The 132,814-nt window shown below is 63.5% G+C and overlaps 8 protein-coding genes across 19 annotated transcripts; 4 read left to right on the top strand and 4 right to left on the bottom strand.

Moving 5' to 3' along the window:
• Nucleotides 1-12,150: 12,150 nt before the first annotated feature.
• Nucleotides 12,151-26,071, top strand: LINGO3 (leucine rich repeat and Ig domain containing 3). Its single transcript, XM_043586056.1, has 2 exons — nt 12,151-12,191; nt 22,649-26,071. The coding sequence occupies exon 2, from the start codon at nt 22,695-22,697 to the stop codon at nt 24,471-24,473; it is 1,779 nt and encodes a 592-aa protein (XP_043441991.1). The 5' UTR covers nt 12,151-12,191; nt 22,649-22,694; the 3' UTR covers nt 24,474-26,071.
• A 4,740-nt stretch (nt 26,072-30,811) lies between these two features.
• PEAK3 (PEAK family member 3) lies at nt 30,812-35,065 on the top strand. The gene is made up of 4 exons (XM_043586055.1): nt 30,812-31,001; nt 31,235-31,591; nt 32,067-32,608; nt 33,913-35,065. Exons 2-4 carry the CDS (start codon nt 31,510-31,512, stop codon nt 34,693-34,695), a joined length of 1,407 nt encoding a protein of 468 aa, XP_043441990.1. The 5' UTR covers nt 30,812-31,001; nt 31,235-31,509; the 3' UTR covers nt 34,696-35,065.
• A 2,218-nt stretch (nt 35,066-37,283) lies between these two features.
• On the bottom strand, nt 37,284-39,765 carry OAZ1 (ornithine decarboxylase antizyme 1). The gene is given in 6 exon segments (XM_043586054.1): nt 37,284-37,700; nt 37,862-37,947; nt 38,037-38,209; nt 38,456-38,542; nt 38,544-38,610; nt 39,529-39,765. Coding segments are annotated over 6 exon segments (693 nt in total). The 5' UTR covers nt 39,675-39,765; the 3' UTR covers nt 37,284-37,566.
• Nucleotides 39,766-47,235: 7,470 nt separating this feature from the next.
• Nucleotides 47,236-50,957, top strand: JSRP1 (junctional sarcoplasmic reticulum protein 1). Its single transcript, XM_043586053.1, has 7 exons — nt 47,236-47,294; nt 48,134-48,449; nt 48,834-48,871; nt 49,031-49,160; nt 49,511-49,687; nt 50,234-50,334; nt 50,437-50,957. Exons 2-7 carry the CDS (start codon nt 48,332-48,334, stop codon nt 50,866-50,868), a joined length of 996 nt encoding a protein of 331 aa, XP_043441988.1. The 5' UTR covers nt 47,236-47,294; nt 48,134-48,331; the 3' UTR covers nt 50,869-50,957.
• A 235-nt stretch (nt 50,958-51,192) lies between these two features.
• On the bottom strand, nt 51,193-54,643 carry AMH (anti-Mullerian hormone). The gene is made up of 5 exons (XM_043586041.1): nt 53,572-54,643; nt 52,857-52,999; nt 52,532-52,640; nt 52,282-52,441; nt 51,193-52,205 (listed from the first exon to the last, which is right to left on the bottom strand). The coding sequence occupies exons 1-5, from the start codon at nt 54,008-54,010 to the stop codon at nt 51,278-51,280; spliced, it is 1,779 nt and encodes a 592-aa protein (XP_043441976.1). The 5' UTR covers nt 54,011-54,643; the 3' UTR covers nt 51,193-51,277.
• Nucleotides 54,644-54,752: 109 nt separating this feature from the next.
• SF3A2 (splicing factor 3a subunit 2) lies at nt 54,753-65,730 on the bottom strand. Of its 8 annotated transcripts, none has more exons than XM_043586047.1 (10): nt 65,617-65,730; nt 61,036-61,122; nt 60,525-60,688; nt 59,232-59,303; nt 58,170-58,216; nt 57,631-57,740; nt 56,420-56,469; nt 56,165-56,305; nt 55,772-55,840; nt 54,753-55,667 (listed from the first exon to the last, which is right to left on the bottom strand). In XM_043586047.1, exons 3-10 carry the CDS (start codon nt 60,648-60,650, stop codon nt 54,867-54,869), a joined length of 1,416 nt encoding a protein of 471 aa, XP_043441982.1. In that variant the 5' UTR covers nt 60,651-60,688; nt 61,036-61,122; nt 65,617-65,730; the 3' UTR covers nt 54,753-54,866. The 8 variants fall into 8 exon arrangements, with proteins under 8 accessions (XP_043441982.1, XP_043441979.1, XP_043441984.1 ...); XM_043586044.1 differs by having other exon boundaries at nt 61,036-61,119; nt 65,617-65,728; XM_043586049.1 differs by having other exon boundaries at nt 61,060-61,119; nt 65,617-65,728.
• A 150-nt stretch (nt 65,731-65,880) lies between these two features.
• Nucleotides 65,881-68,236, top strand: PLEKHJ1 (pleckstrin homology domain containing J1). 3 transcript variants are annotated; one of them, XR_006298199.1, is made up of 7 exons: nt 65,881-66,088; nt 66,193-66,260; nt 66,354-66,420; nt 67,299-67,389; nt 67,478-67,541; nt 67,623-67,817; nt 68,050-68,236. XR_006298199.1 is itself a non-coding variant. In XM_043586051.1 (6 exons), exons 1-6 carry the CDS (start codon nt 65,881-65,883, stop codon nt 67,686-67,688), a joined length of 564 nt encoding a protein of 187 aa, XP_043441986.1. In that variant the 3' UTR covers nt 67,689-68,236. The 3 variants fall into 3 exon arrangements, 2 of the variants coding, with proteins under 2 accessions (XP_043441986.1, XP_043441985.1); XM_043586051.1 differs by having other exon boundaries at nt 67,623-68,236; XM_043586050.1 differs by having other exon boundaries at nt 66,193-66,420; nt 67,623-68,236.
• Nucleotides 68,237-68,805: 569 nt separating this feature from the next.
• On the bottom strand, nt 68,806-132,589 carry DOT1L (DOT1 like histone lysine methyltransferase). Of its 3 annotated transcripts, none has more exons than XM_043586039.1 (29): nt 132,423-132,589; nt 115,724-115,767; nt 106,707-106,781; nt 104,630-104,693; nt 103,095-103,323; nt 102,216-102,310; nt 101,796-101,858; nt 94,957-95,012; nt 92,812-92,891; nt 89,045-89,113; nt 88,306-88,412; nt 88,012-88,053; nt 87,027-87,137; nt 86,648-86,882; nt 86,136-86,249; nt 85,415-85,506; nt 85,020-85,121; nt 84,617-84,754; nt 83,801-83,926; nt 82,349-82,833; nt 82,023-82,158; nt 81,477-81,623; nt 80,260-80,374; nt 78,750-79,312; nt 78,307-78,428; nt 75,909-75,973; nt 74,513-75,436; nt 73,191-73,743; nt 68,806-71,711 (listed from the first exon to the last, which is right to left on the bottom strand). In XM_043586039.1, exons 1-28 carry the CDS (start codon nt 132,501-132,503, stop codon nt 73,226-73,228), a joined length of 4,998 nt encoding a protein of 1,665 aa, XP_043441974.1. In that variant the 5' UTR covers nt 132,504-132,589; the 3' UTR covers nt 68,806-71,711; nt 73,191-73,225. The 3 variants fall into 3 exon arrangements, with proteins under 3 accessions (XP_043441974.1, XP_043441971.1, XP_043441975.1); XM_043586036.1 differs by having other exon boundaries at nt 78,307-78,509; nt 132,423-132,588; XM_043586040.1 differs by lacking the exon at nt 73,191-73,743 and having other exon boundaries at nt 78,307-78,509; nt 132,423-132,587.
• Between the last annotated feature and the right edge of the window lie 225 nt (nt 132,590-132,814).

Here is a 132,814-nt window from a genome sequence, read left to right as displayed (position 1 = left end):
GACCCGCGACCCCCTCACTACCAGCAGGGCCCGTGCAGGATGCTGGCGGCAGACGGGACCGGGGCTCCGAACGGGGCCGGACGGGCGCACGTGCTACCTGGCCGGCACGGCCACCAAAGAAACCGAAACCAGCTGGCTTCCGGCTTATCGCGGGGATCTGGGCTCTGTGTTCGCCGCGGCCGCTGGGGATTAGTTATCAGCCACCTGGCCAACCCTGTGCAGTCTCCTCATCCCTCCTGCCCGCTTCCACTGCCGCCTGGCCCGGCCCTGCCTCCACCAGCTGCCTTATCAGAGGCCTCATCCTGGAGCCAAATCCTCAGCAGCTGGGCATTGTGGGGGGGACGCTGGGTTAGCTGCGGGCGGCAGCCCCCGGGGAAGGCTGTGACCTAGAATCGGCACACCCCACGTGCCGGCATCCGGGCCACCAGGCCTCGCTGCTGGGGAGCGACGCCCCGGTGCCCATTTGACAGTTGGGGGCCCACACACGGTCAGAGAGGCCACAGGATAGAGGGACCGAGACCCCAGGCCCTGGAACGTCTGCTCCTTCGCGCACCTAGGCCACCCAGTCTGAGGCCAAGGCAAGCCTGAGACCGAGACCTCGGGGTCACCACTGAGTCCAGAGCCCTTGGCCATGAGGTAGGGCAGGGACGGGGTGCCACGAGGTCTTGGAGGCCAGTTAGACCTCATTAAAGCCCCAGGGGCAGCCAGGGGACCAAGACAGGGGTGCCTGGCTTCCCAGCCCCTAGCTTCTCCCGCAGACCAACTAAAGCTTGGCCCTGGTCCCCCCACCCCCACCCCCACCCCACCATCGCACACCCCTGTGCTCCAGGCCTCTGCCTGCCCTCCCCTCCCCCTCAGCAAGCTGGTGAGGGCAAAAGCTGCCCTCTGCAGCCACAGATCCAGAGCTCAAATCTCCTGCAACTTGCTGTGTGACTCACAGTAAGTGTCCCAACCTCTCCTAGGCCCCCTTCCTTCTCTATGAAGTTCAAAAACAGGCCGGGTATGTCGACTCTGTGGCCAGGCACCGGGCCACCGCTGTATGGGGGGTTGGTTAAGAGCGACAGCTTTGCATTCAAGTCTGAAGATGAGAACAGAATGCCCTGGGACCCCCCACAAAGAGGGAGACCTCAACCCTGGGGGCTCAGGCAGAGCTCCCCAGAAAGGGGGATGAAGTGGGTTTGTTCCATTTAACTGTATCTGCCCTCGAGAGTCCGTTTGACCCCCTTTGTAAAAGACGGGAAATAACCTAGCTTCCCATCCCCGGGGGATCTGCATTATAAACTCAGGTTCCTGGGGCCCCTGGGTGGCTCAGTGGGTTAAGCACAGTCATGAGATCACGACCTCACAGTTCATGGGTTCAAACCTCGCATCGGGCTCTGTGCCGGCAGCTCGGAGCCCGGAGCCTGCTCCAGATTCTGTGTCTCCCTCTCTCTCTGCCCTTCCCCTGTTCATGCTCTGTCTCTCTCTGTCTCTCTCTCTCTGTCAAAAATAATAAGCGTTGAAAAAATCAAAAATTAAACTCCGGTTCTTCCGACCAACTGTAAAGCAACTTTTTGCAAAGAGGTAGCTCTCTGCATGGGGGCAGGGGTAGGTGAAATGCAGCCACAAACGCTCTGCAGCTCTCCCTGCGAGAGGGGGAGTCTTTGTCCACCCCTCCAAACCCGGGGCCTAGCTTTGGTGATAAGGATGTGGTGGGAACGAGGTGGGAATTCAGAGTCTCCTTCGCCGAGGGGCCTTGCAGCTTCCGCCTTCCTCCCACTGGAGCGAGGCCACCGCCGTGAAGGCGTAAGAAAGCTGGGCCACTGACCGAAGGCTGAGAAGCCCTCGTGGGAGCCCTGAGGCCTCCCAGCCAACAGCCGGCAGGCACCAGGGCCCTCGGACTTGTGACGGTCTCAGAACTCCTGGCCCAGGCGGCCCCCCTGAGCCAGCCCAGTGACAGCTGTGGACGCATTTCACAGCCGACCCACTGAAGGATGAGGAAGAATAGTTTCGTGCCACTGAGCCTGGGCGTGTTTATTACCCAGTGACAGGCCCAGACACTTGACACAGTGAGACAAAGTTGGGCGCACAGATACGGGCGGTCTGGTCCCATTCGCGTCAGATAATGATGGTTAAAAAGACCTTGTTTCTCTGCTTTCAAATGTATAGGGAAAGATCTGGAAGGAAGATGTGGAATTGAAGAGGGTGCCCGGAGGGCGGCGTTAGCCACTGCTTAACATTTTAATATTTCACGAGGAGAGATTTAATATTTAACGGTCTGTTGAAACTGTAATATTCTAGGAAGAGCCAGAGAAGGAGAAGGCCAGAAACGGGGAGATGCAGAGAGAGACAGGGAGACGGGGAGGCAGAGCAGGGAGGGCGACGAAATGAGGGCACAGCGGCCTAGCGGGTGACACTGGATCCCACCCTCCCGCCCCCCTGGCCGCGGTATAAATCCCCGGTCCGCCGCCCCACTGGCCGGCGACCATGCCTTCCAGAGGCTTCCCGCTCACCCCTGCCCGGATCCCACCCTTTGAACTCCCAGGCCCACACCAGCCTCGGCACACGGGGCGCGGGCTGCGGCCGCCAGACCAGGAGCTAGCCCTGCTCCACGTGCACACGGTCACCGCGGCCCACGGCTTCCGGGTGCTGGCTGAGAGGCCTCGGGTGTTGTCTGCTGAGGACCCGTTCTGGGAGACGGTGCCAGCGGCCCCAGCAGACAGGGAGAGAGGGGCAGACCCCGGCTTGAGCCCAGACCGGCCAGAGAGCCCCCGGACACCCCCCCACGGCAGATTCTGGAGCCTTCCGAAGGTGGACCGGATCTTCATGTTGCCCACGGTCAGCCCCGCCCCTCCCCACCCCAGCTGCCTTTGTCCCCCCCGGGTAGCTCTGGTGACAGGTTACACCTTCTGGTCCACTTAGCGCCCCCCGCCCCCCCCCCAAGCCCTTTCATCACCCCGCTTACAGATGAGGAAACTGAGGCCCAGACGGCAGGGATGCCAGCTCGGACGGCAGGCTGCCCCCCACACCCTCTCCCCTACCCTTCCTGTGTTCTAAAGCCACCGAGGCGCACTGCCCGTCCCTGAGGCCCAAAGCTAGATGGGTGACATACGTGGGGTGGGCACAGAGAAAGGGAATCACCACCTGCCCCACCCCCTGGCCAGGGGCCGGGAGGGAGCCAGTCCTCATTCCTACGCTGCAGGCCTGTTCCTGCCGCCAGCAGCCAGTGGAAGACCTCACTGCGGCCTCCGAGCACCGACAAAAGGACCCGATGCTGCCGAGTAGCTTGGGACCCTCTGCCGCAGATCCCAGAGCCCCCAGGGCGCCCAGACTGTCACCACAGGCCTCCTGGCCAGGGAAACGGGGGAGGGCCCAGTGGAGGACGCGGACGTAAGAGGCTTTTGTCAGGCAAGTCTGCAGGTACAGGGGGCCGGTTCCTGCATCCACGGGCTGCTGGCTTGAGCTCAGGGTGTGAGCGAGGACAGCCCCCCGGGTCCGCCCCCCTCCCCGCCTCCTGCTGCCCCCACGTCCCTCCCTCCCTCCGCAGGAACAGGTCCCCCCCCACCACCGCTGCCACCCACCGCCTCCCCGCTGTTGCCAGGGAGACGGGGGAGACCCCGGGGCTCGAGGCCTCAACCCAACCTTTCCAAAAGGTGTCGCCGGAGGCTCTCGGTCTCCTCACAAGAAACATTCAAGGACGGACGGGCACAGCGTGTTTGAGCCAAGCCCGTGGGAGTGCATTAGAGCGAGCGCGCTACCCCCCACGCCGTGTGAGGGTCTGTCTGTCACCCAAGGTTGTTAACAAGGACACGGAATGTTATTACTGGGGGAAGGGAATTTGGGGAGGGGGGTTTGCGCCTCTTCTGCCTTCCTCGGTCAGGGTCTCCCGCCTTCTTTGTCGTGGGCGGGGTTTGATCCCGCTGCCTGCCGCTGTCATTTGCCGGGTGCTGCCGGGACCGGCCTCCGACCTCCCGAGAGTGGGCCCCAGCCCCCCCTCTGCTGGCCTGCATGCGCCCTCTTACAACCCGACCAGCTGCCTATGTTAACGCTGCCCGCCAAGGAAACCTTGAAATCTTTTAAAAGAATGGGCGATGGCCCGTCTTCCCTCACAACCGCGTGCGGGGTTGGGACGCTGACCTGCCGGAAGGCCCCGGAGGTCCCCTCTCTCCAGGTTTTAGGAGACCCGGAGGGACAGCGGGGAGCAGGACAAGGGGTGGCTCACTCAGTTTCGGGGTTTCTTTCGGGGTTGCTGCGGATTTACCTGGCTGAGGCGAGAGGAAATAAGTGTGTTAGTAACTTGAGGCCCAGGGTCCGACATCAGAATGGGGTGTGCGGTCGCTAGGGGTCCGGGAGGAGGGTGGACCATGAGGAGTCCAAGGAGCCCCCCGGGAGGAGGCGGAGGCGGGTGGGGGTTTAGGACCTGGGGTCCTTCCTCGGACCTTATCCGCGGCCCGGACGCATGGGCCACTTGCTGGAGATGTGGGCCTCTGCGGGGTGGTGTGGGGGGCGTCCTTGGCAGTTGAGAGGCCCCCTCCTTGCCGCTGGCCGCGCGGGCGTGTGGACAAGGAGGGTCTGCTGGCAGTCCGGCACCTGTTAACTTTTGGGCCCCCTACTCTCGGGGCTCTGCTCCGGGGAGTAAGCCTGCGCCGTGGTGCTGGGCGTAGGGCCCCCGCCTCCAGAACCTGGCAGAGGGGGGCCTCTTACACGGAACTGCCGCCAGCGGTGAGCCAGCTGCCGTCCTGGTCGCCTAGAGTTGGCCTCTCAGGCCTGGCCTGCTGTGCCGGGGCCGGGTGCCTGTCACCCCCGCGGCAGGAGGGCAGCGGGGGGCTCAAGGATCTAGCACACTTTGACTTACTTCCCGAGAGTCCAGCCCTGGGGCCTGACCTTCAGGGAAGCATCCTCTGGCTGCCGTCGCTGTCCCGTGGTCTCCGGACTCCCTGCACCTGCTGGAGTCTGAGCCCCAAGGATGTGACCCGACGCCGCCTTGATGGCTTCTCCCTCGGAGAGCACAGCGGCGGCCACCGCCCTTGGGTGTCCGGGTGTTTCGAAAGAAAGGCTGTGGGTCGCGGGGCGGCCCCCGGGCTTGAGTAGGTGCCCCCAGAGTCACCCCTTGCCTTTCGGCCACAAGTAAGGTGAAGCACTTTTCAAGGTTGGGCGTCCCCAGCGTGGGGGCTGTTGCGAGCAGACTCTGAGCTGTTGCTCTCCCTTCCGTGCAAGCGGGTCGGTGTCCGGGCCTTTTAAAACCTGGGGCAGGGGTTTGGCTGTGAGCCCGAACTCCGGAATCCGGAGTCCACAAAACGCACCATCCTAGAAACGTCTCGCCTCTGCGCGGTATGGCTTCCTTGTGCTTACGGAAAGGGCCCGCCTTCCCGGGGTTCGGACGTGTCCCGAGTGTCCTCGGGTGGGCCTCTGTTGGGGCCACTCCACACCCTTGCGGCGACAGGACGCCGGTCCTTCCTGGAAGGGGCTACAGGGGAGCACGTCACCCACACATCGCAAGCAAGCTTCCTGAGCCGTCTGGCAGGAGCGTCGCCAGACAGGTGGGGACTGTCCCTGAAGCCCAGGGCAGGACTGCGGGCGTAATGCTGAGTCACACTGGTGGGTGGATGTCGCTCCCTTCAAAGGCAAGCATTCTGAGATTCCAGACGTAAGCGCGCAGAAGAAAGCGGCTTGGAGACGTGGGACCGTGAGCCAGGCGGTGCCTTCCGGGGTCAGGGGTGAGACAGTGCAGGGATGAGGCGCCTGGGGGGCTCAGTCGGTTGGGCGCCCGACTTCGGCTCAGCTCATGATCTCACGGTCCGTGAGTTCGAGCCCCGCGTCGGGCTCTGTGCTGACAGCTCGGAGCCTGGAGCCTGCCTCGGGTTCTGTGTCTCCCCCTCGCTCTGCCCTTCCCCTGCTTGTGCTCTCGAACTCTCTCTCTTTCTCAAAAATAAATAAATCGACATGAAAACAGAAGACAGTGCAGGGATGAGGCACAATGGGTTGACACGGGGCAGGGGGCCCAAAGGGAGCACAGTACCAGGAGGCCATGATTTAAGATCGTGTCTGTTGAGGGCTGGAGGCCTCACCCGCTTCAGGTTTAATGGGGTGCTGGCACCTGCAGGGGTCATTACTCTTGTCCTTTAAAGCACTTTCTATCGGATTTACAAACATAGCTCCTCCTGGGGTCCCCTTGTCCCACACGTGGGGGTTAACCCGATCCCATGCCTGCGGGAAATGGCGCAAGATGGGACCTCCCGAGCCAGGAAGAGGCCAAGAGTAGCGCCCAGGGTAGACGGAAAGCCTCCTCCCGAGAGCGGGCGTGGACGTTCCGGCAGGACCCGCCGTCTGCGAGCCGCGGGGTGACTTCCCCGCAAACGAGATGGGGGCTGAGTAAATACTTTGATTTGGGCCCTCCCTCCACCCCGACAACGGGGCAGCTTCAGAAGCTAGGGGCCCCCAGTGGGAATCCGGGGAGAAGTGGCTCTCGCGTGGACAGGAAACCGAATAGGCTTACCTGCCACTTCTGCGGGCCACCTGTGGTTCCTCCCCCAGGATGGTGACGGCCTCCTGGGGGGCCTCCAGGGAGCTCGGGGCCGGTCAATCAGCCACGGCCGTGACTGGTAAGAGGTGGGACCCCGGCTCCCTTTGGACCCACGGGCTCCCTCTTCCAGTGTCCTCCCTGTTTACGCAGGGGACACGGCCCTGGAGGAGGTGGGTGCCGGGGGCACCCGTGGCCCCAGTGGCCCAGACCACCACGGGAGAAATGGGCTCCCTCGCCTTGTGGTCTTATTTGGGGTGGGTTCGGGTGGCCCCGAGGTGGGTCGCCAGCTGTGAGGGCGGCAGTCGAAGCCTGGCCGGCCTGCTGAAGACCGAGAAAGCCGCACCCATGGTGATTAGCTGCTGTCTGGGCCCCACAGCCACGTGTTGGAGCTTTCTACGGTTTCTGGGACTGACTGGCCTACGAACTGGACCCCAGGACTGACTGCCCTGCCCAGTGTCTGGGTCCACATCGTGGATTCCCACAGCCCTCCTGCGCGATCGGAAGAGGGCAGGATGTCCCTGCTCCTGTCACAGTTCGCTGGCTTGGTGACACCACAGTGCCATGTGGTCCCTGAGGGCCAGTCCCGGTCGCCGGGGGTTTGCTCGGTGTTACAGCAGAAACTGAGGAGGACCACGCGGTCCTCCCAGCTGAGGTCACCCGTCTGAGTCACCTCACAGATCCCCCCCCCCCCCGTAAATCCGTCAGGGTCATCAGACAGACGACCCAGCGCCCAGGGCATCGCAGCGGGCAGGGAAGCTCCTTCTGATTTGGCTGTGGTGACAGAGGACGGACGGGTTGGCAGGCGCCGGGCCCGAGGCGAGGGGGCATCTCCGTGGCTCCTGGGTCGTTCCCCGAGGGGCGCTACAGACAGAAATCCCTCCCTGGAGCCACGAGCCAGAGGACCCCATCCAGCCACGTGCACCTTGCACTTGTCAGATGGCTCCAGAGGGCCGTGAAGGCCGGGGCGTAGGGGGTCTCCGTCCATTTCTGGTCTCTTACGGAAGAGGTGAACCTGTGGTGTGGTTAAGACCCATTTTCCCGCCAGACTTCCCGCCCTCCGGCTTATGTTGGGGCCAAGCTGCATCACAAACGCGGAGAAGCCTTTTCCTTTTTTTTTTTTTCTAAAGTTGTTTAAAAAAATTTTTTTTTAATGTATTTATTTTTGACAGAGAGAGGGTGAGCATGAGCTGGGGAGGGGCAGACAGAGAAGGAGACACAGAATCTGAAACAGGCTCCAGGCTCCGAGCCGTCAGCACAGAGCCCGACACGGGGCTCAAACCCATGAACCACGAGATCATCACCCGAGCTGAAGTCAGATGCTTAACCGACTGAGCCCCCCAGGTGCCCCTGGCTCTGGTTTTTTAAAGATTTTATGTATTTAAGTAATCTCCACACCCAACATGGGGCTCGAACTCACAGCCCCGAGATCAAGAGTCTCCCACTCTTCTGGGCACCCCCGAGTGCCCCTCCACATCCCCCTTTCGTTGCTCCACTGCTCCTGGGTTTCCGGCTCACTGTCCCTTATTGTGACTCTGTTAAAACAGCGTCAAGGAGAGCCCCAGGGTTCTGGATGGCGAGCCTGGTTCCACAAAAGACCACCAAGGAATTGAAACAGAGACGTTTATTCCTCACAGGACCCGTGGGCGGTACGGGGCCTGGGAGAGCCTGGCCGGGAGCAGGACCCATACGAGACTTTACTAGGGTCCGTGGGTGGAGTGTTTTGGGGTCCCTGCACTAAAGCTGGTTTGGTCACTTCAACCAAGAAAGAGCAGGGGTTTGGCAAGCTCCGTGGGGGGGGCTTATCTAAGGGGCCCCCACAGGGAGGCCCGGGGGGGGGCATGTCCCAGGGCAGTTGTGGGGGTCGGGGGGGGGGGCTCGGACTTTCTTGTGTCCCAGATGCTGCTCTCCAGGGCGCATGCCCGCCTGAGGGACCAGTTCTAGGCCCCCCCGCAGGCCACTTGGCCGAACAAAATGGATGCCGAGGCATGAAGGCCACAGAGCAGCAGGGCTAGACTCTGGACTCCCCACTGGCCTCTGCCACCCTTGGGCCCACGGAACTTGTCCTTTGGGGCCCAGCCCTCCCATAACATTTGCCTCGTGGCCTGGATTTGGGGCCCCCTGGTCTCCCCAGCCCGATGGCGGAACCTGTGTTTGGGGACCCCGTATCCCAAGGGCACCACGCACAGTGCGAGGAAGTGTTGACTCAGAAAATAATAACCAACAACCTCTGACAGTCGACAGGGATTCGCTGTTACTACTTTTTTTTTTCTTTAAGTGTATTCACTTATTTTGAGAGAGGGAGTGGACAGAGAGAGGGGGAGAGAGCGAGAGAATCCCAAGCAGGCTCCGCACCGTCCGCGCAGAGCCCGATGCGGGGCTCGAATCCGCAAACCGCGCACGAGATCATGACCTGAGCCGAAACCGAGAGCCGGATGCTCAGCCCCCAGGATTCGCTGCTATTATCCCCATGTTGCAGATGAGGCTACTGGGGCCCAGAGAGGTTAGCTCAAGGTCACACAGCAGGGACCCAGCAAGACCCCAGGGATCTGGAACCGGAGCCCAAGGCTTCGATCACTGCACGTTTGATGATTCCACTCCCAGTTACAGAGAGGAAGCCACGTGTCTGGGGCCACACCTGCAGCTCCCAGGCCACCTGTCCCCACAGCCTCCGTCCACTGGCCGTGACTGCCAACCCTGCACTTTGCACTGGAGAGAGAGGCCAAGAGGAGGAGGGCTTCTGATTTTAGAAATAATTACTGCCACCTAAGGGCTCCTGCTGGCTTTTCCAGGCATGAGGGCACAAGAGGGGAAAAGCCCGTGGCCCAGGCACACCCCCACCCAGAGGGGCACACCCCCCGGGCAGGTGGCCACCTCCCTGCCCCCCAACCCCCTCTCATGGCTTCCCCATCTGGAGCTGTGCTCTCCTCCTGGGTGGTCCATCACCATGGCAACATCCCCAGCACACACACACACACACACACACACACACACACACACACACATAAAAGTGGTCGTAACCTTGGCAACCAGGTACTTCCACCCCCGCCACCTGGGACGCTTGACCCCCTTTCCACAGTCCCCACACCCCTATGGTGGCATCTTGCTGGGGATGCTGGGCCCAGAGAGGCCACCAGGGTGGCTGAACTCCCCCTCCGTCATACTGCTGGACGCATCAGAGCAGAGCACTCCAACGTGCACGTTCTAGCTGTTTGCTGAGCACCTACTACGTCCTCTGGGACATGGCAGCCTGCGAGACAGGCGTGGTCCCTGCCCTCGGCAGGCACTCCCTTGGGACAGGAAGTGGGGAGATGCTGGCCAAGGACAGAAAGGGGAAGACAGGCAGTGACTTTGGGGAGCGGTACTTAGAGGAAAACCAGGGTGTCGCTTCCCTGCTCAGAATCCCCACCTCTGGGGTTCCCTCAACATCACTGGGTCACTCAGTCATTCAACCAGGATCGGCTGGATGCCTGCTGTGGCACACTGGAGCCACAGGGAAAAAGGATTAAATCAGGAAATTGCAGAGAATCTTAGCTGGGGAGAGCGCCGAGGAGGAGGGAACCGGTGGAGCCGTGAGTCAGGGGCAGGGAAGCAGGAGAGGAAGTCAGGGGAAGGGCGGTGCAGGCAGAGGAGCAGCCGTGCAAAGGTCCTGAGCTGCGTGTGGGCGAGGCCTGCCCCTGCCCTTCAGCCAGGCTTGGGAGCAGTGCCCACGCACCGGGCAGAGCAGCCAGCACCCTGGTGTGCCCTCTGTCATTGGGAGTGGCGTCTGTGCGGGTCTAGAAGATGGGGACTGTTCTGACTCCCGCGTTACAGGTGTGGAAACTGAGGCTGGAGGGGCGTCTCCCACAGCCCCATCGCCAGGCAGTGGTGGTAGGATCTAGACTGGAAGCCTGGCCCCCACTCCAGGTCACCTCTCAGCCTGCTGGACTCACATCCAGTGCCCTTCCTCAGGGAAGCGTCCCTGTCCCCCGCCTGGGTTGGGCACTGGGTGTCTCTGCTGATATTTCCACCCCGCTTCATGACTATTCCGTGACTCCGCTTCCCCCGCCAGCCTTGGTGAGCCCCCTCGTTTCTCTGAGGGTCTCCTCCCTCCAGCACTTTGCCTGGTATACAGTAGGTGCTCAGTAATGCTTTCCGCCAAGAGCACTGAGAAGCAGGTATCAGGAGAAGCAGGCATCAAAGGGAGACACAGAAGCTCAGAGAAGGGAAGTGACCTCCCCGAGGTCACACAGCACATACGTGGTGATGACTCCTCTGTGCAGTGTTCTAGGCTGGTCATGGGGGTGGGGAACCATGAGGGACGGCCGCCCACATCCCCCTTCCGGACCTCTCTGTGGCCAGGAAAGGAGCCATCCCCCCACCCCCCGTCCTGTGGCGGGGGGCGGGGAGGGCCTGGCCTGCAGCCTCCTGAGATGCGGTTTCTGGGCCTCCAGCCAACGCGACAGTCTGGGAACGGAGCCTGCTTGAGTCACAGGTGGCTGAGCTGACAGCAAGCTGCCATCGGAGCAGCTGGGTGGATGCAGAGGGCAGGGAGGGCTGGGGTGCCGTCTCTGAGCCTCACTTTGCTCATCTGGGAAATGGGGATGGTAGAAGGGTCCACCTTGGGACAGCGAGCGCAGCAAGTAGCAAAGGGCCTACGATTGAAATGAGCTGGGCACTGGCGTTATTAGCCAGATGGGGAAGAGGACGCCCCCAACCCCGTCCTCTGCCCCCGGGGCCCCCGACCTGCAGAGATGTCCACCTCCCAGTGAGCGAGCCCTAGACAGGGAGGCCCCCCTCCTACCCGGAGGCTCCCAAGCACAGGGGCACCCACTGGTCCCCAAACTGTTCGCGGTAGTGACAGTGAAAGGCTCTGAGCACGCTGCCTCCGCCAGGCCGAGGGTGTCGGTGGGAGAGCCCTGGTACTCAAACACACACAGGTGACTGCAGACTAGCCAAAGGAAGGATGAAGGGAACGGCATTGAAGGCAGAGGGAACAGCAAATGCAGAGGCCCTGAGGCTGGCAGCAGCTCGGGTGCTTGAGGAAGAGCAGGAAGGGGAGGGTGGGAAGAAAGGGGGTGCCGCGGATCCAGAAACACACCCTCAGTTTAGACACGATCCTGAGGGCAATAAGGAGCCACGGTCGGTTCTGGAGCACAGTGGTTCGGTTGCCTCTGGGGCCCATGTGGGGAGCCGGCTTGAGCGGAAGAGGCTGGGGCAGGTGAACACGTGCCAGGTGGCGGAGGCCCGGACGGAGGAGGAGGCCTCGAGGAGGGGGCAGGTCCCCGAGCGGCCCAGCCGGGGCGCCCCTGCGTTTCCTGCGCCACCGCCTCAGCAGGCCCACCAAGGCCACGGCTCCAGGGGTCCTCGGACTGGCGCCAACGCGGGCAGCGCGCACACTGACCGCACGCGCCCCGAGGCCTGCTCGCGTCCCCGCCCTGCGCCCCGGCGCGCGTCCTGGCACCTGCGCGCACGTGGCCCCGCGCACCCCGCACACCTGCGGCCCCGGCGCCGTGCACCCCGCGAGCGGGCGGCGCGCACGGCCCGGCGCAGCCCCGCGCGCCCCCGCCCCGCCAGCCGGGGAGAGCGGCGGGCGCGCGCGGCGGGGGCGCGCACGGCGGCCCGGGAGGCGGCGGCGGCGGCGGCGGCTCGTGTCGGCTCCGGGCGGCCCTCGCGCCGCAGCCCGCGCCGTGTCCGCGGCGGAGCCGCCCAGGTGAGTGGCCGCGCGGGCCGGCGACCCCGCTCCGCCCGCGCGCCGCAGCCCCCCCACCCCACCCCCGCGCGCCCCCGTCCTCGCCCCGGGGCACTCGCCCTGCGCCGCCCCTCCTGGGCGCATCGCTCCCCGCCAGACCCCCGGCGCTCCCCCTGGAAACTTTGGGGGCCACTCCCCACGCTGGGGTCCCCTCGTCCCTCCCCTGGGGCGCTGAGGAACGCGGAGCCGGGTGGGCGTCTCTCTGGGGCGGCGAGGACACCAGGAAGGATGCGCTCCCTTCCAGGGGGGAAGAAGGGAGCACTGTCAGGGTCCTGGGGTGGGGGGGTGCTGTTGGAAGACGGCGCGGATAGGGGCTTCACCCCTGCAGCGAGGTCTGGGCCAGCCTGGAGGTGCCGAGATGCCAGGACAGAGAAGGGGGCGTTTGGGGTCCACACCAGACAGGCTCCCTCTCTTGGGCTGGGGACAGCTCAGCCCGGTGGGGAGGCATTTGGGGGTGCAGGGCTGAGCCCTCTGCGCTGTGGGCCTGTGTCCAGACAACACCAAGGATGGGCGGAAAGCTTCTTTCTATCCCCTGAGTTTGGGCCTGGGTGCCCCCTGGGCCGTGGGGCCTGGCCGGTGAGCCCCATTCAACAAGTTGGGGCGAGGGGGGACAGTGCCCTGTGCCTCGGTCTGGGCCCAGGAAGAGACCCGGTCCTTACTTGCAAACCGCTTTAGTAACTGGTTTCCTCAAAGCGTGCTCTGGGCGCGAAAGACCCAGGCACCGCAGCCCCCCAGTTCTGAGGTTCGGGCCCCGACGCTGCATTACGAACAAGGGGAGTGGGAAGGGGGTGTCTGGTGTGACGTGACATCGGGCTGAGGGACCGTCTGGGACTTGATGGGTGAGGGGACCTCTGGACCGGCAGGGCTGTGAGACCCGGAGCAACCCAGGAGGCCTCCCTGGACGGGGTGTGAAGGCTGCAAAGAGCGTGGTATTTGAGGGACAGAAGGCAGGGGACACAGGGTCTCAGTGTGGATGAGGCGGTGGGCAAGGAGGGGCTTGTCTGTGTCAGGAGTATCGGCCGAGGCGCGCTACGGGCACCTCTGAGCCAAAGCAGCTGCCGTCTGGGGCAGGTTGTGAACTGGGAGACCCCAGAGACGTCCTGCACTCCACCTGGACGGCACGGGGTGACGGCCCAGCCCCGGGACGGGGGTTCGGAAGGACCAGAGCCAGCCTCCCGCACCCGGGCTTTCCTTCCGTTCCCCGTCCCGTCTGGTGACTTCCGGCATAGGATGGCCCCTCTCTGAGCTCCAGCTCTGAGGCTGACCTAACAGACAGGTGCGCGCCGGGCCCGGTGGCTGCTGGGTCCCCACAGCTCTGCCTGGTGTCTGCTCAGCCTCAGTGTGCTCTTCTGTACAATGGGGGTGGCTCCTAGCCGCCCCCAGACGGAGCCCGGGATCTGAAGGTGCCTCGCTGAGTGGGCACGGAAGGCAGATGTGAGCCAGCAGCCCTGCTGCTCTTCCCACAGTGCTGTCATTCCTGGGCACCCCTGAGTCACCACGTCGTCACCAGGTAGACAGCCTCTCGGGGAACTCTCCAGGCAAAGCTCGCCCCAGGTGGGCCTGAGTGAGCCGTCGTCATCTTCCCGTGTCAGTCCCGGGCCTCAGAAGAGCGTCCTCTGCCCTCCAGCGGGGCTCTCGCACTTAACGGAAAGGAGCCGGCACGTCCAGACGTTGACTCTTAAGCTTAGTGAGGCTAGATGCGCCGGGGATCACTCTGACCCTCAGTCTCCTTTTCTCCGAATGGGCTTCATTACTGCCACCCTCGCGGCTGGGCTGGCGGGTGAGCGGCCACGGTCTATGGTGAGCATTTCAAAAAGTAGTTCCGATCTAGAAGCCTCACCTGTAGAGGGCAGTTGACAGTGCTCGTGCACAGGCTGCAAGGAAAGTGGGTCGGGAGGCCCCCAGCCCCCCAAGGGGTTAAGGGACTGTCGGCAGACGGGAGACTAATTAGAGCTTAATGAATTGTCATGGATGAAAGCCCCAGGAGGGTGTGGATCTAGGACGCACGGCTCACCAAACGGCAGAGGGGGGGTCGGCCGTGTGTCCCCAAAAGCAGGGCCTCCGAGGGCCGGGTGCTGCTGCGGCTGGGCCCCCACCTTCCGAGTCTGTCTAGAAGCTTAAGTGGGGGACGTTTCTAGACCCTGCCAAAGCAAACTCCCCGTGCTCCCTCCTGCCCCCATTGTGTGGGGGGGGGCAGGGGGGTCCAGCTGCCAGCTTCCACCGTCTCCACCGCCCCCCCCGCCGCCAGCTGCCCCGTGGGTTCAGCTGTGGCCTCCAGGGGGACCTTGCCCGGCCTTGCCCTAGGCAGTCCTCAGCATCCCCTGGCCTGGCAGGTGGATGGGTGGGAGGATGTGTCTCCTGTGGCCTGGACGGGGAGCAGTCTCACTCAGAACGGAGGAGGTGGGTGGAAGGTTCTGGGGGCCTGGCCAGGCCGCCTCTGTCCCAGGGGAGGGGCGCGGGTACCCCAGCCACACTCTCCTCCTCCTTGGCCTCAGAGCTTGATGGCAAATTAGTCCCCGGACAGTTTGGGGGTGGGGGGGTGGGGGGAGGGCTCTGCAATTGCCCAGGTCCCGCCATGATGGACAGATCTCAGGGCCCCTCCCCGTGGGCCCCCCCACCCGTGAGCTGGTGCTGAGGAACCCCGTGGGGAGCTCGGCCGCTTGCTCTCCCCAGCCCCTGGAAGGAGGCCCACAGCTCCGCGGGGGACCTCCGCCCACCTCTTCAAGACCACACGCCCCCCCCCCGGGCCACTGTCACAAACGGCCACCAACCTAGGGCTTAAAACCATACACACTGGTTCTCTGACAGCTCTGGGCTCAGAAGTCCTAAGACCCAGGCGTGGGCGGGGCCGGTTGCCCCCGGGACCCCAGGGAGCCCCGTCTCCCCCCTTTCCGGCTTCCAGAGGCGCCGCATCCTGGGCCCACGGCCCCTCCTTCCTCACGGCCGGCGGCATGGGGTCCGCCCGGCTCTCTGCCTCGCTCTCGTGGGGACCTCGTGGGGATGCTGGGCCCCCCCACCCCAGTCGTCTGGGACAGTCTCCCCATCTTGAGGTCAGCTCAACAGTATCCTTAAGGTCATTGGCAAACGGGATCCTGGTGGCCACCTAGGGCGACATTCAGGGGTTCCAGGGAGCAGGATATAGGCATCGTAGGAGCGGCCGTTCCGCCAGCCCTCCCGTTCAGGTCAACTCGGCGAGGCCTCCCCAGGCCTTGTGGGACCAAGCAGCAGACCGTAACAGACCCCCCCACTTTTCCCAAACCATCCTGCTGCCGGTAACCATTTCACGATTCCTGTCTGCTTGCCTCCCCCCACACGACGCCCCGGGAGGGAACCGGACACGAGAGGCCACACGGGGTGCGAGTCCACGTGTGCGAAACGTGGGGGCTGGGGAGGGGGGCGGAGGTGATGGCTGATGAGGACGGGGATTCCTTTTGGGGAGATGGAATGTCCTGGAATTGCAGAGAGGTGATGGTTGCACGACACCGTGAGGGAACTGAAGACGCTGAGTTAAAAACTTGAAACGGGACACATGCGGCCACAAAGGCCCAGCCCCGGTCGGGACCTGCCACACAGTAGGTTTCAGGAGGAGAAATGGACACACAGGGTGACTGGGTAGCTGGGTGTCTCCACGCCCCAGACCCCCGTCCGCGGTGACCGCAGCCACCCTGCAGAGGGCCTGGTCATGGCAGTGACACTCTGTCCTTGCAACACAAGTCACCTGCCCACTGGACGCGGGGCCGGGATGGCTCGGCCCCCGAGGGATTTGCATTTAGGTGGGAAGAAGGGCCGGGAGGTTCCGGCGACCAGCCCCCTGAGTGCTCGCCCGGCTGGAAAACGGGGTGGCACAGGCCCTAGGTCTGCAGCGGGGAGGGGCTCCCGTCACCTGGCCACGGCAGGGAGGAAATGCCCTTCGGCCCTCATCCCGGCGCCCAGGCTTGCCGACCCCAAAGCTTTGTGGGGTGTGGGAGGAGGGGCTGCGGTCCCGGGGGCCCCACCGTCCTGCCCGGCTGGCTCAGGGCAGGCCCCTGGGTCTGCGGAGCTGACAGAGGTCGTGGTTCTGTGGAGGACGGGGGTCCCCTGACCCTGGGAGAGCCGTGGAGAACGGGGCGTGGGCTCGAGTCTTGGATCTGCTTGTCACCTGCTCTGTGGCCCTGGCCGGGTGGCTTCCCCTCTCTGGGCCTCTGCTCTCCCGTCTGTAACACAGGCTGATAATCAGCTCACTTCCTCCTGGGGCGTCAAGTGCGCGCCTGCCGTGTGCCGCGCATCCGTAGATGGGGCTGTCACCTGGGGTGGTCCTGCCTCCCCGTCTGGGGACATCTGTGGTTGTCATGACTGGCGATGCCCCTGGCGTCGAGCGGGTGGGGGCCGGGGACGCTGCTGAACACCCCGCAGTGCCTGGGACGGCCCCCCGGAGAATGACGTCACCCCTCAGTGGTGACGGCTGTCATCCAACCCTCCCACATCCCCCGGTGTCATTGTGCAGATGGGAACCCTGAGGCCGCAGAGGACGTCTGTTGAGAGCTCAGGTGTGAGCTGGCCTGCAGTGGGTTGGCGGTGGCCCAGCAGTGACAGGAGATCCAGAGCGAGGGGGAGCTGGGATGTGCTCGGAGGTGGGGCTCACGGCACCTGCTGACGGACTGGCTGGGGGCGGGGGGTTGCCACGATCCCAGCCTGTGCGGGAGGCGGGGCGGGGGGGGGGAGCGGGGACGGCTCCCCGTTGCCTGGGTGCTGCACCCCCCGCCCCCCGGGAGAGGTCGGGCATGCGGCCGGGTCCCCAGGACTGGAGCTCAGGGGAGACGTGCTGCCCGAGACACAAAACCAGGGTCATCAGCTAACGGTGGCAGTTAGTCTGGGCAGCCGGGAGGAGGGGCCCCAGGTGGGTGCCAGGTGCTGGGCAGGGCGGGGACGCAGGGTCTGGGCGCAGGTGGGCGTCACCTCCCCCAGGGCCGCGGCCCCGGGGGGCAGAGAATGGTGAAGCGGTCCCCCCGCCCCGCCTGAGCCCTGGCCCGCCCTCCCTGCAGCATCTGCTCTGCTGACCCTCTCGCCTCCCGCAGGGAACGGGCCCCGGGCTCTAACGACCCCGCAGAGGCAGGACCCGAATCCAGACCTCTACCGGAGAGGGAACCCAGGGTCCCGGCCTCCTGACGCCGCCCTGAGGCCCCGGGAGAGGAAACCGGTCTGCAGAGGGGCCCTTCCTTCCCGGGGTGCCCAGCCCCTCGACCATCCGAGAGCGACAGACACAGGGGGTACCCAGGACCTCCGGGGGAGGCGTCAGAAGCTCCGGCCCCCCCGCGCCCCCGCCCCCGTGGAGACGACGAGGCCCCGCCTGAGAGGAGGTTTCGGGTGACGAGCTGGGTCCCAGCCTGCGCGGGCCCGCTCCTGTGACAGGCAAGGCACAGAGAGGGTGCACTGCTCATCACAGGTCACAAGGGGCGGGGACGGGCAGCACCTGCTGTACCGTAGAAGCCGGGCCGACCTCTCGTCGCCTGATGCCTCCTTCCAGATTTCGTCCTTACCCATATCCTGTGCCGGCTAATTTTTGAGAATTCTTTCCAACTTGAAAACAACTTAAAATTTTTAAACAGTCCGCCCTCCTCTCTGGCCTCAGCGCCTTGCCTGGACCGCGCGGCCCCCGCTCGCGGCGTTTGCCCCTGATGTGCCCTCCACCCGACCGCCCCCCCCAAGCCATCTGCTCGGTCTCTGATGGAACATTCCTCTCTCGGTAGATTAGATCTTCGCAGCCCCCTCGCCACGCCGTCCCTTCCCTGGATATACGTTTCTCCGCCGGCGGCCCCGGGAGGCGGGAGAGGGCGCGTGCATTTACCTCCTTTGATATCGTTCGGCTCCGAGAAAGCGAGCTCTCGGTCTTCCGTGCTCCGTGTCCCCCGGACCTGGAAGATGTTCCCCACATGGTAGGTGTTTGTTGACTGACTGGTGGACAGAGGCAGTGAATGAGGGGAAACAGCGTTATGGTGTCTCCAGAGGTGACAGCAGAAGTCATTCTTAAGGACATCCCCGAAGCTAAGGTAACGTTGTATGTCAACTATACTCAATTAAAAAATTCTTAAAAACCAGGACCAGGAGAGCCGTGTTGCAAATCGTAGCCGGCTTCACCCGAGACCGTCCCCTGCCACCTCTGATGTGCTGTGTGGACCAGAGCAGGTGACTTAGCTTGCTTTGAGCCTCAGTGTTCCTGTCTGTAAAGTTAAGGTGACAGCAGCGTGTCCCCCCTCCCCATGCGGTTGTTGTGGGACCATCCAGGTGGAGCCCTGACCCCAGGGCTGGCACAGAGCAGAGGCCTTTGCCCTAAGGAGGAGGAGGGGGAGGTTCACAGTCCGGCTGACGGGAGACCAGCAATAAACAAGGGTTTAATAGCATTTAGAGAGACTAGGAAGGGGGCACCTGGCTGGCTCCGTCAGTGGAGCGTGCAACTCTTGAGTTCGAGCCCCGCTTTGGGTGTGGAGCGTGCTTAAAAAAAATAGACGAGGATGGGGACTGTAGTACAGAGAGTCACCAGGGGAGTGACATTAGGGGTGAGACCCAAATAAAGTCAGGGAGAGAGCCACGCAGGGAAGGTGTTCCAGGCAGAGGGAACGTCGTGTGCAAAGGTCCTGGGGCAGGACCTGTCTGGCGTGTTGGAGAGACAGCACGACGGCCCGTGTGGCTGGAGCAGAGTGAGCAAGGGGGAGAGAGGGAGGAGGGGAGGGCAGAGAGGGGATGGGGGCAGGTCGTGCAGGGCCTTGGGGGCCTCAGGGAGGACTGAATTATACTCGAGGGGGCTGAAATTCTCTGCTGCAGAAAGAACCAAGCAGGCAGTTCTGCCCGCACAAGGAATCTGTTTGGGGGCTGAGCCATACCGCCCATTTCCTCGTTGGGGCAAAGCCAGAGAGGCCCCAAGTCCTTACAGTCAGAGGCCCTGTCCCCAGTTCCCTGGGGAGAGGACAGTTACCCCTTGACCACAGGGAACAGCACAGGCTGGGACAGGGACCTAGGAGTAACCTCACACTCAGGGACTAGTTTAAGGTAGGAAGTTGCCAGAATTGTGAGTCGGGCAGCTGAACAGGGGACCGTCCGTTCTGGCTCTCTTGTCCCCTCCTGGGACACGGCCTCTCCGTGTGCTGTTCAGGGCAACGACATGGGGAGAATGACCTAGAAAACAGCCTCAGAAGGAAGTTTGCCTTGGGGAAAGACCGTGTCCCTGCAATGCCCAGGTCAGAATTAAGGACAGCTGCCGGGGGAGGGCACAACCAGCCAGCGCTCGCTCCCTCCCACAGCCTCCCCACGTCCGCCAGCCGGGGGCAGGGAGCGGGGACCCGTGACATCCCGGACACCGGATGATGCTCGCTTTCCTCGCCGTGTGAGCTGAGAGTGAGCAACCCCTTTCCCACCGCTCACGGTGCCGTCCCGTGCGGTGTGCGAGTCCCCAGGCGTTTTGGGGGGGCACCGGCCCACGGATTCACGCGTCCGCCCGAGTCGAGAATTCCGTTTGCTGTTCTGTGTTCCCGTATTTTGCCGTGAACAGGGCTATGCTGTCTGTAATTGCTTGGCAAGCCGGTTTGTCTCTAAGCCCCGTCTGACTGCACCCCGGCTGCCTTTCTCTGCGGGTCCATCCGTGTCTCCCAGAGCCCCGCCACAACCGGGGGTCACAGCTTACTTCCTCCCCCGCTGATGGACACGTAGGTTAGCCCCAGTCCGCGCTTTCACGCGACAGGCAGCAAACCTGCGTGGCCACGCGTCTGCTCCCGCGCGGTCTTTGTCAGGGGTCCACGGCCCCTCTTGAAGTCTCGCGCCAGTGCCCCGAGGCCCCCTTCGCAAAACGCCACAATCGCGGTGGCTGAAAACGACAGGACTGTGTTCTCTCTGTGTTCCGGAGGCCAGAAGCGCAAACTCAAGGGACCCCCCCGGGCTGGGCCCCCGCTCAGGGCTCTGGGGGAGGATCCTCCCTTCCCTCTTCCAGCTCTTGGGGGTGACCGGTGACCTGCGGTGTCCCATGGCTCGCGGGTGCACCCTCCAATCCGCCGACACGGAGCCGTCTTGCCCGCGCGTCTGCGTCCGAATCTCCGCTCTTCACCAAATCGCCAGTGGCTGGACGAGGGCCGCCTTGCCCCAGGGTGACCCCGTCTTCACTGGATGGCACCTGCAGAGCGCAGACTCTCCCCCCGTTTCGTGACTCGCCCCCAGCGTTCGGTGGCAGTTACTCGGGGGCTCCGTGTGTCACTTCCCCAAAGGGCCCAGGAAGGCAGGCGCTGGCCTCACAGATGTTGAGCCGACGAGGATCTGCTGCCTGAGCCCCTGCCGAGCCGGGCCTCTGGGGACAGCGCGGAAACTGGCAGCCTCTCTTGGGACGAGGGGGGGTCGGGGGGAGCCTTGGGGGGCTGCAGCTGCTAAGATGCCGAAAATAGCGGACCGGCTAACGGGACAGCCCCCATCCCTGCCATCTGGCTGGAGCCTCCCCACCCACACCCCACCTTGACCCCCGGGATCTGGGCTGCAGCCCAGAAGAGTGGGGGGAGGGGTAAGGGGTGGCGGGGCCAGCAGGCGAGATGGGCAGGCCCGGGGCCCTGCACGCCCCACACCATCTGGCCTCCCTCCCCCAACCCCTTCACTCACTCCTTCTGCCTCAGGGCCTTTGCACTGGCTGCTCCCCCAGCCCGGCCCTCCCTTCCCCGGACACCGTGGGCACTTCCCTGACCGTCCTTTGTGTCTGCGTTAGCTTCCCGTGGCCGTCACAACAGACTACCACAAACGGAGTGGCTTAAAACAACAGAAATCTATTCTCTCTCAGCCCCGGAGGCCGAGTCTGAAGTCAGTGTGTTGCGGGGCCCCGTCCCCTCCAAAGGAAGGCTCCACGGGAGGATCCTCTCTGCCCCGTCCAGCTTTCGGGGGCTCCCCACAACCCTTGGCTTACTGACCCATCACTTCAGCCCCTACCTCGGTCTTCACGTGGCCTCACTCCCTGGGCGCATCCGTGTGTGTCAAGTTTCCCTCTTATGATAGGACAGCGGTCAGTGGAACAAGGTCCCGTTCACAGGTACCGGGGGTTAAGCCCCGCATGTGTCTTTTGGGGGGGGGGGGGACACAGGTCCACCCACATCTGGGTCTCAGCTCACGTGTCACCTTCCCAGCTGCACCTCCTTCCCCCCGGGATCACCGACTCTTCCTTTCAGGGCACCCGGGGCACATTCTCTGGTCTTGCTGCTTGTGTTGACTGAGCCCCGAAGGTCATCAAGCAGGTGCGGGGTCTAGGCTCTGAGAAACCGGAAGTGATGAAGACAAGTGCCTTGGAGAGGTTACAATCCACAGGGAGCAGACAACGAACAGGGCTTTAACCTGTAATTTCATGTGCTGGTTGGACCGGTGTAGACACAGGGAACCGAGGAAGGGCAAGACGGGTGGAGGGGGGGCCTGGTAAGGCCTCCGGGGGGGAGGGCAGGGGGGAATATTTAGACCACCTGTATCCCCACAGGGTGGATGTGAACCCCAGGAGGGCGGGGTCTACATCTGCCTTGTTCATCAGTGTGTTTGGAGACTGGTATACAGTAGGCAGTCAGTAAGTGTTCTGGGGGGCTGTACCCCAAAATTTAACCTATATTTGTGAAGTTCTTCTCCAGTTCAATACATGTTTCCTCTTGTGATTTATTTATTTTGATAAAATTCACATAACACAAACTTGCCCTTTTAAAGTATACATTTCAGGGGCGCCTGGGTGGCTCAGTCCGTTAAGCGTCTGACTTCCGCTCAGGTCATGATCTCGTGGTTAGTGAGTTCAAGCCCCACATCGGGCTCTGTGCTGACAGCTCAGAGCCTGGAGCCTGTTTCGGATTCTGTGTCTCCCTCTCTCTCTCTGCCCTTCCCCCGCTTACACTCCTTTCTCTCTCAAAAATAAACATTAAGAAAATTTAAAGTATACATTTCAGCGGCTTTTAGTATATTCACAGAGCTGTGCAACCATCAGCACCATCTAAATCAGAACATTCCATAACCCCCAAAAGAAGTCTCGTCCCCATGAGCTGTCACCCCTCACCCCCTCCCCAGCCCCCAGCCCCCACGAGCCCCCTTCCCGTCCGTGGATGAGCCTGTTCTGGACGTTTCACACCCGCGGACTCACACGCCGCGTGGCCTCTCGTGTCCGTTCCCACCCTGAGCGCCGTGTGTTCGGGGTCCGTCCGCGGGGCGACGGGGGCAGGCGCCTCGCTCCTGCTGGGGACCGAGTGACGTTCCGTGTGGATGGAGCACATTTTTGTTCTTCTGTTGATGGGCGTTTGGGTGGTTTGCACCTGTTGGCTGTGGTGGGTACTGCGGGCACAGGTTTTGTGGGGGCGTGCCCAGGGGCGGGACTGCGGGCCCCACGGCGGATAACCGCGCCTTGCGCACGCGTGCTAACGCTGCCCCCCCCCCCCCCCCCCCGCAACCCTCAGGTGCCCACGAGGATGGTGGCGCGGCCCTAGGCCCAGGCTCCGCACCATGACCTGCTGGCTGTGCGTCCTGAGCCTGCAGCTCCTGCTCCTGCCCGCGGCGCCGCCCCCGGCCGGCGGCTGCCCCGCCCGCTGCGAGTGCACGGCGCAGACGCGCGCGGTGGCCTGTCCCCGGCGCCGGCTGACCGCCGTGCCCGACGGCATCCCGGCCGAGACGCGCCTGCTGGAGCTCAGCCGCAACCGCATCCGCTGCCTGAACCCGGGCGACCTGGCCGCGCTGCCGCTGCTGGAGGAGCTGGACCTGAGCGAGAACGTGATCGCGCACGTGGAGCCGGGCGCCTTCGCCAACCTGCCGCGCCTGCGCGTCCTGCGCCTCCGGGGCAACCTGCTCAAGCTCATCCCGCCCGGCGTCTTCACGCGCCTGGACAACCTCACGCTGCTGGACCTGAGCGAGAACAAGCTGGTCATCCTCCTGGACTACACCTTCCAGGACCTGCGCAGCCTCCGCCGGCTGGAGGTGGGCGACAACCACCTGGTGTTCATCTCGCGCCGGGCCTTCGCGGGGCTGCTGGCGCTCGAGGAGCTGACCCTGGAGCGCTGCAACCTCACGGCACTGTCGGGCGAGTCCCTGGGCCACCTGCGGGGCCTGGGCGCCCTGCGGCTGCGCCACCTGGCCATCGCCGCCCTGGAGGACCAGAACTTCCGCAGGCTGCCCGGCCTGCTGCACCTGGAGATCGACAACTGGCCGCTGCTGGAGGAGGTGGCCGCGGGCAGCCTGCAGGGCCTCAACCTGACCTCGCTGTCCGTCACGCACACCAACATCACCGCCGTGCCGGCGGCCGCGCTCCGCCACCAGGCCCACCTCACCTGCCTCAACCTGTCCCACAACCCCATCAGCACGGTGCCGCGCGGCTCCTTCCGCGACCTGGTCCGCCTGCGCGAGCTGCACCTGGCCGGCGCCCTGCTGGCCGTGGTGGAGCCGCAGGCCTTCCTGGGGCTGCGGCAGATCCGCCTGCTCAACCTCTCCAACAACCTGCTGTCCACGCTGGAGGAGAGCACCTTCCACTCGGTCAACACGCTGGAGACGCTGCGCGTGGACGGGAACCCGCTGGCCTGCGACTGTCGCCTGCTCTGGATCGTGCAGCGCCGCAAGACCCTCAACTTCGACGGGCGGCTCCCGGCCTGCGCCACCCCCGCCGAGGTCCGCGGCGACGCGCTGCGCAACCTGCCCGACTCCGTGCTCTTCGAGTACTTCGTGTGCCGCAAGCCCAAGATCCGCGAGCGGCGGCTGCAGCGCGTCACGGCCGCCGCGGGCGACGACGTGCGCTTCCAGTGCCGCGCCGAGGGCGAGCCCGCGCCCACCGTGGCCTGGGTGACGCCGCGCCACCGCGCCGTGACCGCCGCCAGCGCCGGGCGCGCGCGCGTGCTGCCGGGGGGCACGCTGGAGATCCGCGGCGCGCGCCCGCAGGACAGCGGCACGTACACGTGCGTGGCCAGCAACGCGGGCGGCAACGACACCTACTTCGCCACGCTGGCCGTGCAGCCCGAGCCCGCCGCCAACCGGACGCCGGGCGAGGGCCGCAACGACACGCAGGCGGCCGCGCGCTTCCCGCTGGACCTCACCAGCATCCTGGTGTCCACCGCCATGGGCTGCATCACCTTCCTGGGCGTCGTCCTCTTCTGCTTCCTGCTGCTGTTCGTGTGGAGCCGCGGCCGCGGGCAGCATAAGAACAGCTTCTCGGTGGAGTATTCCTTCCGCAAGGTGGACGGGCCGGCCGCCGCCGCGGGCCAGGGGGGGGCGCGCAAGTTCACCATGAAGATGATCTGAGGGTCCGGGCGCCCCCACGCGGGCGCGGCTGGCACCACCTATGCATTTCCCGGAGCGGGGAGCGGGGGGGGGCCTCCCTCCCTCCCCGCGGCCGCCTCCTGGCGGAACTTCCCCTTTTTTTGTAGAGACCCGACCACAGGACTTTTTTCATCAGGACGCATCTTTGCATTGTTTCGCAAAGCATTTTCTAAAGGTTTCACCCCGTCTTCCTGCCCCCACCGGGGTCCCGAGCTGGGCGGGGTGGGAGTTCGGAGCCGCCCCCCCCAGCCGCAGAGCAAGTAGTTCACACGGGGGGGGGGGGGGGGGGAGATGGTCCAGCGCGCGGAGGGCAACCCGGCCCCCGGGGGGAGGCCCGCGAAAGCCCATACGGGCCACACCCGGATGCCCCACACCGCACCTCACATCCAGCGGCTCACCGCGTTCACACCAAGGACACACAACCGACACCCAGCTCCGAGACCGAGCGCTCACACCTCCGACCCGGCTGATCCTGAACAGGTGCGCCCGGCCGCTGAGCTCCCGGCGGGCCTGCCCGGCTCTCGGCTCTCGGGAGACCACCGCTCACACCTGGGACACACCCCACTCGCACTCAGGACACTCGCAGCTGACACACGGCCCACCCGAGACACACAGCTCACCCTTGGGACGTGCCCGGCCTACGCTGGGAACACAGTCGGCTCCCAGCCAGGACTCGCTCGGCTCACACCCAGCTCCTGATCCACCGGGCATCTGGGGCCGGAGGAAAGTCTGGCTGAGCACGTAAATGCTCCCCCCAGGGGCCCAGCACATGGCATGCTAGCCCCCCGTCTCCGCCCCCAGACTCCCTCCCACCAGGACCCCTGGCCCAGCAGGGTGGGCTGCCCACTAGAAGCCATTTCCCTAGTGCCCTCCGGCACCCCTAACGGCTGCCACCTGCTTCCTGTGCCCATGCCACACGGGAGGCACAGCTGCCCTGGCCCCTGGCTCGGGAGCATGGCCTCTGGAGTGACCCTTCACCCTGAGTTCACACGACCGCTGAGCCAGCCTCAGATGAGCCCCGAGGGTGGCCCTCCTGTGCCCAGCCCTGTGACCCACAACCGGTGTGGGGAGCGAGGCCAGAGAGTGTGGGAGGTCCTTGGGGTCCCCGTTAGGTGCGCTACAGGGGCAGCCATGGGGAACGAGGCCAGGACAGGGTGCAGGCTGCAGGGAGGGTCTGGACCCGGCTGGTGGGAGCAGAGGTCCCTCGGTGTCTGCCTCTTTGGGGCAGAACTCGCGCTAAAGATCAAGGGAGCCGAGGGCCGACTACAGCTCAGGCTGAGGAAGAGCTTGCCCAAGGTCACTGCCCCTTTACTCTTCAGATAGCGAGTTCCCCGTCACTGGGGGTAAGCAACAGGAACTGAGGTTTTGCAGAAATATTCAGACACCACACTGGCTCCATCCATGACCCTGCCTCTCCCAGGCTGATTATTGCCCCCACCCTCCACCCGGGCCAGATGACAGGGCATCATCGGAGGAAGGGGCGCGGGAAATGTTGTGGGACCCCTCGACTAGTCAGGAGCTTGGCCGCCCGCCAGGAGGTCGGGACAGTATTCTTAAGGACCTTATAGGAAGGCTCGAAACCAGCCCTCTTCCTGCCCACGTGGGTAATTTCATCTGGTGACTGCGAACCACCTGGACTACAGTGTCCTCATCTGTAAAATGGGTCTGAGGTCAGATCCCCCGCCGCATATACAGAGGCCAGGCCCATGGATGGGCTTCACGGTTGACTGGGATCCTGGATCCTTCAAGATCTTTCCGAGAGGAGCCAGAGACAAAGCTGGGTGAACGCTGGGGGTTTTGGGCAAAGGATTCACACGGAACTCGGAAGAGGGTATGGGCCGTTCTCCCTGGGCTGTGTGGCTGGAAGCGTCGGGACGCCCCGGTCTTTCTCCCACGGCCGCAAACGGGCCAGCGGGGCCGGGTGACGGGCCGCTGACCCCGCCCCAACCTCACTCGTGGCGGACATAGTGACGGCCGAAGGGGGTGTCCTGCGACCCCAAACCCCACCCGAGTTGGGCAGAACTGACTAGTTTTCCCCCTTCACATCCTCCTAACCTTGGTTGCCATAACAACCCCAAGGGCCCCTCAAAATGACATCCAAGTGCCTTTACCATCATCAAAGATGGGAGGGGTGTGTTCTCACAGCAGCATTAGGACTTGACCGAAAGTCAGCAAAGTGGGATCTCCCACCCCCTCTGCCCAACCCCCATCCCAACATGAACCGAGACTCCCCCCAGCCCCCCATCCTAACAGGAACCAAGACCCCCAGCCCCCCAGCACCCCCAGCCCCCTAGCCCCGCAGCCCCCTCCTGCTGTATTTGGTTGGAATCTAATAAAATGAAGCTGATTTAATAACAGACTCAGTTTTTTTTGTTTTGAATTCTCATGGGAGGAGTGAGGGCAGGAAGCAGTGGCTTCTGGGGTCCCCAGGGGGAACTGTCTCGTTCCAGCCCCGGAGCTGGCCCCAGAGCTGGCCTTGAGCCACAGGTGTTTGTGGAGTGACAGCGGCCTGCTGAGATGACGTTACAGTAGCACTTCGGGAGTGCCCATGCTGTTCCGCATGCTGTTCCACGTGCTGAGATAACATTACAGTGGCACTGCGGGAGTGCCCGAGCTGTTCCTGCGTGCTGTTCCCCAGCTCCTGCCATGCAGGTGACACCCTGGGAGCCGGGTCCTGTCATGACCTCACTTTACAGAGAGGCACAGGGAGGGCCAGAGGATGGAGGGCATCTGCCCAGAGCCCCCAGCTAAGGGGAGGTGGGGCACTCCTGCTGTGCCCTCACAGCTGGCAGCTTCCTCCAGGCCGGGGGGTGGGGGTGGGGGTGTCTCTCCTCTTCTAAGGGGTCCCATCAGTTTCCCTGTTTCTGAGGCCTCTGAGAGAAAGCAGGCAGCTTTTTTTTTTTTAAAGATTTATTTATTTAAGTATGTTATGTTCAAGGTGGGGCTCGAACCCACGACCCCGAAATCAAGAGCCACGGGCCCTTCCGACGGAGCCAGCCAGGCGCCTCCAAGAGCAGGCAGCTTTATCCGCACTGCAGAGTGGGGAAACTCAGCTCCCGAGAGCCTGCGCTCTTTCTGGAAAGAGGTAGGCCGAGTCAGAGTGGTCAGCAGACTCTGACCTGGGCGAGGTGGCCAGGGGCAGTTCTCAAATGCCACTCGGTGTCACTCCGGGTCTCAGTTCCCCATTTGAAGCTGGGGACATGTCAGGGCTGTGGGATGCACCCCCCCCCCATGCCTGATTTAAAAGGAGCCGGGAGGGGCGCCTGGGTGGCGCAGTCGGTTAAGCGTCCGACTTCAGCTCAGGTCACGATCTCGCGGTCAGTGAGTTGGAGCCCCGCGTCGGGCTCTGGGCTGACGGCTCAGAGCCTGGAGCCTGCTTCCGATTCTGTGTCTCCCTCTCTCTCTGCCCTTCCCCTGTTCATGCTCTGTCTCTGTCTCAAAAATAAACGTTTAAAAAAAAATTTTTTTTTAAAAAAAAGGAACCGGGAGGCGAGGGTGCTGGGCCACGGGACCCTCCCTCAGAGCCTCCCTTCCCCTTGAACCGGGTTCAAGGCCCACGATTTCCTGAATCCCGTCTTATTCCGGGGGCGTGGCTGAGGGGTCCTCCTTCCTGGGGCAGCCTAGGCCCAGCTAAAGAGGACCCGGCCTGTTGGTGGCTGGAAACCGAGGAGGGGCCCCTCAGAGGGTGTCCGTGGGGTCCCCCAAAACACAGGACACAGGTCCAGGTAGCACACGTGGGCCCGGGGCAGGGACGCTGAACATCCCTGTCTCGATTTCCCCTCCCAGATGGAGTTAGAAAGGAGGGCGGTTTCCTCCAGCCAGCACCCTCTCCGGGGAGTCCCGGAGCTGTGACCCCTCGTGACAAAACTTAGGGGCTTAAAACAACTGAGATTCATTAGTCCTGGAGCTCAAACCTGTAAAATGCGTCCGCAGGGCCGGCTTCCCCCGGGGCCCCGTCTCCCCCCTTTTCCGGCTTCTGGAGGCACCGCATCCTTGGCCGTCGGCCCCTCCTCCACCCTCACAGCCAGCAGCACGGGGTCCGCCCCGTCTCTCCGCCTCCCTCTTGTGAGGACCTGTGAGGACGCTGGGCCCCCAGGAACCCAGGGTCGTCACCCTCTCGTCTAACAAGCAGAGCCTCAGTCGCACCTGCAGCCTCAGTTTCCCTGCCACGACACATAGCAGGTTCATAGGGTCCGGACATCTGGGCCTGGACATCCTGGGGGGCCGTGACCCTGCCCACCGCAAAAACCAGAGCGTTTTTCTCGGGAAGGCCAGCGTCACGTGAAATCGTGAGCACTTAGCATCCCACGGCCACGCTGGGCCACGCCAGACGCGCAGAGCCTGGCTTGGGCTCCCGGTGACTGCTTGTCAGACGGAAGATGACAGTCCCCAGAGGGCCCGACACGGAGGCCGAGTGGCCGGCGGGGGCGGGCACGGGACGACTCACAGGCGGGTGGCCAGTTTTCGTGGTGAGCCGAGGCAAGCGGTCCCCGTTCCCGAGCCTCGGGGGAGGCCTGCCCAGTGGGGCTCAGGGGGGTGCCGGCAGTAGGCCCTGTGCTCCCCCCTCCCGCGGAGGGTCGGGGGGGGGCACTGCGGGCACAGGCCGGCTCGAGGCAGGCAGGGGATCCCCATGCGTCACCTGCTTGTCACCCTGCCCCGTCCTGGTGGAGAAGCCCCTGGAGATCTCACCCCTGTCCCAGGCTGGCCATCTGCTCGCCCCTCCCCCACGCCACCCCCGGCCTGGCCACACGGCTGTCACAGCAGGGCTGGGACCGGGGCGGGGTGGGTAAACCGCTCACCTCGGGCACCGCATCTAAGGGGCGCCCAGAACACTCATCAGGACCAACATTTCATAAACAAAATTAGTTCATGTCCCGTATGCACAGTGACCAAAACGGTCATCTTTTATTATTATTTTTTTTTCAATGTTTATTTATTTTTGGGACAGAGAGAGACAGAGCATGAACGGGGGAGGGGCAGAGAGAGAGGGAAGCACAGAATCGGAAACAGGCTCCAGGCTCTGAGCCATCAGCCCAGAGCCCGACGCGGGGCTCGAACTCCCGGACCGCGAGATCGTGACCTGGCTGAAGTCGGATGTTTAACCGACTGCGCCACCCAGGCGCCCCCCGAAACAGTCATCTTTTAGATAAAAACAGGATCTGCCCTGGCATGACCCCGCCCGGCCCCGGTTCTTAATAAAACTTCATTCACGAAAACAGACCGCCAGCCCGTGGCCAGAGCCAACGAGGCTTCGTAAATATGACGGTAAAATGTTCTCCGGATTGCCACGCGGGGTTGTTTTGGCCTCGCCTTAAATCCTGCGCCTGAGGGGAGAGTGTGGCACGGCCCCCCTCCCCCCTGTCGTCGTGGCTCAGAGCCGTGACCTGGCTGCTGGCCCCCAGGGTCTCGTGAAGGGAAGGACGAGAACCCGCGATCAGGGTTTGGGCAGTGAGGAGGCCGCCTGCTCAGCCCCGCTGGTCCCAGCTGGGACAGCCCAGGACTCGTGGGATCCGGCCCCGAGGTTCCTGGAGCCCGCACCCCGCCTCCCGCCGCCGGTTTCGAGGCCCACCCAAATCGCAGCTGGGTGTGGCAGGGGACCCGCGAGGAAGGGGTTCACGGAGCGGCTTCATCTGCCTCCGGTGGGGAGTGAGATGATTCCGGCTTTTAAAAGTTTCTAAAAATATTTGTTTACGTTTGAGGCAGAGAGAGACAGAGCACGAGTGGGGGAGGGGCAGAGAGAGGGGGAGACCCGGAATCCGAAGCAGGCGCCAGGCTCCCAGCGGTCAGCACAGAGCCCGACGCGGGGCTCGAACCCATGAACCGCGAGATCACGACCTGAGCCGAAGTCGGGCGCTTAACCTCCTGGGCCACCCAGACGCCCCTTTGTTTTTTAAGGAAGAATCCAGCTGGTGTGACTGTCGTGAGGCAGCACAAGAGAACTGCTCTCCTTTATTCCCCGGAACAGAGAGGGGTGGCGATTTGCCCAACGTCACACAGCGAGTCAGAACAGAGCCGGGTTCGGTGGAGCTGGGACGGGTGGGGGGCTTCTCAGCCACCCTGCACAAGGGACAGTGACAGCAGAGAGAGAGGAAAGAGCCACCCTGATGTCGGTGGTGTTTCTCGCTGCCCCAGTGCTGCCGGGGCTCTCTGCCCTCCCGAAGGCGGGGAGCCTAACTTGTCTGGCCGCCGGCCCCCTGGGGTGACCCCTTGGACCTTGCCCATGTCACCCCCCCCCGCTCGCAGCCCTGGGGCCCCCCTTCCTGGCCCAGGCGGCGCCCTCTGCCTGGAATGCCCTCCCCACCTTTGAGGGAGGTGTCCTGGGAGGGCGGGCGGGGCGCCAGGCTGGGGAAGTGGCACAGAGGCCCCCACGCCGGCCTGCGGTCTGACAGTTGCACGGCATTTCCGGACCACAGCGGCCGCAGGCACACTGTCCGGGCAGGCCGGGGTGGCGGCTGCCCGGAGTCTGTCCCCAAGGCCCACCCCCTGCCCCTGGTCACTCCAGTTCTGCAGGTAGGGGCTCCTGGAGGGGTGCTCGGCAGGGAGGGGGCAGATGCTGCACCTTGCAGAGGTTCGGGTGACCAGGAATCTGGGGGGGGGGGCAGCCGCTGCCCACTGCCTGGCTCGAGGGGGCTAGAGGAGCTGAGCTCTGGGACGGAAGCCCGAGCGGGTCCCTGGCTACTGTCCCCCACCACCACCAATGGCCCGCCTTCGAAGCTGGACATTCTATTCTGTCCGTGTCACAGAGGCACAGGGTCCTTCCCCCTGCCCTGAAAAGTCGATGGGTGACTTTCCTACCTGCCCCATGAGGACAGGAGTCCAGAGAGGGCAACAAACCCTCCCAGAGAGAGCCACACAGCAGGTCAAGGCCAGGCAAGAAGACCAAGACCGCCCCTCTTGCCTGGGTCCCTGCACCCCCACCAACGCCATGGAACCCTCCTGACTCCCGCATGGGCCCGCCCGCGCACGCCCCCTGGAGTCCTCCTCCCGCCCACGCACGCCCCCAACTCTGACCTTCAGCATGAGCAGCCCCCCGCCGCCCACAGAGACCCCCGCACCTGACGCCCCCACCTGGCCGACTCAGCCTACCTACGGCAACCTCGGTGAGCCACCCTGGGGCCCTGGCTGGGGGACACGGGCTGGCAGGGGCGGGTGGCTGAGCTGAAGGGCTGAGTCTCTCGTCACCCTCGAGGGAGCCCCCTGCCCGATGGCGGCTGAGCTCACTCAGAGTGGTTGTTTCCACATCTTTCATAAAACTTTGTTAAGAAAAGGCTGGGATCATCAGCTTGTAAAAATGAGGAAGCTGGAATTCACGGCGGGGGGGGGGGGGTGGCGATCATCTGGCCAGAGCCATGCGGCAAAGGGGACCACCTGCTGTGGGCTGGACACTTCTCAACCACTGATCTGTCACTCCTCTGGGCCTCGGTTTCCTCCTTTGTAAACTGGGGGTAGTGTTCGTACCCCCACGGGGCACCGGACGTTGTTGAGGCAGTCGAGGCTGAGGGGTGGAGTCAGGTTCCCGAGGCCCCAGACTCTGCGAGGCCTCACCCCCTCCCCGCTCCCCCTCCCTCCCCCCAGGTGAGGTCCGTGCCCACCTGCTGCCCTCCAAGGCCTGCCGGCCCCCCCGGAAATCTGGGTCCCCCTCAGCTGACCCGCAGCCCCTGCCCCCACCCCTGCCCAAGAAGACCCTGTCCAGGACCCAGTCTCTGCCCAGCCACAGGGCCCCCAGCCGCAGCCCTGCTCCGGAAAGGCAGCCCCGGAGGCCCTTTCTGGGGTCCCACAGTGTGGACGAGCGCCAGGCGGATGACGGCCAAGCTCGGCCAGCCTGTCCCCTTGCAGAGCCGCCCTTCAGCTCCCTCGACACCTCACTGGGCCTCTCCTGGCACGACCTGAATTGCCCCGAGGCCACGCGCGCCGTCCTGGAGGCCCGGCAGCTGGAGGGTCTCCGCACTGTGCACTCCCGGCTCGAGGCCCGGCTCCTGGGGGGCCACCCGGGCCCCTGCCACCCCGGCCACGACTTCCGCCTCCTGGACAGCTCGCCCTACGTGGAGAGTGGGGACGCCCTCTACTACCGCGTGGTGCGGGTGGGCGACGAGTCGTGGCACCTCCTGGCGGCCAAGGTGAGCCCTGCCCCCACCCCACCTCCTCCGAAGTTTCCAGTTTTCCATCTTAGGCACAACCCAGGACACGCACGGCGGGGGCTCAGCTGCCTAGTCTGCAGCGAGCATGGCCTCACACAGCCCTCAGAGCCACGTTTCTCAAGCGTGGGGCCACTGACATGCAAATGGCTGGGGGTCTTGTCTGCCGCCCCCCCCATGCCCCTCAGGAGCCTAGGAATCTGCATTGTAACCAGTCTCGGACGAACCCTGCCGCTAGAAAGCTGCTGGGTTCACCGCACTGAATAATCCTCGTCAGGAGCTGCCCAAACGTATGGAGCGTTTCCTTTGTGCCTTGAGCATCTGCGGGGAGTCCCGGACTCCTGGGTGATGCGAGTATCACCACATTTGTCCTAAGGGCGCGTCTGTCTTTTATGCGCCACTCAGGAAAAAACAAAAACAAAAACAAAAACAAGATTCCTGTTAAACCACACCACCAGGGAACCTCACCCATTTGACAAAACGGGCTAGTGCAGGCCCGGAATTTTTACAGACTGGAGCGTCGTGGGGAGAAGGTTCTCGCTGCTGTGTGTTCAGTTGACGGTTGGATCCTGGATCCACAAACAAACACAAAAACCCTCCCCTGGCGATTCGAATCTCATTCCCAGAGCTGATGCTCTCCTGACCTGCTAGAAAGAGCCGTGTGCCGGCCGGTCCTGCAGCCACCGGCCACGTAGGACTTATGAGCACTTGAAACGGGGCTGGTCCCGCCCGGGATGTGCTCTGAGGGCCACCCATACACCAGATCACCAAGGCTTAGTATCTAAAAATTACTGTCATGTAAACCCCCTCGTTCATAGATTTGATGTTGATGACCGGCCCGTGGTAACATCTTGGATATATCCGGTCAAATAAAAACTACTGTGAACATTACGTTCACATCTCCTATCGCTTTTTAAAAATGAGGCTTCTGGAAAGTTTTAATTATACCGTGGCCGCAGTTGCGTTTCTACTGCAGGCCCATCCCTGGCGCCTTCGCCGCCCCTGCCCCTGCCCCTGCCCGTGCCCCTGCCCTTGCCCGGAGCGATAAGAACCCGCGCCTTTGGCAGGCCGCACAGCCTGACCCCTAAACACCACCCTCCTTAGCCTCACTCTCTCTAAAATCACGTGGGCCACCAACATCCCAATTCACATTGAACCCCTGCTTCCGGAGGCCAGGCAACCCACCTCCGCCACCGGAAACCGCAGCGGGGGCGGGGCGGGCAGGTGGAGGCGCTCGGCCGGGGTCTCGGCGGTCAGGCCCTGACGGCCCCCCTTTGCCCCCGCAGGTGTCCAAGTCGGGAGCGGAGGAGCCTCGCCCGTGGGGCCTGGAGCTGCAGGCCTCACTGCCCCCACACTTCAACCTCCAGGGGCTGTGCGGCCTGGTGCCCGAGGGCGCACTGCCCGGGGTGCCCTGGACGGGCCCCGTGGTGCTGGCGGCCGAGGTGCCGGAGCGCACGCTGACCCAGTGGCTGGCAGAGGTGGGCGCGCGGCGGCGGCCGGCGGAGTTGGCCTGGACGGTGGCCCTGCTCCTGCTGCAGCTGAGCGCGGCCCTGGAGCAGCTGGAGGCGCGCGGCGCGGCCCTGGCGGAGCTGCGGCCGGAGAACCTGCTGCTGGCGGCGCCCCGGGGCTGTGCGGCCGCCGGGCCCCCGCGCCTGCTGCTGGCCGACTTCGGCCGCGTCCGCCCGCAGCCGCCGGGAGCCCCGGGCGCCCACGCGCCGCAGCTGGGCCGCCTGCTCCGCACGCTCCTCGGCCTCGCCGCGCCCTCAGCCACGCCCTTGGCCCACGGCCTGGAGACTCTGGCGGCCCGGCTGGCCCGCTCCCGGCCCTCGGCGGCCCAGACGCGCGGCGCGCTGCAGGCGCTGCTCTGGGGGCCCGGGCCCGATCTGCACCGCCAGGGGGCGCTGCTGGGGCCCTGGCTGCAGGTGCGCCGCGCGCTGCTGGTCCTGCACCTGGCCGAGGGGGCCTCGGGTGGGGAACTGCCCGGCCTGGAGGACTGGCTGTGCTGTGAGTACCTGGCCGAGGCCACGGAGGCCTCGCTGAGCCACGCCCTGGCACTGCTGTGGGACTGACGCCTCCAAGGGCCGCGTGCCTGTCTGTTCCGGGGGGGGGGGGGGGGGCAGGCACACAGGGGACCTGGGCCGGAAGGCCAGGCGACAGTGAGGGAATGTGGACGCCTCTTCTGGGGTGCCTGCCCCCTGCCGTGCTGGGGACTTAGGCCCAAGTCGTCCCCAGGAAGGCAGGGGGCTAATGGCCGGCGCCTCCCGAAGCTTCCTGATGCTGGACGGCCCAGCCCTCCCCCAGCTGTGAACACTCCCTATCAACCGTCTCTGTGAGAGGGTGGGACCCCTCCGCCCACCTCCCGGCAGAGGCGAGGAGGATGCCCTTCTAGTGCTGGAGTCTGATGGTCACTGTCTTCATGAGAAGGTGCCCACGGTCCCTCCGTCGCCGGTAGCAGAGGCATCTCTGGCCCTGGAGCACCCCCTTGTGCTGAGGACGGCCAGTGATCCTGAGTGTGAACGTCCTTGTCAAGAATGGCTTAAAAAAAAAAAAAAAAAAGAATGGCTTGGGGTCTCCAGGGGGGAGGGAAAGCTCCCCAGAACCTGAGACACCAGCCCACCCGGCAGAGCCCCCCCCAGAGGAGTCTGAACTCACCTGCCCCAATGCCACCCTGCCAGTCTCTGCACCCGCCGTGGCCCCCTCCCTGGTGCTCCGTGAAATTAAATTTTGTCCAGCCACCAAGCCTTTCCATGGGCTGTTCCCTCTGCCAGACCGTCCAAATCTCACCTGCTCCAAACAAAGTTGCCCCTCCTGGGCCCACCTTCGCCCCTCACTCTGCTCCCACCTCCTCCCAGAGCACCTGTCGCCACCTGGAAGTATTTATGTCATTATCTATCACCTAAGAACTTCACCCATCAGGCTGGGAGCACCCTGAGGGCAGAAAGCCAGGCTTAACACACAGTAGGTGTTTTTAATTTTTTTTAACGTTTATTTATTTTTGAGACAGAGAGAGACAGAGCATGAACGGGGGAAGGGTCAAAGAGAGAGGGAGACACAGAATCTGAAACAGGCTCCAGGCTCCGAGCGGTCAGCCCAGAGCCCGACGCGGGGCTCGAACTCGCGGACCGCGAGATCATGACCTGAGCCAAAGTCGGACGCTTAACCGACTGAGCCACCCAGGCGCCCCCATAGTAGGAGTTTAATTAATAGCATAGGATGATGCAATCACCTGGCAAGAAGACTCATCAGGGAACCTAAGGAAAAGAACAGAGTATCTCTGAAAAATGAACACAGAAGCCCCGAGGGGGTCCCACTGCCCTTGCCTGGGGACTCCAGTCATGCCCCTCACTTCCCTTCCCCCACCACGGCTAATCCCCCGGTATGACCAGGGTCTTCTCCCGCTCAAGCATCTCCCATGGCTCCCTAATACCCTCAGAATACAGTGGGGCTCCTTCCAACATTCCACGAGCTCTCTTTGGCCAACCCCTCCTGCCACATTGCCTATCCTCGGAGCTTTCTGGCCACCAGACCTTGCCCAAGTGTTTCCTCCCCTGGATCGTTCTCCCCTCAAGGCCTGTGCTTGACTCCTACTCATCCTTCATTCAGTACCCCAGCTCGAGCCCCTTGTCCACACTCGCACTCCCCGCACTGGAGTGTTGTCCAGCTTTGTCCCTTCACGCCTCTGAAGAGCGGCTGCACCCTCAGGTAGCTGAACATCCCTCTCCAGCCCCAGAGACGCTCCAGTCCCTCCAAGTACCTGTCCTGCTCCGTAAAAGATGCCCCCCTTTTCCAGCCTGTCTCCCAGCCAAGGCCCGGATGTGAATCCCTGGGCCGCGCTCCCAGACGCAGCCAGCAGGTGGCACTGCGGTCCTGCCGATCTAATGCCTCAGGGCCCCTCCCCCTAGCCCGCCTACTGCTGGCCCCTCCGGCTTCCCCACCTCTGCCCCCCACCCCCACCCCCACCCCCACCTGCCAGGACCGGGCAGGCCGCAGTCCGGCCCCAGCCCAGCCCAGCCCAGCACGCAGGGCCCTCTCCAAGGTGTACTGGTGCACTCGGGGTCCGCACCGGTGCTAAGGTGGGGCCACGTCCCAGACACTCCCCAACACCTTAGCCTGGACAGTCCCCTGGGGGCCGGCCTGGGAGCCCTGGCCACACCTCACCGGGGCCGCGCCCCAAGCCACCATAATAAGCGCAGCCTCAGGCAGAGGGGACACTTCAGGGCCAGCCAGCATCCCAGCAAAGGGCACCTAAGGTTCAAGGGTGGGGCTGCTGGGAAGGACTGAGCGCGCGTGGGGTTCAGAGAGGCCCAAGCAGGGCCCGGGAAGGGCCTCCCGGCCCACAGGAACCCGGCCACAGCCCGGAGGGCGAGACCTCAGCCTTGGCTGCCCCCCAGCCCCCCGGAACAAGGGTCACTCAGCTCAGGACACACTGCGCCCGCCGCCCCAAGTCGCGGGCGGCGGGGACAGTGGCCGGCTGAACACCACTGAGCCAACACGGGTCTTGGAGGCGTCATCACTTTTATTCAGGTTTTCGAGCACTGGAAGAGCAGTAACACCTATCTTCTCAAGATCAGAGACGAAGATTTCCAAAAGCCTTCAAATAAACTCCTTCTCCAAGTACAGGGACAATTGGAATCATCTTAAACCAGCAATAAAAAAGTAAAATATAAACTTTTATTTAGAATTAAAGCAAATACTTCAGTATCACAAACACAATATTAAACTTCAGGAAATATACTGCTAATTTGGAGTGAGCATTTATTTGCACAATCACAACATGCGGACACACCCAGCAGAGGCGAGCACCCTGCCGCCTGCGCCCTCGGCCAAGCAGTCGGTCACGCCGGCCACGCAAAGCAAAACACGCAAAGGGACCGCAGCGAAGGCCCCGAGGGCTCCGGCGGCAGAGCGCCAGGGCGCCAGGGCGGCGGGCGGCGCTGCCACTACTCCTCCTCCCCCGAAGACTCTCTCTCAAACGTGTAGGCCATGAAGCAAGCGTCGGGTCTCTTGGGGACAAGGGGATGCCCCGGTCTCACAATCTCAAAGCCCAAAAAGCTGAAGGTCCGGAGCAAGGCAGCTGCGGGGGAGACACCGTCAGAGACCCCGCCGCCCTGGGGCCGCGCGCGCCCATCACCAGACGCCCGGAGGCTCCGGTGCCTGGCGGCCGCGACACCCTCCCCCATCACCTCTGCAGACCCACCCCCACCCCACCCCCCCACCCCGGGGAGGACCCCCCACCTCTGTCATCGCGGTTCTTGTGGAAGCAAATGAAGACGTGGTCGGCGTGGAGCTGCTCCTCCGCGAACTCCAGAAGAACTGCGAAGCTGAAGGGCCCGCGTGAGCCCGCTGGCCACGCCTCCGCCCCTCCCTCCCCCACGGGGGGGGGGGGGGGGACACAGCCCGGGGCCCCTACCTGTCTTTGCTCCCCTCGGGCAGGGCCCCGCCTGGGATCTCGATGTAGAGGCAGCCGCCACTCAGCACCGCTCTCCAGTCGATGTGCTTGGAGCCCGTGAGCCTGGTCTGGACGCTCAGGACCCTCGTCTTGTTGTTAGACGTTAGTTCCTCTGTTACATTCAGCCGATTATCCTGCCGGGCGCCCCAAGTCCGCACCTGGTGTCTGCGCAGCAGCCAACCCGGAGAAGGCCCCGCCCCCCCACCGCCCCCCTCCCCCGGGGGCGCGCGGACATCTGGACGCGGTTGGGGGAAGGGGAAGGGGCAAGGGGCTCGGGGACCTCGGCTCCCAGCAGGCACCGCGCGGGGAAGCAGGTGCGCCCCCTCTCCCCACCCCCCACCCCCCCACCCCCCCACCCCCGGCGGCGCGAGCATACTCACGGAGTAAAATAAATTAGCTGAAAGATTGTGATCCCTCTGACTATTCCCTCGCCCACCTGGGATCTTCAGGGGTGGGTGAGGGACATCAGGAGCACCACCGAGGCCCCGGACCCAGGTGACTACAGCAGTTAGAAGCGGTGACGGAGGCCCTGGAACTGCAGCCCACGGCGCCGGTGAGCCGCGCCGCGGTGACACCGGCGCCACTTCCGCCTGTCAGGGCGGCGCCGGCACAGCGACCCCGCCGCCGCCGCCGCCCCCGCCCGGCTCCCGTCCCCCACCCCCCCACCCCCACCCCCGAGGGCCTCAGACCCGGACTCGGCCCCCGCCGCCACTTCCCGTTTCTTCCCCAACCCGCTCCACTTCCCCTTCTCCCTCCGTCGTCGGCCGGCCCCGCCGGGCTCGTGGGGTCCGGGCGGCACCCCGGGCGGCCAGCGGGGCGCCCCCACCCCACCCCCCGCCGGCCCCGGGGTTGCGTCATCTCGCCGCCGCGGCCCTCGGCCCCAAGGGAGATTTTCACAATCGGCGCAGCCCGAGCGCCAGCAGCCATTTGCTGCGCGGCGTAAACAGGCTCCGTGGTCGCCTCCATCTTGCGCGGCTCCCATCCGGGGCCCCCCGAACCGCGGCCGTCTACGTGGCGGGGTCCCGGGGGTGGGGGTGTCTCGAGGGCAGCCTCGCGGCGGGGGAGGGGGGGGTCCCGCGGTCAACGACAGCCGGCCGCGCCCGCACAGCACGCACTCGCGCGGGCCTGACTCGGCCTCGGGCCAGCCCGCCCCCGACCCGCCCCCCCACGGCCCCTGACACCGAGCCCGCCCCCCAGATCAGCGCACAGCGCCCCGCGTCCCAGGGACTCTCGCTCCCCCCAAATCCGATCGCCGCCGGGCCCCGGGGACCCCTAGGGGCCGCCGGGAGTAGCGGGGGGGGGGGGAGGACAGTGGGCACCCGCCCCGCCCCCCGCCGCGATTATGGCCTCGACAAAGGGGCGGACCTCGGGCTCCCCGGACTTCCGTGGCCGGCGCCCCGCGGGCCTGCGCGGCCGCGCTTCTGGAAGCTTCGGGCGGGGGCGGGGCGCTCACCTCTCGCTGCTGCGGCCGCCGCGGCTGTGCAGGCTGAGGAGCGGCATGGTGCGGCTGGCGTGGACGGTGGCGCTGGGTTTATCCCCCTCCTTCTCTCTGGCGAAGCAGTGGCTGTTGAGGATCCGCTGCAGGGAGGATTTCACCATCCGGCCGCTGGGGTCCGAAACCAGAAAACCTCCGCTGCGCTTCTCCGCGCCGCCGCCGCTGCTCGCCGTTCGCAAAATGGCGCCGCCGCCGCCGCCCGCCTTTATAGGCGCTGTGTCCGGGCCACGCCCCCTCGCCGTCCCGAGCGCGGCCGCGCGAGGGGGCGGGGCCACGGGGGCCCCCGGAAACGCAGGCGTGCCCGCCCCTCTCGGCGTCTGATTGGCGGGAGGCCGGGGTTGGGGCGGGGCCTCCTTGGGCCCTGCCCCCGCTGCTGACGACGCTCTGCGGGCTCTCGGGGGGCGGGGCGCCGTGGCCCGGAGAACGCATTGCGCGTCCCCCCCGCCCGCGTCAGCTGGGCCTGGGGGCGGGGCACCTCGCTCAGTGCGACTTCGGGAGGCGGGAGGCTGCGTCTCCGCCCTGGTTCCCCGTTCCTCGTCCCTTCCCTCAGCGGGGCCCCTCCCCCGGCCGGCACGGGCGACGACAGAGGCCCCCGGTATTTGCGGGAGGGGTCCCAGAGCCACCCCCCCCCCCCCCGGGCAGGATTACCTGCAGGAATCACCCCGAAAGGATCGGGCCTAACGAGGGTTTTCTGCTTTCGTGTTTCACGTTTTAAGACGGCTGCAATTAGAAAGCGAAGCTTCAGGGTTAGAGACGCATTTGGCGGACTCGGACGGAGCCTTACCCTCGGGAGCTCCGATGCGGGGCGTCCCCGCGGGGAAACTCTTCGTTTGACGCGTGCACCAGGCCCGCCGCGGGCAGAAGTGCCGCTCCCCGCGCTTAAATGCAGGAGCGCACTCTCTGCGAGCTAACTCTGGGACTTATCAGGGAAAATGCTGATTTTTGCAGGTCCTGCTTTGTTTCATGGTCTTGGGTTTCCGGCACATTTACATAGAGGCTCCCAACGAAGCGTTACGTAGCATTGAAGCCGCTCCTATTTGGTTTTTGTCTTCACAATTCCTGCCTCTCGTTTTAATTTCATTCTACTATGTTCATTTGGGTTAGAGCCACAAACTTTTCCCCAAACGGACCTTGAATGATTGCCAGACCAGCAGGAGCTCACTCTCCGGAGCACGTACGCTGAACCCCTGTGTGTCTCCGAATTCCCTTCCATGCCCATCGCACTGTTAGTTATACAGTAACTCCCAAGGAAAACAGTGTCCAATTTACAGCTTCCCTCCATGCATCATCAAGACTCCCTCTGAACTGTTAAGGATTGCATGTAGTGGGCCAACCAAAGAATTTTCCTGGGAAAGAATATTTAAGCCATGACTTCGTTTGGAGCTGCAGCTCCCAGTGAAAATTAAAAGCAGGTGGATTGCTGATCGTGAACTTTCTCATCGTTTTCCATTGTTATGCAGAGACGCATGCTTTGGTTGTGAGGGCTCCCTCCCACCCACCCTGGGGTGCTGCTTCAATATTCTCACTATTTGTAGGGTTAGTATCTTTGTTCTAACGAAGGTCCTGTTTTCTTGACGCCAGAAGAGCCCCTGAGCTTTGAAATCTTTTTTCTTCCTTTTTTTTTTTTTTGGTCTCTTGATGGCTCTCCAGTGTTTTGCACTGACGAGTGATTCTGGGCCAAGAGTCCGGAATCCAGACCTGCCACTGGTCACTGGGTCACATGGTGTTTACTCCCCATGCCTGAGGCCAGAAAGTGACAGAGGTCACAGTTGAGCCTCAGCCCCATGGGTGACTGTCTTGTGCCGGGGCTGAGTCTGGGGAATAAGATTTAGCCCTCTTCAGCCCACAGGGAACCAGCAGGAGCCTCGAGAGGAGAGACCCAACACCCAGGTGGGGAGGGTCCCTTCTTCATTGACAGGTTTTGTGCCCTTGCTGGCCAAAGCACTCTTCTAATTCGGAATCGTTGTGGGTGGAAAGCTGGGGCGGGGGCTCTTAAAAAACAAGTTGCAGCACCTTGCAAAAGAGCGGAGCTTGGAGAGAAAAGGGGGTACGTGTGGGGTGGGGTAGGACAGGCCAGGGAGAGCCAGGGAGAGTAGCTGCAGGGGGCAGGGCATCCTAAGGCCTCCCAGCGCCGTGGCGGGGATATGGGAGCAGTGTCACCCTCTCGGGTCTGGATCTGGGGGACAGCTCCCTCTGCATGCTGTCAGGGAGGTAGGGGCGCCCGGGATGAGGAACATGTTCATCAGCCTCACTGACTGTGGTGGGGGAGGGGACCCAGGCGCCTGCCTCCACCAAGACTGCAAACACTGAGGCCGGGTCAGAACATCCCCCCAGATCTCATCTGGCACGAAAAGGCTTGCTTGCTGTCAGATCTTGGTCACCGCCCGCGGCATTCAGGTGCCGAGGCAGAAATTGATTCCCACTATGCACAGTAGGGCCGGTCACGCCTGGGGGTGTCCCAGGCACTGGCGGGGGAGGGGGTTGAGCATACCCCCGGTCCCCACCACTCGATGCCGGGAACCCCTTCAGTTGTGACAGCCACAGATGTCCCCCGAGACACCACCCTGTGTCTCGCAAATGTCATGTTTTCCTTTCTGTCTACTCTGGGCGCACCTGCAAATGTTGTCTGTGAGGGAGGAAACTCCTCTGACAGAAGAGCACGGTGGAGGAGAGCTCCCGATCAGCACAGGTGCTCAAGGCAGCCCCCCACCCTGGGCTGGGCTTGCTGGGGACCAAGACGGAAATCAGACTGTGGGAGCCTGTGAGAGGCGAGGGACCCCCAGACTGCAGGGTAGGAAAGAGGCATATCAGGGAGGGCCTCGTGGAGGTGGTGAGAGCAGAGCTGCTGGTAAGGACAGCAGAGGATGTGGTGCCCGATGGCGAGCCCAGGCTTCATGTCCTGGTGAGATCAGTGTGGCGAAGTCCGATATCTGGGGGCGCCAGGGAATCTGAGTGTCTCACTCTGATTTTTAAAAAGGATGTGTAGAGTATAGTTGGCTGATTAACAACCTCCCCTTCAACATCCTCGTCCTAAAAAGGGGAACAAGGCAAGGCCCCCGAGGCGGGGGTGGCCCTGGGGACCCAGGGGGGACCAGCCCTGCCCAGGCCTGGACATTAGGACTTCTGACCCCAGAGCTGTCAGAGAATCGATGTGTGTGGTTTTAAGCCCTCAGTTGGTGGTGATTTGTCACATTGGTCCCGAGGGACTCCCACTTAGAATGACGTCAAGGTTCAGTATGTGGGTCAGTGACGTGGGGCGTGTGGCCATGTAAATTCCGTCCAAACGCACGGATCTCTGGCTCATGCTGAAGCATTTCAATATCCGCAACCGACTTTGCAATAAAAATTCAGGGGGCGCCTGGGTGGCGCAGTTGGTTAAGCGTCCAACTTCAGCCAGGTCACGATCTCGCGGTCCGGGAGTTCGAGCCCCGCGTCGGGCTCTGTGCTGATGGCTCGGAGCCTGGAGCCTGTTTCCGATTCTGTGTCTCCCTCTCTCTCTGCCCCTCCCCCGTTCATGCTCTGTCTCTCTCTGTCCCAAAAATAAGTAAACGTTGAAAAAAAAATTAAAAAAAAAATAGAAAGAAAATGATCCACAGGCTGCCACCCGAACGTAACGGTGGCACCGTTCTTGGTCCCGCCCCGTGTGGCCTGCACCTCTGTTTTTACCACGCTTTATCTTCGTTTCTGTAGAATTTCTGTTGCTAAATACAAGAGCAGCCGGTGGGCGTGACTCTTGATCTCGGGGTGTTGAGTTCGAGCCCCACGTTGGACCTAGAGATTACTTAAAAAGGAATAAATACAAGAGCAGAGGAAACTAAATACATACAGGCGTGTTTCTTACAGACATTTTTTTATATATATATATTTTTTTAATTTTTTTAATGTGTATTTATTTTTGAGAGAGAGAGAGAGCGCGTGAGCTAGGGGAGGGGCAGAGAGAGGGAGACACGGAATCCGAAACAGGCTCCAAGCTCCGAGCGGTCAGCCCAGAGCCCGACGCGGGGCTCGAACCCGCGAACCGCGAGATCGTGACCTGAGCCGAAGTCAGTCAGCTTCACCGACTGAGCCCCCCAGGCGCCCCAAACCATAACATGCTCCTAAGAGAAAAGAAAGCGTAGTTTATTAAACAAGATGTTCAGATCCTCACAGATGATGCTGGTTTTTAAAAAGTGAACACGTAAGTGACGTCACCACGGAGGGTCACGGAAACAGCGAGGAAAGAATCCTCAGATGTTGACAGTGTCTGGGTTGGGACGGGAGTATGCTGAGCTTGCTAAACGTTGTCCTCGCCGAGCTCGTCTACGTTTTCTAAATGTTCGGGCTTTGTCGTGTAATAGGAAGAATGCGCTCTGTTTGGGGGGCGCGGGGGGCCGCTGGCCTCAGCTATGCGGGTGGGCACATTTGTCAGCTTTCACGGTGGCTCCTGGGGGGAACTTACTCGCTCAGGGTTTATGCTGCTGGTGACCCACTGCTCCAATCCACCCCCCCCCCTTAGGGTCCCAAAGGGGCTCTCGCTTTCCAGCTGCAAACCCCTGGGTCCAGGTCTCAGGATGAGCCTTCGAATATGGAGAAGAGAGCCTAGAGCCCCCCAGAGCAGGGGACCCCTGCTTCTCTGCACGGTCACGTGGGGAGAAGGAAGTTTGGGGTTGTAGGTGTTTCTTGCAGCTGCCGTAATAACCACAAAATGAGGGACTTTAGTCTGGGGGCAACTTCTGGGGGCAGAGTCTGGAACCCAGGCATCCGCAGGGCGCCCTCCCCCTCTCTCCCCTAGAGGTGGGGAGGGAAGGGGGAGGGTCCTTCCTGCAGCTCCTGGTGGCTCAGACATTCCACCGGTGGCCGCGTCCCTCCGTGTCTGCCCCCCCACCCCCCGCGTGTATCTACATCATCTCCTCCCCGCGCGTGTCTGTTTCCAAAGTCCCTTCTCCTTACAAGAGCCCCATCCTGAGAATGTCACAGACCGGGGGGTTTGTAAACAACAGAAATTTATTTCTCGGTTTCGGAGGCTGGGAGTCCAAGGTCCAGGCGTCGGTAGATTTGGTGTCCGGTGGGGGGATCCCATTCCTGGTTCGTGGACGGCTGTCTCCTCCCTGTGTCATCATGTGGGGAAGGGATGGGGAGGGTTCTCTGGGGTCTCCTTCATGAGGGCATTGATCCCATCCGCGAGGGCGCCAGCCTCACGACCCAATCACCACAAAGGCCCCACCTCCAAATACCGTCACGCTGGAGATTAGGTTTCAACATACAAATTGGGGGGGGGGGGAGACACACGCCTTTAATCTGCAGCGGACCCCAATTCCCAAGTAAGGCCACGTCCTGAGGTTCTGGGTGTTAGGACTCGAGCATGTGTTTTGGTGGGGGGGGGGTGGGTACAGTGAACCCAGTACCGGGGTCAGAGGCGTGTCCCAAAGATCAACCTTCGTCAAGGGGCCTCATGTGAGCCGTGGGGGAAATGTGGGAACAGGTCCCGTAGGGCGAGGGCCCTCCTGACTGAGTGCAGGCATATTTCCCACAAGTGTATGACTTTTACAGCAACCATGGCAGCCCGGCTGCGTGAAAATTGATTGGGATTCCACGCGGGGGCTCTCTGAGCCCAGAGACCCCTGTCCCAAGTCCTGATGCTCCTGCCCCCATGCTGCCTCCCGGGAGACCTGTTTACACTGGGAAATTACTATGACAACCAACGTGTGTCTGGGGTGGAACCCACTCACTAGGCTCTGTTCTGATGGCGCACTATATTCCACCGTGTTTTGACAGTTTATATTCAACAGGGTCTCCTCCCGGTGCTGCTGATGTGGGGGCGGGTCACTCTGGGGGCAGAGCAGCGTCCCCGGCCCCACCAGCCACAGATGTCCCCCCCACACACACACATGGCTCAGCATGGGGCAGAGTCACCCCGGCCGAGAACCACAGACCTACGGTTACAGAAATCGTGTCTTTTCACACATTTTAAAATATATGGCTCATCTACGGTATTTAAAAGGTTTTGGAGGCTTTCAAAATAAGCTTATGACTTTTTTACTCTGACAGTTCACGTTAGTTACTCAGTTAGGGTTCCGTTTATCCAGACAGCTCCTGTGGAAGGTGGGGACATTTTTTTTTTTTTTTTTTTTTTTTTTACAGGTGATGAGTCTGGCATTAAGAAAAAAAGACTTCAAAGCAGGGACTCCAACAGGTATTTGCACCCCCGTGTTCATAGCAGCATGACTGCCGTGGATGAAGGACAAACACACTGTGTCCACTTACACCCCGGAGTATGACCCAGTCCCAGGAAGGAAGAACGTCCTCCCACCTGCCACCGCGTGGAGGGACCCGGAGGCCACTGTGCGCAGTGACAGGAGCCAGACACAGAAGGACACGTCCCGCGTGACCCCACGCACAGGGGGTCCCCAGAGGAGTCCCGGCCACAGAGAGAGCGGATGGTGGGAGCCAGGGGTGGGGCAGGGGGCGGGCAGTCCGTGCTTCCTGGGGGCAGGGTCTCAGTCTGGGGAGATGGAAAGTTCTGGAGACGGGTGGCGGGGGCGGGTGCAGGACAGCGTGAGTGCCTGACGCCGCTGAGCTGTGCGCTTAGAGAGGGTTACGATGGTGAATTTCAGGTTGTGTGTTTTTTACCACAATAAAAAAAATCAACGTATAAAAATCCACGATGAACATGATCTCGACCTTTTCTTTCAACGTTTATTTATTTTTGGGACAGAGAGAGACAGAGCATGAACGGGGGAGGGGCAGAGAGAGAGAGAGGGAGACACAGAATCGGAAACAGGCTCCAGGCTTCGAGCCATCAGCCCAGAGCCCGACGCGGGGCTCGAACTCCCGGACCGCGAGATCATGACCTGCTGAAGTCGGACGCCCAACCGACTGCGCCACCCAGGCGCCCCATCTCGACCTTTTCTAAAGACGGGATCTGACCCGGGGCTTGACCACCCAGCACCTCTTCTCCTCTCCCTAATCTCACCCTGTCGGATGCACGCGGCGGGTCCGCCGCCGCGAGCAGGAGCGAGGCGCCCGCCCCCGCCGCCCGGCGGACGGACCCGAACACGCGGCGCCCAGCGAGGGAACCCGACACGAGCGGCCACGCGGGGTGTGAGTCCGCGTGTGTGAAACGTCTGGAACGGGCTCATCCACGGACCGGGAGGGGGCTCGTGGGGGCCGGGGGAGGGGCGATGACGGTTAACGGGGAGGGGGTTGCTGTTGGGGAGAATGTTCTGGAGTTGGTGGTGGTAGCGCCACCACGCCCATGGTTGTGAGCGGTGATTTCATATGGATTCCAGGTGCGGAAACAGAGGCCTCCCAGCTGGCGACGTGCCCTCACGCCCCTGGCCCCACAGGCCCCAGGAGCAGGGGTGCAGCTGAGCCCCGCACGTAATCGGTGCTCCGCATGCCTGCTGATGGAATTTGAGGGACCCTCCCTGGGTGCTCCCGCCTCCGGGACCTCCCTTCCTGGGCTCGGGGACGGCAAGCAGCTTTCCCAGGCCACCGTGGCCAGCCCAGCAGCAGCTCTGTGCTGCAGCGGGGGTGGGGTCACCCTTGGGCCAATGCCCAGTCCTGCTCTGAGCGTGGGGGCCACCCCAGCAGCAACCTCGTGGCCGGGCCTCCCCCCACCCCTCCCTGCAGACTGCTGAGCTCATTGGCCCAGGCCGCGGCCTCCAGGCACCTGTTGCTGTCTGTCTGGGGGCCACCCTCCCGGTGCTCCATCTGTCCAGCGGGCTCACTGTGGCGGCTGTGCCGTAAGTAGGGCAGGGGGCGGCCTGGGCAGAGGTGGGGGGGTCCCCTGGGTCTGGGGGAGGCCATCTCGGAGGTCCGCGGGAGTCCCCAGCTCTCGTGGTGGCCCCCCTACATACCTGAGGGCACATACCTGCGGCCTGGCCTGTCGGGGCCCCTCCCCCAATGCCCTGCTCCAGCCCCAGGGAAGGGTCACTTTTCTGGCCGGAGACGTGACACAATGGTGCTGGCAGCCAGGGGCGCTGGAGACCCCAAAGGCTTGGGGAAATCGGCAGGTCTGGGTTCGACCACAAGCTCCCTCCGACCTCTGGCTGACGGCTGTCTCCAGAGACTCAGTTTCCTCATCTGCCCTATGGGAGCAGAGGCAGTGGGAGGAGGCAGGGGCCCCAGCATTGGGGTCAGGAAGCTCCCGGGGGGCCCCTGCCCCTCCCTGCCTGTAGTGGCCAGAGTGAGGCTGGTCCTGACTGCTGCAGCGTGAGCTTCTAGATTTAGGGGTGGGGGGGGGTGCAGCAATGGCAGACGAGGATGGTCCGGAGACCCCATGTGGACAACAGCCTGGGAGGGGCTGGCACCACGTTGGCCTGTCGCGCTGGCTTCCGGCGCCGGATAAAAATAGTCCCTGCTCTCAGAGAACATGAGTCGACCCTGGGGCCAAGGGTTCTGGTCTGGGCTCTGTCTCATCTCCGTGTGACCTTGGTGGGGGGTGGGTCCCAGCCCTCTCTGGGCCCCAGCAGCCTCCTTGTGCTCAGGGAGGGTGGGCTATGGGGAGGGGTCCCAAGGCAGGGGGCGGGGGGCATGAGGGCAAGGCTGTCCCGCCACGCCAGCCTGAGTGTGAACTTGCCAGGTGAAGGGGGTTCCGGGCAGAGGGACCAGTAATGGCTGAGGTGAGAGGCGGGGGCCAGTCGATTCGTGTACACGGGGCGCCCCCCAGGTCAGGCCCACAGCAGGGCCTCAGCAAGTGCAAGCCGCCTCTCGGGCGAGACGCCTTTTCTGCAGCCCTCCTCCCGCCCAACTCCGGATCCCAGGCTTCTCAGACGTCTCCATGACAACCAGGGCCTTGCAGGAGCTGGATGGGGGCCTGGGCAGCTGCCAAGCAGGCCAGGACCTCTCCACGCTGGCTGACCCCTGCCCTGACCAGCCCCTGGAGGACAGAGCTCGAGGTACCCGCAGAGGCCCTGGCAGGATGGAACCCAAGCCCCTGTCTTCCCATTGAGCCGGAGGTTGACCCCCAGAGACCGGGACCTAGACTCCCACGTTGGGCTGGTTTAAACTATGCTCCCTGTTTCCGGCCTCTGTCCGTTAGTGCCTTGGGGATCTATAAAGAGCCCCAGAAACATAAGCGCTGGGGCCCGCGGGTCAGGAGTCAAATCCCCGCTTGCCCGCAAAGTGCTGTGTGCCTGCGGGCAGGGCTGCCTGTGAGCCTGTTTCCTTTCTAATCTGTAAAATGGGAGCCATCACCCACCCTTAGCCCTGCAGAGCCCAGCAGAGGGTGGGATGGGCCCGGGGGTCTCACGACCTTGACTCTCTCTCTTTTCCTATTACAGCAACACCGAGGCTGGCCGACTCTAGCAGCTGGTCCCATGTGAGCAGCCGGGGCCCCGGGGTTTCAACCTCCGATGCCCCTGCAGCCAGGGATACGCTGGCCAAGGGGGTGGCTTTCTATACTCCGTGGGAAGGGTGTGGGCTCCCTTAGGGGAAAGAGACAAAGGAAACACCCCAGGCGACTGGTGACTCCTCATAGGATTCTCAAGAGCCGGCAGCAGAGGGCAGCCCCACAGGCAATGTGGATGCCAGGCCCAAGAAGACAGAAAAAGAGCCTGTGACCAAAGTGGCCCTAGGAGCTGGGAAAGAGAGGCTGAAAGCTGGAGCAAGTAGGCTTGCAGAAGGCAGGGGTGAGGTGGGGGCGTGGGTGCGGCCCAGAAGGGCGTCAGATCCTGGGCTGCTGGGGCTTTGGATGTAGGGGGAAGGGAACGGGGCGCAGTGGGGCTGCTGGCTGGGTTCTGTCCCGGGTGTCACCAGCGGTCACTAAAAGGGCTTGGGACCCTCTGCTAAAGCATCACACAACCTCAGCCTCGGTTAATTACCTTCTAGATTATTCTCCCCATCCCAGGGAAGCTCCGAGGCAGGCATGCAGGGCCGCGTGGCCAGGCAGGGAGGAGCTGAGATCAGGGCCCAGGTCTGCCCCGTGGGGCTGTGCCCAGCCCAGCACTTGCTCCCGCAGCTCCCCGGAGCCCCGCCCGCAAGAAGGCGCAGGCCGCCCCTCCCCCGCAGCGGCCACCGCCGCCCCCGACCCCGGCCCTGAGCGAGGAGCTGCCCTGGGGAGACCTGTCACTCAACAAGTGCCTGGTGCTCGCCTCACTCCTGGCGATGCTGGGTTCGGCCTTCCAGCTGTGCCGCGGTGAGCCTGCGCCCTCCGGGGTGGGGTCTTGAATACCCGCCCCCGCCTCCCCGGGCTGGTCCCCTTCCCCCTCCCCCCGCCCCCGCCACGGTGTGGACCTCGGAGGAGTGCTCGTCCCCCCACTGCCCCGCCTTGTGCAGGCACACTGCTCAGCGACTGACCTTGGGCGCCCCCAGGGCGGGGCCTCCTCCCCCACCCCCACCCCCACTGGGTACCTGACCCTGGGCCCTTCCTCTCCCCCCGTCGGATTTTGGCGCTCCTCCACCCTCGGTGAACAGGCCCTCACCCACCTCGGGCCCTGCCCCTCCCCCCGCCCTTTCTAGTGTGAGCCCCCCTTTCTAGTGTGTGCGCTCCGGGCAGCTCTTGTGGCCCTTTTGCACCTGGAATGAGGGAGACTGGGAGGGAAGGGGGCGCCCCAGCAGTGAAACCCTGGAGCCTTCCCTTCGGAAGGCTCGGAGAGGGGAGGGGGGAGGGCTCCAGCGGGGAGGACGCGGGTGGAGGGCGCGGTGTGCGCCGTGGCCTGGGCTGACACCCCTCCCCTCCAAGATGCTGTGGCGGGGGAGGCAGGTACCCCTGCACCTGTCCCCGAGCCGTGGGTACCGCCCAGGTCGGCACCGGAGCCAGCGTCGCCCCGGCCCCCGCCCCGGGTAAGCGCCTCCTTTAAGTGACCGCGGGAGGTGGGGGGAGGGGCCTGGGCCGGCAGAGGAGGCGTGCGCTGACCCCACCGTCTCGCACCGCCGGCGTGGCAGCCGAAGCCCGAGGCCTGGGTCCCCCCATCGGGACCGCCCGCGCCCCAGGTGGAGGCGGAGGAGAAGGCCGAGGTTCCTGGGAGCCGGGAGGCTGCAGAGAAGGCTGCTGGGGAAGAGCGCGCGCCCGAGGAGACGCCTCGGAAGGAGGAGAGGCCTCGGAGGGAGAGGCCGCCGAAGGAGCAGAGGCCGCCGAAGGAGAGGCCGCGGAGGGAGGAGAGGGCTCGGAAGCAGGAGAAGCCACGGGCCGCCAGGGAGCCCCGAGGAGCCCTACCGCGGCGCTGGGAGGCAGGCGAAGGGGGCCGTCGGCCTTGGACGCAGGACTCTGGAGACCCCGGGCGCAGGAAGAGGCAGGCCTGGGGCTCCCCGCGGCGCCCGGACGGGGACCGGCCTCCGGGCCGCCAGAAGCAGCGGGCCGGCAAGGGGCGGGACTGAGCCAGGCCTCGGTACTGTGACACACAGTCCCGGGACCCCCGCTCGGTGGCCCCCGCGGTTCAGTGAAATAAATTGAGTGCTGCAGCCCCCGGGCCGCCTGCTCCTTTGAGCCTCGACGCCGGAACCTGCCTGGGCCCTAATGGCGGAGATGGTAGCTCTAAGGGGAGATTGGGGGGATGGGGGGAGGGCGCCGGCCAGGCAGCGACCCGACCCCGCCCCGCCCCTCCTACCAGGGGAGAGCTGGCCGGGAGGAGGCCCCCCCGCCGGTCCCCAGCGCGGGCGCGCGCGCGCGCGCGCGCGCGCACACACACACACACGTCAGCCTGTGCTTGCTGGTCTTTATTGGGGCGATGATGGGGGTCCGAATAAATACGGGCGGGGACGCCACTCGGGGGGCACGGAGCGGGGCTCACCGGCAGCCGCACTCGGTGGCCACCATGTTGGGCACGTGGTGCGCGCTGATGCGCTCCTCCGACAGGCTGATGAGGAGCTTGCCCGCGTAGGCCGTGGGCACGCAGCAGGGCGGGCGCGCCAGGGCGGCGCCGCGGGCCTGCATCTTGAGCAGCAGCACCACGTGGTTGCCGTAGCGCGGGTTGCGGTCGGACTGCGGCCAGCCGCACGCGCCCTGGCAGTTGTTGGCCTGGTACGTCTCCGGGATGAGCACGGAGCGCTCGGCGCGCAGGTCCACGCTCAGCTCGCGCAGCGCGCACGGCCCGTCGGCCGCCCCGGCCCCCGCGCTGCGCTGTGCCCGCGCCGGTCCGCCCTGCTCGCGCCCGCGCCACTCCGCGCGCAGACCCTGCAGCGCCTTGAGCAGCAGCAGCGCGCGCAGCGGGCCGCCCGGGCCGCCGGGGGGGGCCCCCGGGTCCCCCGAGTCCCCCGAATCCCCGGGGCACAGCGCGAGCAGGCGCGCCAGCAGCGGCGTGGCGGCCGGCGGCAGCCCCGGGAGCCCGCGCAGCTCGGCGGCCGCGGCCTGCAGCTCGGCGGCCACGCGACGCGCTAGGCCGGCGGCCCAGGGCGCGGACGCCGGGCCGCGCGGCGGCGCGGGGTCCCCGGCGGCGGCGGCGGCGGCGGCGGCGGCGGCGGCGGGCGTGGCGGGTGGCAGCAGAAGCAGCAGCAGCGGCTCGTCGCCGCCGTTGAGCAGGCGCTCCTGCGCCGCGGGGTCCGACAGGTTGACCAGGCCCTGCGGGAAGCCGGCCAGCGCGCCGGGGTCCAGGGCCAGGCGCGGCGGCGAGGCCTGGGCCGGGGGCCCCCGCAGCGCGCGCACCAGGCGCGTGAGCGTCTCCAGGAAGGGGTCGGCGCTGGACCGTGGCTCCTTAGGCGCCTGCTCCTGGGAGGGCCTGGAAGGCGGAGTTGGGCGGTAGGGGCAGGTGCAGGGTTCCCCTCCCGACACCCCCAACGTGGGCCTGCGCACACCTGGGCGGCGGGAGAGGCACTTGGTCCAGCAGGCCACGCGCGGGCAGCGGTGCAGGCGCGGGCCCCGGCAGCAGGAGCAGCGCCGGGGTCATGCGTGTGAAGCAGCGGGGGTCGGGGCCGAACAGCAGCTCCTGCAGTTGGGCGGTGCTCAGGGGCGCACCTGCGTGGCGGGGCACGGGGGCCTGGCTGAGCGGGGGCCGAGGACCGCGGGCCGCCCACCGTTGCCGGGTCCCTCTCTCAGAGAGCCTACCGTCTCTGCGGGGTTGCAGGGTCAGGGTGAGCCCGGGGCTGCGCCAGGCCCCTTCTGGGTGGTCCACCGACAGCACCAGGTAGCGGGTGTCCCGGGACTGACAGAGGCTCTGTGGAGACGGGGGCTCAGCCTAGCCAGGTGGGGGGGGGGGGGGCGAGGACACCAGTCCTGCTCTGCCCATTGGCCTTGACACCCCCCTTCAAGGTTCCAACCAGCGGACTTGGAACCTTTCTGTTCAGCACAGTTAAAAAACCCCATTCCCCCTCCTCTGCTGGGGGAGGGCTCCTGGAGGCCCCAGAACTAACCCCCTTCAACACCCCGGTACCTGGGTGCCTGGCAGCCCAGCCCCTGTGACCGTGACCTCGGGGCCAGGGCCAGGGTACAGCACCAGCATCGCCAGCTCTAGGGGACCGGCCCCTCCAGCCGGGGGCTCCTGGAACTTCAGTGAGGGTGTCGGCTCCCATGTCACTGTGGCCAGGAGGGACAAATAGGGAAGGGGCAACACCTGAGTCACCGAGGCCCCAGCACCTCCCCGAAGCCCGTCTTGCAGTCCTGCGGGGAGAGCCCCCACCCGTACCGGGAGAGGCTTGACACCCAGACATCGGGTGCAGGGCCTTGCCCCAATACGAGGAGCCTGGAGCACCCCATGGGGTCTCTGTCTGGGGCTCTCCTTAGCGGGGGAGCCCATAGGGTCCTCTGGGAAACCATTTCCTCCAGCAGCTCCGGGGAACAGGCCACACACTACCCTTGGAGGGGGGGTGTGGGCGGAGCATGGCTCTGCCCCGACTCCCTTCTGCTCCTTCATGAGGTGGGGGGGCGGCAAACACCTCCCAGGAGGGCTGCAGGAGGGGTGGGCTTGGAAGCAAAGCATCGGGGGGGGGTTGCAGCCCCCAGACACGAAGGGCCCCCACTTCCTGGGCCCTCGGCCTCAGCCTTCCCAGGAGGCCAAGATGGGTCTAGAGTTGGGCTCCGGCAGGACCCGGTCTGGAAAGAGTGGTGGCAGCGTGGCCCCCCCCGGCCGTGGCCCCCTCCCTACGTACCTTCCTCCAGGTGCAGCACCACCAGCCGCCGCCCCCCGGGCTCCCCCAGCCACGCCTGCAGCTGCCGCAGAGAGAACAGGGCGGCCTGCCTGTCCCTGGGGGTGCAAACTCCGAAGGTGGCCAGGCCGTGGGGACCCCAGCGGGCCCGCCGCACAGCCTCGAGGAAGGCGCGCTCATAGCCTCTCAGCGCCCCCGCCACCCGAAGCGGGGAGCCGCTCCCGTTACCACCCCTGTCCAGCGTCACCAGGCACAGGGGGTCTTGGGGACTGCCCGGGGGCTGCCAGTCCCAATCCGGGTGGAAGATGAGACCCCCGGTGCCTGTGGCTGGCCCTCCAGGCAGGGCTGGGGTGCTGGAGACCTCTTCCCCAGGGTCCCCGGCCATCAGCAGAGCCCCCATCACCGATAGCACCAGGGCCGGCGGAGAGAGCAGACCAGGCATCCTGGCTGCTGTGAGGGGCCGTGTTGCTCTGGCTTGTATGGAGGAGACCGGGATGTTTGTGCAGGAGCAAAGCCCCTATCTCCTTCTGGGGTGTGACCTTGAGGGCCAACGTCTGGTGCCCCACTGTGGGCCTGGGCAGGCAGAGGAGCCTCTCAAAGCCTCTTCTGTTCCAGCCTGACCGCCTATCTTTCTACCCGTGATACAGAGTGCCGCCCGTGCCCAGTTGGTCCAACGACTGTCCTTGATGAGGTTTTCCCCCTCTGCAGGAGGGAGTGGGAACCAGACCAGCGATCAACAGCTCTGGAATGGGGGCAGGCGCCCTGGAGGCCTCCGGCACCCGGCTCTGATGGGGACCAGAGATCTTGGTGTTCAGACCGCTGGGTGCATGTGGGCTTGGCCGGAGGGTGGTCTCCCAGCGAAGCTGGGGCTCCCCAAGTGCTCGCTCACACTGCTTCTTGGCACCCTGGAGCTGCAGAAGCACAGCCATTTGGCTGGAGACCCCAAGGAGGGTGAGCGGCCGCAGGAGAGAGCCCAGACCTGCTCCTGACTGTCTGGGTCTGTCCTTCACCCACCGGCATCCTGGGAGGACACAGGGACACCGAGGCCCCAACCCCAAGCTCCCCACATATATGGTGGGGGTGCACGCGGGTGTTCGCCAGCAGGGAGTGAAGCTACCACACCTACTGACCCACAGAGCCTCCCCCCGACCCCCGTTCCCCCACACAGCAGGTCACTTCGGGCATCAGGGGAGACCGTTTAATGACCGTCGGGGACATGGCACAACCCTGCACAAAAGCACATAGCTCGGAGAGAAACAGGACAAGACAGAGAACTGGCCTGGAGAAGGGGCAGCTTTTTAGTTGGCTGGGGGAGGGGGCGGAATGTTCCCAGGGCCCTCGGAGGGCAGCGGGGGCCTCAGCATCGGAGGCATGGGAGTTGGGGGGTGCACCCCGGGATTTGAGGGGTGAACTCCAGGAGGCTGGGGGTGAACCCCAGGAGCTGGAGGATGGACCCCAGGAGCAGATGGGTGGACCCCAGGAGGTGGGGGGTGAACCCCGGGAGGCTGGGGGTGGATCCCTGGGGCTGGGGGGTGGACCCCAGGAGCTGGAGGGTGGACGCCAGGGGCCTGGGGGTGAACCGCGGGAGCTGCGGGGTGCACCCCCGGAGCTTGGGGGTGAACTGCAGGAGCTGGAGGGTGGACCCCTGGGGCCTGGGGGTGAACCCCAGCAGATGGGGGAGGGTGGACACCCGGGGCAGGGGGGTGGACCCCTGGGGCTGGAGGGTGGACGCCCGGAGCAGGGGGGTGAACCCCAGATGCTGGGGGGTGCACCACTGGTGTCGGGGGGTGGACCCCGGGAGCCGGGGGGTGGACTCCTGGTGCCGGGGGGTGGACCCCAGATGTTGGGGGGTGGACCCCAGGAGCTGGTGGGGGCAGCTGGGGAGGGCCCGGAGGCCCGGAGGGTGCAGGCCCGCTGGGCGGCATGGGCGGAAGGGGCAGGCCTCCTGGCGGTGGCGGGGGCAGAGACTCTGGCAGCGGTGGCCGGGGGGGCAGACCGTTCATCAGGGGGGGCGGGGGGCGCTTCACCCCGGGGGGCCCAGCAGGGAGGCTTGGCGGGGCTGGAGGCTTCTCCATCTTGAAGTGGAACTGGAGGAAAAACTGGAGAAGACGGAAGGGGCTGAGCGGCGGTCCAGAGGGGACAGGCCGGCCAGGGCAGATGCCCAAGGCCCCATGAGCGCCTGGACCCAGACCGACTCACTCACCTGCTTTGTTTCCCGATTCCAGTGAGTCCAGAACTTGCCCTCGGCCTTGTCGATCTCCCTGCTTGGCACCTGTGTGGGGAGGGGGGTGGAGCGGGACCTTGAGGACCACGACGGATCTGGGGTGGTGGGGGCTGATGTCCCAGCCCGGCTACCTAGCAGCCCTGGGGCCCCGGGGAAAGGCTGTGCTCTTTGCCCGGGACGGGATTATGGGTCCCCAAACAGCCTGGCCACACAAGGGTGTCTTCCCACCAGGGTCACGTCAGGCTCTCTGCCCTTCGGTGGGGACCCACCTCTGGACGCCCAGCCCCCGGCTGCCGGTTCACACAGCTCCCCCGCCTTCCAGAGGCTGCGACCCACTGGGGGACGGCTGCTGGGGGACCCCGTGGGTGCTACCTTGAAGGCGATGGTCTCGTAGGGCTCGGCGGCCATCAGGAGGTACTGCCAGCGCCGGTCCGGAGGCTCGATCCTCTGCTCGTAGGCGGACATAAAGCGGTGGCGGGGCATGACGCCCTCGGCGATCTCGGGGTAGTCGATCTGGGGGGGGGGGGGGGGGGGGGGGGGGGGGGGGGGGGGGGGGGGAAGGCAGGTGGCAGTGCCGCCGTTCAAGGGACCCCCTCCTGCCCCCAGTCGGGCTCCGGCTGCCCCTACCTGGAAGAGAAGACTCTGCTGGCCCATCTCTGTGTCCCTCTGCTTGGTCACTGCAACACACGAAGGGATCAGGTCCAGGCCAGCTCGTGCTCCCGGAGGCTAAGGGACCACGGGTGTGGACGAATGCCACCCGCGAACGGGAGGGCAGGACGCTGGGGCCCATCGTCTGGCTGGTGAACCAGGGCTACGTGTAGCTGGGACGGCTACCGCCCAGGACCGTGGGGTCCCTGCCTGGGGTCACAGAGTCAGGGGTGCGCATGGGCAGGACGCGGGCCCTGTGGCCCTCACCTCGAGGCCTGGAACGACACTCCATGGAATCTGAAGCGGGGGCACGCTGTGCACACACAGCAAGCGGGGTCTGTACCCCTGCTTCTGGGAGGACGCCCTTCACGTTAGAGCCCTGCAGCCAGGCCTCCAGTGGCCCTGTTCTCACTTGCAGACTGCTCTCCATACAGCTCTGGAATGTGCCGCGCTCCCCCCCCCAAGCCCTCCAGCGTCTCCCCATGACACTCAGGACAGAGCCCAGGTGGCCTACCATGGCCCAAAGGCCTTTGGTGGCCTCCACCTGCCCCCCCACCCCCTCAGATCCTGTCATCCCAGCCCTAGCTTATCAAGCAGACCTGCCCCAGGACCTCTGTGCTGCTGTGTCGGGCTTGGAGTGCCAGTCATGCACAGATGTCGCTACCTTTAGTTAGAACAGCTGCCTGGTAACTTTTTCTTTCTAACTCCCGGAAACGTAGTCCTCTATGTTCCACTGGAGCCACTTAACCTACTTTCTGGCAGGTGATCCAAGAACCCTCCTGTCTGCCGTCAGTCCCACTAAATAAGTGGTCTCTTACACAGACCTTCACCCTCTCCTCCTTCAGGCTGAAGCACCAACACCCTGTCCCAAGGTCAAGGAAAGGGCCTCCCCTCCATGGTCACTCATGTCCCCCAACAGCACAGTAAAGAACCACCTGCTCCCAAGACACGGGGACACGGGGCCCGAGAAGCCGTGACACTCTGTTACGGCTGTTTGGGAAAGTTCACAGGAAAGGGGGGGGCCGCTGGTCCCAGCCTAGTCCTTCCGATGGGAAACAGGAGAGGCACGGACAAGTGGGGGTCTCCGCAGCAAAGGGCCAGAGAACAGCAGCTTCTGTGTGGCTCAAGGACAGGGCTGGGGGTCACGCCCAGCCCCGGCTGCGGGCCAGACCGCCCCCAGACAGAATTACCTTTGTAGCCCGGGCGGCCGATCTTCACAAACTTCTTCACCTCCACCTTGACCTTCTCTGGCGCCGGCTGGGCGGGGGCCTCTTTGGCCTCCTTGGCGGCTCGCCGGGCCCTGCAGGCGGGACAGAGACGGCACTGTGGCCCCCCACACGGGCCGCCAAGGCCACAGGCCCAGGTGCTGGGAGCTGTCCAACCCTCACAGCGACCTTGGGAGTTTGAGAGTCCAGGGGCACGGGGGTGGGGGTGCTGGTTGGGGGTCCCAGGGTTCGCACGCAGTGGGGCTGGGACAGGCTTGGGGCACCTCTGTCCCCATCACATTTTGTGCTGCCCCTCACTAGGAGGTCTTCTGTGACCCTCACCTCTCTCCCCGCGTTACAGAAGCCCCAGGCTGCAGCACGATCAGCTTGACCGCTGGGGAAAGAGCACCTCCCGCCCCTCCTCGCGCCCACCGTCTGCTCGGCCCCAAGGCCCGGGAGACCCCGTGAAGCAGCTCCCGGAGGGGCTGGACCCCGGGGCGCCGGAAGGGGGCCCAGGTACTCACAAGTTGGTCTGATGCTTCTTCCCCTGGGTGTGCGCCAGGTAACTCCCCTGCAGCGGGAAAAGCACACGGGTGGTTCGAGACCAGGTGAGCGAGGGCGGGGAGGGCAGAGAGGAGCCGGCCTCTGTCCACAGGCCCTGCCTCGAGGCGGGCGCTGGGTGGCTGCCGGACAGACAAGCTCCGGCACGTTCGCACGAAGCGGAGCCGGAGAAGGCGTCTGCGAGCGCCCGCTGTCACGGCGCGTGGGGCTCGGGAAGGCTCGCCGCCCACCGCCGCGGGGGGTGATCGGTGGGCCCGGCTGCACGGTGGAGGCTGGTACCCCCCAAGTGACGTGCCCTGTGACCGCCAGGGTCCGACCTGACGACAGCCCAGGGGACCTCTCCACACGGAGCGGGGCGAACTCCCCGTTTCTCGATTGCCAGGGGAGCACTCGTGGCGTCTGGGGAAGTTTGTGGTGGTCGTGACCGGGGCGGTCCCGGCATCGAGCGGGTGGGGGACACGGCTCAGCACCCCCCGAGAACGACCCGACTCCTCTGTCGGCACCGCCGAGGGGGACAGACCGTGCGACTCGGCACCACTTGTGACCGCAAACAACCCGAACGCTCAACAACGGGAAAGGGGAAAGCCGGATCTACTTGCTCCGGAGCGGATCCGCGCACCGTGCGCACGCGGCGGACTACGACCTCCCGTCACTGAAAGAGCCCAGTTGGAGCCACACCGACGACATCCCAAAAACCGGATCCAGAACTCCCGGGCACGGGCCTGGCCCAGGGCCGACGGCGTGCTCCCGCGGTAACGGTAGCAGCGGGGGTTACGGCGCAGCGGGGGGACCGGGGGGTGGGGGGGGGGGACGGACGCAGACCGGGGACGGGGTGCTTGGCCTGCGCCCGGAGCACGCAGGGTCTCCCCTAAAGGACGTGCCCGAGAGCGCAGTCTGCTGAGGTAGCAGGCCCGAGCCCCTCCGCCCTCGGGCGGGCTCTGAGCGACGTCCCGGAACTACAAACGGGGGCAGCGCTGCCAGGCCAGGCGGCGGGGGACCCCGACGCGCAGCAGCCGAGAACACACCTCGTTGTTGTGCAGGGTCAGGCACAGCTTGCACTCGTAGGAGCCCAGGTGGTTCTTCATGAAGTAAGGGTCCTGGGAGAGAAACATCCGTCAGCGGCGACCGCGGCCCCGCACGCGCCGCGAAGAGCCAGAGCCTGGTCTTTGTCCGAGCAGCAGAGGTGGCCGCTTTCCCTCGGGCAGGCGTTCGAGGACAGGGGGCTGGGAGGAGCCGTGGCCCAGGCTCCGCGGGGCCCTCCTGAGGCAGCACCGCGGCACCCCCCCCCCCCCCCCCGCCCCCGATCCCGTGGACACAGGCCGCTCGGCAGGGCTGGGGGCCCACGATACTGGTTCTCCACCCCGCCCCGGTGGCGGTTCCAGGTCCGGAAGGAAGCAGAGCCAGGACGGCACGGCTGGGCGCCCGCCTCCCAGGCCAGGCCAGGCCAGGGGCCCGTCGCTAACCTCGCCGGCTTTGCCAAGCTCTGCGCCACAAGCCAGACACCAGAACAAAAGCAAACGCCTCAACAAAGGCCCGTGGAGACCCTGGTCTCTGCGCACGGGGTTCCCAGGCCAGCCACGCAGCCTTCCACGAGTAGGGGCGGCGGCACAGACCCACGGGGGTTCAAATGCTAACTCGCTGTCCCGTGACTGTGTCGTCGTTGGCCGTGACGGTTCTCCCTCGTCTCCTTGGGAAAACGGGGACGGGAACAGAGCTGACCTCACAGGTGAGGCCTGGCACAGGGTGAGAGCTCTGGTCTCAGAGGAGTTTGAAGTCTAAGGGGCACCGTGCGTGGACCCAGGGCACACTAGGGGACGTCTGGGGACACTGGAGTTTGTCACAGTTGGGGTGATCCTGGCACTGAGTGGGTGGGGGCCGGGATGCTGCTGGGCTGCCAACAGCACCCAGGATGCCCTGGCCCTAAACGTCCGCAGTGCCGACGGGCAAATCCCGGTCTACCGATAGCTCTGAGCCGCCAAATAAAACGTTGCCCATCACTGCTCGTGGCCGGAACGTCAATCCACGCGACGCTGTCTTAGTCCTCGCCACTTCCCCACGCCTCTGGTCAGCCAGTCACACAAAAAGCTCACGCGATAACCCCCCTCCCCCCCTCTGAACAGCAGGCGGTCTCTGGGGTGGACAGCTGGAGCTGCTCCAGGTCAAGTTCCCTCGATTACAGACCGGGACCCGAGGCCCAGAGCGCTGGGCAGCGGGGCGAAGGGCACCAGGTGCGGGTGTGCTGAATGTGGCTCCACTGACAGAAGGCAGAGCGAGGGAACACGGGACGGAGGGGGCTTCCTGCCCTCGGCTCAACCCACCTTGTTGATGTCAATGGTCTCCAGGGCCAGCTGCCGGAGGCGCTCCCTGCGGTCTCGGTTGCTCTCTGAGGAGGAGGCCACGCCTCCACTCCCCGTCTTACCCCCAGGGCGGTGCTGGAAGTCCATGGTGATGGCCTTGGGGCTTTACCAGACCCCGGAGAAACCTGCAGGGGCAAAGGAGAGGCTGTGACAGTGCAGGGCACAGCAGGGGACAGGGCAGGAGAGACACCCCCCCCCCCACCCTCTACGGTCTCCCATCCCTCCCCCTGCCCCCCACCCCAGAGTCTCCCACCCCCCCCAACTCCTGATGGGGACAAGCCTCATCGCCCCCCACCCCCGCCAATCTTCAGGTAGGCTGAGGGCCCAGAATGGCCCAGGCACGCACAAACCAGGAACAGGATAAACAGGCTGCCTGGCCCTGGCGGAGGCCTGGACAGGAAGCCCCCGCAGCCCGAAAGGTGTAAAGGCTCAGAGACCCAAAAGGGCAACGAGGAAGAAACGGCCAAGCCACCTGCTTCAGGAAGCCTTCCCGGACCTGGGCCCGAAGTCTCTGTGTCTGCTCACGTCTCCGGAGTCCTGTAGCTCAGCCGAAAACCTGCTGAAGAGGAGGCACAGCATCTACCTGTTCCTCCTAACGCACAAGAGACATTCAAGACCTGACTGTGGCCCAGGAGGGCTCCCCTGAGCCCTCGATACCCTGTTCCACTCCCTGCCACAGTGCCTCCCACGTTCATCCAGACTCGGCTCAAACCCAACCCCCAGGCACCTCTCTCTCGTCTCTGAACACTCTCCCTCTTGACTGGTCAGTATCAGCCCCGCTGGCTTAAACCCACACTATCTTGTCTCCGCAGAAGTGAGCTCACAGGGACAGGCCCAGCAGTGAACATGACCGCACAAAGACGCCCCCATTCTAATCCCCAAGACAGTAAACGTGGAACCACATATGGCAAAAAGGACCTTGCGGGCGGGATCGATTCAAGGTCCCGAAGTGGGGGAGACCCTGGGTTCCCCAGGGGCCCAGTGTCCTCACGAGGGAGGCAGAGGGTCGGAGGCAGAGAGCCGGGCAGACCCTGTGCTGCCGGCCGCGAGGATGAGGAGGGGCCACAGGCCGAGGACGTGGTGCCTCTGGAAGCCGGAAAAAGGGGGAGACGGGACTCCCTGGGGCCCCTAGAAGGAGCACAGCCCTCCATTTTATACTACTGATTTCCAGAACCGCACAGTAATAAGTCTGTAGCCCTTAAACCACTAACTTGGTGGTGATTTGCTATGGTGGCCACACGCAAGGAACACAGGGGGTACAGACCAGCTGTGCTGTGGACCTTGGAGTCACCCTGTAATTCTAGAGGAACCTCGACCTCTCCCTGGCCCGGTTCTTATCCTCTGGATGAGCACACGAAGACCTCACGCCCGGGACCAGCAACGCGACCTTCCGGATGGCTGCCGACTCAGGGCAGTTATACGGGTCACAGGGTCAGACCCTGTATTACAGAAGGACGCCTGGAGCTTCCCACTTTGAAACGCTGTCAGGCCAAGTGCGGAGGCCAAGCACCGCCAACTATCCCAATCACTCCATCACACGGCACTTGGTCCTGAGAAGAGGGTACAACGCCAGGAGCACCCCCTGCCAGGGAGGCAAGCGCATCGGCCCACGGAACCCCCGCTGCCTCGCCACCTGTGCCGTTTGCGGCGAGCCCAGGGAAAGCTGCACCCCAACCCTCCCAGGGGGGATCCCCGTGGTCCTGGCTGCCAGACCTGGTCACAGGCTCCGCGGGGGAGGCCCTGCCAGGGGCTGAGCTGTGCCGGCATCTGCCGTGAAGCGCCCGCTGTGCCTTGGGAGACTCCAGCATTTCTGGGGGAAGTGGTGAGAAACTCCTGGGGTCGGGGGGGAGAGGGGAGCACAGAGGGACACGACTGGCCCTCGCTGCTGCCCGCAGCACGGCCGGGGCTGGGGAGGTCTCTCCCACAGGTCTGGAGTGACTTACGGGCCTCTGTTGGGGAGCCTCCCACCTTCTCAAGGACATTACGGGAGAGCGTTCACCCAAACAATGAAATGGGGTGCCTGTGGGGGAGCGTGTGCTGATCAAGTGAGCAGCAGCTGACAGTAGATGAAAACGTGCTCAACGTCACTGTCCCCAGGGAACCGCAAATCAAAACCACACGGACGCACTGCCTCCCGCCCATCAGGATGGCTGTTGCCAGAAGCAGAAAACAAAGGAACTCTCCGGAGTCAGGGCCGGACTCAGGAGGAAGCGGTGTCCCCCCCCCCCCCCCCCCCCCCCCCCCCCCCCCCCCCCCCCCCCCCCCCCCCCCCCCCCCCCCCCCCGTCTGCAGAGGAGAGGACGACACAAGCTCAAGGCCCAGGACACAGTTTGTGCTGATGCCTTGTTTCCCGTCATGTGTTACATGGGGGACGCTTCCGGAACACTCCACGGACCCAGTGGGAGCAAAGAGCTGCCCAAGTGACTCGGAAGGCAACGTTTTAACAAAGCCAAGGGTTCCCACAAGTTTGGTGATGAGCCCGGTTCCTTCTTAATGGCCAGATAAGCCCCTCGAATGCTAGAGGCCGGCTGGGGAGTGTGCCCCGCGGGTGTCAGCTCAGGGAAACCCGACTCAGATACTGAACTGGTCGCCACGTCAGAGGGAAACCAGTGACCACTAGAGACCCAAACTGCTGGTTCCTAGCAGCGCACTGCACACATCATCCCTGTCCCTGCCTCCATCCCCAAGAGATCTCCATCCCCCAGGGGCCTCGACAGACTGCTCGCACAGACCGGAGCTTCATCGTCAGAAGGACTGGAACGAAGGGACACTGCACTTGGGCTGGCACTGTGGGGGAGAGTCCAGGAAAGGAGGGAGGGCCAGGCCGAAAAGAGGGAATCCCATCAAAACCTGCCCACCAAACAGCAGGCAGCCTGCCCTTCCCCCACGCCTTGCCCAGCAGGGCCAGCTGGAGGCCCCCAGCAAGAGCACCAGAGGCCGCATTCTCCTGGGAGCACCAGAGACCAGCTCCTGGGACTCTGGCCGCTGGGGTCTCGCACGCCCCACAGGAAACACCAGCGCCTTCCCAGGCCGGCCGGGCAGTGAGACTCACTAAGTGAAGCTGGCAATTCAAACATAACCAGATATGAAATACCCCACGTATCAAGAAAGGAAGGAAAGGAAAAAGAAAAGGAGGAAAGGAACCTGAGAGAAACCTCCCCAGATGATGGCAGCGTCCTCCTTGATTACCGGACAGGGCACTACACCACGAAAGCAGTGCAACCCGCCAAAAGTTAGCAAGGCGAATTAAAACCAGAAGGAAACTTCAGAAACACGGAATGATCCAAACAAAACACAGAACACGAGAGCTTGGAAGCACGAATTAAGCAAGCCTTTTACAAAAGGGAATAAAAGAGGGGAAAATAGGTCAAATTTCAGAGCAATAATAGAAAGCAGCACGGGAAGCCCTACCAGAGAGAGAAACAATATCCCAGGGCTGAGGGAATCTGACAGTTCAGACAGAAACAAACACACAAAAACCCATCAATGAAAACAATCGTGAAACTCTCTCTACGCCGCCAAGGAAAACCTCCAGTTTCTATCAAAGGAAGAAAACAGAAACAAAAGGTCAGACACCAAAGGAGAATCAGACCAGAGATAAGCAACACTGTCTCAGTCTCAAGATGAACTTTCAACCTAGACTCTTACACTCCGATTTCCAACCGCGAGGGTAAGGAAATAACCAAGGACTCAAAATCGATTCCTTTGAAAGCTATCTGGAGATGCATCCCGACACAACGAAGGAAAACAAACAGATGATCCGACTGAAAACAGAAGCCAACTCAGGAGAACACGCACAGAAAGTTCTAGACAGCTGCTCCGCTGCAGGGGACAGAAGCAGGCACGTGCCAGCCTCTGAGGGGATGCTTCTGTGGTGGGGGTGGAGGTGGGTGAGGGACGAGGAAACAATTTGTTTAAACCCAGGGAAAAATACAATCAATACGTGTTGAGATGTTGGGAGCTTCGAGGAAAAAACTTAACAGGTCAAGAAAACCGGGCTAACAGGAAAAATGCAGAAGTTAGGGGTTTTTTTTGGGGGGGGGGAGGGAGAACAATGGAAGAAAAGCACACAAGTGACCCCGATAATTGCCTTCGCAGCAGAGAATACTTTCAGCCTCAGGAAACAGATCTAACGATGTCGCTAAAACTGCAGAAAACGCATTCAGAGAGCGGAAGGGGAAGCTGCCGTGGGTGGGCGGGAGGCAGAAAACAAGACCCACCAACCATCAGAGAAGTCAGCAGGTCAGGCCCCAAACCCACACGGCCAGAGAGACCCGCTCCTTACAAAAGCAAGGGCTCGCTCTACGGAGAGGGAGGCGGCCTCCGGGGCCCAACGAGGGAGCGGGAAGCTAGCAAGCGGATGATCAGCGCCAACTCCTCTGGGCCAGGGAAAGCAGCCCCGGACACGCGAGTCTGACCAGGGCCACTTAACGGGCTCTGGCCGCCTGGGGGCGGCGCCGAGCGCCCCGCCCCCAGGACCGCGCGCCCTACTCGGCGGGCCCGGCGCGGCCGTTATATCCCCCACACAACAGGGGCGGGCATGGACGCTTCCCGGACCCGAGAGACTCAGGACCGCACAACCACGGCGAAGAGCCGCAAATCAGTGCTCGCGGGGGTCCTAGGGGCGCGGAGGGCACCATGTGAGCCGCCACCCGACCCGATCCCACGGGCCTACGGAGAGACTTCCGAGGACGCGGGACTCGTTTGGCTCTCCTGGCGCGCGGCCGTCGGGAACCCCAAAGCCGCCCGGCCCTCGCTCGCACCCCCCGCCGCCCGCGTAAGCTCCCGTCCAGGGAAGCCAGGGCCTCGGGCCCCCCCCCCCGCCCAAGGCCCTCACCGTGCTCCGTTCCTCACTCCGCGCCCGCCGCCACTACGACTACGTTACGCGCAAGCGCATCTCATCCTAGGGAAATACTTCCGGGGACGAAGCGGGCAGGGCCTCCCGAGTGCGCATGCCCGCCCAGGCCGGAGAGGTGGGCCGAAGGCTCGGGAGGCGCGAGAAAAGGGGGCGGGACTGAGAGTACGGGCCGGGATTCTAAGTGCGCGTGCGCACCAGCCTCTTGACGCCTTCTCGGTGGCTCTAATTCGCGCGGGCTCAGGTCTCGCGGGAGGTCGGGTTGCGACTCGTTCCGCTCCGCCTGCTTCTGTCCGCTTCGGCAAAGGGCGCCACTGGTCGTGAGGGTACCTTACTCTGTTCCCACCCCGGATCCAGCTTGTTGCGCAGTTATATGTGACGATCGTCTGTTTTGTTTACTGTCTCCTGCGCGCCGCGCGCCCGAGGTCGACGGGATGGGTGGTTCGGCAGCGCGCAAGCGCAATGGCTGCGGTAGTACTTCCGGGAGGACGACGCTGTGGGACTTTTTTGGCGCGAGGGCGGCCGGCGGCCCGGAGGGCGCGGCTCGCGCTCCGTGTTTTGGGTCCGGGCGGCGCCATGCGCTACAACGAGAAGGAGCTGCAGGCGCTCTCCCGGCAGCCGGCCGAGCTGGCGGCCGAGCTCGGCATGCGGGGCCCCAAGAAAGGCAGCGGTGAGCGGGCCGGGTCACCGAGGCGGGCGCAGGGGGACGCGGGCGGGCGGGCGGACGGGGGTGGGCGGCCACCGAGCCCGCGCGAGCCTGCCCTGTGCTCGCAGTGCTGAAGCGGCGACTGGTGAAGCTGGTGGTCAACTTCCTTTTCTACTTTCGGACGGACGAGGCCGAGGTAGGCCGCCCGGGGGGCGCCCTGGAGCGCACGGGGGCCGGGGTTCCCCCGGAGGCGCGCCCCCACCCTCGCCTGCTCCTCCTCTTCCCGCAGCCCGTCGGAGCCCTACTGCTGGAGCACTGCAGAGTCACCCAGGAAGAGCCCAGCGGCTTCTCTATCAGTGAGTGTCGGGCGTGGCGGACGAGGCCGGCCGCGACCCCAGCCCCGCCCTGCCCCGCCTGCCTCTGCCGAGATCCACTGCCCAAGTCCACTGCCCCGGGCTGCCCAAGGTCGAGCTGGGCCTTCCCGCTGGGCGGGCGCCGCATTCTAGCGCCCCGCGGTGCCCGCCCCAGATCCACTAGGACTTTGTCTCTCGCTGGGGAGCCCCGCAGCCCTCGGGTGCCGTCCTCTGGGCGCTGCGGAGCATCCTCCTGGGTCCTGAGGGGGTCGGGTTGGCAGCGAGGAAAGACGGAGTTTCTACAAGTTTCCCGTGCCACACGTGAAGGGCTTAAACGGCAGGAACGTGTGCTCCCCCAGATCTGGAGGGCGGAAGTCTGAGATCAGGGTATGTGCAGGGCTGGTTCCTTGTTAAGAAGACGTTTTGCTATGCTTTCCTGACTTCTGGGGGTCGCCAGCGATCCAGGGTGCTCCTTGCCCGCGCTTCTCTGTAGAATCATGTCCCCCCAGCCTGTGTTCATTCTCACGTGGTTTACTCTCCTTGTTTGGTCGTGTCCAGATTTTCATTTTTGACAAGGACACAAATTCTGTTAGACTTGGTGCCAGTTTTGTTGTAGTCTAATCTCATAGTAAGTCATTACGTTGGTAACTGTTGTGTATTCAAATAAGGTCACGTGTTTAGGTTCTAGACTTGAACGTACCGTTTTAGGGACAGAATTCCATCCAGGGCACAGCTGGTGAGAAGTCCTGAGCCTGGGCTTGGACTGGAGGAAGGGACAGTTTTGGACAGAGGTCGCGGGAAGCTGAGGCCTGAGGGGGAGGGGGAGGTGGGGGGGGGGGCGTTGAGCCGGGGAATGAGATGGGGACTGCCTCCTCCTGCAGGCTTCATCGAGGATCCGGAGAGGAAGTATCACTTTGAGTGCCGCAGTGAGGAACAGTGTCAGGAGTGGATGGGGGCGCTGCGTCGAGCCAGGTGGGGTGTGGGCCCGGTGGGGGGGGGGGGGCGGTCTGGGCCGGGGGCAGAGCAGGACTCTGTGAGCACACGTTGCTTTCTCTCCCAGCTACGAGTTCATGCGGAGAAGCCTTATATTCTACAGAAATGAGATCCAGAAAATGACCGGCAAGGTGCACAGAGGGCTGGGGGCGGGGGTGGGATGGAGTGGGGCCTCTGGGACCTGAGCTGACACCACCCGTTCACCCGCACAGGACCCCCTGGAGCAGTTTGGCATCTCCGAGGAGGCCAGGTTCCAGCTGGGTGGCTTGAAGGCCTGAGTGTGTGGTGGGGCTTTTCAGCTTTTCTACTGGGGCTGGAAGAGCCCTCCCCGTCCTCACCAGGCCCTGGGGTTCCTGGCCAAGCCTGGATTTGCTGCAGCAGACTTCAGAAACCCAAGACTGGTGGAGGTGGGCGGGGGCAGGTTGGAGAGACAACCCAGTGACCCCACCCCCACCCCCACCCCCACCCTGGTGCCTCAGGCCCACCCCCTGACTCCCAGACTGGTCTGGCGCCTGCTGGTGCCACATGCTGCTACCGGGGGGATGAGTGTCCCCTCCCAGGAGCTGTGCCCAGCCCTTGGGTGTATCCATCTGGGGCCTGAAGCGCCCAAGGCTGGTGCAGCCCTGCTTCCCTGTGCAGGCTGAATGTACGAAGCTAGATGATGCTGTGAAGGGCGTGGGGGCCGGGCCTCCTGGACCCACTGTGAATTCTACTCCTGCCCACGACGGGCAAGCCCTGGCTGGGCGCCTCCGGGCGGGGAGCTGCGAGCATTGACTCAGCCCAGCGTGCTTGTTCTGTTCAAATAAAGGTACCTCTTTTCCACGTGGGACGGTGCTGCAGTGGACACGTGGGGGGCTGGCGGGCCGGGTGGTTGAGCCGGCTCCAGAAGGAAGCAGGGCCTAAATGGAACAGCAGTGCTCTCCAGGCCAGAGGTTTAAGTTCCCCGGGAGGAAGGGCTGGCCTGCCTGGATCAGAGAGACCTAGAACCAGACCACGGAGAGACGGGGAGGCTGGGTGAGGAACCCTAAGGTGATCCTGACTGGACCCCACTTCCAGGTCCCAGGCCTCCCTTGAGTCCAGGCAGGACCTCAGGAAGCATTTTGCCAACGTAAAAGTCCTAAATTAGTTGGTTTTTCTTCAAAAGGGAAGCGTGCTGGGTTGGCACTGACCTATTCAGGTGTAGGCACAGGCAGGGCGAGGCCGGGCGGGGCGGGGCGGGGCGGGGCGGGCCCTCCCTGAGATGGGTGCTCACGGTCGTGGTCTCACGGCTGCCTTGGGGGGCTTCTTCTGCGAGCCCCAGTCCTCCCACTTGGGGAGTGGGGAGTGTGGCCCCTGGCCCTCATGCCTCTCCCTCACCCTGTCGTAAGCAGAAAGAAATGGTTCCGGCAGACCAGGTTCAAATGAAAAGTATTTTATTACAGCGCCTAGAGGTGGAGATGCAGAGTGCCTTGGGGTTCTCTTAGGACAGGAGGAGGGTCGAGGCAGCAGCCCGGGGAGGGACAGGCCATGCCAGCACCCACCCCCAACTGAAACACAGTCTACCAGAAACACAAAGCGAAGCCCCATCTGAGTTACAAATTAAGGTGGACACACGAAAAACGAGCCAGCGTGGCTGGACCACGGGGAGGAGGACAGGGGCCGGAAAGGAACCGTGTCCTGCCGCGGAGCGAGCGGTGTGGATCGAGAGGGGCGCGTGAGGCTCACACGCGTCAGTCTGTAGCTGTGAGAAACGGCGACTGCCCGGGGGGCCGTTTTCCTTGGTGGGTTTTCCTGAGCAGAGCCACCCTGCGGCCCACCGGACTTCCCTGAAGGTGCCCGCAGTCAGCGGCGGCGCCGGGGCCTTGCGCGCCACCGCCGCGCTGCCTTCCCTCCCACAGCCGGCCTTGCTGTTGGCGGCAGGTGGGGGACTGGTCCCGCGGTCAGGAGGGCCGAGGGGCTCAGGAAGGAGACTCCCTAGCCTAACCCGCCAGGGACAGCGGGGCCGCTGAGATTGCACACCGACGCTCGTGTGTGTGCGCCGTTTCTATCGGGAGGGTGCATATGGCACGTCGCTGGGGACCCCCCGAAGCGATGCAGTGTTTGTGTACAGGGTTGCCCTGTTCTAGACCAGGGACTTGTGCCGTGACCTCTCCGCTGCTCACCCTGTAGTTTTTAGGGAGCCCTGGGCTCCTGACACGGGGTGGGAGGGCACCCTCTCAGAGAGGCCGAGCAGACACCGCCTTGTCCAGGAGGCCAGGGCTTGGGGTTCACAGGGGCGAGGCACAGCACCTTCACACGCCGGGGAGCACCGGCCCAGAGGGAGGGAGCCATGACCACCAGTTACAGGAGGATGAGCCAATTTCAAGAACCCATCACAAGCACCATCTTCTGCCTCAACTATTGGTCTGGACCAGCGACGTCACCCCCAGGGCAAGCAGGAAAGCAGGGCTCTTGCAGGGAGGGTCTGGCTGGTGGAAACCAGGGGTCCGGCCAACTTCCAAAGCTGAGCCAGTGGCCAGACCTGCCCTGCATAGACTGGTCCGCCATCTTGAGGTGGCGGGAGGCAGAAAACCATCCTCCAGCCCCGCCGGCCAGAAAGGCTGGCTCCAGCCCCGCCCCCGGGGGTGAGGAGGAAGTGGGGCCTGCCCTCGGCCCACCACACCGACCCTCCCAGGTAGGCAGAGGACTCCTGACATCCACACTTGGAGGGAGGCAGCCTTGGTGGCCAGACCAGACGAGGCAGGAGCTCAAGGCCTTTACTTGAGCAACAGGTTAGACCCTACACACAGCCCACCTTCAGAAAGAGGCAAGCTGCCTGTGTTCCTTGGTGGGTGCAAGCACCTGAGGACAGGGCTCTGACCCCTCCCCCGTCTTGGGGTTCAGGTCCCCTCCCAGGACCTTGGCTGACGTTGGTCCTTTCAGGGGATGGAAGGCTTCGGGGGGGGGGGGGCACCCTTCTGAAGACTGTGGAGAGACACAGCACTGGTCAGCTGGGGGACCCGGGACCAGTCACAGACTGCTATGCTGGACCCTGCTGGCGACCTCTGGAAACATCTAAAACGACTCTCCTGACTTTTCCCTGGTCGCCTGCCCCCCCAGTGCATTCATTCCCAAGCACCATCAAGGCTGCTCCGGGGTAGGGGCCGGCTGAGACCGGGAGCAGCAATGCCAACTGGCCAGAGAGACACGGGCAGGACGCGGGGCCTGTCCGCTCTGCCCCAGGAGCCGCGGTGACGCAGAGTCCGGGGCTGAGGGCCGGCCCTGGGCCCCTGCCACTGTGTGCACTTGAATAAATAGAAAGGTTTCCCCCCTCACTTTTCTCTTTTCTTTTTTAGTTTACTGTGCGTTATACAATCTAAAAATAAATGAAGTCAAGTCTATGAAATTTATAAATTTTCATCACATCTCTATAAAATACTGTCACTCATCAGCGTGACTCTCTTCTGTACACACACACCAGGCACCCGTGACTAACCTGCCCCACGTCACCGGCCAACGTGCCGTGAGCTTACTACGCGCTTTGGTGGACGGCGGCGTGAGCCCCAGACGAGCAGAGACGCACAAAAGTAAACGCACTTGCCACGCCAGCGGGGAGTCGGGTACCAGACCTTCCTCGCGAGCACCACTCAGAACGGGCTCCGTGCAGGAGCGGGGAGGGCCTGGCCCTCCCACGCCCACCGGCCGTTCCTATGCCAAAGGCGCTGATCCCGGGGCGGGGGGGGGGGGGGGGCAACAGTGTGGTGGGAGCCGTTCACAGTGATGGGGAGGGGGCTTCTTCTGAGGAATGTCACAACAGAGCGAGCCACCCCCCCCCCCCCCCTGCCTGGAGACAGCCGTGCCTTTGGTATAGGAAGAGCGGCGGGAACAAACAGGGCAGGCGCCTCACGGCCTGGGTTTGGCGTTGGTCAACCTCCAGTCAGCACCAAGAGGACGAGGCGGCAGCGAGGCCCGCGTCGAGATAGCACCGGGACCGGCGGTCAGCGTGTCCGCGGGCGGGCCAGTCCTTCGGGTGGGCGTCTTTATATAGATCCTCTCACATATAGTATTTACATTTCTCGATAGGTCGCCTTTACGACTCCGGTGGAGTAAAATAAGTCAGAATGTTTATACTTTTTAAAAAACGATAAATACTTTATCTAAAACTATCAACAGTACGAGCTGGAGCCAGGCCCCAGCATCTCCCGCAGGTGTGCGCAGCGCTGATTCACAGTAGAGCCTCGTCCCCTGTCCTCGGTCCGTCCCGCCGTCCCGTGGCCGCTGCCGCACCGCCGGCCCAGCCCGTGCGTGCATAGGTCTCACGGTTGAGGTAGAATCCTAGTTACCTGCGGAGACCAGCGCGGGAGGAAAGGCAGCATTAGCGTTCCGCTCGGGGGACCCGCACATTCCCCCAGGCCAGGGAGCCACAACTCCTACAGACAAATGGCGGCGCACGGTCAGACAGACAGGCTGTGGTCGCTGCAGGCCCCACCTCTGCCGGCAGGGACCGCCCCCTCCCCAGCCCCGCCGCCCCCCCCAGTCCACACCCCCTGGCCCTCCTCCCCAGGAGCCTTGGAGCCGACGCCCTCCCAGGCCGCCACCTGCCAGGCACTGCTCACAGTCCCGCCCCGGGGGGATGGGGTGGGGGGGACCGCGTGCGACAGCAGCAGTGGTCCACTGTGGGCCAGGACCGGAGCCTGCTGCCCACACGCTTCCACGCGTACACCTCTGACCTCTTCGAAGCCAGTCTCGGCCGCACAAAACGCCTGCTCTGACAGCGTGAGGCCACCACACGCGAAAGCTGCTCTACCTTCTGGACTTTTCCAACAGGACTGAGGCACAACCTCAGTCCGGGCTGTCTACCGACCTGCACTCTGACTGGGAGGGCATCAGACTCCAGCGGCCCCTGCCCCTCCCGTCTGTTTCCACTTAAACACGCGGCAGACGGTTGAGGACGGCCCGGCCCCAGCACCCTGTCAGCGCCCGGCTTCCTTTTCTCAAGTCCTCGCCTGGAAGGCCCCTCACCCCCAGGGACGCCAAGCAGCACCAGAAGTGGCCACGCCAGCTGCACCAGGGCCTGGCTTCCTAACGCGGGCACACAGCCGGCAGAGGAGCGGACGCAAACCCTCCCCGAACAGGCCTCACAGAGACCTTCCTCACCCGTTTCCAAGCACGGGCCCTTCCTACACTGCCCTCCGCTGAACCTCCACTGACCCCCCCCCCCCCCAAGGCAGGGGCCGCGTTCCTCCTAGCAGGAGGGGCTGTGTGCTGCGGCCACCAGCACAAAGCACTGCCCACGACCCAGGCAGCCCCTTCCTCTCTGGCCGGTGCCACGCAGCCCCATACCCACTGGCTCCCAGGGCCTGCAGGCAGGGGGCTCCAGCTCAGGAGCCCGAGGCTCGAACGCCAAGTTTGGATGGCCGTCTACACACTGCCTTTTCCTTAAGACCTACAAAGCGCACCGGGGAGACAGGCTGCGGGAGGCCCAAGAGCAGACAGACGGCGAGGCTGAGCTCCGAGCTGCCCCTGTGGCCGGGGGCCCGTGGGGCTTGCCCTAAAGGTCTGGGCCGGGCAGCGAGAGCCGGCCACTCCCTCGAGCTCCGTGGCGGCTGCTCAGCCGTCCTGGAGGCTGGTACACACGGCCAGCCCCGGTTTCCCTGGCTTTCCCTTGCACCTCTCAGAACCGACCGTCTCCACCCGAGGCAGAACAGCCTGGGTCCCCTGGGCCCCTCCTCGGAGCCCTGCGGGCCCGTCCACTCTCTGTGGAAGGAAGGACAGACAGTTCAGGGTCTCATACGGGCCCCCTGGTTGGGCTCTAGCCTTACCTTACAGAATACGAACCGCTAGCTAAGCAAGGTCTTTATCTTGGCTTAACCCCCGCAAGGCGCGCGGCATACGGAGGCGGCATGCCAAGGGAAACCCACACGGCGGACGGCCCCGTGGAGCTGGCCTGTGGGATCACGGGCGCGGCCTGGGCCAGGGCCAGCCCGGGCAGGGGCTGGTGGTGCACCGTGAAGGAGGGGCGGGGGGCCTTGTGCGGGAGGGAGGCGAGCTTGATGGACAGAGAGGCGTTAGCAGGCTGCAGAGAGGCGGCAGAGGAGGCGGGTAAGAAAGCCTGGTTAGCCGGGAGGGACGCGAGGTTCTGCAGAAGCGCGGGCTCAGAGTTAGCCGGGAGCAGCGCGGGGGCGGGAGGCAAGGCGGCGTTAGGGGGAGGGGGCGCGGGGAGGGCAGGCTGCCCCGGTGGGGGCGGGGGCGGGGCGCCGGCCACCGCCTGCAGCGGGGTTAAGCTCAGCGTGGCGCTGCGACACGCAGCCCCGCTGCCGAAACTGGCTCCAAACGGATGAGCGGAGGCGGAAGGCACCGCGTGGTTAAAGACACCTGCAAACAGGAGAGAAAAACTCAGCTTCAACAGGGGGGCACTCTCCAGTCGGGCGAAGAGAGCGAGACATCGGGAAGCAGACAGCGGCCGCAGCTCCGCGTGCGACGCGGGGGGAGGGGGGTGGGGGGGGAGAGGGGGGCAAAGCAGCAAGCGGGGGGGGGGGGGGAGGGGGGGGCGCGGGCGGCCGGTGTGACTCACCTGCGGGCGCACCTGCCCGGGGCTCCCAGCCGCAGGACGGGGTCCTGCCCGCCTGCGCCCACCACGGAGCTGGCTGGGACCCCGCGGTGGGCCCGGCCCAGCCCAGCCACGCGGCTCCTCTCCACCCCTACACGGTGCCACCACGCGGCAGGCGCCGCGGCCGCCGGCTCTCGCCCAGCGCCGGCCCCCCGCGGCCGCCCGGACCCATGGGCCGTGTCAGGTTCGACAGGTGGCCTCCACGGGGATGAGACAAAGCCCTAGTCTCGTGGCGCCAGCTCTCCCGAAGGTACAAGGGACACCATCACGGCCCGAGGACCTGACACAGGCCGACTCACGCGTGGGCGCTCTGCCCACGCCACAGGCGCGTCTGCAGCTCACGAAAAGGAACGAGGTGACGGGTGCAAAGTGGACCCGAGGGGACACACGGGCACAGCCTCTCGCCCCTTAGGGGGCCCTGCAAGGGAACCTGGAAAGCAGTTGTCATTAACCCGGCGGTCCAGGAGGGCGTCGGCGACGGCGTGCGGCCCACAGGACCCGAGAGTCACACGAGAGAGACGCGCGTCCGCCTACCTCCAACTGCGCCGCCTGCCACCCCGGAGGGAAAGCTGCCCATGGCGTGCGAGTTGGTCAGTCTGGTTGCGGCGGACGAGACGTGCACCAGGCCGGCGGCCGGCACGGAGCCAAACAGGGACTGCAGCACAGACGAGCCCAGGTTGGCCTGCAGCGACATGGGGCCCAGGGCGAACTGCGGGCCGGGGGCAAATGTGCCCAGGAAGGGGCGGTGCGCCTGGGCGGAGGGGGCCGCGCTGACCACCGAGGACGCCGCCGTGGCGAGGCCCGGGCCACTGAGGAGGCCCCCGGGGGGCACGTTGGCGGCCGCAATGAAGAGGTTGTGGCCGTTCTTCAGGTCGGGCTCACGGTCCCGGCCCTTGCCCGGCTTGCCGTGCGCCAGCAAGGCCTTGTCCGGGGGCCCGCACGCCGGGGGGCCCGGCTCGCCTGCCTCCCTGCCCTTGGGGCCGCCCGCGCCGTCCAGCTGCCTCTTGTTCACAAAGGGCCCAGGCTCTGCAGCGCTGTCCTTGCCCCGGGGGGCGGGAAAGCTCAGGGGGGCGCCCAGGCCTGCCGCCTCGGGGACCTTGTGGGAGAGAGAAGCACCATCACTGAAGCTGTGTAAACTGAGGTCGGCGGCCAGGCCCCCGCTGAAGGCGAAGCCGTTGGGAGGGTTGCTGCTTGGGCTCAGCCCGCCTGCCCCCGACAGGGCACCGGGAAAGCTTTTCCTGGGGTGGGCGGCCAGCTTGGCGTCGGCCGAGCCGGGCTCCTCCAGGGGGGGCCGGAAAGCGAACAGGGAGTTCTGGCTCAGGGCGGAGCCGGCCTGCAGCGGGCTGTCGGCGCACTTGGCCAGGCCGAGGTCGGAGATGGGCGAAAAGGTAGACTTCCACTTGCTGCTGTTGGCGGGCTCGCCGGCAGGGGTCGGCTTCCTCCCAGCCAGGCCACCACCTGCCGAGGAGACGTGCAGCCCGTGAGGCGCAGGCACCTCCGAGGGCCGAGCGGGGCAGGAGACGAGGTGCTGGGCCTCTGAGGGGCCGGGGGCTCAGAGACACCCCTCCCACCCAAGGGAAGCGTGCTGTGGTCCATAACTAGGCCTGTTGGGGGGGGCCGGGTGGTGCCGAGCAGGCCGAGGGTGGGGCGGGAGGGGAGCTGGGCACCAGAGCCTGTGCGAGAGGGGACGAGGCACGCGCGTAAGCAGAGAGAGTCAGACTCCGGCCTGGGCCAAACAGGAGGGGACGGGACTGCCGCCCGGCAGCACTGGGACCAACAGCCGTGGGGATGGCTTTCCAGGTCCACGCAGGTGGCACTCAACACTGCCCAGAGACCATTCTAGAAGCCGAGCGTCCAGGCCACGCCCTGGGGCTGAGTCACCTTCAGCCCGGGGGAGATACAGCACAGAACGGGGAGGAAAGTCACTCACCGTTTTCCAAGGTTTTCGGGGGAGATCTGCTTTCTAAGGAGATTGTCGCAATTTTTCTCTCAATTCTATCGAGAAAAACATAGGCGGCAGATGTTTGAAATCCATTTGCACGGCAGAGGGCCGTGTGTGCACGCTGCTGCCTGGGGAGGCGGGGAGGCAGGCGGCACGCAGCCTGCCTGCCCTCAGACCCCTTTACAGGCAACTGTGGCTCCCAGGCCTCTCGTGTGCCGTGCAGGACGCCGCCAGTGGCAGGCGATAGGGCCGAGGCTCAGGCACAGGGGCGCCACCTCCCGACACAGAGAGACACCCACAAGTCCCTGCTGGGGCCACCTCGGTGTTAACTTGCCTCCCAAGCTTTGTCAAATCTCGGGGCCGGCTGTGGCCACAGGCGCTGCCTCATCTACGGCGTGTCCCCTGTGACCGGTAGCACGTGCTCACAGGAGCACCAAATCCGTATGTTCTACGTGTCAGTATCTCCAGAGCACGTGCCAAGAATGCCATGACCTCCAGAAACGCAGGAAAAGTTCCAAAAGTGTTTGGAAACTACTAGGTTGGACATTCCCAACACAAAACAAAAGCACTCAAGTGCAAAATTCCTAGAAACATAACTTAGGTATGCGGAAGAGGAACAGAATGAATCACCCGAGACGAGAAACCGAAAGCACAGGCAAGAAACGCAGGCAAAGAGGAATGGGGCTGGACCAAACTCTAACTCTGCCCTTCGAAGGACACCAGCAAGAAACTGAAAAGAAAACCCAGAGAAGGGAAGACAACGTTCAAGGATCAGATAGATCTCTGATAAAGGATGGCGTCTAGAACACGTAAAGAACTCTGACAGTCGAACAAAAACCCACCCAACGACGCCACACACAAGGAGCACCTGGACGCACGTTTCTCCAAAGACGCACAAATGGCCAAGCAGCGCACGAGAGAACGCTCACCGTCACTGGTGATTGAAAGAGAAGGAACCCACAACTACGAAACGCTGTGCCCGTATGAATGGCTGCTACGTTAAAAAAAAAAAAAAAAAAAAAAAAAAAAGAACAGTTGGGGCGCCTGGGTGGCTCAGCTGGTTAAGCGTCCGACTTCCGCTTAATTGTGATCTCACGGTCCGTGAGTTCGAGTCCCGCGTCCGGCTCTGTGCTGACAGCTCGGAGCCTGGAGCCTGCTTCGGGTTCTGTGTCTCCCTCTCTCTTCCCCTCCGCCCACTTGTGCTCTCCCTCTCTCTCTCTCTCTAAATTAATATTAAAAAAATCGTAAATAGGCAGGTAGATGGCAAAACCAGAAAATAACAAGTGACGCGGAGAAACTGGCACCGTCACCCGCGGCCGGGGGACGTGAGACGAGGCAGCCACTGCGGAAAAGTCTGGAGGTTCCGCAAAAAGCTAAACAGAGTCACCGCGTGACCCAGCAATTCTACTTCTGGGTAAACGGGAAACACTATTTTTTTTTTGGAAAACACTTTCAAACAAAAACACGTGTGTGAAACTTCACAGCAGCATAGTCCCCGTTAACTGAAAAGTGGCAACACCCACCCCAGGGTCCCTCCGTGGATGAAGGACAAACACGGTGTGTCCACCCACACGCCGGAATGTGACCCAGCCCCAGGGAGGAAGGACGTCCTGCCACCTGCCACCACGTGGACGGACCCGGAGGCCACTGTGCGCAGTGACAGGAGCCGGACACAGAAGGGCACGTCCCGCGTGACCCCATCACAGGGGGTCCCCGGAGGAGTCCCGTCCACAGAGACAGAGAGTGGACGGTGGGAGCCAGGGCTGGGGCAGGGGCAGGGAGGGGAGTGACGGATAAGGGGGCTTGTTTTCGGGGTGACAACAACCTCCTCCAATTGGCACTAGCGACGTTTGCACCACTCTGAACACGCCCCCGACCCCCAGATCGCGCTCCAGAGACGTGCTGCGGGAATCTGCGCCAGTGAGACCGCCACGCACAAAAGAGAAGCCCTTCGTGACCCATCACGCCGTGGGTGAAGCATTCACCAGCAGCGCACAGCTCGGCCTCCTCGAGCGCTTTCCTGCCGTGGCCGCCTGCGCCCCGGACGAGAAACAACAGAGCGGCCCCCACGCCGGGGCCTCCAAACCCAGGTGGCCGGCCCTGCCCTGGACCTTGAATCTCAGGTGGGTGGGAAGGCGGCCCGGGCCCTTCACAGACAGCAACTCACCGAGCGGAGGCCAACACCCCGGAGACACTGTCCGCCCGAGGACGGCCGCTCTGGGGGACCGCAGACAGCAGCCGAGGGGTCGTGCCCCCCGTGCCCCCCAACTAATGGCAGCCGGACGCCGCCTGTCCTTCACCCGGGCCCTGCCCCGGGAGGGGCCCCGCCGGATCACGAGGGCCTCTCCTCCCTCCCGCGAAAGCTGCCCTGCCTGGCCCCCCTCACCTGGTGCTGCCCGGCTCGTCCTCGGAGCCCTGCTCCTCGTCCGAGGTCAGTGGGGAGTAGTGGGCCCCGTTGGTCTGGCTCAGGGGCTTCTCCTTCTTGAGGACGGGCGGCTGGTCGCTGTCCTGGTAGGGGACAGGGGAGCTCTTCAGGCTCTCAGGGGACGAAATGGCCGTGATTTCCAAAGGCTGGTTAATGTTGCTAACCTGAGAGACCAGCACAGACACAGCACGACCCCGTCAACAGGCTCCCAGAGCACCGACACCCAGGGCTGTGCTTGGGACCCTCCCACCCTGACCCGCTCCGGATCTCAGACCGGACCCGCCGGGGGAGTGCCGGGGCGAGGGGGCCGAGGCCTGGCTGTGCTCCGGGAGCCCTGCCGCCCCGGCCGGGCTGGGCACAGAACACGCCCTCCCACCCCCGCCCCCGCCCGTTCCCAGCCTTACCATGGAGTTGAGGTTCAGGGGGGACCCTGAAGACTGCGTGAAGAGGCCGGCCACGGATGGCAGGGCCCGGCGCTTGGGCGACACGCCTGAGCTCAGGCCGGGGGTCCCTGCCGCCGCCCGCTTCCTTCTGCCCCGCTTGCGGCTGTCCTGCCCGTGGCCCTGGCTGCCGTCCCCACGGCCGCCCGTGGGCAGAGGGCTGGGCTTGCTGGGAGGCGACTGCTTGGTGCTGCCCCCGCCGGCCGAGACGGTGAAGACGATCCTCCGCTTGGCTTCGCCCTCGGGGTCCGAGAAGCCGGCCTCGGGAGGAAGGTCCCCTTTGTTGGCGTCAGGGAGCGGACCCTGGGCGGCGCCGCCCAGGCGGGGGCTGGCGCAGAGCGGGTGGGCGGGCGAGGCTGCGCCAGAGCCGCGGGGCTGCGGCAGCAGGGGCGGGTGCTGCGGGGTGGAGCCACAGGACCCCACGCTGGCAAACAGACCGCCTGCGCTGGGGACCTCGTCAAAGGTGCCGGGATCTGCTCCGGAAGCGAGGGGGGCTGGGCTGACGGCCACCGAGCCCGCGTAGAAGCCTGCCGGAAAGGACAGCTTCTCAGGGGAGCCCGGCGCAGAGTGGCCAAGGGGACCCGCGCGGGTGCAGCTGGTGAGGGAGCTCAGCACCCACGAACCTGCCCTACACGTGGTTCCCTCGAGCACCCGGACACAGGCGCCCGCGAACCAAGCTCGGCGGTGCGAGAGATGCCCGCCCAGCCCCGGGCGCCCCTGGGCTCCCGGCACTTCTGGACTGGGGGCCCGCAGCTCCGGATGCGCGCTGGCACCCCCAGGGAGCCCTTTCACGGCCCGCCCCGGGAGCCTCACCAAGCGTGGGGGAAGCCCTGAGCACGCGAACGTCTCTTGTGCAGACGGAGGCCCGGCCCCGGCGCTAGGGGTGCTGCTGTGCCAGGAACTGGAGGCAGGGCCTCCCTTCCTACAGGCCACGTGTCGGCACGGGGGCCGGCTAACTCAAGACCAGCCCGTGGGTCCAGCGGTCTGGGCGCCTGCTGCGTAAACGCTATCGTCGGCACACACGTCCCGGGCCACGCGCTCTCCAGCCACAGAGCCGCACAGGGGGGGCAGAGACCCAACGGACCGCGGAGTGCCACCTGGCTGCTACAGAAAGTCCGTGGGGCCTCTGCCAGCGCGTGCGGCCTCAACCACTGGCGTTCCCTGAAGGAGAACCGGCACCGGGCTAGAAACGCCCACAGCAGCTTGACGAGGACATCACCTACCGGCTGAGGCCCACCTCCCGGGCTGAAATACAGCCAGAGCGAGCACGTTCACGTCGGGAAGCCCAGGCCCGAGGGTCGCGAGCCCTGCCGAAGCCCACACGAGAAGCCCCCAACCGCCTAGAGCTGGTCGTGTTGTGTGACGACAGCCCCAATGCAACACCTCAGACCCCACGGCCGGGAGGAGGTGGGCCAGCTGGGCCACGGGGGGAGGGCCAGGGGCAGGGACTCAGGAGCAGGAGGAGCCCACCGACCTGCAGGGGCTGGGGCGAGACTTTTGCTTCCGGCGCTGTGTGCATTAGCGCCCATCTGCTTTTCAAGCGTGGACAAGGACTCTCGGGTCTGCGGCACGGGACTGGGGGTGCTTCTCTGTGGAGAAAAAGGATGCGCTGTCAGCTGAGCCTGGGCTGGCAGGTGAAGGTCAAGAAGAGTGTCCCAGATGTAAGCCACGGGAGGTGCAAAGGGCCGGAGGCCTGGAGAACGGCAGGTAGCTGAGAGCCGGCACATAGGAGGAAAGGGACCTGCTTGGGTCTGAGCACCGTGGGCAGTCACCAGAAGGTTCTGACAAGGCGACTCGGGCTCGAAAGGATAGCTGTGGCGAACGGCAAACGTCAGGCTAGCGACGGAGGGATCAAGGAGAGACGGGACGCGCTGCAGCTATGACGTAATCAGTGATTCCACTCCTCTATGGAACGGGGCGAAGACGCCACCCACACCAAACCTGTGCGTGCACCTTCACGGCAGCGTGATCCACAATGGCCAAAGGTGGAAACAAACGTCCACCCTTGGACAAACAGAGAAGCCAGCGTGGCCCTCCACACACGCACATGTCCCTGGGCCGCCAGCAGGAGCGAGGCGCCCACCCCCGCCGCCCCGCGGACGGACCCCAAACGCGCGACGTTCAGGGAGGGAACCCGACACGAGAGGCCACGCGGGGTGGGAGTCCACCTGTGTGAATGAACCTGTGAACGGGTCCGGCTGCCTAACTGAACGTATCAAAACCACTAAAGTACGCTCTGCGTGGGTGGGCCATCCGTGACTCGTGTCCCAATCAACACAAAGAAAGGCCCGCGTCACACGAGACTTTGCCACTTCTGCCCCTCGCGGGGGCACACACGTGAGGCGGGAGGGCCAAAGGTGAGCCAGCAGGAGGGGGGACGGGCTGCACGCCTGTGCCGGATCCAGACTCTTAGTCCCCCCGCCCGCGCGTGCCCCTTTTACAAAACAGACCTGAAACAAACACGGGAAACCGTCACCGTGAGGAGCCCCGGAATCTGGGCGTTCCAGTGTCCCGAGCAGGGCGGTCCGCTCCGCACGTACCAGCGCGCAAGCTCACAAAAGGGAACTACCAGGCCTTGCGGGCAAAAATAAAACGAGACCCCCTCTGCCTACACACCACACCCCTGCAGCACGAGGGCCCGGGCCTGCGAGAGCAGGTGGCCGGCGCCTTCCCCGCCCGACGTCCACTCACCACTTTCTCGGCACGGCTGGGCAGCACCACGCTGGCCAGAGGGATGCTGACGGGCAGCTTGCTGGGCTGCACGGTGCTGAGCGGGATGCTGACGGGCAGGCTGGTGATGGCCTCCCCGCTGCTGGCGTAGGCACGCTCCTTCAAACCCTGCAGACACACGGCCACACCCTCCTTGCTCCCGCTGACCGCTAACGCAGGGCCGCGAGCACCACCGGAAGGACACGGGGACCTCCCGCCACAGGAGAAGGCCCCTTGTCCCAGTAAACCGCCCCCCCCCCCCACGGCTCCTCCCGAAATTCAGGGTCCCGCCTCCCCCCCACCTCAGGTCCCCACGCCGTGACCCACACGCTGCCCCTCACACCTGCCGCCTTCCGCTCACGAACGAAACCACCGCCCTCCTCCTCGAGCCTGTGGGCAACAGCCTCCCACAGGGGCTCAGCACCGTTTCCAGGCTCACCCCCGGCCCCCCCGAAGCCTAGCGTGGCCCAGGATGCCTGGCTCAGCATGCCTGCCGAGCGCCCCGCACAGCCCACGCCCTGCCCTCACCTTCTCGCTGCCCCTCTCCCCTGTCATCTGTAAGGCCACGGGGGATGAGGGCCGGGGGTCCTGAGGGCTCAGCTTGATGCCGTTGGCGATGCCCGGGCTCTGGTACGGAAGGCCGTTCTCCTTGGCGTGCTCGGCTCTGGAAGAAGACGCATCTCTGGTTCGTTCTCCGGGGAGCCGCCAGAGCCGGGGTTTTGCACCCAGAGCTGGCATCCCGGGCCCAGCAAACGCCCCGAATCTCTTCTGAACCTCTGGGGTCTCACCCTAAGAACCCCAAGGTGGCCCCAGGGCACCAGAGCAGGGCTGGCGCGTGCCACGCGCAGACTCACCGCGGGTGCAGCTCCCCGGCCGCCGTCTTGCCGCCGGCCGCGTGGTCCTGGCTGAGGTGCCGCCTCAGCACCAGCTTGGCCGGGGACAGCCTGGTGTAGTCCGGCAAGGCCAGGCCAGACACCTTCTCGAGCCTTGGCCGGCTGCCGTGGCTGGGGGTGCAGGGCACCACCTCCTGGTCCAGCGGGGAGGCCAGGTACTGGGGGGTGTTCTGCTTGGACGGGGGCCGGCTCAGCGCACCGCAGAGCTCGTAGCTGGCCGCGTGGCCGTTCATGGAGAGTTCCGGGCTGGCGCTGCTGAAGTGCGGCAGGGAGAACCTAGAGCAGTCCAGGTCGAGGTGCAGCCGGCCGGGGTCCGCCTCCGGCTCTCGGCCCAGGGCGCCCTTCCCGCGCAGGTGCGCCGACAGGGCGTCGTCGGGCGGCACGCAGGACTTGAGCTGCAGAAGCTCTTGCTGCCGCTGGCTCTTCTCCAGCTCCACGATGCTGATCTGCAAGGGGAGGGGGGTCAGGCCTGCCGCCGCCACCGGCCTGGGGACCGGCCGGCCGGGCCGCGCCCAGCAAGGCACCCGAGGGACGGGCCCGGGAAGGCGGGAAGGACGCGGGCCGGCTTTGTGGGTGACGGAGGAGCCAGCGCCGCCGGCCACCCCGCACGGGTCGAGAGGCTCCGGGGCGTCCAGAGCAGCTCTGCCGACGCGCACTTGTGGGAAAGGGGACGGAACGGGGCGGCCCCGTCTGTGAAGGAGGCTACGGGCGCTCCGTCCGCGAGGAGCCCTCCCGCCGCGCTCCCTCTCGGTCACTGGGGACACAAGACGCCCCCTCTGAGGCCTCTCTGTTCTTTTCCCGTAAGGAAAGCACCTCGCTCTTTACTACGCGGAAGGGTCAGCGCCCAGCAGCTCCTCCTGCTGGTGTGTCTGTGGAATCAGGGCCCGGCCCGGCCGACAGGGTCGGCAGGCCTCTTCTCTGTGCCACGTGCTGCTGGCTCAGCAGGAGGGGACGCCTGGGCCACAACCCTTCAGAGAGCACAACTGGTCGTGGGGTCACCCGGTCAGCCAGCAGCCGGGGAACGTGAGGACACGCGGGCCCCTCTGCTCCCCCTTCCTTCTCTCCCTGTGTCCCTGCTGACCTGGACGCACACGTCACCGTCCTCAGCGAGCAGCGCAAGCTCTGCGGCGGGGTGCGCGAGCACTGCCCTCCCCGGGGGCCGCTTCGGCACCCACCCCCAGGTGGGTAGGGGCGCCAAGGGAATCCCAGGTTTCTAATGGAAACCGAGCCGCCCTGGGAGCAAGTGGGGCCCCTCGGACGCCAAGCCCCCCACAGGCCAAGATGGGGCATCAGGGCCGCCGTCACCGCAGCAACACAACCCGTATCCTGTCCTCGGGAGCGGGGTGGTTTCGGGGGGCTGGCGGGGGGCACTTCCCGCGTTCGTGATGCGTCAAAGCCCAGAGGGGCCCCCACCTGCAGCTCCAGGCAGTGCCTCTGCTTCTCGGAGATCTGGCTCCTCAGGGCCTGCTTCTCCTTCAGCAGGTTCTCCAGCGACAACGTGGACCAGTCCAGTTTCAACTCCTCACACCGAGCCTTGAGCTGCGGGGACGGGGAGGAGGCAGTCGTGAGCCCGCGGGGAGGGCGGGGTGGGCGCAGGTCCGCCCGGCGGAGGGCAGACACCGGACAGGTGTCCCTGAGGGCCTGCAGGCCCAGAGAAGGGACCCGCTAAGGGAAGGTGAGGCTGAGAAGGCAGCCCAAGGGGGAGACCGGGGTCCCCTGTAGGAACACCCAAGGGGGACAAGATGAGGGTCCTCAGGACCGAACGGGGAGGCCCCGTGAGAAGTGGCGCTCGGCCCGTCCAGCAACGTGCCCTGGGCCCCGTGGGAGCGAGGTCCCGAGAGACCTGCGCCCTAGCCCTAGGGGCGCATTCGGGAGCCCAGCATGGGTGGCAGAAACGCGAAAGCCTGGGCCACCTACAAAGCCACGTCTGGTGAAAGCGTCAGGGCCTTTGGCAGGGCCCTGGGCCCCGCTGGCTCCCGCGTCCTTTGAGAGCCCAGGAAGGGACCTCAGTGCTCCCAGAATGAGCCGGACTGGAGTCGGGTGAGGGGGGGGGCCTGGGAAACCCGTCCTCGGGAAGGACGTCGGGCCCCACGAGCACCCTGTCATCCTGCCTGTCCAGGGTGCACACAGAATGACCGTTTCCAGGCCACCCCCTCCCCCCCGCCCCATGTGCCCCCTCCGCCGCCCCCTCCCCGCCCTGTGTGCCCCAGCAGGCCGCCCCCCGCCCACCAGCTGCAGGCTCTGGCTCCTCAGCTCCCTGTTGTCCTCCTGCAGCTGCTCTGTCTGCTCCCTCAGCTGCTGGTTATGGGCCGAGATCTCCTTCTGCGCCTGAATCAGGTCGTTGTAGGTCAGCGCCTTCACCCCCAGCTGTGGACACACGATAGCACGGGTGGGCTTTCATGCGGGGGTGCGCCATGGCGGGCAAGGGGGCGGGGCCGGTAAGGAGGGGGCCGGGGGGCGGCCGCCCGGGAAAGGGGCGCGAGCCCTCCCACGTTCCGGAACCCGCCGTCAGAACAGGTGAAAGGTCAAAACCCCGGGAAGGAGAAGATGCTTCCAGATCTCCACTCCCCGGGCCGTGCCCTGGCCCGCACGCTGCCCGCCCGGGGTGGTGATGCGGTCTCGGGACCCCTACCTCATCCAGTTTCTGCTGGAAGAGCCTCTTGATCTCCTCTTTCTGGGCCTGGCAGTGGCCGAACAGCTGCTGTGCGGCCCCCAGCAGCCGGGCGTTCTTCTCCTGCAGGGGCGCAGCACGGTGACGGGAGGCCCCGTCCCCCCACGCCCCTTCCCACGGCGGGACGTGCCCCGGCCCAGAAGGCCGACGACCCTTGGCCCATCTCAGTGGTTGAGAGCATCGCCGCTCGGTGAGGAGCAACGTCCCGCAGCCTCTCCAGACCCTGCGGGGACCGTCACTGCTCCTACGGCGTGGGAGCCCCTGCCGGGTTATGCCTCCGGGCCCAGGACAGCCCGGCAGCGCTCGGGACCCAGGGGGCAGAACCGCTCCGTGAGGGTGCCCAGGGCAGGGCTCACCTTCTCCTGGTCCAGCAGCTGCTGAAGGCTGGCCTTGTACTGGGCCGTCTTGGTGTAGGCCAAGAACTGCAGGTACTGAATCTTGAAGGATTCTAGGAGGAAGCGAGAGGACTTCGCTGCACACGCGACCCCGTGGGGCCCTTCAGAAACCGGTGTGGGAGGGCGTGGCCGCCGTCCCCAGAGGCTGCTGGAGGTCACCTCCTGCCATCGGGCCAGGGCCCTCGGTGCCCCCTGGAGCCCCTCGTGGCTCCTGCCACCGCTCCCCGGTGTCGTCCCCCCCGCGAGGCCGTGTTACTGAATCTGCTGGTTTTTTGGTAAACACGGGCTACTGATGTCGAACCGAGGGAACCGGCGACGCCCGAAGCACGGAAGGGGTTTCCTTCGCCTGATGTTTAGACGAGCAACAGGTCTACCCGGCCTAGCATCGTGAGCGCGTGCGTAGACGGGGCCTCCCCCACCCACTGCCGTAGATACGGCCCGGACTGTTCTCTGGGGAGCACCGCGCGGCACCCTGGGCCCCGCCCCCTCGATACCAGAAGCACCGCAGTCCAGACGGCCACAGACGCCCCCCCAGAAACGGCCCCACGTGCCCTGGGGAGGAGCCCCGACCTCAGGCGACCAGGGGGCCGGGCCGACCCAAGGCCCGGGTGCCACCTGGCGGCACTGAGCCTGAGGCCCGGGGCGCCCAGCGTGGGGGCCTGCGGGCCAGGCCGCGGCTCACCTAGCAGCTTCTGCAGTGCGGGCGGGGTGGCTGCCAGCAGCGGCCGGTCGGGGGCGTGCCGCTGCACGCAGGGAGGTAGCTGATAGAAGGGGCTATGAGGTGACCTGTACGCATCTGCGGGGAGAAGCACATTCACGCGTCAGCGGCAGACTGACGCTCCCGGGGCCCGGCCAGTCCGTTCCACGGAACTGCCAGGTCTTTGTAAAGACACAACCGAACGCGGTCGGCCAAGGACGCTGGCAGGCACGACATCCCGGCAGTTCCGGAAGCAGAGACGCGTCCCCTCGCGACCGAAGAAACCCCAGCTCTTCACCAGAGCCTGGGTCGGCAGGATGCTGGCAAGGCCCGGAGCGGGACCCGCTCCGGGGCGGGGCGCCCGGGCGGAGACAGGCCCGGGGCACGCCCCAGTGCGTCTGCGGCACTGAGCCACTCGGCGCACGAGCCGTCACCGCGGCCTGAGCCCCGAGGAGGAGAGGTGAGGGGGGCTGTGGGCCCGCTCGCGGCCGACTCACCCTGTGGCGAGGGCGCCGCCGTCTGCGACGAGGCCGGGGCGTGCAGGAGGTCCAGTGCAGTTTGGCTCTTCCGGGGCTTGCGCTCGGGGTTGGCAGCGCTCATCTTCTTGGGGCGCCCGCGCTTCCTGCCGGCCATTTTCCGCCCCTTCTTGTTCAGCTTCTTCTTCCGGGCTTTGGAGGGGGACGGCTTTTTGATGGCGGTCGTCCCAGCCTTCTCTTCCTCGGCACCGGAATCCTAGCGGACAGCGGGCGGCGGGGCGTCAAGGGGACGCGACGCCCTCGTCGGGGACGTGCGTTCCCGGTAAGTCACGGGAGCCGCCCTCCACGGAGCACGGGGGGGTGGGGGGGGGTGGGTGCAGGGCATGCGGCGAGCGCTCACCACGGGGGTGTCCGCGGCCACGGCAGCCTTGCTCTCGGGCACCTTGGTGGGAGTGGTCGTGTTGCTCTTGCTCTCTCGCTGCTGCCGGCGCCGAGCCGCCTCCTGCTCCTCCTGGAAAGCAAGCGGTGGGCGTTTGCGGATGCGCGGGCTCGGCCGGGCCCTCCCGCACGGCTCGTGGTGCGCCACCCGCACAGGCGGGGAGACCGAGGCACGGCGGAGCCCGAGCGTGCAGCGCCCCCTCCCTCCGCCACCCTCTAGGCAGACCGTGCGGACCGTGGGGCAGAGGAGCCGCCCGACCGTCCCTTCCCTCCCGTGGGCGGCGAGCTTTGCCACACCGCCACACCGAGAGAGGCCTGTGCCCGAGGGCAGACGCTGCCGCCGGCCTGGGCTCCCGGCAACACCCGGGCGGGCCGGCAGCTGCAGGGCTGTGGGCACAGGTGCCCGGCTACGGTGGGAAGGACACGGGGCCCCAGGTGGCAGGAGCTGGCCGTCTGACAGGCCTCTCTTGCACACGGACTTGTCTGAGTCTCCAGAAAGAAAGAAAAGCTCTCGGACAGACGTACGGAACAAACGGACAGCGGCCACGAGGCCGCAGCGGGGAGGGCGTGAGCACTGGGAGGAATGCAGGAACCAGGCAGCCGGCGCAGTCAGGACCCAGGCTGGCGCCCCGCTGCAGGGGCGGCCGCTCTGCCCTCGGATGGCGACCCACGCCGGGACAGCACGAGGGCCGCTCGCCACCCTTCAGCACAAATGCCCGCGTCACCAAAGCCCACTTCAGAGACCCGCTCAACCCGCTGCCGAAACGCGCATAAGAACCGTGGCCCAGCTGTGGCCGTTAAGGACGAGGCGGGTGTGCGCGGGCGGGGCCGTGACCCAGACCCCGTCACACAGACCAGCACCTGCGCGTGTGTGGCCACTTGCAACCCGCACACCCCAACAGGCAGCACACACACGCTGTTCAGGCGAGGGAAGAACACAGACTTACCCTGAGTTTTGGGTTTTTCAGACTAGAAAAATAGTTTTCAAGCTAAAAATACAAAAAGGAAAGGAAAACTCTTATTAGAAGTCAGCCCCGACCCCTTCAGGCCGAAAGCAACGTCCCGGATGCACAGCCAGCGGGCGCTCTCGGGAGGGTGGCACAGAGTCCCCCAGGCGGACGTCTCCCAGCGTGTGGGGCCCGACCCTGTCACGAGCCACCCGGGACAAGGCCCGCCCCACACAAGGGCTGGGGCCGTGGAGAGCGCCGGGCCCCCCCAGCCCGCACGCGTGGGGCACTCACTATGGTGCGGTCGATGGTGTGCAGGTAGTAGGAGACTGGCTTCCCCGTCCAGGACACAGAGCCCTTCAGGGGCGAGAGCTCCACGACGCGCATGATGGTGCCGATGTCTGCGCACAAAGGGCTGCGGTTAGGGCCCCTCCTGCGCCCGAGGGGTGAGCGGGGTGTGTGTGTGGGTGGGGGAGGCTCTGCGCGGTTTTGTGGGGACTCCCTCCCTCCTCACAAGAGACAGGTGGGAGGCCAGGTGAGGCGCTCACATCAGTCCCACTCCCCCGAGGGGCTTGTCCAAGGAGAATGGCGACAAGCCCCCGTGGGGTCGGAGACCACTTAGAGGGCGACTGAAAAGCAACGTGGCTACAGGAGCCCCCAGCAGCACACGAGAGGTCACGAGCCCCGGGGCCCATGTGGCGTGGCCCAGGGGCCTGAGGTGCAGCCCCATGCTATGCAGGACAGCCACCTCTGTGACAGACCCCTCCCTGAGTTCTCCTGACCTGTCCCGCCTTCGACACCCCTGGGGCCACTCTGCCCCCAGGGGCCACAGGGCAGGTCTGGGGACGTCTGTGGTCATCACAACCAGGGCGGTCCTGGCATGGGGTGGGGGCGGGGGCCGGGCAGGGGAGGAATGCCCCCCAGGGGGCGGTCTGCCCCGACGTGAGCAGTGCCGGGGGACAGACCCTACGCTGACACAGCCAGATGCCGGAAATCACAGATCTTAATACTTCAGCAACCAAGAACTTCTTACCGCTCAAGTTTCTGCTGTTTATTCTGAAGTTCAGAGGCGCAAAGGGCTTCGAGGACACAATTCTGCCGCCTGAAACACAAACCTAGTTACTGCCGTTCGTGGGGAAGCACCTGCACGCACACAAATGAGAGGGAGACAGACGTCAGGGGAGTAAGGGGAAGCCGCAGGAGGAGCGGGGACAGCGACCGCGTGCACAGCAGCAGGATGGAGTCCCGTCCGCCTCCTAAGAGGAAGAGCAGGACCAGGTGCCGCCTCCCAGCTTAACTGTGTCCCGCCAGCTGCTCTCCTGTGACAATGGTCCAAGGCCCCACGGTGCTGACCTCGGACCCAAAGGTCCCAGCTGGGGGCTCACCCATCTGTGAGGACAGACCGGGCGGGAGTGAGGACGGTGACTTGGCACGCCCCCCCCCCCCCCCCCCCCCCGCCACGGTCTGCGTGCTTGTGGGACGCGTCCCGCAATCGACAGCCAAGGCAAAGCCCTAGAACCCCAAAAGCAGCACCGGGCTGCGTTGGCGGGGCAGCCACACGGGCCGCATCATCCCCAGTGTGCGGAGTTCTAAGGAGAGAGGACTCACAGAGGAATCCGCGGGCTCAGGAGGGAGTCCGCGGCGCGTGCGTGACAAACACTGCGAACAAACACGCGCGCTCCCAGAAGCCATGCTTCTCCGTATGAGGGAAAAAAGAGCCAGTGGGGGAAGTCAAGGAAAACAATACGGTCACGTTCAAATTGGAAAAGTCCCGGGGCACCTGGGTGGTCGGTGGGCTGAGCTCCGACGCTTGATTTTTGGCTAAGGTTATGATCTCACGGTTCGTGGGACCGAGCCCCTCGTCAAGCTCCGCGCTGACAGCACAGAGCCTGCTGGGGATTCTCTCTCTGCCCCTCCCCTGCTTGTGCACCCTCCCTCCTCCCTATCAACGAATCAATCAATTGGAAAACTCCCTTTGAGTGCAGTTCGACACACGCACACAGACACAGACGCACACGGGCACAAACACGCCAGCCCGCCATGACCCCCGGCGCCGGGAGCACCCACTGCCCCACCCGGTCCTGAGAACCGGCCCCCCGGGAGCAGGGGGTGACAGGCCCAGCGCCGGGCCAGGGGCGAAGTCAGGGGGCGGACGTGTCGTGCCAGGGCATGAGCCAGAGCTCACAGAGCGCGCGGGGTCGCATCAGCGGTCTCGCAGCCAGGGACTGAACAGAGCCCCGTGGGACGCTGGGAACCCAGGGCGCCTCTGAGAGCGTGGTGCCAAGCGGGATAAACGCCGGGTCCACGGGCGCTCCCGCTAGGAGCCCGGCACCCCACGCCGCCCACTCGGCAACAGCCGGTGCCGCGAGGGCCCGGGAGGAGGTCACAGCCGGCAGCTGGGACCGCAGGGCTCGGCAGGCAGCCCTCCCACGGGAAAGCACGATGCAGAGACCCGGAGAGAAACGCCGCACGGGACGGTGAGCCCGAGTGCCCGGCAGGCGTCCCCGACGAGCAGGGAGGAGATGTGTTGGAGCCAAAGCCCGCGAGGCCCCTGGCCAGGGCAGGGCGGTGGGAAGGCAAGCTCTCGGGCGGGCAGCAGGCGGAGGGGCTCCCCGGTCCGTCCCGGGGCAGGTGCACGGCTCGGTCCCTACCCTGGGACAGCAGCCACCGCTCACTCTTCCAAAATGACCAAGAGACACACGTGTGCACGACCCGTGGCCGTCGGTGCTGAAGACAGCCGGCAACCGCCTGTGTCTACGCAGAGCGACCCTCTCACGAGCTCAAAACCTTCTATCACGAGACACAGGGGACCCGATCCCGTTCCTAACAACAGGGGTGAAGAGGGCACCCGGGGCCTTCTTACAGCTAGGGACAGGACCCAGGTGGGAGGGGCAGGGAAGGTGCCACTCCCTGGCTGGGAGCACTGAGGTCACACGCAGGCCATCTAGGAGTCTAGAAAGTTCTTGCAGCTTTAGGAACTGCAGTGACCGGCTAAGAATGAGGGCATTTCCTGGGGCTTCCCGTCCAGGCCCCGGGGGGCCAACAGTGTGAGGACGGCATACACAACCTCACGGTACAGCCACAGCTCACGGTCCACTTCCCCCACCAGGGCACACCCCATTGGGCGCCCGCAGGCCAGTCGTGCTCATGCCCGGAGGACCCGGAGAAGGACGAGCACCTGAGGTCAGAGCTCTAACGAGGACAGCAGCAGCCCCTGGCCCCCCCCCCCCGGAGCCCGGCCGCCGTGCACCCCGGGCACTTGTGGGGAGGGGAGTCCCGAGCTAGGGTCTGAGCACTTGGCTGCAGGCTGGACCCACGAGCGGTGGGCTCCTCTCTCCTGAAACACCGTGCACGACGGCCAAGGACGCGGGGCTCAGCGCGTCACAGGGCTCGGCCCAACTGACTGGACTTTCTCCACGGGGAGAAACAGGTACGACCTCGATTCTTGGGTCAGTGAGGACGGATGAGAAACAGGCAGGAGGCCGCACACCGAGGAGAGCAAACGGCCAGGTGGCATGGCCCCCGTCCACGGAGACAGACAGGAGGACCCGCCGTGGCCCACGGGGTGCCCAGGGCAACCTACAGCCCACAAGCGTGCTGGCGTTTCTACCTCCCTCCGGGAGCTCGCCGGTTTCTCTCTCCCACGCTCCGAGTCCGAGCACAACATGCTGTGTGGCCCACCGGCACTTACAAAGGCCAAAGTTGGTATCCAAACAAACTAGCTGACTCCCACCTATTGAGAAGATTCCACACGGGATGTTCTCGTCCGTCTGACATTCCAAGCACACCAGGAAACCCCTGGCACGGCGAAGGGAGAGGAGACACCTAACCTGGGCCACCTGCAGCCTGAGCGGGCCCTGACCCCACTCCCGGGGCCAGAAGCCAAGAGCCGGAGGGAGCCTCCTTCCCTCGTCCCGCAGCCACAGAGGGTGTGGGGGGGGGGGTGGGGGGTGGGCACACGGCCCCATGGCACAGGCACCTCGGGCCGCCACTCAGGACGGCCATTCCCAGGTGCTCCCCCAGAGGGAGCGGCTGGCTGTGCCAGGCCGTGAAGCGGCCGTGAGGCTGCCAAGAGGCTGCACCTCGGCACGCGGCCTTGACTCTCAGCTTGCCGAGATTTAGAAAACACACACTCTTCCCCGGGCGGCTCAGGCCGGACACAGTGGAGGGCCTCACACGCCACCAAAGCACCAACACAGCTGCAAACCGAGAAGCCTTCACGGGCACGAGGGAAACACGACCCTAGGCGCACGTCTGGCTTGAGAACAAGAGTGCGGGCTCCCAGGCTCCTCCGCTGCCCCCCCCACAGCCGTGCCGAGCAGCTGTGGCCGCGAGTCGGAGCCTCACACACAGCGAAGGGGCCGTCCCTCCTCCCCACCCCGGGAACGGAAGGCGGAGGCGGCCGGGCGGCGATGGGCCCAGACACAGGGAAAACCCAGGAAGAGCAAAGGGGCCAGTCTGGACGGCCCCGGTGCCCTCGCCACCCCCAGGTTAGGGCCAGCAGATAAAATGGGGACGCGAGTCAAATCTGAGTGTCAGGCACGGACCGAGCGATCCTGCAGCAGAAGCGGGGACATCCTCGTACAGAGAAGTCATTCGGTGTCTACGCGAAACGGGAACGTAACCGCACGGCCTGGGGCCCGCTCGTCAGTCTGGCCGCCCACCCGGGTCCCATCCGCGGAACCCCGCTCCCGAGGCTGACGGACACGGGCAAGGGCTCCAAGCCCCACAGCCGGTGCCGGATCCACAGACAGACCGGGCGCGGGGCGACGCAGGGCAGGGTTACGGGGAGCGCGTTACCTTCCTTCATGTTCGCAAACCGCTCCTTCAGCTGGTGATCCACCTCAGGACCAAAGGCAAAGTTATTCACAAATATAACACTGCAAAATAATATTCCAGTTGAGTACAACGAAGGCTCCATCCGCGCACGCGCACAGCACTCCGGGGCATACCATGCCACGGCCTCCTCCGCCAGCGCCCCAGCCCGGGGGGGGGGGGGGGGGGAAGGGGGTGCGACCGGGGCCCGCGGGCCAGGACGCTGAGCCCGGCTTGCTGCTGGCTCGACAACCAGGCTGCCCGCTTCCCTGGAGGAAAGGTGGACACCTGCTCGCCGGGAGGAGGCCCCTGGGGCCGAAACAGGACCGCAGAGATGTCCCCTGGGGACAGAGACGTGAGGACACCGAGGCAGCAGGAGAGGACCCGTGGGACCAGAAGCGAAGTCGTCCCCAGGGAGGGTGTGGCTCGTCCCTTCTCCGTTCTCCCTCGTGCCTGGCCGGACACGCCGCCCCACGCCCGCCCAGGCCCGGCTCTCGCCCACGAGAGGAACTCTGACGGCCGCGCTCGACGAGCAGCACGCCGCTGGCTCATCTGAGCCCACGAGTAACCCGGCTCTGTGCGCGGTCGTGTGGCTCCTGTCTCCCCACCTAAGGGCCTCCAGGTAAAAACTACGCCACAGCGAGAACGGGGCACAGCCGTCAGAACTGCGGACCGGGAGTTTACCTCCTCACCGGAACGTGACGGAACACAGAGAGAGGGCCGATGGCCGTCCCCTCGCTGCTCCATTTAAGTCTTGATAGTTTAAAATTAAAAAGCCTGGAAACCTGGGGCGCCTGGGTGGCTCGGTCGGTTTAGCGTCTGACTTTGGCTCAGGTCATGATCTCACGGTTCACGAGCCCCGCGTCGGGCTCTGTGCTGACAGCTCTGTCCCCCTCTCTCTGCCCTTCCCCTGCTTACACTCTCCCGAAAAATAAATATTAAAAAAAAAAAAAAAAAAAGCCTGGAAACCGTCACTGCACCCAGTAACAGAATGGTCCTGGGGAGCCTGAGCAGGGCGAGAACAGACAGCGCACCCAACAGGCATTAGAGACGCAGAAGCGCCCAGTGTGCTCCCCCCACAGCGCCGCACGGAAGGAGGGCGGGTGGGACTTTAGGCCGGGGCACAGGCGTCCCTGGGGGCTGAGAGACCGAGCCCTGACGAGAGAGCTGGGTGTGATAAGCCCTGACCGAAGAAGGGTGCTCTGAAGGCAGCCACCCTCTCATGTCTCGGAAGCCACCAGAAGCTCACTGAGGCCAGGCAAAGCAGGGGCGGACGCCCTAACGATAAGGGGGCTGCTGGGGAGGGGGCCCAGAAGCAGAGAGCCTGGGGCACGTCAGGGGATGCTCTCCGGGCCCAAGGCCCGTCCTGCTCTCCCACAGGACCAGGGGCGGCGAGGCCCGGGGGGGCGGTGTGCTCGCCATGAGCTCTCACATCGCCAGCGCAACCAGAGACGGGACCCCTGGGCCTGGATGCTGCTAGCCAGCTCTCGGTGAGGATGGGGCTTCCTCTCCGCTGGAGAGCCCTCACATCCCTACCGATGGGGATGTTCATGGGGTCAGCACAAGGGGCTCAGGAAAAGAGGGAAGACCGGGCTGGCAGGGAGACCAGAGCGGACCCAGCACAGATGGGGGACCTGTCACAGGAGCGCCACAAAGGGACACACTCTGCAAAGAGCCGCCCCCCCCCCCCCCCCCGCCTTCTACCTGCCCCCAGGCTCAGACGCTGGGGAACACAGGGCGGCAGGCGGTAAGCCTGCAGGAAAGGCAGAGAGAGGCCACACTGCCAGGTCCCCCAGACAGTGGCTGCTGCGGGCAAGGCTGACTTGTGTCCGGGGAGACCCACACGCCGGAGGCCAGAGAAGGGGCCGCAGACCCGTGTCGGGCCCAGGGCAGGCCCGTGTCGGGCCCAGGGCAGGCCCGTGGGCAACGCCGCAGCGTCCCAGCCGGCCGCCCTCAGGGGTCAGGGGTGCGGACAGCCAGCCCCACGGCTGGCCGGGGGGCGGGGGATGGGCAGTGGGAGCCGGGGGCCCCCTCCGCTGTAGGCGAGGGGGGCCGGGAGAGAAAGACGGCTCGTGCCCCGTGGCCACGGACCCGCCCTCCCCTGGGGCACCTGCCCGGGCCGGACCCTACCTTGTGTTGGCAATCCGCTCTCTCCACTCCTCCGAGAGGAAGTCGCCTCTTTCCAGCTGGAAGGAAGAGAACAGGAGGGAGGCTGGTGGGGCCTCCCTGGGCGTCGCGCCCCGCCCGCCCTGCCCTCGGAGAGAGGATGAGATGAGCGCGGTCGCTGAAGTGGGGAGGACGTGAGACGGGGGAGGGGACGGCGGCTCCTGGGGCTACGGGACCACCCTCGGTCGGTCACTGCACGGCGGCCCGGAGCAGGGACGGGGCACACACAGGACAACAAGACGGTGGGCCGGAGGCTCCAGCTACACCAGAGGACACGCCGCGGGACCGCGAGGCACGGCCGCTTCGCCGCTCCTGTTCCCACCCGCTGGCGAGGCACTCAGGAAGCGCCCCGGGGCACAGGTCTCCGCCAGGTGACAGCGTCCGCAGGGCTTGCTCTCTGCAACACACAAACACCCCCCGGGGCGTCCATCTGACCCCAGGCTTGCGCCGCCCGGCTTGTCCAAGCCGCCTGCAATGCAAGGGCCCCGAGGCACCTTCCCTCCAGCTCTCCCTGCCGCTCGCGCTCGCGGGGCAGACGGACACGGCGACTCCGGGCCCAAGTCCGCCCGGGAGCACCCGGTTCGTGACAACCCACGCGGCCACAGCCGTGGCGTTCCACAGGCCAAGAAGCCTAACTGTATCACTCTTTGAAAAGACAGTCATCACGGCTCCTCAGTGCCCACCGGAGAATGGAAAACACACATCTAAACAAGATCCTGTGCACGCGTGACCTCGGCGGCGTGAGTGATTCAGAAGAGCCAAACCGTGGAAACAACCCAAAATGTCCACCAGCGTGTCCCCCACACACAGGAAGGTCCCCCGGACGCCAGCAGGAGCCAGGCGCCCACCCCCGCCGCCCCGCGGGCGGACCCCGAACACGCGACGCTCAGGGAGGGAACCAGACACGAGAGGCCCCGCGGGGTCTGAGTCCGCATGGGTGAAACGTCCAGAACAGGCCCATCCATGGACAGGGCGGGGCTCATGGAAGCCGAGGGTTGGGGGTGACTGCCCTCACCTGCACCCCCACACATGCGGTGAGGTGACCCGGAACCCCCACCCTTCTCGTGAAGACAGCAGCCCAACGGGGCACCGGCCCTGCAGGCTCTCACAAAGGGACGGAAGAGAGACCCCAGCAGAGAAGGTCCTGCGTGCTGCTGCCCCAGGGCATGAGGCCGTGAGCCAGGGCCCGAGCCAGGCCCGTCTTCCGGTGCACACGCGAGGAGACCGCCTAGGGCAGCATGCGGTGGATGTGCTGTGACAGCGCACGGCGTGGGGGACAGGGAGAAGGGGCGGCCACCCTAACGCGCTCTGGCACCTTGGGGGGGCTGCCCACACCCCAGTCGTCCTGTCTCTGAACCCCCTCCCCACCTGTGGAACTTTCAGGATCTGCACTCCCAAGGACAGCCCTGAGGTCCTCAGGAGTGGCTCAAGTCCAAAGTGCTTACTGTCCTGTGCAAGACAGAGCCCACACGGGCCTGACACCTCCCGCCCCCGAGGCCGGCTCACGAGGCCGGCCCTCAGGGGCGTCTGGACCCGGACTCCGGGGCTCCCACCACCCTCACCGGCGGGGGGCTCGTGTCCCGGAGCTGTCTGTGCAGACACGAGGTTTGCGCCGAGGACCTGCTCCCCTCCTGGGGTCTGGGGTCTCCGCCCGAGCCCGGCAGACGGGCCTGCTGACCGACCCCCGGTGAGAACCTGGGCGCTGGGTCTCTACGCCCCCTGGAGACCACACCTCACGTGTCGGTTTGGGGGAATTAAGCACATCCTGAGGGACACGCTGGGAGAGGGTTCTGGAAGCTTGGCCTGGTGTCCCCACCCCTGCCCCACACGCCTTTGCCCGGAGGTCATCTTGCTTCCTATCCTTTCTCTGTATAAACCACAGCCTTGGGGCTTGGGGACCACCATCTACTGAGCCCTGGGGGTCCTCCCGTAACACCCCCACCCTCGAGGGCCCTCCTGGCACATCCCTGCCCGTAGGGTGGGGTTCTGGGAACGGACAGGGGTGCCGCAGGTGTCTCTTGCCGTGGCCAGGTCCCTGACCTCGGAGGCCGGCTCACCGTCCACAGCAGCACTGTGGAGCTTCGGCCTCACATTCCAAGCAAGGAAACAGCCGGTGTCCAGGCTCTGCCCACCCAGCCCCTGCAGGCCTTCTCCAGGCACAGGCAGGCTGCGATCATCCAAGGGCAGTGACAGGCACAGTGACCAGCTGAGCCGGCCGTGCCGCTGGGCCCAGCGCTCCGGAGTTAACAGAGCTCAGAAGGACGTGCGTGGCCTTCCCGTGCGCCCCTGCCCAAGGGACCCCGAGACCTCCTTCTACAGAGAAGCGGGGAGACGCGTGAGAGGGCCCCGGCACGCACAGGTGCAGAGGGTTTCAGTCCCCATGACCACCTTTCCCCGCCCTTCCCAGAAACCACTGATCCGCCCGTGGCCCCCGCAGCCCCACCCCAGGCTGCTGGTTCCCGCTGGAGGAACCCGTCTCCGGTGAGGGGACAAGAGCCTGCTTCCGAGAACGAAGAGACCCAGCTTGCCCCCACCCAAGGTCAGGTGGCCCCGCACGCTCCTTCACTCGATGTTCGCTAACCTGCAGCCCACCTGCCCAGGGGCAGCCCAACCCACAGACAGACACAGCGCAGCTCGGCAGGACGGACAGATCCTTTCCCTCAGCAGCACCGGGTCGCCAGCAGCTCGACCCAGACCAAGACCAGAGGGGAGGTGAGCCCAGCGCGGGGCTCCGGCTGACCCGGCCAAGGAGGAAGCTGCAGGCACCACGGCGCCCAGCCACCCCGAGGGCCACACGGCATTGCCCGCCGGCAGCACTGGGCCGTCCTGACGCGGACAGGCCCGGAGGGGCGGCCGGCGCCCAGAGGGAGGCCCCCGCGCACTTCCTGGAGAGGCACCTGCCCACGAGGGCACGGCCGGTCCATAAAGACTCTGGCACCTTCCCCACGTGGCACTTCCACGAGGCCACGGGCACCCCAGGTACCGGACTCTCAACGCACGACACCTGCTGTGCGCCAGGCCCACCGCCAGGTGCCCACAGCAGGCGGGTCTCACCGTGAACTGTGTGATGGGGGCCCCGGGGGCTGGACAGAGCACCTCCCAGGCGGAAGGGACGGAGGGGGTGCCCTGAGGTCAGACAGACGCGCAGACAGAAGCCAAGCAGAAGGGTGGGGGGGGAGGGGCTCTGACAGGAGGGGTGCGTGGGGGGGTCGGGGGGGGCCCGGCGGCTGGCAGCTGCTGGGCTGCAGGACGGGGGTGGGTGGGGGTGGGGGTGCCGAGGCTGGCAGGGTGAACCCTGGCTGGGCGGCGCCTCTGTGGTGGCGGGAGGGGGACCGAGGCGGCCGCCCAGGGAGCCTTGGCCCGGAGAAGCACACTGGGCTATTTTTAGACTCCCGTTGGCTTTGTTTCCTCTTCAGTCGGTAAGTAACGGGAGCGGGGCTCCGTCCGCCAACCAGGACGCCCGGTCAAAGCCACAGAAAGCTGGCAGGCCGGCCTCGCCAGACCCAGGACACAAGTTCCCGCCAGATCTGGGCGCTCACGGTCGGCACAAATCCACCACACCCTGCTGGAGCTGGGCCGCGCGGAGCCGGCAACAGAACGCCAGGGGCACGGCCAGCTGCTCGTCCACACACCACTCCGAGGCCGTGCCCCAGTGGCCTTCCAGCCAAATTCCATTCCCAGCCCCTTCGCCGGGGCCCCGACAGGGCCGACGAGTGCGGGAGGAACGAGAGCCCCTCCTGCGTGCCAGCCACCGCGCCACAAGGCTCTGACGCACCACCGACTCTGGATGGGGACGGGAGGAAGGGAAGAGGGGAGGTGGGGGGAGCAGAGGCCCGCCCGGGGCGCGCCGCGCCCCCAGCCTCACCCCTGTCTCTTCCTCCAGCCGTGAGGAACACGCCAGAGGCTAAAACCAGGCTCCGGACAAAGTGCCGGAGGCCGTGCGCGGATCCATACCAGCCGTTTCTGGGCAATCTCGGAACCTTTACGCTGTGGGCTGCAGCTGCCTGACCCCGTCACCAGAAACAGGAAGCGTTTGAAAACTTGAAAACCCAGGGCACCTGGTAGCTCGGTCAATGAGCGTCCGACTCTTGGTTTTGGCTCAGGTCACGATCCCAGGGTCGTGGGATGGAGCCCCGTGTCAGGCTGAGCGCGGAGCCTCCTTAAGATGCTCTCTCCCTCTGTCCCTCTCCCCTGTTCGCGTTCTAAGCTAAAATTTTAAGAAACAAAAATGAAATAAAACAATTTAGGAAGTCACAGCTTTAGGAAAACGATAAGCCATCTGGGAATACAGCCAACGTTAACAGCAGATACGGGGACCGTGCGGGAAGAAGCTCCCTGGAAACAAACCCATTGGACCCACTGCGCACTCAGCCCGGATAGCAAACACCAGGGGACCTCAGACACAGGGGCACAGGAGGAAGGCTGGACTGCTCGCCTTTCACGGAGGGGAGAAAACTCCGGAAGAAATCCCACCAGGAGGCAGGATGGGCAAGTCCCGGCCCAAAAGGAGCAGAAGGGCACCTCCCCACCGCGAGGCCGGCCTCACCCTGACACCAGAACCAAAGACGTTCCACAGGAAGGAAAATGGGCCGATATCTCTCAAGGACACGGGAGCGCCCCGGAAATCCGACACAGCGTGTGGAAACGACCGTGCGCCGCGACCGAGTGGGATCCGCCCTGGCGGGAGGGCTGGCTCCGCTCACCGCATCAGCGGGCCAAAGAAAGAGCACAGGCTCACGCCAGACGCACAGAGGGCCTCCATGATGAAGCCTCTCGACAAAATAAGGCAGACGGGAACCACGTCAGCTTGATAAAGGGCACCCACGGGACACCTGCAAACGCACGTCGCCTCCACGGCGAGGAACCCGAAGCTCTCCCGATGCCACATCAGGACCAGGGCAAGGGGGCCGCTCTCTCTTCGTGACCGCGTCCTGCACACGTCTGCCGCCACGCTGGCGTGCACAGCAAGACAGACATACGGGACGCAGATCGAGAAGGAAGGCGTAAAACCGCCTGTGTTCACGGACGACAGGATCAAAAGAATCCAGAGAACAAACCAACAAACCTGGAACTAACCAGCCGTTACGGCAACAGTCACGGAGTAAGGGTATTGCTGCCCGCGAACAAACCACACACAAAGGTCAGCTGCCTTCCTATCAACGGGCAACGAACAGGTGGAACCGGAGGCTAAAAAGACCTTCCCGTAAGCACCGAGACAGACAGACTGAGGCACAACCTTAACGGAACGTGTAGGACGCCCACACGAGGCTCAGTACAAGACCCTGGTGAACGACCTCAACAAAGAAGTCAACAGACGGACGGAGAGTCCCCGTGTGAGGGCAGGAAATACCGGCAAGATGTTGGTTCCTCCCGACCCAACGGGCAGATGCACACGTGCCCCCCGGCCCCGAGCCAGCGTGCTTTGTGACGGGCGCCCCCGGACGGACTCTCGGGTGTATCTGGACAAGGCAAAGACAAGCATCACGTCAGAGGACGGCCGGGCGCTGCGGGAGCGCAGACGCACTCCAGAGCCCCGGGAACGCGGAAGGCACGGGCTGGTGAGGGAGACGGACAGTGGGACAGGACAGACGGCCAGAAACACTCAACTGGCGTGCGACACGCCTCACGGGCAGAGCACCAGGGCGAGGGCAGACTGCAAGGACGGGGCCCGCGTGCCCGGAAAGGATCCGGGAGCCAACCTCACACCTCACAGCTGTACACATCAAGCACAGAACACGAACTCCCCAGAACGCCCAGAAGATACCAAGGGGCAGGGGTGGGTGACCTTGGTTTGGGGAGTGCCTTTCCCACGCCCCAGCCTGTCATCTCGTGACCAATCCTCATTCCCTAACACAAGCAGCTCAAAGCCCACACCCCACGACGGCCCGCTTGGGGCCGGTGACTACGGAGAGGGAAAGAAGTGAACAAGGAACGGAGGGGCAACGGGGCCCCCGCCGCAGAGCCAAGTGGACCTCAGCGATCGGGGCCTCAACCTCTGGGTACATGCAGGCGATGACCTGGGATGAGAGGAAGAGTCAAAGATGCGGTTTAGACACACTCCGTCTGTGCCGTCCCCGCGGCAGCCCGGTACGGGGAGACTACAGGGCAGCGGTGTGTCCACGGCAAGAGAGTGAGGGACGGGGTCACGGGCCCAGACACACATTTCGAGGTGTGATTCAGGTGCCCGGGCGGAGGCAGACGGAGGCCAGGGGCCTCGAACCCTGGCCAAGGAGCCTGGGCACCGACAGGCGGGGCCGAGCAACGGAGGCCGAGGGGTGGCAGCCGGGAGAGCCGGGGGCGCGTGCGGCCCCAAAGCCGAGCCTCGCCAGGAGGGACTCACGGGAGGGGTCACGTACCACCACGAAGGCAAGGAGAAGGTGCCCCGGAGCGGGCCAGCGGGCGAGGGAAGAGGCCGTCCCACCCACACCCCACGGCCCAGCCTCGCACCGCTGCTGGCACAGACATGCGTGGAACGCCAAGGAGGGCTCCCCGAGAGCCCGCAGGGGCCTGGAGACACACGCACGACGAATTCCGTTCAGCGGCCGGGGGAGAGGAGAGCCACCCCCGTTCTCGGACGGCAGGCGCAGGGGCCGCAGCCCCCGGGCAGCCCAGAGAGAGGGCGGAAGAGACCGGAGAGGGAGGCGGCACTCCGGTGACGACACGCGCGCCCCACGCAGGGCCGGGACAGGCAGGGAGGGCGTCCCGTCCCGGGAGGGGAGAAGAACGGCGGGTCAAGGGGGAGGAAGAGGCACGGAAATGGAGCTGGGTCGGTAGCCGCAGGGGCATGGAGCGATGGCACTCACTGTGTATTCTGCATGCTTTTTTCCATACCATTTCATCCACTTCCTGAACTCTCGGTCCATGGTCTGCAAGGGAACGACCACACAGCTGTCAGCGGCTCCCCGTGGCCCCTTCCTACCCCCGCGAGACGAGTGGGGGGCCGCCCGTGGACCAGGCCTCAACACGACCCCTTTGACAAGCAGCCCCAGGACAGCCCGGGGCCTGCAGGGTCCACGGGTCCGGACCACACACTCTAAAGGGGTTTCCGAAGACAGAGGCGCTGCCCCAACCCCACTGGCCCCTCCCCGGGCAGCCGCCTCTGGAGGGCACGGGCCGCCCTGTGGGGAGCACACGGAGACCCGCCTTGTTCTGTCCTCTCTCTGTGCCCCGCAGGTCATGGCCAACAGGAGCCAGACCCTGCACCGTACTCCAGGGTCACTCACCTCCGCGTACTTGGCTGGGATGTCGGCTTTCTCCACGCCGTAGTGATGTTTGCAGTTGGTGGCCGCGGCCACCTGGAGCACGACCTGGCCCACTCCTTCAGAGACAAACACAGAGAGAGAGAGACAGAGAGGGGGAGGGGGAGAGGGAGAGAGAAGGAGGGAGGAAGAGAAAGAGAGGGAAAGAAAGAGAGGAAGAGAGAGAGAGGAAGAGGGAGGGAGGGAGGGAAGGAGAGGGAGGGAGACAGAGAGGGAGGGGGAGGGAGCAAGAGGGAGGGAGGGGGAGAGAGAGGGAGACAGGGGGGAAGGGAGAGGTGCTGTCACAGACGCGGCCCCTGGGTCAGAGGCGCGACCTACCCCTAGTGCTGCCCATGGGGGTCAACAGGCAGAGGCCACAGGCTCTCCCAGCTCACTGAGGACATTCTAGGGACACAGACCCTGAGCTGAGCCCCCACCCGCGGATGGGACGGCCGTCTCGCTCACACTGCCTCACACACACAGGCCACCGCACGGCCCCCGCGTCAGGACGCTGTTCTCCTGAGACCTAAGCGACCCGCGAGACACGGCTCCTCCACAAGACGCGGGAGCACCCCGAAGGCTCCGGCCACCCGAGCCCACCCCCGTCGGCGCCACAGCGTGGCGGGGGCGGGCTCTGACGCAGGGCTGCAGGGAGCAGGCCCCGCGCACCAGAGACAGGCTCTCCGGACCGTGCGTCCTGACAAGTGGGCCGCACGCACGCAGGCCCAGCCGTCCAGGTCTCAAGAGGCCACGGGGGCTTGCTGCGAGGGGCTGCGGGCAGCAGGGGGTGGTGACCGAGGCACCCGCTCTGCCTCCGGGGGCCAGGGAGGCGGCGTGCTGCTGGCACGGGCTGCCCGCACTCACCACTGCCCAGGTCCACAAACAGGTCGTCCTCAGTCATCTTGATCTCGTCGATCATCTGCGCGACCAGGTCAAAGGAGGTCTCCCCGTACACCTCCGGGGAGAAGGGCTCGTAGTTGTTGAGCTTCTCGGGGTCCGTCACCGAGTGGTTATACACCTGCTGCAGGATGTGCCGCAGGAGCCCGTTGGACGGCCGGGTGTTCAGTTTCATGGGCTGAGTGGTCCCCTTCCACTAGGGCGTCAAAGGGAGCACGTCACAAGTGACCGTCCTCCCGGCACCGCGGACTCCGCCCGAGCCGGCTAAAGGCTCACACGTATGTGCCGTCCTGGGCGCCACACCCCTCAGGAGACGGCAGAGGCCGCTAGCTGTGCGGGCCCCGCAGCCCTGGCCTCAGAGCTCTCTGCCCTCACCCGGGAGCCTGGCTGGGCAGAGAAGTGGGCCGGGAGCTAGCGCCTTGCGGGCCCTTCTTAGGGCCCCATGGCCGGGACCTCTGCCTCAGGGACAGGAGCTGGGCCCGAAGGGGCAGTGGGTCCTCTGACCCCTCACAGCCCACCCCCTTCCAACGCACAGCAGCTGCCCTTCAGCCACCTGCAGCCAGGACTGGGGCACAGAGCATCCCCGAGGACCTTCCCCACCTAGAGACACAGGGCGGCCTGGAGCCAGGCCACCACTGGAGACCGCACGGCCCGGCCCAAACCTCAGGCCCCGCCTCCTGCCCAGGACAAAACTGAGGCAGTGGGGTGGGGGTGCCACACAGCTGACCCCAGAAAAACCTCTGAGCCCCAGTCCCTTTGCACAGGAGGCCCGACGCCTGACCATACTCGACTGACTCAGCATCCCCCTCCCCCATCACTGCTACTAACGGGGATGACTGCCCTGTCCCAGGCCCCGGGGTCACAGGGCCTGTCACCCCACCACAGCCTCCCCCACAGCAAGGCTCCTGCCGGAGAGCCCCCACCCAGACCAAGAGCCCACACTGTCTGGACGGCAGAACGTCCTTGGAAACAGGAGCGACGCGCTCTTTGGAACTGCTTCCACAGCCTGGCCTGGCCCGGCTGTCTCTGTTCTTTGCCAGGCGAGGCCTCCTAAGGCCCCAGCATAGTGGGTCAGGAAAGCGAGGACAGAGCCTCAGGCCTCTCCCCAGTCAGAATGTCTCAGGAGGGCGGGGAGATGCTCACAACGCTGCTGGCCGAGGGGCAGGAGAGGCCCCGGGAAGCTCCTCAGCGTGTCCGCCTGTCACAGTCTGCGGAGACGGGGCACCAGCGGGAAGGTACGCGTGCGCCTGAGCCTGGGGACGACCGCTGGGCACACAGGGCCCGAGGACGCACCCCACCCCCGACAGCAGCTCCCCAGACCCAAGCCACATTCGTGCGCCCCTGCAGACGCCTCTCAAGGAAGCCCACACTCCAGGTGGCCTGCAGGCTCTGGGAGGCTTGTGGTTAAAACCACCCGGGGAGCGTGAGGGCAGCCGGTCGGGCAGCCCAGCACACGCCCCAGGCAAGGAGCCGAGCGTGGGGGGAGGGCAGAGGCCACCTACCAGCTGGTGGATGCTGTCGATGGCGCGGTTGTACTTATCACAGAGCCTCTGCATGCTCTCGAAGCTGGAAGGCAAGGGAAAGGCTCCGGTCACGGTCACGGAGGAGCTTGGAACGAGCCGTGGGGGCCCAGCCGGCCTCTCGCGAGGGACAGCCCACGGCCAGGCAGAGCCAGCCCGCCCCCCGGTGGGCAGGCGGAGGACTCGGGCCCCCAGGAGAACCGCGCGTGGGCGACGAGGCCGAGCCAACAGTCTGGGGCTGAGACAGTCTTGGGCCACGTGCCGCGTGCTTGGGGCGGCCTGCGAAGGCCGAGGCTCCCAGGTCAAACCCAAGGTCAACGGCGTGCCCAGGAGGCGTTAGGTGAGGAGGTGAGGAGCCCTGCACAGACTTCACGTCGCGCTGTGGGCAGGACCCGGGCCAGCCGTCACTGCCCCTAGGGCCGGACAGCAGTCCCATCTGACCTGCCAGCAGGACCCACTGCCCCGCAGGGCTGTGCACCGGCCCCACACGGTCTTCCTTCCCTGGCCGGAAACAGCCCCTGCCTCAGCCCTAACTTGATGGGTTTGGGGACCACCCGGCGGCAGCAAGGGCCCCCTGACTCTCCTGGGCACCGCCCAACACCGGCCTCTGCAGAAAGCTTCCAGCACTTTCCAAGACATAGGTAGCACGTGTTAGACACTTAACGACAACCGGGCTGGGAGTCTGTCGGTGAGACTAGACTCTCCCAAACCCCACCATTTTTACTTCAAGTATGACTTTCAGTGAAATCCTCTAACCCAGGAGCCACCCCCCCCCCCCCCAGGGCTGACTCTGCCTCCAGGGGACACTGCGTGACATCTGCGGATGCTCCGGGGCACTTCCGGCATCGACAGGGTGGGGCCAGGGACGCTGCTCAGCCTGTGACAGGGCCCAGGACGCCCCACAGAGGACGAGACCCGCTTGGTGTCAGCGGTGCGGAGGGGACGTGCTCCAAGTGTCTGCCCCAAACCGGAGGGGGAGTCACCGGCTCTTCCTACAACACCCACAAACGCACACAGGGCAAGGAGGCTTCCCGCCCTGAGCAGGACACCAGGAGCCTGGGAGAGGAGCCTCCACACCCAGGGCACGGGAAGCGATGGCCGCACCGTGTGCACCCCGAGCTTCCTGCCCCAGGCCTCCCTGCGTCTTCACCGACCGCCTGCCCCTCATCCTCGGCCGCGCCCCAGACCGGCCCCCCAGTGTCCACTTGCAATCTCTCCTAACCCACCTGGACACGGAAGGGAAAACCACCTTGAAGGAAAACCATCCTTAAAAACACTGGCCAGGCACAGAGCAATCAACCCTTTTCTGACAGTGTGCTTCGCTGGCCAAATGCCTAGTGTCCAAGGGTCAGTGCCCGTCCGCACCCTCGCCCTGGGATCGGGAGGGGCGTACCCCAGTCCTCGGCCGGGCCCCTGCTGCCAGAGGCACAGGCCACCAGAGCCCAGGGCCTGAGCGCTCGGGACGACGGAGGGTGAGCACAGCCCCTTCCTTGCTTCTCACGTGCTGAGATGATCGGGGAACGGGGTACGGGGCCAGGGCTGGCTCAGGCTGGAAGAGCAAGGCCAGGTCAACGACAGTGGGGTGCCGGGCCCCGCAAGGGGCTTCGGGGCTCCTCTGGGCCCAGCTATCATGCCCGCAGGTGACCCAGTCCTCCGGACAGACTGCAGGCCGCTTTCAAGCCTGCCCAGAGCTAAACCGGCAGGAGTGGGGAAGAAGAGAAACAAACAACTCCAGGCAGGCATTCCAGAGCCTGCCCCGCCCTTCCCCACCCACAGGACTCTCCCCATCCGGATGTGCCCGCGGGGAAACTGCCAGAAGCTGCCGGAGGGTGAACCCCAGAGACCCTGCCTGGAGCCGGCCGGCGCCCGCAGAGAAGGCAGCGCCCGCCAGCCGGGGCTGGCCCCGCACACACGGCAGGGGCAGCGCCCGCAACGCACCCCTCCCAATCGCGTCCTCCGGTGTCTGATCCACATTTCCCCCAACAAAACCTCACGGAGGCGCCAGCCAACCCGGACGGGGAGTCTCAGACCAGAGACCACTCGGCAGAGCTCGGCTCACCTTTTGGTGTCGTAGTCGATTAAAACGTAGTTCTCCATAGCGAGCTTGAGGTCCGGGATCTCTTCGCAGACCCACCTGAAACACAAGTGTAGAGACAGCAGTGAAGACTGTTACGATCGTCTATTTTCACTCTCAACGGTCTTAAACACGGTTTGCTCCCAAATACTGAGGACAAAAACAACAACAAATCCTCATTACCGAACTCAAAACGCACAAGAGGAAAGGGAGGCATCACTTCAGAACAAATCGCGTAAAGTTTAGGACGAAGTTGTGACACACATGCTTCCGTGGCTTCAGTCGGTGTCGCCTACGGGGGGGGGGGGGGGGGGGGGGGGGGAGGGTAACTGGGCTCGCTCGCGACGGAGCCTGGAAGCGTGCCTGATCAGGTCAGAGCTTGAAAAGCAGCGGGTGGACGGAGGGTTAAAGGCAACTATTTTTCTCTTAAGTTTGTTTATTTATTTTGAGAGAGAATGAGCGGGGTAGGGGCAGGAACAGAGAGAGAGAGAGGGACAGAGAGAATCCCAAGCAGGCTCCACGCCGACAGAGCAGGGCTCGACCTCATGAACCATGAGATCACGATCTGAGCGGACATCCAGAGTCAGACCGAGCCACCCAGAGGCCCCTAAAGGCAACTATTATCTCACGAGTTAACTGATCGCAAGACAAGGGGGTTTCTTCAACAAACAGGGGGAGCCTACAGATTAAAAGGGGCACAAAAATACACCAACGAACCCTAAGATACGACCCTTGTTGAATCATGATGCAACGCGGACAGAAAGCCAAGGGAGAAGTCACTGCTGTAGACCTTATAAAACACGGACGTTAGGATTTCAAGCTTAGATGAAATGAACAAATTCCTTGAAACACACAAATAACCAAGACCTGACACATGTAAGAACGAGTGACACCAACGAGGCTGGCCTTACCCTGGTGCCCAAACCAGAGGGAGACAAAGCCTCGTAAAGCAAACCCCGGGCAGAAAAAGGAAATCGATGGGCCAATTTCCCTCATGAACGCAGACACAAAAATCCTCTGCAAATATTAGCCGACAAGTTAGCAAGCCGTGTCAGTCCGCTGAGCACCTGACTCCTGATTTCAGCTCAGGTCACCATCCCAGGGTCGTGGGCTCCAGCCCCGAATCGGGCTCCACAGTCAGCACGGAGCCCGCTTGGGAGGGATCCATTCTCTCTCTCTCTCCCTCTCTCTCCCCCCCTCTGTCCCTCCCCACAAGACCCCCTCAGGCTCACAGTCCCCAGGGCCAGCCCACCTCCAAGCATCAACTACCCCGTGCTCTCTCAGACCCAGGGAGCAACCTCTCCGTGATGCAGTCCGTTTGGCAGCACACGTGGTTGATGTCAGGAGACCCAAGGGTACAGGAAGGTGTGCACCCTGCAGCGGCCACCAGATGAGCGGTGCGACACTGAGGACCCCAGAAGGGCAGGGACAGGTGAAAGACACTTCCCTCCAGTTCTCAGTACAGGCTCCGGCCAGCACCACAGGGCAGGAAAAAAAACAGCACAAAGACTAGAAACGCAACAACAAAACATCTCTATTCACAGGCACACAATTTAACACACAGACTAACCTAAGGAATTTACACAGGAACTTCTAGAACTCAGGTGGATTGAGCAAGGTCAGAACACATGGGGTCAATGGGCAAAAATGAAGTCTATTTGCATACGTCAGCAACAAAGAATTTTGAAATGAATTTTTTTAATGCCGTTTAAAATAGCAGTAAAAGTTAAATACCTAGGGATAATTGTTTTTTAATGTTTACTTATTTATTTTGAGAGAGAAAGAGAGTGAACTCATGAGCAGGGGAGGGGCAGAGAGGGAGAGTGTGTGCTCAGGAGGGATAGAGAGACAGGAAGAGAGAGAATCCCACGGAGGCTCCAACCTGCCAGCACAGAGCCCGATGTGGGGCTCGAACTCACAACCCTGAGATCATGACCTGAGCTGAAATCAAGAGTCAGCCGCTTAACCGACTGAGCCACCCAGATGCCCGCCCCCCGCCCGGCGGAATAACTTTAATGAAAGATTTGTAAGACCTCTACACTGAAAACTGTAAGACACTGCTGAGCAAACGTAAAGACGAAAAAAGGGAAACTCTGCTCACAGAAGACTCCACATTGTTAAAGTGGCCCTTCCCCCAAAACTGAACCGCCAACTCCAGAGTAGTCCCCAGTGCAAGCCCAGCAACTTCTGGAGAAGCAGACGACCTGGTTGTAAAATTGACACACAGGGCGCCTAGGGGGCTCAGTCAGTTAAGCGTCCAACCCTTGACTTCAGCTCAGGTCATGATCTCACGGATCACGGGTTCAAGCCCCGCATCAGGCTCTGCGCTGACAGCACGGAGCCTGCTTGGGATTCCCTCTCCCTCCCTCTCTCTCCCTGCTCCTACCCTGCTTGCGTGCACTCTCTCCCTCTCTCTCTCTCTCAAAATAAATAAATAAACCTAAAAAAAATTTTGATACACTGAAGACTTCCACTAGTCAAGATGCCATTAAAACCACAAGCAGCTACGCTATGTGTAATGAAGTATCTCACGAGGCATTCACAGCCAGAATATGTCAAGAATTCTCACAACTCAGCAAGGACAACGCAAACAACTCAATCTCAAAAAACAGCACTGGGGCGTCTGGGTGGCTCAGTCAGTTAGGCATCCAACTCTGGCTCTGGTCATGATCTCATGGTTTGGGGTTTCAGGCTTGGCATCGGCCTCCCGACAGCTCAGAGCCTGGAGCCTTCTTCAAATTCTGTGTCTCCCTCTCTCTGCCCCTCCCCTGCTCGAGCTCTGTCCGTCTCTCTGTCTCTCTCTTTCTCAAAAATAAACATAAGAAGAGGCACCTGGGTGGCTCAGTCGGTTAAGCGTCCAACCGGCTCAGGTCATGATCTCACGGTCTGTGGGTTCGAGCTCCACATCGGGCTCTGCGCTGACAGCTCGGAGCCTGGAGCCTGCTTCGGATTCTGTGTCTCCCTCTCTCTCTGCCCCTCCCCTGCTCACACTCTATCTCTCTCTCAAAAAATAAACATTAAAAAATTTTTTTAAAAAACATTAAAAAGAAAAAAAGCAGCACAAACTATTCTCTCATAAAAGAAACCAGGGGCGGGGCGCCTGGGTGGCGCAGTCGGTTGAGCGTCCGACTTCAGCCAGGTCACGATCTCGCGGTCCGTGAGTTTGAGCCCCGCGTCGGGCTCTGGGCTGATGGCTCAGAGCCTGGAGCCTGTTTCTGATTCTGTGTCTCCCTCTCTCTCTGCCCCTCCCCCGTTCATGCTCTGTCTCTCTCTGTCCCAAAAATAAATAAACGTTGAAAAAAAAAAAAATTAAAAAAAAAAAAAAAAAAAAAAAAAAAAAAAAAAAAAGAAACCAGGGGCGCCTGGGTGGCTCAGTCGGTTGAGCGTCTGACTTCGGCTCAGGTCATGATCTCGCGGTTCGTGAGTTCAAGCCCCTCACTGGGCTCTGTGCTGATGGCTCAGAGCCTGGAGCCTGCTTCGGATTCTGTGTCCTCTCTGCCCCTGCCCTGCTCATGCTCTGTCTCTCAAAAATGAATAAACATTAAAAAAATAATTAAAAAAAAAAAAAGAGAAAGAAACCAGAGCTCCTCAGAGAAGTTGCTGATTCGAAGGTTTGGAACATGGGAGATTTCAGGTGACTCCAGAGCACCTGTGGTTCTAGAAAACAAGGATGTGCTCAGCAAGGCAGGGGGCATGCCAAAGGGACACGGGACGAACCGGAGAGCCCTCGGTGGCCAGCACAGGAACAACGTGAAACAAGGTTGTAACAGCAGGAGTGCATCACGGCTCGTGGGATGAAACATGAAAACGGAGTTCGGATCAGCAGCCGAGGAGAGGATGGGCCTAGGACACAGCGGTGAGCAGTGGCGGCAGGTGAGGTCCACCTGGGGTGCGAGGTCCGAGTGGAACCGCGATCTCTGCATAGTTCCCCGGGACCCCACCCGAGGTACGTATTAAATAGGGGGAAACGGGAACTACACCCCAGAGAAGCCTGGTGGACGCCACCTCAGCCGGGTGTCACGCCTAACGTCACTCCACAGTAAGGCAGAATTAGAGGCCGTGTGCCTCTCGCGGCACTGAGGCTCTTGCCAGGAATGGACGCTTTTTGTCACAACCGTTTTCCACACCCGTTCCACATTATTCAGAAGCAGGCCACAGATGCTACCAGTGTGTCCCTCAGAAACACGTCAGCATTCCTCCTAAAAGTGACAGACTGTTTCTTTCAACATAACTACAATGCTGTGGGCGCACCTAGTAAAAACAACATCAGGAATAGTAAGGAATTTCCTCAAATTCATACAGGGCATCTGTGAAAAACCTACAGCTTACGTCATCTCCGTGAGGAAAGGCTGAAGGGCCTAGTCACCTCAACAAGACCAAGGAAGAGAAATAAAACCGTGAAGACTGAAAGGAAGAAGTAAAACTGTCCCTGCTCAGAGATGATATAATTATTTCTGACAGCAACTCCTAATAAATCTACCAAATCAAGTACCAGAATCAATAAATTTAGCAAAAGATCACGGTTAATGTATGAAAATCAATTGCGTTCTTTCTTATGAGCAGCAGGTAACTGGAAAATAAAATTTAACGCAGAATCCCATTTACAGTGGTGCCCAAAGCTTAACTGCCTGAGAACAAATCTAACAAAAGGTGTCCACGACCCCACACTAAAGTAACAGAGGACTGTTAGAGAAACACGGAAAGACCCAAGTAAGTAGAAAGATATACCATGTTCATGGATTGAAAGACCCAATACTGGAAAATGCAACAGCAAATCTTTCCAAACGACCTATCGATTCAACGCAATTCCTAACAAAACTATGCAAGAACCAACAAGCTGATTCTAAAATTTATATGGAAATGTGGGGCACCTGGGTGGCTCAGTTGGTTAAGTGTCCAACTCTTGACTTTGGCTCAGGTCATGATCTCACGGTTCGTGAGTTCGAGCCCCAGGTTGGGCTCCGTGCTGATTCTGCTTGGGATTCTGTCTCTCCCTCTCTCTCTAACCCCTCTCCCACTTACTCTCTCAAATAAATGAAAATAAACTTTAAGATAAAATGTACGTGGAAATGCAAAGGAGGTAGAATAACCAAAACAATGTTTTTTTTTGTTTTTTTTTTTCAATGTTTATTTATTTTTGGGACAGAGAGAGACAGAGCATGAACGGGCAAGGGGCAGAGAGAGAGGGAGACACAGAATCGGAAACAGGCTCCAGGCTCTGAGCCATCAGCCCAGAGCCCGACGCGGGGCTCGAACTCACGGACCGCGAGATCGTGACCTGGCTGAAGTCGGGCGCTTAACCGACTGCGCCACCCAGGCGCCCCACCAAAACAATGTTTTAAAAGAAAACAAAGAGAAATTATTCTACCCACTTCCAACACTTACTATACAGCTAAGTAACCAAGGTCTTCTTTGGCCAAAGGACACACATGGGGATCAGTGAAACAGAACCAAGTCTATAAATAAACCAACTCCTACACTGTCAACTGACTTTTGCAAAGGCGACAAGGGTATTTTATAGAGAAAGGACAGTGTCATTAACAATGGTGCTGGAACCAGTGGACATCCACATGCAAAATAATACACTGCACCACATGTAAAAATTTCCTCAAGATGGATGAAAAGATTTAAAAGGAAAACCTAAACTGTAAAACTTCTAGAAAACATACAAGAAAGCCCTTGTGAGCTCAAGAGCAAATATTTAGGCAATATTTAGGCAAATATTTCTTAAGAGGCAAAAAACACAACTTATGAAAGAAAAATGTGAACAAGTCGAACTTTTATTAAAAATTAAGCTATTGGGGAGCCTGGGTGGCTCAGTCGGTTAAGTGTCCAACTTAAGCTCAGGGCATGATCTCCCAGTCCTGAGTTCGAGCCCTGCGTCAGGCTCTGTGCTGACTGCTCAGAGCCTGGAGCCTACTTCAGATTCTCTGTCTCCCTCTCTCTCTGCCCCCGCCCCTCACACTCTGTCTCTATCTCAAGGTGAATAAATGTTAAAAAAAATATGTTTTTTAAAAAGAATACTCAAAATTCAATAGTGAGAAAAAAAATCAGTTCTTAAAAACAGGCAAAAGGCGATGAACATTATCAGTGATTAGGAAAATGCAAATTGAAACCACAATGAGGGGCACCTGAGTGGCTCAGTTGGTTAAGCATCCAACTCTTGGTTTCAGCTCAGGTCATGATCTCACGGTACGTGGGTTCAAGCCCCGCGTCAGGCTCTGTGCTGACAGTGTGGAGCCTGCTTGGGATTCTCTCTGTCCCTCTCTGTCTCTGCCCCTCCCCTGCTTGAGCTCTCTCTAAACAAACAAACAAACAAACAAACAAACAAACAAACACTGAAACACACACACACACACTAAAATACCACTACACAGCTCAAATCAGAAACCGCACGACCAACCCACCGCAACACCACAAGCTGGTGCACGGGGGGGGGGGGGGGGGGGGGGGGGGGGGGGAAGGGGGGGGGGCTACACAGAGGTTCCTGAACTGGTGGTGTGGTGCAAAGCAGGCAGATCCCTTTGGAAAACACCTTGGCAGTTCCTCTTCGAGAAAGTTATCATAAAACCCAGTAACCCCACTCCCGGGTATTTGCCAAAAGAACCAAAGACATGTCCACATGAGACCCCCATGTGGATGTTCACAATGGCTTTGTTCATAATCACCAGAGTCCAACAGGACCCGAACGGTCGTCAACAAGCTGCAGTCTATCCTCCGAGGGAAACTCCTCAGAAACAAAGAGGAAACACAACCACCCGAAAATCGTGTGCTGAAAGGAGTCAGGAGAAAACAACAGCACTACTGACCAAGTCCACGTACGTAAAATTCTAGAACACGCAAAGTAACCTGCAGAGGCAGAACGCAGCTCAGGGCTGCCTGGGGACAGCGGTGGGGGGACGCAGGTCAGAGGACACGAGGGAGCCCGCACAGGCGACGGAGATGCCCGCTCCCGAGGCTGCCTTGCGCATGCGTGGACACGTCCACGCCCGTCAGAACGTGTACCTTACCTGTGTGTGGCTCTTGTACGCCCACTATATTCCAAATTTTCATAATTCTCCTAATCTTTCTTTAAACGTTTACTTTTGAGCGAATACGAGTGGGGGAGGGGCAGAGAGACAGGGGAACAGAGGATCAGAAGTGGGCTCCGTGCTCACAGCGGTGAGCCCGACATGGAGCTCCAACTCAAGAACCACGAGATCGTGACCTCAGCAGAAGCGGGAACCTCGACCGACTGAGCCCCCCAGGCGCCCACAACTGCACTTTTAAAACATACAACTACGGGAAGGACTAGAAGTGTGTGCAGGTACAGATGACACTTAGGTGGCGATGAGCTGGTCGCTGTCAGGCTGGGTGACGGGAACCTGGGTTCAGTATACCCTCTGTCTACCTCCGTATCTGCTGGAAATTCCCCACCGCGCAAAGGAAAATAAGAGAAAGAACACTGAAGTAACTGACCATCTGGCCAACGGACAGAACGGGTCTGCAGGGACAGCAAGGAAGAAGGTGAAGCCGTTTTGGGAGCCCGATGTGAGGCTCCCGCAGAACGGCCTCGGGAGGGGACGAGGCCACAGGGGACTGCAGACAGAGGGCTGGCTCCAAGGCCGCAGAGCCGATGCTGAGCCCCAGCACCAGGGACAAGTGACCAGCCCTACACACGAGAAACGGCTTCCAGCCCACCTGACTCAGAGCCGCTGTGTTAACCACCACACTCCCACTTCCTAACCAGCAGACTTTTTAAAAAATAACATAAATCAGGGGCGCCTGGGGGGCTCAGTCGGTTGAGTGTCCGACTTCGGCTCAGGTCGTGATCTCACGGCTCGTGAGTTCGAGCCCCGTGTCGGGCTCTGTGCTGACGGCTCGGAGCCCGGAGCCTGCTTCGGATTCTGTGTCTCCCTCTCTCTCTGCCCCTCCTCCGCTCATGCTCTCTCTCTCTGTCTCAAAAATAAATAAACACTAAAAAAAATTTTTTTAATAACATAAATCAAACTAAGCCAACCAGTTAACGCTATTGACTGGTTTCAGGCCCACCCTACAAGATCTACACAGATTATTTCACTTAAAATTGCAAACACTCTTGCAAGGAGGCTCGGCTTGGCCTCAGGAGCAAACCGAACGGGCTCAGGCAGCCGGAGCGCCGGGGGTTCGGTGGCCCCGCCAGGCGGCAGGGAAAGCACTCCCGTCACAGCCGGACCTCACGTCCTGGCTTTCTCACCAGCCCCGTCCTGCCAGCAGCCTCGGCAGGTTCATGCAGACTTCACGGCTGTGGCCTGGGGGGTGGCTGTACGCTTACGGACTCTGAGGGACAACACAGCGAGAGAGGCCAAAGCCACACACAAACAGCAACGGCCCTGCCGCTGGAGCTCAGAGAAGAACGGGGTTTCTGACCGTGGAACACGCAGACAAGAAGCGGTCCAGCCACGACAGCATTCGGGACGTCCTTCCAGACCCCAGGCCAGCACGGGAGAAAAGGCCCATGAGAAACAGAACGGCTGGCAGCCTCCCCCGGGTCCTGTCTAGGTCGCCAACCTACTGGCCCAGGAGGGCCCGGGGGCTTTTCTCCCCTGGCACGCAGGACAGGCCAGCAAAAGGCCAGCAAAAGGCCGTCCCAGGTACCGAGGGGAAAAGCAGCCGCAGGAAAGCTGAGTCGGCACCCAATCCAAGAGGGAGGAGAGGGAAACGAGGGGGTGAGGGGAGGAGGGGAGAGCCCCTGAGGGCCCTGCCGGCTCACATTTCCCTCCCCTTCCACAGGAAGGCACCAAGTCTCAGAGAAGCACCGAGAGACCTGTTCCGGGCCACACGGGGACAACCCGGACTCCTCTGACCAAGCGGTCACTGCCTCTCAAGTCTTCCGGAGGTGCTCCCCGGAGGAGCCACGCAGGGCAAAGTGGGGTCAACCGGCAGACCAGACCACATGCCCAGAGAGCACAGGTGGGGTGGCCTGCACGGGGGGGGGGGGCCCACCCTGAGACCTCACCCACCCCAGCAGGTGGCACACTCACCGGATGGTCTCGATGATTTCGTGAGCAGCATCGTGGTGTTTGTCCTGAAAAACAAAGGGACAGGTTTTACACCCTCCGGTGGTACAGGGTGTGGGGACCAGGCAGGGCCTACCAGCCAGTTCCCGCCCCTGGCCCGAGCTGGACCTGTGGCACTCCCTCCCAGGCGGGCAGGGAGGAGGGACCCGGGGTGACGTCGATGCCCCGACCCTTCTCTCCCCACCTCGCACCCCCACCTCTGCCGACTCTTCACCCACAGCCCCCATGTGCTCCTAACAGCCTGGAAGCCGCGGGCCTGGCTTTGAGCTACTGAACATCTCCAGGCCTCTGTTTCCCCATCTGTAAAACGGGGAAACACGAGTACCACAACCACGGGGAAAGCTCATGTGGCGGTCCTCCCGCCAGAATGCAGACACCTCCCAACCCCACAGTTGATCACGCCAGGTTCCCACAACGCCTGTCACACGGGGCGGGGCGGCGCGGCGGGGGGCTCACTGTTGCTCCTTCCTCACAGAGGAGGCCAAGGGCTCGCTCCAGGCCTCTCGCCGGGGTCCGGACAGCCCTGACCCCAGACCTTGAAAAAAGCAGGACCAGATGCGGCGAGTGGCCTTTCTCTGGCCCCCTGCTTCCCCGATACGGCACTGACCGCACCTCTCGGGCCAGGCTTTACAACAGACCCTGGGGGTGAGGGGGGAGAGGGGGGTGGGCGGGGGGCGGGTCCCGTCCCGCACTCAGTGATGGTCAAAACGACCCCAAGGACCTTGGGCCCTAACCTCAGTTTCGTGGCCACGGCTCTCTGGGGACAGCATTCTCCCGGAAGGGGGCTCGCCCGCCCCACGCACACAGCCCAGGGGCTGTGGTACTTTCAGAATTTGCGACCAAAGCACTATTGCAGAACTCTTCTCACCCCAAACAGCTACCCCGTCCCCACTATCTGCCACGGCCCATCCCCCCGGCAACCAGTGACCCACTTTCTGTCTCTCAGGATGTGCCTGTTTCTGGACATTGCACGTGAATGGCATCACACACCGTGTGGCCTTTTGCGCTAAGCCTTACTTCTTCTTTAAGGTGAAAGAACCAAGCTCGCAGTGTTCTCAATGCCATCCTCCAACGGACGAAGGATCAAATGACAAATATTAATTGCCTGCGCATAGCGGGGTGCAAGACGGGTCACAGGCCGTCCGGCACGGGAGACCCCACGCAGGCCAGGGGTCCCCACTGAGGGGAGCCTGACCAGCAGCATGGGTGCCACCCGCTGAGTCGGAAACTCGGGGTGGGGACCGCTAACGGGAACCAGTGGCCCGGACACCTCGCGGTAAGTGTCAGAAGACAACTGGGGGAGCAGGTCTGCTGGGCGCGTGCGGTCACACCGGTCTCACGGGAACCACGGGAACTGGCAGCAAGGAGAGCCGCCCTGCGGGCCGCGGGGACAGACAGCCCAAGGCCCAGCGCCACATGCCCCCGTGTTCTGGGGAGGGCACGTGGAGCCGGCAGAAAGCCCAGGCCTCGGACACAGGAGCCCCACGCCCGCCTGCGCCACCCTCTCTGGGCCCCCGCGGGCGGGAACACAGCCCAATGGCCCGATTCCCCAGGAGGCTGTGCAGGATGAGGAGCCGGTGACACAAGGCATCGCGGCAGCTCGTCTGCCGTCTCAGCCTCGACTCCACACCTCCCGGCTGGACGGACACAGAGCTCCTCTTAGCTGAGCACGGAGGAATCTACCCCGCTACCTTCGGGGTCCCCACAAACTCCTCGTGGGCATTTCCCTGTTGTTTGGTGACACAGCATCACGAACAAGGGGGAAGCCACGATTCCTGCTGCTCCGACCGCTCGCCCCAACCGTGCAGCGCCCGGGCCCATCGCTGAGCCGGCCCGTCCGCTCAGCCCTGGGCCCTCTAGGTCCACACCCCCCCATCCGGACGCTAGAGAGGCGTAAGGTCTGATGGCCACAGCAGCGGGAGGCGTCCACGGAGCTCGGGAGAGTAAATGGCAATGCAGGGGAGTAGGTGACACATCCAATGAGCTCAGATGGCACCAAGCCCTCTCCACCCGTGGCCGGCATTGCTCCCAAGTAAGTACCAGTCCATCCTGCAGAGGGGGGCACAGGCTTCGGTGATGAGTGAGAGGGCTAATCAGAGTCCCTGCCGGGCGGCGACACACCCACCCCTACAATGACCTCGTAAACCTCCGGGGGAGGAAAAACAGGTGGGGTACATTTCATCAAGATGAAACGATTACACGTAAGGACATCGAGGAAGCGGAAAGACAAACCACAGAAAGAGAGAAAAACTTTGCAAACCATCCATCTGGAGAAGGACCTTATCTCTCACGGACACGCCTCACTTTGCCGCCCTGCGCAGGCACGGCGTTCTCACAAACCGAAGGCAGCGCGGACCCCGTGATGAGCGCGCCCCGCGGCACCCTTTCCCCAACGTGCTCACGCGGAGTCCGTGGCACGTCTTGGCCACTCTCGCATCCTCCAAACTTCATCACTGTGGTATCTGCCGCGGAGATCGGCGGTCAGTCTCACCGAAAGCTCAGGCGATGGTGAGCGTTTTTGCAAATCGTTCGTCCTTTAAGGTACGCACGCTGCCTTTTCTTCAGACGTCATCCCGCTGCACACTCGGTGGGCCACGGTGTGGCCTAAACCTAACTTGTATGCGCACAGGAAACCAATCTGCGTGAGTCGTTTTATGGAAACGCTCGCTTTACTCTGGGGGCCCGGGACCAAACCCACAGTACCCCCGACGCGTGCCTGTGTGTACAGAGAACTCAGGAGAGCTCAAGACAAAATAACAAAGCCACGAAAACATATTGACACTGACACGGTTACAGAGAAAATGCTCCAGTGGCCAGACAACGAGGCTAACGAGGCCACGAAAAGATGCTCTGCCAGCTGAGCCAGGATGGGACCCGAATCAAAACCACGAGGACAGCTAGAATGGGAGTGACAGGCCTGAGTGTTGGGGAGGAGGAGTAGGAACCTTCACACCTGGCTGGTGGGAACGTCACGTGGAGCAGCCACTCTGGAAAGCGGCCCGGCAGCTCCTGTGATGTTTAAACAGAACATCCACGGGAGCCAGCGACTCCACCCCCAAGTATACGGACGCCCAAAACAACCAGCACGTGTCCAAACACCTGTGCGCAGGGGCCTGGAAGGGTTGGGAGGGTGATGGCTGATGGGGATGGAGCTTCTTTTGGGGTAATGGAAAATTCTGGAATTCACAGTAGCGATGGTTGCACGAGTCTGTGAATATGACATTCTACATGGGTCAGTTGTACGGTATGTGAATTATACCTCAAAAGAGCTGCTAACAGCAAAAACATCCACAGAAGAAATGGTCCCCACCATTAAAAGCACCCCCCGCCCCCGACCTCAGTAGGAAAACGCGGAGTTCGTAAGATTCTCACACGACGATTCTGCCCTGTTGCCGCTCAGTAACGTTTAACGAAACCCAGACACACAGTCTTGGCAAGAGCTCACCAGACTCCTGCACGGACTGACCCTGAAAAGCGGAGAAAACGCCATACTGTATCGCAAGGTCTACGAGGGCAGTTAGTCTAGAACTTTCCACCAATTCTCTCTCGGATCACACTCTAGGAAAGCCAGCTAGCTGCTAGGTCACAAGCAGCCCCACAGAGAGGCCCATGTGGAGAGGAGCTGAGCCCTCCCGCCAACGGAGGGCGTTGGCATGAAGAGCTCCTCCCACCTGGTCCAGCGTTCAGACGAGGCGGCCCTGGTGGGTCTGTGTCGACCACACCACGGTGTCTCGTGGGAGACGCTGAGCTAGAGCCACGCAGCTAAGTTGCTCCCGGACTCCTGACCCACAGAAATCATGACCTAGTAGACTGTGTTGCTTCCAGCTGCTAAATCTGGGGTAATCTGTTATGCAGCCGTAGCTAACCGATCCAGACTTGGCGTTAAGGCTAACAAACCTGCCTGGGAGCACACTGCCTAGGAGAAAAACCCTAGAAATGCCCTCACCACAGGGCCTGATTCAAGTCCTCACCACAAAGTCACGAAACGAGCTGCACACCCTTGCGAAGCCCCTGGACGCGGGCACAGAGCAGCCCGGCCTCTGTCCTCACAGGAACCCGCCACAGCCTGCCAGCTGACTCGTCTCACACCAAATCCTGCACACGTGGGGAGGAGCCTGGAATGTGGGCTCGTCTTGTTTGTGAGAAGAGGAAATCCAGCAGAAAAAAAAGGAGCACCTGGGGGGCCCAGTCAGTCGAGCGTCCGACTTGGGCTCAGGTCAAGATCTCACGGTCCGTGGGTTCGAGCCCCACGTCGGGCTCTGTGCTGACAGCTCAGACCCTGGAGCTGCTTCGGATTCTGCGTCTCCCTCTCTCTCTGCCCCTCCCCTGCTTGTGCTCTCTCTGTCTCGATAACAAATAAACATTAAAAAAAAATTTTTTTTAAGCAGAAAAAAGGAAGGAAAAAAGTTGACAACTATGCCTCCAAAGATCACAGAATGACCCTTTCAGGGACTGGCCAGCCTCCACTGGCAGCTGCGAGCTGTGTCATTTAAGAAGCGCCGATCGCCATAAATGATTCAGAAAATCCAACTTCTTGGACGTGGCCTCCTCCTACTCCTCGGGCCTTCAGGGAAGACGCCAGACGCCGACCGGGAAGGGGGGACTGAGAACAGCCCCGAGGAAGCCTGGATTTAGGAGAGGCCCTTGTCTTGTTACCCAGGGAAAGCCCTCCCCCATCCTCCTCCGCCGTCCCAGGAGCCCCAGAATCCCAGGTCTGTGCCCCAGGTCCGGTCTCCCTGTAGGGGCCCCCAGCCTGGTGCTGGCCCACGGCAGGAACGTCAGCTTGCTGCGGCAGGGACTGACCCGCTCTCTCATCACTAAGCGCATCAGGGCGCCCAAATGAAGCAACCAGAGACGTTTTTCCACGTAACACCTGTTTGGCGAATGCTGCTCCCTAGGAAGCTGGCAACGGGCACTCAGCTTCACTGGGTCCCCCGCTCTGGGGAGCGCACGCAAACGTCCATGCTAAGCACAAGCGCTCGTGTCTTCGAGTGCACACCACACGGAGAGCAGTCACCACACCGAGATGACGCCATCACCCAGCTCCCCAATCGGGTGCTGATGTGAGGCCCCGGCTTCATTCCTTCAGACGCCCTGACCCCACTGTCCTCAGCACCACCCAGCACACACCGCGGACGGAGCGCGGGTGTGGGGATCCCCCGCTGTCGTGCTCGGCCCCAGCCCAGCCTCCTCTTACGCCCTGAGGACAAAGCTAAGAACAAGCACCCCTCGAGTCTCACCGCAAGGGATCTGCACAGGGGCGTCTGATGCCCTCCCCCCTCACCGCCTCGACTCGTTCACTCTGCGCGTCCGCACGGCTGGCGGGGGCTCTGTGCTCAGGGCGCGGAGGCAAGGGAAGACCAAGAGGGGGACAAAATGACACGGGGAGCCCGCGGTGGACGCTCTGCGGACGTACTACTGTGACGAACCCACCCGCCAACCCCACTCTCCCGATCCCCATTTCCGACAAGAACGCCGCCCAAGGAGCACCGGCCGCTCCCATCAGGGATCACGGTAGGAGGGCAGACCCCGAGAGGTCCTGGGAGGCACTAGAACCCCCCGGAGGGCTCGTCAAGTACAGATGAGGCCCACCCACAACGTTTCAGAGTCAGGGGTCTGGGGTCTGCGTCTCTAACAAGTTCCCAGATGATGCCGAGGCTGCCGGCGGGGGGACCCTCTCTGCGAACCGCAGCCCTAAGGACACAGAAGGCTACACTCACGCACGCCGTGACGTGGGAATTGCCGTGGACAGGAAGGCGGCGTGTGGACAGAGTTCCCAGAGTGGAGAACAAGAATGAAGGTGGGTGACGGGACACGGCCCAGCTTGGCCGGCAGATGTCTGCCGGAGGGCGAGAAAGGACACGGCCAAATCAACAGGCGTCCCGAAAACTCAGTCCGGGAGGAGGCCGGCGGGGCAGAGAGCACAGGGCCCGGGGGGCCCGGCTGGGGCGCTCGGCCTCATCCATCCGCCTATACGCCTGCGCACCTGGGGGCCGGGGCTGCGAGCGGTGGCGAGGACGGCGGGCCAGCTCGACGCGGCACGTGCGGGGCCCGAGCACCAAGAAGGGGAAGGCTGTCATGTGGAAACGCGTGAATTCACGCAGCAGCGGCAGCAGAGAATCCTAGCAGCCGGGTCCACCATCAGCCCCACATGTCGGCACGCCCCCGGCAAGGGGACAGCACGGTGGCAACAAGTGCCCTCGCTGCAGACTCCAGGAAGGCGGTGGAAGCCAGCCCCGCCAACCATACCTGAGGAGAGGACAGCCCACAGCTGAGGTCTGCACGAGGGTGACAGGCCTCATAAGAACAGAGCGCCGGGCCAAGCCAGGGCCATTGCAGGCAGGGGAGCCAGGCGTGGCCTAGTGAGCTGGGTCTCCAGCCAGCAGACTTCAAAGGATAAGAAGCCAAATTAGGGGCGCCTAGGTGGCTCAGTCGGTTAAGCGCCTGACTTCTGCTCAGGTCACGGTCTCACGGTCGGTGAGTTCGCGTCCCGCGTCAGGCTTTCTGCTGTCGGCACAGAGCCCAGTTTCAGTCCTCTGTCTCTTTCTCTCTCTGCCCTCCCCTATGCGTACGCGCACGCTCTCTCTCTTTCCCTCTCTCTCAAAAGTAAATAAATGTTATAAAAGATAAAAAATAAAAAAAAAAAGACGACGACCGCAAACAAAGACACCAACGCGGAAGCACTCTCAGGGCCGCTGGAGGGGCCAGGTGGAAAGACAGAGAGACTGTAAGGAGCAGAACATTTGTGTCCCCAAATCCCCATGCTAGGGCCCCGACCCCAGCAGAATGGTCAGGAGACAGGGACTTTGGGAGGTGGGGAGGGTCAGGGGAGGTCATGAGGGACGGTGGGAGGGACGATGGGAGGGACGGTGGATGGGACCCGCCCCCACCCCCCATGGGATTAGTGCCCTTGTTAAGAGGACGAAGGGACTGGAGTGCTCTGTGTCACGTGACGACACGGCGAGACGGTGGGGCTGCCGGCCAGAAGTGGGCCTTCCCCAGGCACCAACGCCGCCAGCCGTCATCTTGGCCGTGAGAGGCCCCCCACACCCCCCTCCCGCCGCACGGTTCTATTACTACAGTCCAAGCAAACTAAGACAGAGACCCCCAGGGCACACACAGTAAACAGCCAGTGTTCACAGGGTGACTCGGGGGGAAGAGAGGAGACAAGGAGTGGCCCAGGAGGAGCAGACCTCCGACCGAAGGCAGGGAGAAGGACACAGGTGGGAACGCGGAAGTCCAACCAAGAGTGCCGGCCGGAAGCGCGGAGCTCCCCGCGGCAGCAGCACACAGAGCCGGACGTGGCCACGGACAGCAGTCACTGACGGAATGAGCTTCTGCAGCGGGACCAGGGACCCTGGGGCGGGCGGGGCAGCCCAGCTCTGAACCCAGGTGCGGAGCACCCCGAGCCACCCGCCCACGCCCCGCAGAAAGACGGCCACAGCCAGGAGGGCGGTCCCCTCCACCCCTGAGGACCCGTGTGGAGACAGCCCCGGCCCCGTAGCAATGAAGAGGGCTGCATGGGTTTAAGATCCGGGTTTACAGCACCGCGCCTCAGCACCGGTCCCCCGCTCCACAGGGCTCTGAAAAGAACCGGGCTCCTTGGAGGGAGGGCTGCTTCCAGGGCCAGCGCAGAGAACACACAGGTGAGCCCGAACATCTGGCACAGCAGGCAGCCAAGACGTGTCCCAAAAAGGGGCACAGGCATGCCAAGGGCCCAGGACAAAGCCCGGGGGCGCTCCCGGTGGCCGGTTCTGGAACACGAGTGACAGGGTACTGGCTCACAGACCGGACAGACTGGACCGTGGCCCGGAGACGGCATACACACCCAGGAGCCACACGGAGGCTCCAAGTGCAGAAGCAGGACGCGGGCAGGACCCAAAGCGGATGCGGGAGCAGCTGAAGGGCGGGGGGGGGGGGGGGGGGGGCGCGAAAGCCCCACCACACCAGTGCTGCAGGCCAGGCCCCCCTCGGGCCAGAAAGCCCATGGGCCAACTCGAGGACCAGGGTCCCCGACAGTCTCGAAGCGCCCCTCGCAGGGGGAGGGGGAAAGTGGCAGCAACGTGCCGGCGGGACACCTGCCGAGAACACACAACCACTTCCGACCCCACACGAGAGCCCCTCTGCAAGGACGGGCCGTTCTCTGCAGGGCACACAGGGCGTGCAGGTCGGGACGGGTGCCGGCCTTTCCTTGCACGTGAGGAGCAGCGGCAGGTTCGAGCTGAGGACACACGACAACTGAACACAAAGGCGACCCTGGGCTGGGCCTGAGCGGACAGGGACACGGGAGGTGAAGTCACTGGTCTCCTCAGCGCCGGCCCCACTCTGATCCCGGTGTCATGGGAGCTGAGTGAGGCGCAAAGGAACCCTGTTCTGTTTGTGCAACGCGCTTTCAAGTTCAAAATCTCTTCCAAGGAAAACGGACAAAGTTGCACAGGGAGGTCGGACCCAGAAGCTCCCGCTGCAGTGCAGCTGGGCCCTTCCCTCAGCCCGCCCTCCCTGGGAGCCCCCCCCCCATCCGCCTGAGGGAGACACCGCCGGCCGCCTTTGGACTTGGCAGGAGCAGCACCAAGACACTCATGACACACCTGGGGCTCCGGCAGGCCCAGGAAAAGCACGCGGCTCCTGATCCTGAGGCTGTGAGTTCCAGACCCACGGTGAGTGCAGAGGTCACTCAGAGAGAAAATCTTGGGGGCGCTTGGGCGGCTCCGTCGCTTAAGTGTAAGACTTCGGCCCAGCTCATGATCTCACGGTTCGCAAGTTCGAGCCCCGCGTCGGGCTCTGTGCCGGCAGCTCGGAGCCTGGAGCCTGCTTGGGATTCTGTGTCTCCCTCTCTCTGCCCCTCCCCCGCTCATGCTCTCTCACACTCTCTCTCTCTCTTTCTCTCTCAAAAATAAATGTAAACATTAAAAAGTTTTTTTAATCTTTAAAAAAAAATATAGCATACTCGAAATCTTTTGCACATGTTAATGATTCCATGAACTTCACGGTACCTTTCCCCAGCTAAAATTCTATTCCTCAACACAAAAATAAGAAAAACATGTAACATAACACTCACATTAAGGAACATATCACAGTCTGAATCTGTTTAAACATCTTAAAACTCAGTGTGGACAATTTGCTATTTTAATAGTCACCTTAAATTTTATCCAGAAGCTTCCCTTTGACAGGCCCATCCACTTGAGCAGAGAAGGTCCTGTGACAAAATGAATGCTCATTCTTGACCACTTTATTTTTTTAATATTTTTTATTTATTTAAAAAAAATTTTTTAACTTTTATTCATCTTTGAAAGAGCGTGAGCAGGGGAGGGGCAGAGAGAGAGGGAGACACAGAATCCGAAGCAGGCTCCAGGCTCCGAGCTGTCGGCACAGAGCCCGACATGGGGCTTGAACTTGCGAACCGCAAGCTCATGACCCTGGCCGAAGTCGGAGGCTCAACCGACTGAGCCCCCCAGGTGCCCCTTGACACTTTAAAACAAAGAGCACCACTTCAGTCCGAGCTCCTGCTTAAGATCACCGGACAGGAGCAAAAGCAATTAACTTGTGGTTTGTCCTCCCAATGACCAATTCAAGAATCACAAAAGCACTTTTACCAGCTCAGAATAAGAGGAACTCAAGACGAGAGTCCACATCTACAGATAAGAGCAAAGACAACGGGAACACGGCTGGGGTAGGAGAGTATTGGCCAACCCTGGAGATCAGCCAGGAGAGGGTTAGGACTCAGAGCAGCAGAAGACCCTGGGAGCCCCGTCACCCACCCTCTGGAGGCGGGGGGCAGCTACTGGTGAGGCTCCGAGAGGGGAGCAAGGGGCGGGTCTCTGGCTCACGCTTATCGTCAGGCCAAAGTGCAGAGTGGGGCAGGGGACCAGGGCAGGCTGCCTCGGGCCTGGGCAAAGACAGCCAATCAGGCCGGCGAGGGCACCCCTGTTCAAACGTGGTCAGCCGTCTGCACTGAACCAAGCACGGAGCCCTCCTGCTGGAAGGCCTGCAGTCAGGAAGGACAGGACCTGGGGGGGGGGGGGGGGCACGTCTGCGCGGCTCCCTGGTCTGTGAACTGGAGCCTGTGCTGGAAAGCCCTCCTCCTAGTCACACCGGTCCTTCTCCTCTGCCCTCAACTGGCTGGGTCTTCAGACACCACACGCCCACACAGAGAGCTGCGCAGGGAAGGCAGCCCCGCGGCTCACAGCCCTGGGGTCTACGCAGCAACGGAGGCCACTGGGGTTCTGGGCCTGCCGTACGTCCGTGGCGGGAGGCGGCGCGGGGAGAGAAACGTCTGCTCTGAAAGACCCACACGGCGACTATGGCCACACGGGGGCACCCGCGTGGGGAGTGCCAGATCTGGAGCCGAGTGAGGACACAAGCCACTACCCCGCGGGGAAGCACGGCACCCGCCGAGAGCGGCCAACGCACCTCCAGGAGCTGCGCGAAACGTCAAGGCTGCTCGTCACGGCTTTGGAGCTTCGCTAGTTTTAAGGACTAAACTTAACGTGGCCCCTGGAGTAACGTCACGCTGCAGAAGGGGCCAGAATGGCAGCAGCTGATGCTGCTCAGGTAACCTCCCTCCAGGGAGGAGGGTGCTGGGCCAGGCGCTCTCAGGGAAGGCCTCTGCTCTGAGACTCACAGGGAGGGAGGGCGCGGCCCCCTGCCCCCACCTCCACCGCACCCCCTTCCCGGCGCCAGCGCTGACCTGTACAGGCCTTGCGACGGACAAGGGTGCTCAGAGGCCAGGGCCGCGTCCAAAAGCACCCTGCCCACCACCCCAGCAGCCCCAGCTCCAGGGGGCAAGGGAGTCCTACCGGACACCCTCCCAGCAGTGCACCAGGCCTGCTGCGTGGCCCTCAGCAAACCATCATGAAGAGCGGCTCCGGTGGACGAGTTAACATTTGAGCCCCTCGAGTCTCCGTGGGAAGAAGAGCCACAGGGGTGCCACGAGGCCTGAGTCCAGCTGGAGGAGAGAAGGGTGAAAAACCCGGAGGGCGTGAGGAGAGCTCCGGCGGTCCCAGGAGCCAAGCACGGCATCAGGGACGCCCACCCTACCGAGCAAGCAGGCCAGAGGGCCGGGCCGGGCCCATCACAGCTTACCCCTGCGCAAACTCGGTCCCATACAGCCCCGCATGCCGTGCTCTGCGGACCCCAATGACCAGGGGGTCCGGAGGAAGGAGCCCCCACAAGGCAGGGGAGTCTGGAGCTCTGCCGTCCCAGCAGCAGCCGCTGGCCACCTGGTGCCGCGAGATCCCACGACCTGGTCCATCCACGTAGGGGAACGACCCTCGGCCGCGAGCAGGAGCGAGGAGCCCACACCCGCTGCCCTACGGACGAACCCAGAACATACGACGGGTCCGCTGCGCACGCGCACGTCCACAGATGAGCAGGTCCGCTGTGCATGTGCACGTCTGTTGGCCGCAGGCAGGAACAAGGCGCCCACACCCGCCGCCCCGCGGACGGACCCTGATCACACAACACTAAGGGAGAGAACCAGAAACGAGAGGCCTCGCGGGGTGTGAGTCCACATTTGTGAAACGTCCAGAACAGGCTCATCCATGAACAGGAAGGGGGTTCATGGGTGTCAGAAGCTGGGTGGGGTGGGTGGGGTGCCGGGGGGGGGGTGGCTGTTGTGGGCAAAGGTTTCCTTTTGGGGTGATGGAATGTTCTGGAATTAGAGGTGGTAACTGTACCACCCCGTGAATGGACTAAAATCCATGGAATCATACTTTAGATGGATAGATGGTACAGCGTGTGCATTATATTGCAATAAAGCCGTTACTGATGAACAAAAACCACAAGACCCAGCACTGCCCCTGAACCCCACCCCCCCACCCTCAACTGTCATCCTGGTCCCTCCTGTGTCCCTCCCCATCCAGCCTGGCCTGTGCCCGCCCCTTCATGGGAGAGCAGATCCACCCACAGTGAGCCACAGGGAGACCAGGGAAACAGAACCCCGTGAACCACGTTAAACACGTCCCTGCAAAACAGCCATCCAGAGCAGCCTGAGCCCTCCGGAGCCCCTGTGGTCCCGCAGGTCACAGCCCCCCACCGCCCCAGCCCCACCACAAAGCCCCGGAAGCCCTGTTCCCCGACTCCTAAACAGAAGCTTCGGGTTTTTAAATGATAGAAGCATTATCAGAGTGAACATCCACGAACGCTCACCCCCGCTTGCACCTGGAGTGAATTTAATGCTCTCTGTGCACTAGCCCACGCACCCCCGTGACTAACTGGAGGGAGTTCAGGCTGAAGCCTCTCCAGAATGAGGAAACTGGGGCTTAGGGAGACTGCACGATGAAGGCCAGAGCCCCTGACCTCCCCACTCCCGCTAGCAGCACCCCGGGTGCTGTGCACCAGAAGAGGGGCTGGTCCAGCGCAGGGGAGAGGGCCTGCGAGGTGCCCAGGGGATGCAGCTAGGGGAGAAGAGAGAATCCGGTCCGGGAGAAGAGCACGGGGCAGAGGAACAGCAAGGGGCGTGCAGGGAGCTGAGGGGCACACCAGAGCCACATGCGGGCTGCAGAGCGGCAGACGCACCCCGGCACCCCCCACAATGCGGCAGGTCCTCGGCAAACAGAATCAATGCCATGGGCAGGCGCTAGCAGGAGACACGCTGTGGAATTGGTAGGGACAGCTCGAGGGGACAGAGAAGGCAAGGGAGAGGCTTCTGGAAGTACAACCCTGAGAAAAAGGAAGCAGGAACGTTATTCCCACAGCTGGGGAGACGAAGACACAATTGCAGGGGCATCAGGCAGAGGAAGAAGTTTCCCAGGAGAGAGGCATGGGGCCCAGGACCCACTTACTCCCAGCTGCAGACCGGTGGCACCCCGCAGGTCCCGGCATTCAAAAGAGGACCCTGGGCGCCTGGGTGGCTCAGTCAGTTGAGCACCTGACTCTTGGTTGCAGCTCAGGTCACGATCCCAGGGTCGTGGAATCGAGCCCCACATACCGGGCTCTGTGCTGCACTGAGCCTGTTTGAGATTCTCTCTCTCCCTCTGCCTCTCTCCCCACTCACTCACTGAAAAAAAAGAAAAAACTCCTAAAGAAAAGAGGACCCCAAAACGCTTTGTATCTGGATTGTACCAATCTCAACGATACGATCGTTCTCCTCACTGGTTGTAAGATGCCACCACTGGGGGAAGCTGGGTTTAAGAACGTGGAATGTCTCTGTTATTTCGTATGGCTTCCAGTGAATCCACGATTATCTCGAAATTAAAAGTTTAAGAACAGAGGCGCCTGGGTGGCTTGGTCGGTTGAGTGTCCGACTTTGGCTCAGGTCATGATCTCACAGTTTGAGGGCTCGAGCCCCGTGTTGGGCTCTGTGCGGACAGCTCAGAGCCTGGAGCCCGCTTCGGATCCTGTGTCTCCCTCTCTGCTCCTCCCCTGTTCATGCTCTGTCTCAAAATAAACATATTAAATTAAATTAAATTAAATATTAAAAAATGAAAGGTTAAGGACAAAAAGGAGAGAGCTCCCAGAGGGAGGGTAGAGTGGGCAGGCAGGTCCCCTGAAGCTCTGCCACCGCCTCCCTGGAGAACCCCTGAAGTTCCCAGCTCCCTCTGGCTCCCACCCATGGAGAACAGAGCACCAGCAGGCATTTGGACCTCAGGGACCACATAGGAAATTCAGCCCTTTCCGATTGTCCCTCCCCCCTTTAAAGTGGCTACTCCACCCACACCAAGTCATCTAAGGGTTAATCTGCCTTCCACCTGAGTGTGGATTAGGCAAAAGGCTCACACCAGCGAGGTCAGTGTCAGAAAATATTTTCTGAGTCACAGGGAAGGATGGCTCACTCTGCCCGCCCACTTCAGCTACTACTCACAGCCCCGCTGAAAGGGCATGACTGCTGGAGGGCATTCGTCAGAGAAGTCGTGGGCTCCCGGGGAGGAAGCTGAAGGCGGGGACAGTCACGCTGGGGCCGCTCCCCCGCCCACAGGCTTAATAAGCCAAGGAGGGGAAGGGCCACTCCACACCCTGCCACCAGGCAACCAAAAATACCACAAACTCCCCTCCGGTGGAGACCTGGTTTTCCCACCAAAAGCAGGGCCACCGTGAGCAGCAGGCGGGTATCCCAGAACTCTGAGTCACGGAAGGAACAAAACTCAGCCTGCCCCCTCCCCCTTGTCAATTTCCCCAAAAACCCGTTTCTGAGACTGGACATTCCCAGTGTGGGTGGCTGTGGCTGTTGACACTTCCTCCTCCAGATGCCCGGCCACCGCCTCTGGGAAGCCACCCACACCTCCCCCCAGGGTGAAACCAGCAGCCCTGCCCTCTAGGACTAAGTCGGACCATAAGTGCACTTCTGTGCGTGTGAGTCACCTACCTCCCTGCGTTTGTAGGTTTCTGGAGCAGAACACTGCCCAGTGCCCTCTGGGTCCCCAGCAGGTGCTTGCAGAACGGGTAAATCAGTGAACAAATAAGCCCCGTCATCTCACACATGCGGTCAGATGAGTAACGTGACCTTCTGCAAAGTTAACTCACCAACCGGTCCATTTTCCTAACATTCATCATCGAGCCGTCACAGAGTACGAACCCTTCCAAAGGTACCGCCTCCCCCTTCCCACGAGAAAGCACAATCCCTTAGTAGGGGTGTGGAAAGGCCGCAGGCATCACTACAAAGCGGTGACAAGCGAGCTGCTGCGGGCCACTGCAGGATTTCACTGGGCCCTCCTGCCCGCTGGCCCAGCAGTGGCACAACTATGCCAGGAACGGGCCTGCTCACGTCAGGCAGAGCGCTGGGCCAGGCGGGCAGCACAACCCTGTCCCCTGCCAAAGGAGGTCGAGGCCAGTGAGGGAAAGAGGCTCTGCAGTTCAGAACCACCCACCACTGGGAAGCCAGGTCCTGCCAGGCCCAACACAGAAGGGCCTATTTACAGCAGGTACGAATCGCCATGGCCTTGCTCCGCTCCAAATAAAAGGCAGCGGTGGGGACAGCGTGACTGTCTCCGGATGAGCTTTCACCGTAGTGTCAAATGCCTGGAGAGCGGCCCACAGTGAGTTTCCTCACTCTGCCAATACTCAAGAACACCCATCTGTAAGATGTGCAAGTGTCAAACACAGCAGAGCGCCCCCCCCCACTCCCCAATACTTCCCAAGGGGAAAACTCAACTTCAGGTAGAAACCTGCCCCCACACGTTCATAGCAGCTTTATTCGTAACCACCCCCGCCACCAGGAAACATCCCCCGCGTCCCGGCACCCGCCTGCCAAGGGGGAAAGGAAAACACGGAATACGACATGGCAAGAAAAAGGCGTGACTTCGGATACCCACAGCAACGTGGATTAAGTCTCAGAAATGCTCAGAGAAAGCGGCCAGAATCCACTTATCTAACTTCCTGCAAAAGGCAAAACTGCAGGGATAGAGAGGAGATTAGTGGCGGCCGGGAGGAAAGGGGCGAGTTGGCAGCGAAGGAGCAGCAGAAGGGAAGGCCGAGGGGCGAGGGATCCGTCAAAACCCCCAGAGCTGCGCTGTGCTAAAGACAGCGGCCGTAGTACGTGGGAGCCACCGCGGGTAAAAAACCAGTTCCGTTTCAAAGAACGCGCTGGCCAGCCAACTGGTGCATGCCGAGCGCTGTCACAAGGGCCGAGAGAGGCGGAGGCCCGTGCGACGGTTGGAGTTTTGAAGGTTCTCCCCGCTCGCGCGTCGTCACCTTGGACGTCTCCCCGCCCTGCCCCACTGCTCGGGCCGCCGGCCCGGACGGACGGACGGACGGACACACACACACACACACACACACACACACACACAGACGGGCGCTGCCAGCCGGAAAAGCCGGAGCCCGGGCTCGACCCCGCCTCCGGCCGCAGGATAAGCAAAAATAGAAAGCTCCGGAGCGCGCGCGGCGGGCTGGCAACCGCGAAACCCTACGACCGCGGAGCACCCGGGGCCGGGAGCCAACACCCGCTCCCGGGCGGTCCCAGCGCTCCGACCCCGCCCCTGGCCGCGACGTTTCCAAAAACTGACACACACGGAGCGCGCGTGAGGGGCGGGGCGCGCGGGCTTCCCCGCCGGGTCCCCCGGAGGCCCTGTCTCCCAGCGAGGCGTTCGCGCCAAAGGGCGCCCCCACGCCGCCCGCCCGGGGGGCCCGCCGCGCCCCCCCGCCCAACGGCACACTGCCCGGCCCGAGCCGCCCCGGGGCCGCGGACACCGCGCCACGCCGCCCACCCCGCGCCCCGGCGCCCCGCGGCCGCCTTGGTAAATTTCCGCTCGGCCTGTCATCTTCCAAGGGTCACTCGGCACCGGGGGACAGCGTGTCTCGTGCCCCAGGTCCGGCCGGCCCACCCACCCGGGAGCCGGGACGTCCCGTTTGCAAGGGTCCGGCCAGCCCACCCACTCGAGAGCAGGGGGGCTAGAAAACCCGGCGCGGAGAGAAGACAGGGCATCCCCCAAACGGAACAGCCGGGCACACTGACAGCGCAAAAAATAAACTACCCCAAACAGAAGGAAACCCCGGTGTCAGCGCACACACCGCGGCACGGCCGGCTCGCCCGCCGGCCCGGACCCCCCACCCCCACCCCGCCGCGGGCACCGGCAACGGCAGCCCCGCGCCCCGCCGCCCGGCCCCGCAAACGGCCACGGACCCGCAGGGGGGTCCGCGGGACCCCGGCGGCACCGTCGGCGGGCGGGCGCGGCGCGCCGCGGGGACCCGGGGCCGGGGGGCTGGGGGACGCGGGGGCAGTACTCACGTAGACCGGCAGCGGCCACGGGTAGACGGCGGGCTCGGCCCCTACGGGCGACTTGAGCCTCAGCTCCAGCTTCTCCCCCATGTCGGCGCGCGCGGCCGCCGCACCATGCTAGTCGGGCGGTTGGGGGAGGGGCGCGGCGCCGCCGGCGGGGGCGGGGCGGCGGGCGGAGGAGGGCGGGAGGGCGGGAGGCTGAGGGGAGGGGGGGGGCCCGGCCTGGGCCTCGGCCGCCGCCGCCGCCGCCGCCGCCGCCGCGCTCCCCGTCCGGCCCCCGGCTCCTCTTTGTGGTCACAGGCCCGGGGCCTCCAGCGCCGCCGCCATCTTGGGCCGGCGTGAAGCGAGCACAATGAGCCGGGGGCCGGGCCGAACCATTCGCCGCGCGCGCGCGGGGGGGC

The sequence above is a fragment of the Prionailurus bengalensis genome, chromosome A2 (genome assembly GCF_016509475.1).
Source record: "Prionailurus bengalensis isolate Pbe53 chromosome A2, Fcat_Pben_1.1_paternal_pri, whole genome shotgun sequence".
In the NCBI taxonomy this organism is placed as follows: domain Eukaryota; kingdom Metazoa; phylum Chordata; class Mammalia; order Carnivora; family Felidae; genus Prionailurus; species Prionailurus bengalensis.
The sequence above is the reverse complement of the archived record's forward strand: the minus strand, read 5'-3'. Positions and strand labels throughout refer to the sequence as shown.

Coding starts and splice junctions, on each gene's coding strand:
- LINGO3 (XM_043586056.1), top strand. CDS start 22,695: ATGACCTGCTGGCTGTGCGTCCTGAGCCTGCAGCTCCTGCTCCTGCCC.
- PEAK3 (XM_043586055.1), top strand. CDS start 31,510: ATGAGCAGCCCCCCGCCGCCCACAGAGACCCCCGCACCTGACGCCCCC. Junction 31,592..32,066: donor GCCTACCTACGGCAACCTCG/GTGAGCCACCCT, acceptor CCCTCCCCCCAG/GTGAGGTCCGTGCCCACCTG. Junction 32,609..33,912: donor GGCACCTCCTGGCGGCCAAG/GTGAGCCCTGCC, acceptor TTGCCCCCGCAG/GTGTCCAAGTCGGGAGCGGA.
- JSRP1 (XM_043586053.1), top strand. CDS start 48,332: ATGACAACCAGGGCCTTGCAGGAGCTGGATGGGGGCCTGGGCAGCTGC. Junction 48,450..48,833: donor CCTGGAGGACAGAGCTCGAG/GTACCCGCAGAG, acceptor TTCCTATTACAG/CAACACCGAGGCTGGCCGAC. Junction 49,688..50,233: donor GGCCTTCCAGCTGTGCCGCG/GTGAGCCTGCGC, acceptor CTCCCCTCCAAG/ATGCTGTGGCGGGGGAGGCA.
- AMH (XM_043586041.1), bottom strand. CDS start 54,010: ATGCCTGGTCTGCTCTCTCCGCCGGCCCTGGTGCTATCGGTGATGGGG. Junction 53,000..53,571: donor GGTGCTGCACCTGGAGGAAG/GTACGTAGGGAG, acceptor TCCTGGCCACAG/TGACATGGGAGCCGACACCC. Junction 52,641..52,856: donor CTGGGCTGCCAGGCACCCAG/GTACCGGGGTGT, acceptor CCGTCTCCACAG/AGCCTCTGTCAGTCCCGGGA.
- SF3A2 (XM_043586047.1), bottom strand. CDS start 60,650: ATGGACTTCCAGCACCGCCCTGGGGGTAAGACGGGGAGTGGAGGCGTG. Junction 58,217..59,231: donor TGACCCTGCACAACAACGAG/GTGTGTTCTCGG, acceptor TTCCCGCTGCAG/GGGAGTTACCTGGCGCACAC. Junction 56,306..56,419: donor AGCAGAGTCTTCTCTTCCAG/GTAGGGGCAGCC, acceptor CCCCCCCCCCAG/ATCGACTACCCCGAGATCGC.
- PLEKHJ1 (XM_043586050.1), top strand. CDS start 65,881: ATGGCTGCGGTAGTACTTCCGGGAGGACGACGCTGTGGGACTTTTTTG. Junction 66,089..66,192: donor GGGCCCCAAGAAAGGCAGCG/GTGAGCGGGCCG, acceptor CTGTGCTCGCAG/TGCTGAAGCGGCGACTGGTG. Junction 66,421..67,298: donor GCCCAGCGGCTTCTCTATCA/GTGAGTGTCGGG, acceptor CTCCTCCTGCAG/GCTTCATCGAGGATCCGGAG.
- DOT1L (XM_043586036.1), bottom strand. CDS start 132,503: ATGGGGGAGAAGCTGGAGCTGAGGCTCAAGTCGCCCGTAGGGGCCGAG. Junction 75,437..75,908: donor CCCGAAAACCTTGGAAAACG/GTGAGTGACTTT, acceptor TCTCCTCGGCAG/GTGGTGGCCTGGCTGGGAGG. Junction 73,744..74,512: donor GGCAGGCGGCGCAGTTGGAG/GTAGGCGGACGC, acceptor TCCTGTTTGCAG/GTGTCTTTAACCACGCGGTG.